This window comes from Bos indicus, chromosome 5 (genome assembly GCF_029378745.1).
Source record: "Bos indicus isolate NIAB-ARS_2022 breed Sahiwal x Tharparkar chromosome 5, NIAB-ARS_B.indTharparkar_mat_pri_1.0, whole genome shotgun sequence".
NCBI classification, from domain to species: domain Eukaryota; kingdom Metazoa; phylum Chordata; class Mammalia; order Artiodactyla; family Bovidae; genus Bos; species Bos indicus.
Window position 1 is genome coordinate 56,477,035 of NC_091764.1, and position 105,136 is coordinate 56,582,170.

The window sequence follows — 105,136 nt, forward strand, 5'->3', positions numbered from 1 at the left end:
CTAGGAGTTGGAGAGTCAAGTTTCTATTTTCAGGTAAGTGTTTGTAATCCTGATTTGCTCTTTGTGCGTTATTGGGAGGGAAGATGGTGGGGATAGGGAGCCTACTGTTTAGGAATTTTCCTGGGTGGATGAAGAGGTCCCGTGGCAAAGAGGATTTTATATGCTTTTTGTCTAGTGGAGGCAGTGATTTCCAGCTGAGCTAGTGCCCAGGAAACAGCACCCAGGCTGTTATTCAGTATTCTAACACAGAAGAAGGAGTACAGAGAGAAATACCAGAACTGGCCCAAGCTGGAATCTATGGCCAACTTAGGCTCAGGAAGCTGCCATTCTGTTTCTGATTCTGCCACATGCTGTCTGTGGAACTCAGGGCACGTTGTGTAACCTCTTTGAGCCTCTGTGTTTGTCTCTAATTTTCCTTTTTGGTGGAGTAATTCTGCACTGCCTACTTCACAGGGTGGGTTAATTCAGTGAGATGACACAGCTGGGAGTTCACTGAAACTGAATAAATGCAACGTTGGGTGTTATCCTTAACTTGGAGGCAAATGGAGAGAAACTTGGGGGTTTTGTCTGCTTTTTTGTTGGCTCTTGTCTATTCCTCCAATAGTGTCACCGATACGCCCTGGCTCCCAATAATATAAGAAGTATGAGGGAGGTACTATTTCTTTGGTCAGAAGACACCACAGCCTGACAAAATTCCTGATTTCAAGAGAGCCTTTCCTTGGCAATAAAGTCTGCTCCTTCTGCCCTCATTTCCAAATTTGGGGGGAAATGGAGCCAGAACTCCGCTTCAACCCCTCAGCTCAGGCCAGCCAGATACCCTTTCCTACCTACAGGGGGCTTTCTCATGTGGCCAAGCATTTCCCTCTGGGGCTGCAGGCCTGTGAAGGGTTAAGCGAGCCACACCCTCAGCAGGAACAGCCTCGGACTTTGTGCTGAGCAGCCATCTCTGCCTTGCCTGGCTTGACTGGCACAGGGAGCCCTGGCTGGAGGAGGCAGGACAGAGGAAGGTCAGAATCGTGGACACGGGCTAGAGGAGGGCAGAATCTTTCCTGTCTTTCCCGACACCATGGACAGCTCCCACTAACAAGGACGCCTCTCCACCCTTGGGGCCCGGGACTCCTATGCCCCCTTCCTGTCACACTAGGATTTCATCTACCATTCTCTGATATTGAAGTTACACCCTGGTTCCAGCGTGGGGTGAGTCCTGCCTTAACCTGTTCCTCTTTTCATATCTTAGGATGCCCTATGTGGGAGCTTCTTCGCTGCCCCCCATCCTCCAACCAATCTTATTCTCGTTCCTTTCAAATCTAAATCCAAAGATGCCTTCTTCCCAGCCCTGCTTCTGCTTCTTACCTTGCCTGCCAAGTTATTTAAAATCTTAACTTTTTCTCAAATCTAGAAAATGTGGGGTGATGATAGTATCTGCTTCCTGGAGATATTCTAAGCAGCAAATGAATGAGTATGTGTAAAGTCTTTAGAGCCTGCCTGGCCCATAGTATTTACCACCTGATTGCTGTTGGCTGCGGTAATCAGTATTCTCATAGCTCCCTCAGTTGTGACTTTACAGGAAGTGATAAGTGCTCACTTTTCCTGGAGCTTGGAGAGGCAAAGTGGAGGGAGAAGGCAGCCTCTGTTCCCTTTCTGCTCCACCGTTCTTCTGGCTTTCCTCCCTTCCCCCACTCAGGTTCAGCGATGCAGGAGAGGAGGATATGGCTGTTTCATTCCTGTTAGGGAGTGGCATTGACCATTGTACTAATAGTTCTGTCCTGCACCAGGGCACCCCGCCTGCTCAGTCCCACAAGAAAGACTGAGGAGGATTGGGTTTCCTCCTTAGGGAGCACCTACCATATGCCACGGAGAAGGCAATGGCACCCCATTCCAGTACTCTTGCCTGGAAAATCCCATGGATGGAGGAGCCTGGTAGGCTGTAGTCCATGGCATCGCTAAGAGTCGGACACAACTGAGCGACTTCACTTTCACTTTTCACTTTCATGCATTGGAGAAGGAAATGGCAACCCACTCCAGTGTTCTTGCCTGGAGAATCCCAGGGACAGGGGAGCCTAGTGGGCTTCCGTCTATGGGGTCGCACAGAGTCAGACACGACTCAAGTGACTTAGCAGCAGCAACCATATGCCTACTGTGTGGGGCCGAGCCCTTCCCCCTCTGCTCTTCCTTGCTCATCCCCACCAGTTACTAAAAAGCTAGATGTGTCTCTCTGGGGCAGAGTCCATGCCAGAAGCTTAACGTCGTGGATGTAAACATTGGGGATTGAGATCGAAAAACGGGGACAGATGTGGAGGCACATCCAAAGTTCCCGACCACTGCTTGCTTGTTGGGGAAAACAAATCTCATTTTCATTTTCTTTGGGGCACTCCAGCCTTTAATGGAGGAGCTCCTGCCTCTGTCCTGGGGCTCATCACCTTGTCCAGGCCCCAGTTAAAAACTGAATCTCACTGTAACAGTGAGAGGGGAGGGAAAACTTTGGAGCAACTTTGGAAGTGAGTATGGGTGTGCCTGGTGAGGAAATGGGCTGTGAGAGGCAAGGAGTTGGGAGGGAGATGGGTCACAGAGTCAGGGAACCTGGACCTGGGCCAGGGCCTCAGTGCTGGAGGGAGGGAGCCTCCAGTGCCTGGCTGTGGCATGAACTTTGCTTCCCTTTCCTCCCCAGCCATCTCCCCTGCAGCACAAGGATGCTCCCCCAACTGCTACCTACTGGGGGCCTTCTTTACCCTGGTGGTTGGAGGCAGGTGGTCTTGCCTCACTCCCACCAACCCTAATTCAGGGAGCAGAGGATCCCTCCCACCTCTGGCTTCCCTGCAATCTCCACACTTAGCTTGGACTGGTCTGGAGGCCTCTTTCAGCTGGCCAGGGGCTCTCTCCAGGGCCAGTACTAGGGGGAGGGGAAGACTCTCTTAGGTCCTTCTGCCTTCCTCCCCTAAATAGTTACTGGCCGTGAAAGCTGATCGGATACCAGCAAACTGATCCCAGGACCAATAGCTCCTCTGGACATGACCCTTCTGGAAGGTTCCGTGGGGGTGGAGGACCTTGTGCTCCTGGAACCCCTGGAGCAGGAGTCTCTGATCAGGAACCTCCAGCTGCGCTATGAAAAGAAGGAGATTTATGTGAGTGCCCATGGGTGCCCCTGGCTGTGGATGTGTGGCCAGAGAGTTCTCAGGCCTTTCCCAGACCCACCCTGGCTCACTCTGTCATCTCCCACAACTCCAGACCTACATTGGGAACGTGTTGGTCTCAGTGAATCCCTACCAACAACTGCCCATCTATGACCTGGAGTTTGTTGCCAAATACCGGGACTATACCTTCTACGAGCTGAAGCCCCATATGTGAGTAGAGGGACCAAGGGAAGGTGACAGGGCCCAGCTCGTCATGATGAGACATCCTCATTTCCTCTATCCTTTCTCCTGAAGGAGGCTCTCCAGCTGTCCCTTCCTCCCTTGGCCTTTTGGAGGCCCCTTACTAGGCCTGTTGTTTGCCATGGTCTGGTCCAAGTGGGGAGGGCGAATGAGTCTGGGGATCGAGTGAAAGACGGTGTCTTGAACTGACCCCACACTAGTCATCACCCACTTCCTCCCTGCAAGCTATGCACTGGCAAATATGGCATACCAGTCACTGAGGGACCGGGACCGAGACCAGTGTATCCTCATTACCGGCGAGAGTGGAGCTGGGAAGACAGGTGAGGCGCCGGGTGAGGGGGGCGGGGAAGCCATGGGGTTGCTGCTGGAACTGCCCCCTTGTCTCTCTCCAAGACAGAGCCAGTCCTGCCCCCAACCCCTGAAATTCCTTCCTGGGTTTTTCTGAGTGGTGTGAGGTGCTGCAATGAGGGAGATTAAGGGCAGCGGTGGGGATCCACACGGGGGTTTCTCTTGCAGAGGCTAGTAAGCTAGTGATGTCTTACGTGGCTGCTGTCTGTGGGAAAGGGGAGCAGGTGAACTCTGTGAAGGAGCAACTACTTCAGTCAAACCCAGTGCTGGAGGGTAAGGAGTCCAGTCTCTGTCCTCTCCACCCCACCGCTACCCTACCATCCCCCGTGTTCCCGAGATCACTGTTCGTGTTCAGCCTGAAAAATCTGAGACTGCCCTGATGGCTGGAGGACCTTCCCCCTTCCTGTCCCTGGGGTCCTTCTGCCCTCAGCCACCTAACTCCTTCTCCCCGCATCTCCACAGCTTTTGGCAATGCCAAGACCATTCGCAATAACAACTCCTCTAGATTTGTGAGTGAACATCTCCTTGGCCTTGGACGAGAGGGTGTGGGGTCTAGAGAGGGAGGAACATGGCCCAGATGCCTCCTGGACAGGATGACAAGGAAAGGTAGAAGCCAAGTCTCTCTCTCTCTCTGCTCTCTGAAGGGAAAATACATGGATATTGAGTTTGACTTCAAGGGATCCCCCCTCGGTGGCGTCATCACAAACTGTACGTGTCTCCCGTCCCACTTACCCCCTCTCCCGCATGCCCCATGGTGTCCCTTTCTGCTAATCTACTGCTGTAGGAAGGAGGAAAGTTAGACTAACAGGCTTCCTAACCACTGGGAACACCAGGGATTAGGATGGAATTAGAGGGAAGTTGTAGTACCTCCCAGATCCTCAGAACATTATTTTCTTATTTTCTGTCAGATCTGCTTGAGAAATCCCGTGTGGTGAAGCAACTTGAAGGAGAAAGAAACTTCCACATCTTCTATCAGCTCCTGGCGGGAGCAGACGCACAGCTACTGAGTACGTGCCAGCACCCGACATGCAGCAGAACATCCTCAGCCTGCATTCAAGCCCCAGAACCCCTGGCCCCTCTGGATCCCTAAAGCCATCTTCCCTTGACTCTCAGGGCAGTCTACCCTGATTCTTACCCACCCACTGTTGGGAACAAATCCCTTGACTTCTGTGTTCTCTTCCTTTTCTGGGGTTTTAGTCTAGGAATAAGCCTTCTTACCTCTTCACCACTCTTACTTCTCTGAACTGCCTTGATTCCTTTTTCCCCAATTCAGTTCAGTTACTCAGTAGTGCCTGACTCTTTGCCACCACATGGACTGCAGCACTCCAGGTTTTCCTATCATTCCTTCACCAACTCCCAGAGCTTGCTCAAACTCATGTCCATGAAGTTGGTGATGCCATTCAACCATCCCATTCTCTGTCATCCCCTTTTCCTCCTGCCTTCAATCTTCAGCATCAGGGTCTTTTCTAGAGAATCAGTTCTTTGCAAGAGGTGGCCAAAGTATTGGAATTTCAGCTTCAGCATTAGTCCTTCCAAAGAATATGCAGGACTGATTTCCTTTAGGATTGACTGTTTTCATCTCCTTGAAGTCCAAGGTACTCTCAAGAGTGTTCTCCAACATCATAGTTCAAAAGCATCAATTCTTTGGCACTCGGCTTTCTTTATAGTCCAACTCTCCCATCCATACATAACTACTGGAAAAACCATAGCTTTAACTAGACAGACATTTGTTGGCAAAGTAATGTCTCTGCTTTTTAATATACTGTCTAGGTTGGTCATAGCTTTTCTTCCAAGGAGCAAGCATCTTTTTATTTCATGGCTGCAGTCACCATTCACAGTGATTTTAGAGCCCCCCAAAATAAAGTCTCTCACTATTTCCATTGTTTCCCCATCTATTTGCCTTAAAGTGATGGGACTGGATGCCATGATCTTAGTTTTCTGAATGTTGAGTTTTAGGCCAACTTTTTCACTCTCCTCTTTCACTTTCATCAAGACACTCTTTAGTTCTTCTTCGCTTTCTGCCATAAGGATGGTGTCATCTATCTGAGGTTATTGACATTTCTCCCAGAAATCTTGATTCCAGCTTGTGCTTCATCCAGTCTGGCATTGTGCATGATGTACTCTGCATATAGTTAAATAAACAGGGTGACAATATACAGCTTTGATATACTCCTTTCCTGATTTGCAACCAGTCTGTTTTAATTGTTCTAACTGTTAGAACTGTTGCTCCTTGACCTGCATACAGATTTCTCAGGAGTCAGGTAAGGTGGTCTGGTATTCCCATCTCTTGAAGAATTTTCTGCACTTTGTTGTGATCCACACAGTCAAAGGCTTTGGCTTAGAAAATAAAGCAGAAGTAGATGTTTTTCTGGAACTCTCTTGCTTTTCGATGATCCAGCAGATGTTGGCAATTTGATCTCTGGTTCCTCAGCCTTTTCTAAATTCAGCTTGAACATCTGGAAGTTCATGATTCACGTACTGTTGAAGCCTGGCTTGGAGAATTTTGGATGTTACTTTGCTAGCGTGTGAGATGAGTGCAATTGTGTGGTAGTTTGAATATTCTTTGGCATTGCCTTTGTTTGCAATTGGAGTGAAAACTGACCTTTTCCAGTCATGTGGCCACTGCTGAGTTTTCCAAATTTGCTGGCATATTGAGTGAAGCACTTTCACAGCATCGTCTTTTAGGATTTGAAATAGCTGAACTGGAATTCCATCACCTCCACTAGCTTTGTTTGTAGTGATGCTTCCTAAGGCCCTCTTGACTTCACATTCCAGGATGTCTGCCTCTAGGTGAGTGATTACACCATCGTGGTTATCTGGGTCATGAAGATCTTTTTTGTATAGTTCTTCTGTGTATTCTTGCCACCTCTTAATATCTTCTGCTTCTGTTAGGTCCATATCATTTCTGTCCTTTATTGTGCCCATCTTTGCATGAAATGTTCCCTTGGTATCTCTAATTTTCTCAAAGAGATATCTAGTCTTCCCTATTCCATTGTTTTCCTCTACTGCTTTGCACTGATCACTGAGGAAGGCTTTCTGAGCTCTCCTTGCTATTGTTTGGAACTCTGCATTCAAAGGGGTATATCTTTCCTTTTCTCCTTTGCCTTTAGCATCTCTTCTTTTCTCAGCTATTTGTAAGGCCTCCTCAGAAAAGCATTTTGCCTTTTTGCATTTGTTTTTCTTGGGGGCGGTCTTGATCACTGCCTCCTATACAATGTCACGAACCTCCATTCATAGTTCTTCAGGGATTCTGTCTATCAGATCTAATCCTTTGAATCTATTTGTCACTTCCACTGCATAATCATAAGGGATTTTATTTAGGTCATACCTGAATGGTCTAGTGGTTTCCCCTACTTTCTTCAATATAAGTCTGAATTTGGCAATAAGAAGTTCATGATCTGAGCCACAGTCAGCTCCTAGTCTTGTTTTTGCTGACTGTATAGAGCTTCTCCAACTTTGCCTGCAAAGAATATAATCAATCTGATTTCGGTATTGACCATCTGGTGGTGTCCATGTGTAGAGTCTTCTCTTGTGTTGTTGGAAGAGGGTGTTTTCTATGACCAGTGATTTCTCTTGGCAAAACTCTGTTAGCCTTTGCCCTGCTTCATTCTGTACTCCAAGGCCAAATTTGCTTGTTACTCCAGGTGTTTCTTGGCTTCCTAGTTTTGCATTCCAGTCCCCTATAATGAAAAGAACATCTTTTTTGGGTGTTAGTTCTAGAAAGTCTTCATAGAACCATTCAACTTCAGCTTCTTCAGCGTTACTGGGCATAGACTTGGATTACTGTGATATCAATGGTTTGCCTTGGAAACGAACAGAGGTCATTCTGTTGTTTTTGAGATTGAACCCAAGAACTGCATTTCAGACTCTTTTGTTGACTATGAGGGCTACTCCATTTCTTCTAAGAGATTCTTGCCCACAGTAGTAGATATAATGGTCATCTGAGTTAAATTCGCCCATTCCAGTCCATTTTAGTTCACTGATTCATAAAAATGTTAATGTTCACTCTTGCCATCTCCTGTTTGACCACTTCTAATTTACCTTGATTCATGGACCTAACATTTCAGATTTCTATGCAATATTCCTCTTTACAGCATTGGACTTTACTTCTATCACCAGTCACATCAACAACTGGGTGTTGTTTTTGTTTTGGGTCCATCTCTTCATTCTTTCTGGAGTTATTTCTCCACTCTTTTCCAGTAGCATATTGAGCACCTACCGACCTGGGGAGTTCATCTTTCAGTTTCGTATCTTTTTGGCTTTTCATACTATTCATGGGGTTCTCAAAGCAAGAATGCTGAAGTTGTTTGCCATTCCCTTATCCAGTGGACCACATTTTGTCAGAACACTCCACCATGACCCGTCCTGGCTTCTTGGGTTGTGCTAGTGGTAAAGAACCCGCCTGCCAATGCAGGAGATGCAAAAGACAGAGGTTCAGTCCCTGGGTCAGGAAGATTCCCTGGAGAAGGAAATGAAAATCCACTCCAGTGTTCTTGCCTGGGAAATTGCATGGACAGAGGAGCCCAGCAGGCTACAATCCAAGGGGTCTGCAGAGAGTCAGACATGATTTAGCGACTAAATCTCCTCTTTTCCCCCAAGCTGGCTTTAAAAACAGAACACTTATTTCCATCTGCCATGCTTTTCTACCTTTAATTCAAGGGACTTTATCCATAGCTCAACAGGAGATTGGACAGGATGTTACAAGTATTCAAGGACTTCCAATGAGCTCTAGTTGAAGTTGTTTTGGGTCTATATCTGTCTCACTCATGATCTTGTCCTTGGTTTTTTCTTCTGTGGAGGTTCCATTCATTCATTCATCAAACACCTCTTGAACATCTACTATACTTGAATATCCTGCTAGCTTCTAAGGATACAGAGTTGAGTAAGACATGGACCTTGTCCTTGAAGAAGTCTTCTTCTAGGGGTGGCACATATGTGAGCAGATACATCACAGTGCAGTGTGACTGTTGCCAATATGCTGTGCAGTTGGCTATAGGTGCAGAAGTCATGGAGCACCATGATTTTTCTTAGGGAAGAGACCGTCTCAGCCTGATGCTGGCTGGGCCTTACTGCAGGGTCTGATGGGACTTTAAGCCCTGCCAGTTTCCTCTCTAAATCCCACCTCTGGCTGTGGGCACTGTGGATATCTGATGCCTAAGAACTTATGGCTTTGATTTCTTGTTATTCTGTGCTGGACTTGTGCCTGCCTCCTTTCACCCTCCTGGAGATCTCTATGGTTTAAGAACCCCCACAGGTATCATCTTCCCTCCTGGCTTAATAGTCTTGATTGTATTCAATTTGTATGAATCAGACACTGGAGTCTTGCTCTGGCTGATTCTTGCTCATTGGTTTGAGTCCGGATGGGGCCTCCCTTCCTGGTGTCATCATCCCAGGGCCTTTCTGACTCATTCTCCTTCCAGACACCCCTCTTTATCAGCCTCCTGTTTCAAAATTTTTGTCTCAGGGGAAGCTGCCATTAAACTCTACTTTGACAGTCACTCTCTAATTCTCAGATCTTTTGAGTAACAGATAACTGATACTATTCAAGCTCTATGATTAACTCATTCCTTCCCATCTCAGTGAATGGCTTTGTCCATTCCCTTGAATCATTTTTTATAAGAAAGTTTTGTATGCCAGTCAGGCATGCAGAATATGAAGATGAAAAACACAGTCCCAACACACAAGCTGTTCATTGGTAAGAGGAACAGGAAAAAAAACCCAAAACCTAATCCACGAGATGTAGTCTAGGGTAGGGATGCACCATGTGGAACACAGGAGAGCCATTTGGCTCAGCCCCAATCTGAGAAAACCTTCCAAAATGGGGTCTGGTTTGGGGAATATAGTGTCTGCCACTTGGTTGGTGTTTTGTGAACAAATAATGAATGCCCCAACCTGGGCAATGGGCAATGTGTGAAGGCTGGGGGTGGGTGGGAGATAGGTGCTCACCCTTCTTTCCTCGCCTTTGTTCTCCCAGAACCACTGAGAACTGAACAGCATGGAAGGATTGCTTTTCTGGTTTTATTGTTTAGAACCCTGAGGGTGGAGAGAAGAGTAGAATGAGGGTTTTCTTTCATAAAAGTTGGGGAAAACCTCAAGAATTATGAACACCACTTCCCTCGTAGCTCAGCTAGTAAAGAATCTGCCTGCAGTGCAGGAGACCCTGGTTTGATCCCTGGTGTGGGAAGATCCCCTGGAGAAGGGAAAGGCTACCCACTCCAGTATTCTGGCCTGGAGAATTCCATGGACTGTATAGTCCATGGGATTGTGAAGAGTTGGACATGACTGAGTGACTTTCACTTGCAAACCCTAGATACAACTTAAAAAAGTAGTAGTCTATAATCATAAGATTTAATGATCCCAACACAAAGACTACACAGGAAGAACCTAAAACAAAAATGGCTCCTCTGAATAAATGAATGAACCAACCTAGAGCAAGGTCCATGAGGGTCAAGGTTGGAGGACTCAGAGAGCCCATGTACTGACCCTTTTCCCTCATGCTGGTCCTTGCAGAGGCCCTGAAGCTTGAGCGGGACACAGGTGGCTATGCCTACCTGAACCCGGACACGTCCAGGGTGGATGGCATGGATGATGATGCCAACTTCAAGGTCCTCCAGGTGGGTACCCAGGATGAGCCATTAGGCCATGCCCTGAGTCCAGGCTCTGGCTTTGGGAAGGGAGGCAGGCATTGGACTGGCATGAAGTTCAGCTTCCGATTCTCCTTTCTTCCCTAGAGTGCGATGACTGTGATTGGCTTCTCTGATGAGGAGATTCGGCAGGTGCTAGAGGTAGCGGCCCTGGTGCTGAAGCTGGGGAACGTGGAACTGATCAACGAGTTCCAGGCCAATGGGGTGCCAGCAAGTGGCATCTGTGATGGGAGAGGTCTGTACCCAATCAGCTCCCTAAATCTCCTACTGCAATTTCTGTTCTCCCACCGTCTTCAGCATAATAGACTTCACTCTGACTAAGTCCCCCTCTGCCCGCTCAGAAGTTCCTCCCCAAACATACTCATTCAGAATATCCTGTGAGACACATTGGAATGAAGTTGGATGTTCCATAGACCTTGGTTCTGGGACTCTCTGAATTCTCAGTGGATTCTTTGCAAAAATGGGGACAATTACACTCATTTCAGGAGATTCTCATATTAAAGGAGATGATACATGCAAAGTGTCAAGATCTCCCTTCTCTCCTCCTCCTCCCCAGATGTTCCTCCAAGGCCATATTCTGGATGGGCTGTAAGGACTTTCCCAGAAAGACTCGGGAACAGCAGGCCCCCAAGCAATTTCATGTATCAACCCTCCCTCCTCCCCTGGGAGTAAACCCTCTCTCAGGCCATGTTATATTTCCTCATCACTCCCAGGTGTTCAAGAAATTGGGGAATTGGTGGGTTTGAATTCAGTGGAACTAGAGAGAGCTTTGTGCTCAAGAACCATGGAAACAGCCAAAGAAAAGGTGGTCACCACACTGAATGTCGTCCAGGTGAGGGTCTCTCAGGGAGGAGGCTGGGTTCTGAGTCTGTTCTACGGCTGTCACACTAACCAGCAGCCCCACCCTCCAGGCTCAGTATGCCCGGGATGCTCTGGCTAAGAACATCTACAGCCGCCTTTTCAACTGGTTAGTGAATCGAATCAATGAGAGTATCAAGGTGAGAGATTTCCCTCCTTCCTCAATGATCTCCTCTGCCTGCCCTGTGCCTTGGGTTCTGAGATGAACAGAGGAAGAATGGTAGCGTGTTTTCTTTTATCCACTTATTTTTGAATCTGTGTTGTTTTGGAAATACATCTTTTTTTTTTTTTTTTTTTTTAAATTCAACTATCTGGATTCTCTATCAGCTGCCTGGTCTTTTCAGCTGCACAAAGATTCTGAGCCTCAGTTTCCTGATTTGGGAAACGAGACACTAACATTTACGTGTTTCCCAGGATTTAGTGAGGATCACTAAATTTAGTGCTTCCGTGGTAGCTCAGTCGGTAAAGAATCTGCCTGCAGTGCAGGAGACCTGGGTTTGATCCCCGGGTAGGGAAGATTCCCTGGAGAAAGAAATGGCAACTCACTCCAGTGTTCTTGCCTGGTAAATCCTACGGACAAAGGAGCCTAGCGGGCTACAGCCCATGGGGCCGCAAGAATCAGACACGACTTAGCAACTAAACCATCAGTGATGATCAGATAACTTTGTGTACGTGATTACCATATAATCCAGGAATTCTACTCCTAGGTATATATCCAAGAGAATGGAAAACATGTCCACATAAAAGCTTGTGCATGAATATTCATAGGGGTATTATTCATAATAGCCAAGAAGTGGACACAACCTAAATGCACATTGTTTATCCATCTGATGAATGGATAAACAAAATGTGGTGTATCCATACAGTGGTATATTATTTGGCTATAAAAAGGCATGAGGTACTGATACAAGCTCAACATAGATGAAGTTGGGAAACATGTTGAGTGAAAGAAGCCAGACCCAAAAAGCTACATTTTATGTGATTCCATTTATATAAAATGTCCAGAATAGGCAAATCCATAGGGATGGGGAGTAGGTCCATGGTTACCAGAGGAATAGGGAGTGACTGCCAATGGGTCCATGTACAGCATTTCATTTGGGGGTAATGAAAATACTCTGGAATTTAGCGGTGATGGTTGTACACTTTTTGAATATACTAACAAAAAGCAACCACATCACCAAATTGTGTACATTTAAAGGGTAAATTTTATGGTGTACAAATTAGGCCAAAATAGAGCTATTGTTTAAAAATTACATATGTGAAAGTGCCATCAATTTAGAAACTATTACTGGAAGGCAGCAGGGTAAAATAGTATTTGAATCTAGATTTGGGCAAATGCTTAACTCTTTTGGCAGTTTTTTGTTTTTTTGGCTACACTGTGCAGCATGTGGGATTTTAGCCCCGCTGGTTCTCCCCTCCACCCTCCTGCCCCTGTGGGTATTGAACCTGCACGCCTTGCAGTGAAGCATGGAGTCTCAACCCCTGGACCAGGGAAGTCTCTTAGCTCTTTTGAAGTTGATTTTTTTCATCTGTAGAAAGGGAATCAACACACCTTATAGGGATATACAGATTAATGAAACAAGATCTTAGGATTTTTTTTTTGGTAAAATGCTCTACACATATAAGGGATGGTTATTTTCCTGAGATTTTAATGTTTGTCTACGTTGTGCCATGGGAGCATTTTCCTGAAATCTATTTGCATCTTCCCTTCCCTCCTTTCCTCCCTCTTGGCTGGTTCTTCAGCCTATAGAGGAAGAGGGAGCATGAAATCACCCCAATTCCTCTCCAGCATGGTCAAGTTCACTCAAGTGCTGTCTGCCCCCTGCTTCACTCTCATCCATCCAGAGGGGCCTAGCCACATGTGCAGAGGGCTGGTCCTCAGATGTATCTTTTCCTCCTCTTCAGGTAGGTACTGGGGAGAAGAGGAAGGTCATGGGGGTTCTGGATATCTATGGCTTTGAAATATTAGAGGTGAGAGAGCTCCAGCAACCTTAGCACCCTGCTTCCTGGGGGTGAGGGGTGGCAAGCTCGAAGCGGGGTATGGGAGAGGGGAGGTCAGGCTGAAATGGAGGAAGTGTTTTGTGCTGAGCTGCTCTCTCTCTCTCTCTAACCTGTGTACCCACCTCAGGATAATAGCTTTGAGCAATTTGTGATCAACTACTGCAATGAGAAGCTACAGCAGGTGTTCATAGAGATGACACTGAAAGAGGAGCAAGAAGAATATAAGAGAGAGGTAAACGAAGCCTTCCTGCTTGCCTTTCTCTCAGATGATGTAAGGCATATGCCAGACCTTTTCCTCCTTTGTCACAATTTCCTCTCAATTGTCCCCAGATGGGAACACTAAGGACAGAAAGTTTCCCTTGCACAGCTGAATATGCCAGCATTACCAAGAAGCCCTAACTCTCTGCTCTCCAACCCCAGTTCCCCATCCTTCCACCACAGGCCGGGCGAGGAAGGGGGCAGATTGATGGAAGGGTGTCGGGGGTAGGTGGGAGTGGGAAAGAGGCCTGACAGAAGTGAAGTGACAGCTGTGCTTGGCCCAGGGCGGACTGGGAGCCGCATTTAGAAGGGGCATTTTTCTTAGGCTTGCCACCCTACTCATCCCTTTTGGTGCCCTTCCCTGACATCAGAATCCTTTGTCTCCTCCAGGCTGGACTGATGTCGCTGTCATCTTTTGTAGCACTCCGATCCCAGACTTCCTCATTATAAGTGCCCTGTGGCTCAAAATTTCCACACTCCTTCCCCTGGTCCCCACTTTTCTATGGCTAAGTGTTAGAAAAGCTCTCTGATGGAGCTAATTCACTCCAAGGTGTGAATGGCTGTGTCTCACTCATCAAAGCCCTCCCAGGGATGTTCCTTGTGAATTCAGGAACCTGCTGTGGCAGCATTTCAGGCAATGTGGTCACGACTCAAAGGTTTTTTTAACTTCTGTATGTTTTGACTTTAAGAACTTATATTATCAAGTAGATAAATCTCATCCATGCTTCCAGATTCAAAAAGCTTAAAAAGGTGTATAAAGAAGTCTTCCTCCCACCCCCTTTTAGTTCTCCCTCCCATCCAGAGGCAACTGAAGTCAGCCTCCTTCTGCAGCAAATCTGTAAATACATTTTCCCACAATATTTATTCAAGCGGCCACAAATACACTCCATTCTGCATCTTGCTTTTACCAGTTAACAAGAGACCTTTCTATATCAGTTCATAAAGATGCTTCTCTACAGCTGCCTAGGATTGTAAGGATATCCTCATTCATTTAACCAGTTGGGAGAGGTATTTGGGGGATGAAGCGGGAGGGCAACTTTACTTAATTCCACTCTGTATTCCCTAAAGACCTGTGAGGGAAGAAGAAGAGAAAGGCTTGTGTTCCCCAACCACACTTGGGAGTGGCCCAAACTGGGGAGGTCTGGCCCTTGGGTGGTCAGGACCTGTCTGTAGGCCTGATGCCCAGCAAATCTCTAAATGACTGATTCATGGTCTTTTGGTGCTCTGCTTCTATACCATTCTTGCTTTTTAAGAAACAAATTATACAGCCCCAATGTATCATGTGGGTCAGTGGTTGTGAAAGTGTAGTCCTGAGCCAGGAGCAGCAGTGGCCCCTGGGTACATATGAGAAAGACAAGTTCACAGGTCCTGTCCCAGGCTTGCCAAGTCAGAAACTGGGGCTGAGACCCAGAAGCCTGTGTTTTAACAAGCCCTCTCAGTGACTTGAACACTTGAGTTTCACTGATGCAGGTCTTTGAAGATGTGTCAAATCAGCTTTGTTGTTTGATAATAAGCCTTTGGTTTACTTAAGTGCTTTTGTTCTATGGTTTGTTGCCAGAGTGGTATGGAGATTTGCTCTTCCACATACTCAGGGATCCTTTCCCCCTTCCACAGTAGGGTGATTCCTGTCCCAGTTTTTACCTAACATATTACTCTTCCCTTCCCAACCTACAGCACCCCCGGGGCTCTCTACACTGTCTCACCCCCTCTCACAACTGCTCTGGGTCCTCACAGACATCTGTCCACCCACCCCACAAATTCTCCATCAACCCTGGAGGGGTGAGGGTATAATAGAAACCACACCAAGGACCCTCTGAACTATAGGGCTTTCTGATGGTCCTTGGTGGGCTGGATGAAAGGGGGCCTGGTTCTGGTGGGGTCTTTGAAGTCTCATCTTGGACCTGCTGCATGTAATTTTTCATGTCTCCCCTTGCCAGGGCATACCGTGGGTGAAGGTGGAATACTTTGATAATGGCATTATCTGTAACCTCATTGAGCATGTAAGTTCTCTTATCTCTGGGACCTCCTGCTCCAGACTGCTTGAACACCCTTCCCCTGTCTCTCTCTCCCCCTCCCACCCTACTTGATAAGGATGGTAAGGAAGGCAAAGGATGAGGAGGCAGAGGGGCGGCAGTGAGGTGTAGACATCTTGAAGGGCAAGGTCTAGGTTGGGCTGTTTTTGTTCCCCTGGCCAGAATCAGCGAGGCATCCTGGCCATGCTGGATGAGGAGTGCCTGCGGCCTGGGGTGGTCAGTGACTCCACCTTCCTAGCAAAGCTGAACCAGCTCTTCTCCAAGCACAGCCACTATGAGAGCAAAGTCACCCAGAATGCCCAGCGCCAGTATGACCACAGCATGGGCCTCAGCTGCTTCCGCATCTGCCACTATGCAGGCAAGGTGATGTGATGGGCCTGGATGGTGAAGATTAGGGTCTGGGCACAGACTGAAGACAATGGGGGAGGCACTGGGGGAAGATGGGAACCAGGAACACTTCACAGTGAGACTGGGAGAGCCAAGTGCATGACAGACAGTATGGCGGATGCTCCAGACCAAGTGCTGTTCCTGTACAGGTGACCTACAGTGTGAACAGCTTCATTGACAAGAACAATGACCTACTCTTCCGAGACTTGTCCCAGGCCATGTGGAAGGCCCGGCACCCGCTCCTTCGGTCCTTGTTTCCTGAGGGTGATCCAAAACAGGCATCTCTCAAACGCCCCCCAACTGCTGGGGCCCAGTTCAAGAGTTCTGTGACCACTCTCATGAAGAACCTATATTCCAAGAACCCCAACTACATCAGGTGACATGCTGGGCACATAGGGGAACATGCTGATTTGTGATGACATGAACAGGGTCCATGCATGGTAGAACGTGTCCATGTGGGGAGGGGGCTCCCTGGAATAAGGGTGCCAGAAACCCTTTCCTCATAGAAAACAGAGCCCACTGAGCAGCCACATGTCCTGTAAGGGGGAGAGCAGGGTGGTCAGGTAGTGACCATGCTCTAGTGAGTGAAACTGGGAAGGGTAGTGTACCTGCTTTCTCTGGAATTTTTCAGCTAAGGACTGTGGGCTTCCCAGGTGGCACTAGTGGTAAAGTACCCACCTGCCAATGCAGGAGATGAAAGAAATGTGGGTTTGATCCCTAGGTCAGGAAGATCCCTGGAGAAGGGCATGGCAACCCACTCCAGTATTCTTGCCTGGAGAATCCCATGGACAGAGGAGGCTGGTGGGCCACAGTCCATGGGGTTGCAAAGAGTCAGACAGGACTGAAGCAACATAGCACAAGCACAAGGGGTGTAGAGACTAGGATGGGCGACGCTAGCAAGGGTGAAGCTCCTGAAGCCTGGGCCTTGCCCTACCTCTCATCAGGTGTATAAAGCCCAATGAGCATCAGCAGCGAGGTCACTTCTCTTTTGAGCTGGTAAGTGTCCAGGCTCAGTACCTGGGGCTGCTGGAGAATGTGCGGGTGCGACGGGCAGGCTACGCCTACCGCCAGGCCTACGGGTCCTTCCTGGAAAGGTACCGATTGCTGAGCCGGAGCACTTGGCCACGCTGGAATGGTGGAGACCAGTAAGATTCAGTGGGAGACTGGGGGGCAGGGAGGGGCAGTGCAAGGAACCTGTGGGGAGGAGACCCCTCAGGCGGTACCATGGGCATCACTGGAGTTTGGTGAATGGCTACTGGGGGACATGAATTGAATGATGGCTTTTCAGAGGCTCTGAAGTCTATTGAGCCCTGAGCTCTTCTCCCCTCTTAGAAGAGGTAGAGGAAAACTGGGAGAGGCCCCTCCCCTGGGATGCCCCTGGACAGCTTTCTTCACCTGACTCGGCAGGGAGGGGGTCGAGAAGGTCCTGGGGGAGCTGAGCATGTCCTCAGAGGAGCTGGCCTTTGGGAAGACAAAGATCTTCATCAGAAGCCCCAAGACTGTGAGTTGCAGGGGGCACTTGTGTTTGGTGGGGCTGGACGGTGGAAGAGTTGGAGAGCCCACCTGAGTGAGAGGCTGGGTGAGGGGAGCTTCTAGAACCTGGAAAGGATAGTGTGTGAGGACGTCTTTCTGCAGGGGTTGTATCCCTGGGAACTGACCCCTTGGGGCCCCAGCCCACCTGCCCTGGGCCCCGGAAGTTAGGTGTGCTTGCCTTGCTGGTCTGAGCACCTCTACCTGAAGCAGGGCTCCTCGAGAGTCATTAGTCTGAGTGTCCAAGTCCTAGTGCAGTGCCTGCTCAAGAGTTAGGGCTCATGGATGTGTGGATAATTAAATGAATGGTTGCATAGATGAGGAAACTAAGAGGACAAAGTAATGATTAAATAAAACACTGACAGGGAAGCCATTGCTGCCATGGGTTCCCCCCAGGCCAGCCTCTCTGTGCCCCTCTGCACCCCTCTACAGCTTTTCTACTTGGAAGAGCAGAGGCGCCTTCGACTCCAGCAGTTGGCCACGCTCATACAGAAGACATACCGAGGCTGGCGCTGCCGCACCCACTACCAGCTGATGCGCAAGAGTCAGATCGTCATATCCTCTTGGTTTCGGGGCAACATGGTACCAGTTATCCCTGAAGTTCTATCCCCCTCACTCTGATATGAGAGCAGGAAGTAGAGAGGTGGTTCGGGAGGTGGAGCTTCTCTAACAGGCTTATTGTTTCTACAGCAAAAGAAACACTACAGGAAGATGAAGGCATCAGCGTTGTTGATCCAGGCTTTTGTGAGAGGGTGGAAGGTAATAGGGAGGGGAGAAGAGTTTCATCCCCACACGTGGCTCCTTGTGCCAGCTGCTGCTGGGGTGGGGGGAAGAATGTGTGTGTGCCAAGTCACTGAGTCATGTTCGACTCTTTAAGACCTTATGGACTCTAGCCCACCAGGCTCCTCTGTCCATGGGGATTCTCCGGGTAAGCATACTCTAGTGGGTTGCCATGCCCTTCTCCAGGGGATCTTCCCTACCCAGGGGCTGAAACCACAACATCTCCTGCGTTGGCAGGTGGGCACCCCGGGAAGCCCAGGGGTGGCAGGGGAAGAGTAGCAGAGAGCAGGTCCTGCCCGAATCCAGGACACATCTCTGTGTGACCGCACGTCTGTGTCTGGGCGTGTTTCTGGGTCTACTCTGTGTGTGTCCAGGAGCGTGGATGCATCTTGGGGAGATCTGAACACATACCTGGGTGTGTTTCTGACTTAGCTCTGCCTTCTGCTCTGAGTGTCCTCCTGGTTGCCCACTTGTCTGACTTCACTCTCTCCCTCCAGTTAGAGTCTCAGCTCTTTACCTTACTCTGTTCTTTGTGTGATTGAAGAATAGAACCTCTTCTCAGCCTGTCTTCTATCTTCCAGGTAGAACTTACTATCTTTACTTTGGCTCCTTTCTTGTTTGTCCTTGCCAGGCCCGAAAGAATTATCGAAAGTACTTCCGATCAGGGGCTGCCCTCATCTTGTCAAATTTCATCTACAAGAGCATGGTAAGTGGTGGGGGCTGAGGAAGGAAACAGGGCATTGAGGAGGGAGGGACAGGCTGGGGAAGAGGAAGTGTGTGGGGCTCAAGATGAGGTAATCTGAAGCTTTCCCCAAGAGCCTCCTCTGTCTGCTGCTGCTGCTGCTGCTGCTGTTTAGTTGCTAAGTCCTGTCTGACTCTTTGCAACCCCATGGACTATACCCCACTAGGCTCCTCTGTCCATGGGATTTCCCAGGCAAGATTACTGGAGTGGGTTGTTATTTCCTTCTCCAGGGGATCTTCCTGACCCAGGGATAGAACCTGAGTCTCCTGCTTGGCAGGTGGATTCTTTACCACTGAGCCACCTGGGAAGCCCTTCAGCTCTGTCTGTGAGGGGATAGGGCTGTAGGAGGAGGACCCCAGTGCTCAGGACCCAGGAATAGAATCAGAGCATGTTTTGGCGTGAATGGACACTGCAGCAACCTGTGGCAGGAAGGGGTCCCAGCACATCCACTGACTAGTCCATAGTGAACAGGCTGGAGAAGAGACTGGGGCGGGGTGGTTAATGAGAGTTGAAGAGTCTGAGCCTCATGGAAGAGCAGAGAGAAGACACACATAGGGTTAAGTAACCCAACCTCCCGAAATTCACTTTAGGGTTGAGGGGGTGATGGTGGAGGAATGGTATCTTCCTTCTGTCTCTTCGGACACTGTAGCAGGTGAAGCTGGAAGTGAACCTCAGGAAAGATCTTGATTCAAGAAGACTCAGGTCAGGGTGAGCAGGAAGAAGTCAGGAGCAGGCCTGGAGGTTCAAACTATGAACAGTTTCCAGTGAGAGGAAAATGGGGACAGAGAGGAGTGATTGCCAGAGACATATCTCCAATAGTGATGGTGCTTCTGAGAAGTGTTGGAGGGAAACCAGACGGGGGGAGCAGGACTTCCAGTGAGACCTTGGGAAATACCAGAGAGAAGAGCAGGCAATTTTGGACAGAGGGCTGGAGTGACTCTGAACGGACCTCGGTTGCTTTGATCATTGTCGGTTGTTAGGACTCTTACTGACTTTGCTCACAGAGACTTGAGATGCAGTCACTGGTGCTCCTCTCTGTTCCCTTGGCTGAGTTGAGGGATCGGGGCTCTGGGCCTCCTCCTCACCTCCCTGAGTCTTCACTGTGTCCTCCACCCTCTCTCAGGGAAGCTCCGTCGTCTTCCTCCTGGGCCTCTTCCGTTGCCGGGCTCTCCTCAGGCAGGCTCCAGTGTGTCTGCCTCACCAGAGTACGTGCTTTCCTGCTGCACACCTGAGCCTGTAATCTGATTTTGCTCTTATCACCTGACTGACCTCTCATCTACCTTCACTCTCACCTGCGTATTATCAGGCATCTGCAGAATGTCACCACAGGAGCTGCTGGGTTTAAACCAGCATTTCAATAAATCAAACCCACTATGGAAGTCTGCTCGCAGGGGGCCACTGGGCACTGATTGCCCCAGTGTTTCTGACTAGGCCATTCATTACCTTGCCTATACTTAACTACTTAGCCAATGCTACTAATGTTAATACCTATTTTTTTTGATCCCTTAACTATGAGCTAAGCCCTTTACAAGCATTAACTTGAATGATTTCAACAACCCTGTGAGGTAGGTCCTCACCTTTCCCCCATTTTATTCTATTTTTAATTAATTTATTGAACATTTTTTTTTTAAAAAGCACAAAAACCTTACATACTAAAATTGTACGTATCAAGTATTGGTCCAATCTTATATCAATCTATTTACAATTAAACAGCACCTGAAGATCCCCTGGAGAAGGGAAAGGCTACCCACTCCAGTATTCTGGTCTGGAGAATTCCATGGACTGTATAGTCCATGGGGTCGGAGAGAGTCAGAAATGACCGACTGACTTTCACTTTCAGTTGGTTTTCTCACCTAGGTTAGTTAAATTCGCCCAGAGAATTTTTATTCAAAGTATGCATGCTAAGTCACTTCAGTAGTGCCCTGCTCTTTGCATCCCTATGGACTGTAGCCCGCCAGGCTCCTCTGTCCATAGGATTCTCCAGGCAAGAATACTGGAGTGGGTTGCCGTGCCCTCCTCCAGGGGATCTTCCTGACCCAGGGATTGAACCTGTATCTCTTATGTTTCCTGAATTGGCAGGTGGGTTCTTACCACTAGTGCCACCTGGGAAGCCCATTCAAAGTATATGTTCCTTTAAAGTAAACCCATTTTATTGTTAAACACTAAGGCCCAGAGAGGGGGCTACCCTCATAGCTCAGTCAGTTAAAAAACTGCTTGCAATGCAGAAGATCTGGGTTCGATCCCTGGGTTGGGGAGATCCCCTGTAGAAGGAAATGGCAACCCACTCCAGTATTCTTGCCTGGAGAATCGCATGGACAGAGAAGCCTGGCAGGTCACAGTCCATGGGGTCGCAAGAGTTCAACATGACTTAGCGACTAAACGAAGAGGCCCTGAGAGGTTGAATAACTTGTAGGCATTTCACAGCTGTGTGTGGTAAGAGCTGGGATATCAACTATTTGATTCTAGTTAACCACCACCTATGCCTGTTCCCCTCTCCTTCCTCCCTTTGCACCCCCACCACACACAAAGAGGCCAGGGTGACCCAGGCATCCATGACTCTGGGTAGACCTGGGGGCAAAAGAGACACATAGGGAAAAGTGGAACTTTCTAGATTTAAGAAAATGAAAAGAGAAACCTCAGAAGCTCCCCACCAATTGGTGTATGGAGGATTATAGGAGATGCTTAGGAATGTTTATTGAATTAAATCAAACCAGGCCAAGGACTAGAGCTTCAGGGTAATTAGACTAAGCCCACTAGATCTTGGTAGTGGAAGATACAAAGAGCTTGGATGGTTCCTGAAGAGTTGTAGAAATATTACTCTGCCTTTTTCTATTTTTGTGTTTTACCCTAATGTCTCAATAGAAAGCTATCATAAAAATTCCAAAAATTTGGAATTGTTCAAGATCAAGTCATTTTCTATACCTTCAATAATTCTATCCCATAAACAAACAAGGTGTTAGGTATTGCCTGGGATGTAAAGACTTAAGAGTCCTGGTTCTAGCTTGGGGGAGACTAAACAGTCAGATGCCATGGATGAAACTTGATTGGATCCTGGATCAGGAAAAATAAAAGCAAAGTCAAAGAGGATACTTTTAGAGCTTATAAAGGACATGAGAAGAGATTTGCGTATGTATTGCTGTTGGGTGAGTGTATTTAATTAATGTTAATATCCTAAGGTGTGGTAATGGACTTATAATTGTGTAGGAAAATATTCTGGTTCTTGGACAGTATGTGCTTAAGTTTCAGGAGAAAATGTCATGATAACTGTGACCTACTTTAGGATGCTATAGTAGCCAAGATTTGTACATATGTGTGTATTTATATATTTATGTGCATTTGAATATAAGTGTGTGTTAGAGTGCAAAGATAGGGTAAGGTACTAGCAGTAGGTGAATTTAGGTAAGAAGTATATATTATTCAGATGCTCACTGTAATCTTTTTTCAACTTTCATGCAAATTAAAAAATTTTCAAAATAGGAAAATAAATTGTATTACATTTTAAAAATTAAACAAATTAAAACGTAAACTCTTAAGTCAGATTATGTCACTCTTCTCCTAAAACTCTCTAATGGTGTACTGTTTCACTCCACATAAAAGCCAGATTCGCTACCACAGCCTACATGTAAGGCCCTTTATGACCTGTCTTTGGCCAACCAATTTTCTGATCTTCTCTCCTCTCACTCAGCTTAGGCCAGTCACACTGGCTTTCCTTCTGTGTCTGGAATATGCTACCTCTCATTCCTGTCTCAGGTCTGCTTTTGTTGTATCAGAGCGCACAGAATTCTTTAATGTTATGGTCTGTGTTTATTTGCTTGTGGGCTGTCTCCTTCTCCAGTCTCAGTAGGACATAAACTCAGTGACAAGAGACTCTGTTTACTCTGTTGACTGCCATGTTCCCATACTTAGAACAGTATCAGCACAGATCAGATTCTCAATGATGTTGAATGGTGAAAACAGCCAGGACCTGGGATCCTGACTCCCAAAGACTTGCTCTATAGAAGAGGGGGAAGATTGCCATGCAAATAACAGTAGCACAAAACCCAGAAGTATAGACAAAGTACTGCTGCTACTGCTGCTAAGTCGATTCAGTCATGTCCGACTCTGTGCGACCCCAGAGACTGGCAGCCCACCAGGCTCCCCCGTCTCTGGGATTCTCCAGGCAAGAACACTGGAGTGGGTTGCCATTTCCTTCTCCAATGCATGAAAGTGAAAAGTGAAAGTGAAGTCACTCAGTCGTGTCTGACTCTTAGCCACCCCACGGACTGCAGCCTACCAGGCTCCTCCTTCCATGGGATTTTCCAGGCAACAGTACTGGAGTGGGGTGCCATTGCCTTCAAAGGGACTTCAAAGGAGAGACACCCTGGTCTGGGGAATGTGGGAGGGCTTTGAGCTCCATCTCCATCCTTATCAAAGGATAAGTAGAATCTGGGTTGGCAGAGTTGAGCTGAGAGCATCATTAGCTAAGGCAGAGAGTGGTAATACATGGGCTGGGCAGAGGGCAGGGCAAGGAGTCCAGTCTGGTTAGTGTGCCAGGGTAACACAGGGGATCCCATGACATGAGGTTGGACTATGAGTAGAGGACTTTCAACAGTGTCCTAGAGGCAATGCAACCAGCACACTGCCAGGTTGCAGTGTTGGGCTTGACTGAGCAGAGAGGAGGGAAGATTTGGTACCTGTCCAATAGTTAACACAGTGGGTCAGCCACCTGTAAACAGTTAAGAGTCTTGAGAATAGGAAACTGCAGGAGCAAGATATTAAGGCCAGTTTTCATATTGGCTCCTCCTACCTCACTGAAATGGTTAGAAGGTATCTGCTTGGATCTAATCCATCTCTCCCTTCCGTCTCCCATTCATGCTCTTACTGCCCAGCCTCAAGCCTACATTCATACTGAAAGAGGAGGGGAGTGGACTCACTTCCACCTCCTCAGCTCCACTTGTTGCTTCTCCCTGTGGTGGCCTTCCTCATTGAAGGGGCAGGATCTGGGTGCAAGTTTGCCTGTCAGGAGGTCTTCTCATCATCCCATTCCCAACCCCCTTGGTCCCAACCCAGGTACAGAAATTCCTACTGGGGCTGAAGAACGATTTGCCTTCTCCCAGCATCTTGGACAAAAAGTGGCCATCTGCTCCTTACAAGTACTTCAACACAGCCAACCACGAGCTCCAGAGTCTCTTCCACCAATGGAAGGTGAGTGGGGCCCGGGCAGCTCTCCTGGGGCCCGGGCAACTCTTCTCTTCATTTGTCTTTTTTCTTTTCTCCTTCCTCTGATTTTCCTCTTCTGCCTCCCTCTTCCACTCCAAATTTTTTTTTTTGTTTATGGTGGTAACACACAAAATTTACCACTTTAACCAATAAAAAATTTCTTTTGGTCACACCCCACAGCATGTGGGATCTTAGTTTCCTGACCAGGAATCCAACCAGGGCCTCTTGCATTGGAAGGTGGAGTCAACTACTGGACCACCAGGGAAGTCCCCATTTTAACCATTTTAAAATACACAGTTCAGTGGCATTATGGGCATTCACATTGTTGTGTGACCATCACCACCATCCATCTCCATACTTTTTTTTCATCATCTCAGACTGAAACTCTGTACATATTAAGGAAAAACCCTCTGTTTCTCCATTCCCTCAGTCCCTGGAACCCATCATCTACTCTTTGTCTCTATGAATTTGACTATTCTAGGTACTTCATATACGTGAAATCATACCACATTTGTCCTTTCATCTGGCTTATTTCATTAGCACAGTGTTCTATTCAGGAATACTTTGGCGCTCCTGTCTGGGACTATGCCTTAGGCTGTGCGCTGGGTGCACCGCCCTCCTGGGGCTTGAATGTGATAGTTTCCATTCCCTCCCCCAGCACCCCACAGCTCCCCACTCCCCAGTGCTCCTCCAGCTCTCTCCAAAGTGTCTGCTCCCTGTCCTTTCAACTCCGTCTCTTTCCAGTCCCTGCCCCTCTCCTTACATGTCTCTCAGTGTTCTCTCCACCTCACACCCCAGCCCTGCTCTCTTCCTCTATGACCTTAGCTCCTTCCCCTCCCCCATCACAGTGCAAGAAATTCCGGGATCAGCTGTCCCCGAAGCAGGTAGAGGTCCTGAGGGAGAAGCTCTGTGCCAGCGAGCTGTTCAAGGGCAAAAAGGCTTCATACCCCCAGAGGTGAGGACCTCCCAGACCCTGTGCAGCTTCATCAAGAACAAAAAGAAGCTTCCCCAGGAAGGATAATGCTGTAGTCCTCAAACTTCAGTATACATCGGAGTCACCCGGTAGGCTGGATAATAGCCAGATGGCTGCGTGCCCTCCTCAGAGTTTCTGATTTAGGAGGTCTATGGCGGGGCCCGAGAATTTGCCTTTCTAACCCGATTCTAGGAGATGCTGATTTTGGTCCTGGATCACATCTAAGAATCACTGAGACAGAGGATATGGTGGAAGATGGGGGATGGAGACGGGAGGACTGCGATGGGAACCCCGTGGGGGAGGTGCAAGGACCTTGGGGTCCAAGGTAAGGACCTTGTCTCCACTGCGTGCTTTCTGTGTGTTCTCAGTGTCCCCATTCCATTTCACGGTGACTACATCGGGCTGCAAAGAAACCCCAAGCTACAGAAGCTGAAGGGTGGGGAAGAAGGGCCTATTCTGATGGCTGAGACTGTGGTGAAGGTCAATCGTGGCAACGCCAAGGTGAAGGCCCACACCTGGACCCCCACTCCCCAGCCTGATCCAGAGCCCTGGCTGGTCGCCGGAAGGGTGAGGACTAATCGCCACCTTCCCTCACCTTTTCCTCTTCTGTCCCTAGACTTCCTCTCGAATCCTCCTCCTGACTAAGGGGCATGTGATCATCACAGACATGAAGAATCCTCAGGCCAAGACTGTCATCCCACTAAACAGTTTGGCTGGGGTGTCGGTCACCAGCTTCAAGGATGGGCTTTTTAGCTTGCATCTGAGCGAGGTATCAGAGCTGGATGGGGGCAGAACCCAGCCAGGAGAAGGCAGTGGGCACAACAGGGCCCAGCCGGGCTGGAGGCGAGGGGGACCAGACCTCTCACTCCCGGCCTTTGATATCTCCCAGGCTGCTCCTAGGAGAAAAAATGAATCCCTTCCCTGCTGTTTCTCCCCTCCCTAAGATCTCCTCAGTGGGCTCCAAGGGGGAATTCCTGCTCGTCAGTGAGCATGTGATTGAACTGCTGACCAAAATATGCCGGGCTACACTGGATGCCACGCAGATGCAGCTTCCAGTCACCGTGACTGAGGAGTAAGGCCGTGAGCCGGGGGTGAGGGATGGCTTGGGGCAGACGACCAAGCTGCTAGTCACTGTGACCGGGAAAATTTGTCCTGTCAGAAAGTGAAGCGTACTGTGTCAGGTCAGGGCCACCCAAGTTCTCTGTGGCCTCGAGTCTGCTGGCATAGGGGGCTGGGGAGTAGGAGGGGGGAATGTACTTGCCTCAAGCAGGGGAGGGGAAGCCACTGTGAAAATACAGGAGTAGGGGTGAGGGGATGAGGGCGCTAGCTTTGCCTTTCTATCTGTTCCTGCTCCAGGTTCTCAGTGAAGTTCAAGGAGGGCAGCTTGACGGTCAAGGTCATCCAGGGCCCTGGGGGTGGTGGGACTGGCAAGCTGAGCTTCAAGAAGAAGGGGAGTCGTTGCCTGGAGGTGACTGTACAATGAGGAGGTGCAGCGGTTTCTTCCTCCTGGACGGGCACCGGCCCCACCCCCACCTGCCCACCTTTGTGGGGGATCTCAAGTCTGAACCCCCTGATAGGCTGTGGGGTCGGAGATTGAAGAACCCTTGAAGAGGAACTTGCTTCTCCCAAACCTTTCCAGAACTCTCTCCAAAGTTAGCTTCCTCCTACCCTCGGCCTCTTTGCCCACTAATAATATGACAAGAGACTTTGCCAATGTTTGATCATGTGGGTGGGTCCCTATTCCCCCATCCTTTCACCAGCTTGTACTTAGACCCTCTGCCCCCTCCCTTTCCTTTACTGGGGCTCCTTGGAGCCAGATAATGCAGACAATAAGAATGAAAAAGAAGGGAAATTGTCTCTGGGCTCCTTGACCGGCTGAGCTCTGGCAGGGTCTGGAGAGACTGGGGTGGGGGCGGGGCAGTCCGGGATGGGGCTCAGGTCGCAGGTGGCCAATGAGCTGATTCATTAAGTGCGTCCCTGGAGGGAAGAAGTGAGGATCTCTGTCTCATCAGATACTGGGATCCTTTCGAGATTTAGCCTGAAAGGGGGCCCAAGGCTGGGGGGACTCATGTGAGCAGAGGTGAGCTGGGTCCGTGGCTCCATGCATGGTCCCCTCCATCCCAAGCTCAGCACTGGACTTCATCACACCTGCCCCCGGTACCCCCCTGCTTTTCCATACACCAGAGATGTCAGGCTGCTGCCAACGGTCACCTTGCTAATCACTGTCCCACAGCTGGGGCCTACAGCTGGTGGCACTTGACAGAGGGCTGCTCCCCCACCCAGACTCTCTCATCCCCACGGCTGACGTCTTCCCTCTTGTCTTCATTTGTTTTCCATGTGTCATTCACATTATTTCTTTCTTGGTTTCCAACTGTCTCACACCATCTCATTGTCCCTGTTTCTGTGGGCTCTGACTAATGTTAACACGTAATGTTTTGTATCATACTTTAAATATCCCCCCACTTCCTCCATATCTGTTTCCTCGTAGAAGCTGTATTGTCTCAGCCTCTACTGCTCTGGTCTCTACCTTTAGGGAACAAGCAGCTCCTTTGTTTGTAGTAAGGTGTAAATCCCCGCTTGTGAGAGCACACATATGGCTGCCTTTGTTTCTGTCTGGGCGGCTCTGCCTCCTTCCAGATCTCTGCCTTCCCTGCCTCTTTCCTGTCTCTGCTGAGCTCACTGTGCCTTGAGGACGGGGTCTCCCTCCACCTCAGCTTCTATCAGCAGGCAGCTCACGCCCCAGGTGATCATACTGGCGGGAGACCTGATTAACTCCTCCTCTTGCCTGCAGACGAATTTAGCTCTCAGGGCACAAACCAGCCCTGAGTCCTGGCACACCCTGCCCTGAGCTGACAGAGGACCCAGGGAGGCAGCTCTTCCCCGTGGGTGAGGGTCTAGAGCTGTCATTGGTAGGGGTACTCTGTCCTGCGCTGGGGCTCTGACCACCCTTCCACTGCCCCAACAGATCCCCCATCCTTGACTTCTCAGAATCAGGCTAAGAGGGGGTGGTGACCAGAGCCTGACCACCCCAGCTCTCTGCCTCATCTCCTGCTCCCAGGGCCCAAATTGTCGTCACTTTCTCAGTGAAGTGTCTGGTCATTTTCAGAAGCAATTTCAGGAGAATCTGCAGCTGCTGCTCCCTATCCTGCTTTTCCTTTCCCAGGGCTGAAGGCACTGTCACCTCTCCGGGCTAGGGATCAGGGGAGAGTGAGGAGGGAGGGTTCCTGACCTCCTTCTTGTCCTCCCCTATCAGTCATGTGGGTGGATGCTAGGCTAAGGAAGGCATGTGGGGATCCTCTCTTCTTTACTCTCCCATTTCTCCCTCCCTCCTCCTCTTTCCTGTCTCTGCTTCTCTTCTCTTCTGGAATTCAAGAGCATGTGTTTTCATCCCCTGAAGCCTATAGGGGCTGTTTCCCTACCCTTGTCATAGGGCTTGAAGTAGCTCCATCATGATGGGAGAAGCTGAAGTTCTGCCTCCCACTCCCCATCACCAGTCCAACTCACTCAATCTTGGCTGTTTGAGCCTCTGATAGGCACAAGTCATCCCAGCACCCCCTAACCCCAACGAGGAGTCATTCTGCTGTCTCATGGCACAAACCAGCTCTTGCTCAGCCCTCCTGGCTCGGCCCCATCCTGCCACAGGCTCTGAGGGACTCCTGTTCCTCATGCTGCAGGTTGTCTCCCAGCTGTGTCCTGGCCAGGGGGTTTGGCATCCTTCCATTCCTCACCGGTATCTCTCCACCCAGTGTCACCTGTGGCTCTGGCCCCTCCCACAGCATCCTGCAGCACCCCTCTAGGATGTTGAAGGGGTCCACGTGTTGCCCCGCAAGCTGTACATGTGGTGGACATACACAGGCCATCTCATGCACACAAGCACATTCTCCACCTCGACCCTCGGGATGGGCTGACTAGCTCGTCTCATCTCAGCTCCCCCATTTCCTGGCCTCACCTCCAACCTGAATCAGCAGTAAAGAGAGGGGTGGGCCCCAGAGGGGATCCTTCTAGGGATTCTGCTCCTCTAGGCCAGTGACAGTGTCTGAGACGTGGCTCAAGTCACAAGTGTTCAAAGGAAAAAACAGCTTCTTTGTAGCTGCAGTACCTGCTTTACATGCTATTTGCATATGATCTGTGGGCAAAGTGAAGCCCAGCCTGTCCTTGCCTCCCTCCTTCATCACCTCTCTGACTTAGCACCAGCTCTTTCAAGTCTTTGCTAATCCCAGAGATCAAGGGGTGATCAATTCTCCCTGCCACTCCCTTGCTCCCCCCGATCCTTGGCTCCTGCCATCCTGCGAGATGCCTTATCATCAAAGGACATTATTCATGTTGGACCTTTGCTGAAGCCTTGCTTCCCTGGTACTAGGGCATGGGGGCTGGGATGAATGGGGTGGTGGAGGGCAGGAGGCTGACATAGAGATGGGACCCAGGAGACTTTAGTCCTTGGCCCTCATCTAATATGTTCTTCCTCCTGCACCCCTAATTCCCCTCCAGCCTGTATGGCTTGGACCTCCTTTTCCAGATTGGTGAGAGGAGAGGAGGGGAGGAGGTGGGAGATGTCCAGGTCCAATTAAAAATAGCACCTGAACGTCTCAAAGGCATGAACCAGTCATATTATTTACATGTAAACAGCCTTCCCCTTCTGCCCTTTATCCCAACCCTGAGTCCGGGGCCATGGTTTCCCCAGAGAGCCAAGTAATTAGCTGGGTAATTACATTAGGCCCCAGTGGCCTCTCATGTAATTCCATGGGGTCTCAAAGAGTCAGACACTGAGCAAATGAGCATGCAGGAACATGACCTAGCTGCTACCCTCACTTGGGGATGAAGCTGGAGTCCCGTGCAGCCAGAATGACTTCTTAGTATGGCCCAAGCCTGAGGGTGGGTGGGCTGGGGAAAGAAACATTTCAGGACTCTAGCAATGCTTGAGAGGCTTTATGGAAGATCCACACTGTGGGCTGCAATGCAAGAAGCTAGACTCAGGCTACCTTTTTTGTTTTATAAATAAATTTTTGTTGAGCACCTATTATATGCCAAACACTATAGAGCTAAGAATCCAATAGCAAACAGATGAAAAGTTCTTGCCCTTGTAAAGATGACATTCTGGTGGGAGGTGAGATAGACAGACTTTACAAGTAAATTTGTAGTATGTTTGATGTAATGTATGAAGAAAAGAAATGAGGGGATATGGAGAATAAAGTGGTAGTAATTTTATTAAAAATTTCCTGGCCAAGCTGAGAGGGATGTGGGACCTTAGTTTCCCAACCAGGAATTGAACCTGTGCTCCTGCATTGGGAGCTCAGTGTCTTAACCACTGGACTGCCAAGGAAGTCCCTAGTGGTAGTAACTTTAAATAGGGTGATTGGGAAAGGTGCTGGTGAGCAGGAACCATTATAATACTTATGCAATAGAGCTATGATTCTCTTCCAAATCCCAAGATATAGAAGAGTACCCGGTCCCAATCTCTAGGTCTTTTCGGGAGGTGGACCCCCACCCCTCTGGGGGACCTAACTCTCCCCTTACTGGTCAAAGTATAGACCAGTGCAGTACAATGAAGGGGAGGTTGGGAGTGAGAAACACCTGGATTTGAGGCTGTTCTCCAGGAGCTATATGTCCTGAAGCATGTGTCTGAACTTTTTGAGCCTCAGTTCCCTCATCTGAAAATAGGAATGTTTCCCACTCACACAGTGGAGGTGATGAAAATCAGTTGAATTGCTCTCTGCTGAAAGTGAAAGTGAAGTCGCTCAGCCATGTCCAACTCTTTTCGACCCCATGGACTGTAGCCTACCAGTCTTCTCCATCCATGGGATTCTCCAGGCAAGAATACTGGAGTGGGTTACCATTTCCTTCTCCAGGGGATCTTCCCGACCCAGGGATCAAACTTGGGTCTCCCGCATTGGAGGCAGACGCTTTAACTTCTGAGCCACCCTTGCAAATGTTCAAATTCTTCCTCCATTATAAATAAACACTGAGAGTGACGACTGCTCTGAAGCCGGCTTTCACTTCATCTCCCCTCATCTCCTATGGCGGCATTCTTTCTCTCTGGATCCTGACTCTGACCCTCCCCTGGGGCTCTCTTACCTTGGGGGCCTGAAGTGAGCACAGTGAAGCCTCTCAACTGTGGGGCAATAACTAGAGGCTTGAAAGTTCAGGGGAGAAGATGCCTGAGTTGTTTGGAGACAGAGTGGGGGATAAATGTAACAAAGGAGAAAAAGAAGCAATTAAGAGATCAATGCTGGAGCGGGGGCGAGGGGAACAGCTTAGCCGTGGCGTTCTGTTCCTCCTCTCAGAGACGACAGCAGGAAGGATAGAAGTGAGAACCCTGGAAGGATGCAACAACGTCAGGCTGATTCAGGGGTCAAGAAACGGGGTGGGAGGCCCCAGGGGAGGGGCACTGGCCCTGGGGAGGCGATGGAGGGAGGCAGACGCTGGAGGTTTTGCACTAGCCACTGGGGAGAAGTGCTGACCCTAAGAGGTTTAAGGGCCAGTGCGATGAGTCAGCTCCAGCTGGAAGGAGGATAGAGGGACAACCGAAGACTGGAGAGGTGCCAGACTCACCTCCCAATCATCCGGGATGGGATCCTGCTCATCCTGGTGGTGTGGACGGGGGGGTGGCCAGAGAAGAACCTGCCAGAGATTGGTTTGGCCTGGCAGTTGAGGCTGGAAGTTTAAAGGGCAAAGAGCTGGTGTGTGGATATGGAGGAGAAAGAGCCCAGGGACCTCATCTGTTGAGTTGCATAAGCAACATCATCGCTTAGTGCGCCTAGCTCCAGGGCTGCTGGACTGTGAGTTGCTGGATAACCTCAGCTCACTGCTGGGTTTGTGGTGTGTGTGTGTGTGTGTGCGCGCGTGTGTCTGAAGCCTATATCCCCCTTCACCCCCACCAGCCTCCCGCCCCGCCAGCCACCCTGGGATTGGTGATTCTCAGCCCCTCCCCCGGCTCCCCCAGACCCTCCCAGAGCCTTTATCAGGGAGCTGGGCAGGAGTTCCTGCCACATTCCCCAGTCCCTCCACTCCCTGTTTCTCTCTTCACAGCAGCAGCACCAGCAGCGTTCGTGGGGAGCGGGCAGTGCTTCCGGCCAGCTCCCTGATCCTGCTAGACCATCTGTCCCAGGCTCCAAGCTGCTCCACAGGTAGGCACAAGCCAGAGAATGTTGGATGGATAGGAGCTGGCACCAGAGGACAGGGGTGGAGTCAGGAGGGAATAAAGGTGGCAGCCTTTGATCAGGGAGTGGGCTACTGGGCAGGTGAGCAGAAAGAGGCGATAGGGGTTGATGTAGTGATGCCTGGAGCCTGTGGGTACAGACTGATTCTTCCAATATTTAGAAAGTTTTGGCCTAAGTCTTAGGGTATCTAGGGCTGGAAAATAGCATTCAGGCTCCCTCCTCCAGCTGACGAACGAAATAGACCCTTGCAGGTCCTGTCAGTCTATTATCTTCCCTGGGAGCTGGAGCCCCCGGCATTGTTGCGCCATTGCTCATTGCCAGGTGCACAAACTGGGGGAACATGTGATAGAGGCTGGGAGACTGATCCCCTCCAGCTCAGAGACTCTCACTGACCAAGGCTGGGGTGGGAGAGTTGGGGGCTGGGGAGGCAGGGTACTGGTGGTGAATGCCTCCTGCATTTGCACCTGTGTTGTGTCCTCCTCCTCCCTGCCTCCCCTGTCCTGTCTCTCTGTCCTCCTAGGCATCATGCGGAGCACCCTGCTGTTTGCAGTCATCCTGGCCCTCAGCTCAGCTCGGAGTTTGGGTGCGGTCTGTGAGGAGTCACAGGAGCAGGTGGTGCCCGGTGGGGGTCACAGCAAGGTAAGGCTCCCCCTCTGGTTTGCCACCCCGGCAGAATACCAGACACCATCATGGGGGCCACACTCTGCCTGTCCCAGCTCTGTAGGGAGGAAGGTGGGATGGGCGGGTGGGGAGTTACTTGGATTATCCACCAGAGGGCTGGACTGCCCTGCCTCTCTGGGGGCCTCATGTTCTCCCAGTATGTCTGTCAGTGTCTCTGTCCCTCTGCATGTCTTTGACACCTTGTACGTAAAAGGTGCCCCACTGATACATTGTTTTTTTGATTGTCTGGTGACCTGGTGAGTGGATGGTGCTGGATAAGGTGGTCTCAGGTTCCCTGAGTCCAGCTCAGGTTCTGTCCCTTTGCAGGGGGGCAGGTCTTCCTCACTCCCTGGATGGCATGAAACAGTCAGAATTTCTCTCCCAAATAGTCGTTTGTATTCTTTGTTACCTGTCAGTTTTATGTATTATGTTGTTTTAAAAATTCACATGAATTCCCTTATCCCCTGCTCTTCCACCCTTAGTAACCTCAGGTGCTCCTAAGATCCCAACCCTTTCTTTCCTCCTGTCCCATGTCCCCCTCTAGCCTCTGCTTAGTCAGGATAGGAAACAAAAAATCACAAAACAAGTTGGGCCCCAGTTTCTGAAGTTCCTCTAAGAAAAAGAATAGGAGTTGTTAGAATAGGGGTACTGGGGGAGAACAAGGAGGAAGTCTTTTCAAGGTTTTGAAAAGACAGCAATTATATTGGTACGAGTGCTTTTAAGATGATTACAGGTGGAACTTATTACAAAGTCAGCATGTGAAGTCTAAATGCCTCTCCAGCTTGGATCTGTTTAGCATCTCATTACAGGAGGTGCGCAGAGTATTTGAACAATTTGGGGAAGTGGTTGCGTGGGAAGCTGTGGGCTGGGCAAAGAGACATCATCAGTTTTTGTCCAGCTGGTGAGGTGTCCCAATGCATGATGGGCTGGCAACCTTGCAGGTGGTAGCTGCTACACGAGCTCCAAAAGACCAGAACCAGTTCAAAAAACACAGAGCAAGTGCCAGACAAAGGCTGGACACTGCGTTCGGAGCCAAAGTTTCAGCTGGAGACCGAATATCTGGGTCTGTTACTCTGAGACAAATGTGCTTTCCGACCTTGCCCTTCTTGTCCAGTAAAAGAGAGGTTGCCTTCTTGCCCCTTCTCCCTACAGGTCCATGAGGATGAGATAAATTGGGATGAGACAGGAGTAGGATGTATGTGTGCCTGGGCAGCCAGGTTGGCATGTGTGAAACCACCAAGATGATTAAGAACCCCTGCTCAGCAACAGGGCTACAATGGGGTTCAGTTGTGGAGGAGAAGAGACTTCATTCTGAGCATGCTGCCTTCTGAAATTCTAAATCCGGGGCGGGGTGGTGGGGAGAGAGACAGAAAAACACGGGCAGAAACCAATGGAAAAGAAAAGAGAGGGAGCGGCGGTGGGAAACACAGGGAGAGAAACACCCATGGACTCAGTGGAGAGTGGGGCGATTCCAGGATGGCTGGTGGCCCCGGCTGCCTACACCCACGTGTCCCCAGGACCAAGTCCTGTCTGTGGCTCAATCATGGAGCACAGACCAGAGGATACTAGCTCTGTCTGATGAACCTTTCTCAGAAATTCCTGGCTCACTCGATTAGTGGGGCAACCATATCCTTGGTCAGACCGGTTCCGGATGTGCCAGGGTGAAAAGAACCAAAGGCCCTTATCACTGAGAGGTGGCAGGAGCTGTGAGGGGCCCCAGGAGTCTGTCCCCTTTGAGCTTGGGAGATAGCATGACCAACTGTCCTGGTTTTCCCAGGACTGTCCCAGCTTGAGCACTGAAAGCCCCACACACCTGGGCAAACTGGGGCAGTTGGTCGGCCTACAGGGATACCCAACGTGTTCCCTCTACACGTGCCTCCCAAATCTTGCCATGAATCACCTGGGAGCCTGGTTAAGACTCAGATTTTGTCTCAGTTGGTCTGGTATAGGACCAAGATTAAGTATTTTTAACAAACTCCCAGCGGTTATGCTGCTAGTCCACAATTTGAGAGCCCACTTCTCTTCTAGTGTGAAACCAGAGGAAATCTGGAAAGAAATAGGACGTCAGGTTCAGCTGTGATGAGCTCAGGAAGAGGCCATTTCTTGTGGGAAAAGAGTGAGAGGACTGGGGGTGAGCCTCCTCCTTGGCCCTCTTTGTCTCTCTCCCCCAGAAGGACTCAAATCTCTACCAGCTGCCCCCATCATTGCTCCGGAGACTCTATGATAGCCGCGTGGTCTCCCTGGATGGATTGCTCAAGATGCTGAGCAAGGCCAGCGTAGGTAGGATACAGCCTCAGGGAAAGGGGTTTGGGGGGCAGGATTCTGAAGATTAAATAGGCCTGGGAGACCCTTCAAGAGGGAAGGAGACTGGAGATGGCTTCTTGAATGATTGAGGGTTGTGATCTGAACCCCCTCCAATCGTCTCTTTGCAGATCCCATTCCCCAGTTACATGCTTGTTCTTGCTTCACAGGTCCTAAGGAGTCACCACTTCCCCAGAAACGTGAGTAGCCTCCTCTCCTTCCCGACCTCTGCTGACCACTTGCCCAGAGCTCCACGGGCACAGGGCCCAGTGACTATTTTGGCTGGCCCTTGTTCCACTGGTGCAAACAGCATCCCAGCTGCAACTGCTCAGTCAGCCTCTAGAGAGTGTGAGAGGCCCCTGGGTGCCAGAGGAAGCAGGTGTGGGGGGCCTGGTGAGGTCTTCCTCCATGGGCGTGGTAGTGCAAGTCAAGAGGATCTCTTGGTGGCTGTGAAGATTCTAAATCAGGCACCTGCTGGGTGGGAGAATTTGAGAGTTCTTGAAAGATGGGGGAGAGGGAGGTAGACAGAGAGGGTGGGCTAAGGGGACAGCCTGTTAACTGTGGGGAGGCAAGCTGTGGTGAGATACAGAAACAGAGACCAGAACCCAACCTCAGAAATCTTGACACCTGTCTGGGGAAATATATCAACCCCTCATCGTGATGGTTGACCATGTTGGCCCTTTTTATGCAGGTGACATGCATGACTTCTTTGTGGGTCTCATGGGCAAGAGGAACCTCCAGCCAGGTAGGAGCATGGTGGGAGGGCTGGGGTGCTGGCAAAGGTGTAGCAGGAGTCAACTGCTTCATGTTTGTCAGTGGGGGGAAAGACAGGACTTTCCCTAGCTACAGTGAGGGCTCCTCTACCCCTCTACTCAATCAGCTTGGACCCACAGTCCAGCCCTCCCCAGGAGCAAAGCGGGGAGACCTTTCTAAGAAGGTCCTGCTGCAGTTGGGAAAGGGTCAAAGAGGCTTTACTTGCCCCTCCCCCATTTCCCAAACAGAGAGTCCCTCTTCTTCCTAACTCTGTCGTCCAAAGCTGTCCTGCATAGCCAGCCCTTTGCTTTTGGGTTAGGGTGAAGGTCATAGTCAGAAAAATCCCTCCTAACTTCACCCTTTACATCCCTCCAGACACTCCTGTTGATATAAACCAAGAAAACATCCCCAGCTTTGGCACCTTCAAGTACCCTCCAAGTGTGGAATGAGGTAAGGACTTACTCAGGGCGAGGAGAGGGGATTGTGGGTATGTGGTAGGGTAGGAGGGGCGTTGCCAGAGGATCATTTCCTCTGATGCTATGGGCATTAATGCTCATAATTAACACCCTAAATACATCCCAACACTTAGAAGTGTGTGCTTGTCTGTGACCACACACACACGTGTGCACACAGAAAAACACACAAACACACACGCACATACCCCTCTTTCTCATCTCTTTCCAGCCTCATTGATCCCGGCTTACAATTGAGCCGGAGTGAGTTGGGGGAAATGGCAAGAGGAGGTTTTCCCCTGGGGTTTCTTTGATGGAGAACTTCTGTTGTTTGGACTCTATTCTCTTGTGATTTGTGCAAAAGATGGAGAGATCATTATTGGATAATTATAGGTACCACATTTATTCCCACGTGAAGCATTTTGCTTCCCAGGGAGGCTGAAACCATCCAGATCATCGTGAATCTTGGGTTACCGGGTCCACTATAGAGTTCTTTGCAAGGATGATTCTTGCATTTCTTTCTAGAAATGCAAGAAAAACTCTGAAATCTAATGGGGATTGGCTGGAAACTGTTATCGTAATCGCTCTGTGCAGAGTAATGAATAAGAGCATGGCCTGAGTTTGAATCCTGGATCTGTCACTCACTAGCTGTGTCTCTTGGCCAGGTTACATAATCCTTCTGTGCCTCTGTTTCCTCATCTGAAAAGTGGGGATGATAATATTATCTCACAGGGCTGTTGCTGTGAGTCTAGGTCAAGTGTTCAGAACAGTGCCTGGCACATAGCATTGTACCTTGGCTTCACTGTGACTGTCGCAGTCTGGGAGGTGTAGGGAAGGTTCCAGTGTTGCCTCGGTGGGCTCTGGTCTGTCTGTCTGAAGTTGTCTGGGCTGGAACCTAGGCCTGAGTCGGCTGACAGTTCTTCCACTTGGTATGTGAACGTGAGTCCCCCCGGGGGAAGTGTGTTGTCAAAATGCGGAACCATCTGCCTTGACACCAGCTTTCCACACATAGCAATAGCAGCTCACTGATGGCTTTCTTTGCACCAGCTTCCCAAGAATGGTGTTGGGGGAGGCAAAGAGAGGGGTCAGGAAGCCTTTGTCTTCCTAGAGACTCCTGCCCCTCTCCCTGAGGCCCTATTACCCCCTCTCATTGGTTTCAAGGGAGACCCAAGGACCAGGAGCTGGCTCTCAATGAGACTGCCTGTGCATGACTCCCAGGCCCAGAGTCATGACTGTGCCCCCCATTCAGTGTTGGGCGAGGGGGCACAAAAAGCTGTAATAACCGTAACTCGCTGATTACATGGTACTTACTGTATCATTTTGCTCTCTTTAGATTGTTATTTCAGTCTTGCCAACGGCCAGATAATTATACGGGGCAGCTATATCTGGATGACATACTCTCCCCAACGTTATGCATCGGCCATAAAGATAATTACAGTGCAATTTTGCCATAGTATTTTATACAAATGGCAGAAACAAGCACATTATAGAAATCTACTTGTAATGCTTTCTGGTGAATCTAGGCTTTTTCGGAGGGACTGGACTCATAATTGCAGCCCTCATAATCTCACCACGGATGGCGCATTCCAAACCTGTTAGGTACTGGGGAGAATAGACTCAAGGCCTCTGGGGCTGGCATGTAAAGATTAGATGAGATGGATCAACACAGATCATCCTGCTGTCTAATTTCATTCATGTGAAACTGCTGAAAAAGGAAGTGATCCCTGGACCTGTCCTTCCTCTGGGAGGTTTCTGGGAAGAGGAGGAGGGACTGGGTGAGGCCAGGGGAGCATTAGCTCCAAGATGCATTGGACAGGGCTGTGTGTATGCCCGGCTCATAGGGATGCCAGGATGATATGAACTTTGCCACTACGTCCTTCTGTGTGGACCCCTCAGACCACGCACATGGTGTTTATGAATGGGTAGTGCAATGCACATAGCAGCCGGGAAGACGCAAGCAACTGTAGCTAGGAGAGTTTTTCAATCCTCTAGTTCAAAGGCTACATGGAGAGCTAAGGGCTAAGGCTTCCATTCTCTCTACTGCTCCCTTACAGAAGCCCCTCCCTTTCTCCCCCACCTCCCTGGTGGGTGGGTGGTGGGAGTTTTAAGGACAGAGATGTGATCTGATCTTTTTTTTGGTCCTCAGCACTCCACTCCTGGACTCCTGGGCTACATCGTGAAGACACCCACCCCTGGATGCACATGCTTCTATTTCCCTTCCTCCTCCCTACCCCTGTAACACTCTTGTGCTTTGACCCCTTCTTCTCTCTGTCCCACTGGCTGCAGAAACTGCCTTGTGAGCATCCCCAGTCCCTGTAATCATTGACTACAGATGGCCCTGGATTTTCTGTAGCATCCTACAAATATAATGTCTCTCTCTATTCCTCAACAATAAAGGATTTTTACATATTATGACCTACAGGATGTATTTGGTTGGTGGATGGGTTTTTCTCTTTCTTGACTCTTTTGGCTGTATCACACACACACACACACATGATACACACACTTATATCATATATAAATGGAAGTTTCTTTATTTTGTACACATGTCAATTTTCCCAACACTGTCTTACTCGTTGCTTCATATAGTTAGTTTGGGAAGATTTGTTTAGTGATTGAAAGAAGAAATGAATTTGGAAGATGGTTTCTAGCACTCAAAGACTTTCACAGACCAGCTTTAGATAAAGAAAAAAACAAGGATTTCCAGGGTGGTCCAGTAGTTAAGAATCCACTTTGAAATACAGGGGACCCAGGTTCGATTCCTGGTGGGGGAACTAAGATCCTGTGTGCTGAGGAGCAATGAAGCCAACGTGCAGTAACTACTGAGCCCGAGTGACACAAGAGAGTCCGTGCATCACAAGGAAATATCCTATATGATGGAAAAAAGATCCCGCATGTTGCAACTGAGACCTGATGCAGCCGAGTAAACAGATAAATATTAAAAAAAGAAAAACCAGATATTCTGTATTTCCAGGATGGGCCTGGGAGACATTAACCCCTGATTCCTACTCTGTAGAGAAGGGAGATGGGGATGATGGCTGTGCAAAGACCCAGCCCCAAAGAAGGATGCATCTGTAGCACTACTATTTCTCCATCCCCCGACATTGGGCTTGGGTCCTATGACAGGTAGTGGGATGAGATGGTGACCCACAAACAGAGTTTACAGGCTAGCAGGGCTTTGGGTCAGCAAACAGCACTTGATCTTGCTAGGTTGGAATGTAGACAGGAAAGTTACTGTAGGAGCCGAGAAGGAGGAGAGCAAGATCTCTTGAGCTTTAACTGGTCACTTTAGTTATAAAGGGAAAATGTTTATTTCCGACTCTTCTGTAATGCAACTGTTACCAGCCTCTGTAATGGTGGTCTAGTAGTCTGCAGTGTATGTAAGGCACTTAAAGGAGGTATGTGTGGGTGTCTTTTATTAATCTTATGTGCCACCCATCGCAGTCCACTGGTCCCAAATGGGGGTTCTGTACCTTAATTGAAGAGAACAGCCTGAGAAGTCCTCAGGCTCCCTGCCTTAGCTTAGTGCAAGGGCCTTGGCCATGACCCTGAACCACCCTCATACAAAGGGTGGTGCAAAGCATTTAAAAATAAAATTGTTAAAAATAAATAAATAAAAATTAAAAGATTGGCATCTGGAGATGTAGGGATGGGAGACGTTCTGTAGGACTGAACCTTTATCCTATGAAACCTGATACTATTCCCAGGTAGATAGTGTTGGAGCATTGCTTGTTGGTGTGGGAGATCTCAGCTAGGTGCTCAGCTTTCCCAAGGCTGGGAAAAGACAGGGCCATGGAGCCAGAGACTTCTTCCTGCAGGTCCTTCACCCCAGTGAACGTTCTCTCTTTTCAGAACCTGACTGGGGCAATTTTGGGCCCACAGCTCCATGGTGGGGGCACTTACCTGGGTATCTCTGGTGTCTGGTTTACCACTAGAAGTCAGAGAATCTACCTGCAATAAAGGAGACCTGCGTTCGATCCCTGGGGTTAGGAAGATTCCCCTGGAGAAGAGAATTGCAACCCACTCCAGTATTCCTACCTGGAGAATTCCATGGACAGAAGAGCCTGGAGGGCTACAGTCCATGGAGTTGCAAAGAGTCAGACATGACTGAACGACTAACATTTTCACATTTCAAAGAATACCCTCACCCCAAACCTTGAAGGCTTTTCTCAATGAGTTATCATGTTAGCATTTCAAAATTATCTACCTAGATTGTTTAAAAGTGGGATAAGTTTTGCAGAGTCTGGGGGATTTATTTGGGTCATGAAAGCTTCTGCTCAGACGTGAGAGTCAGGCCTGTGCTTTGCCTGACACCAACGCTTTGCCAAGTAGGAGCATAAATACAGAAAGGTTGCTCTCTAGTGGGACTGACGAAAACTGCAGTATTGGGGATTCCAGGAAAAATGAAGACCAGCTTTAAATTCGATTCCTGGTTTTGTGCTTGGAGAATGTGTGAAGGAATCCTGGCCTTCTTCTTCCTATTGGAAGGAGGTTGATGCCGAAGAGGGCCTTGAATCAATAAGACCTTGGCCTAATTCCTGGCTTTTCTCCATTTAGTTTTGTACATCTGTGTTATTGTGATTATATGGTGATTTACTTCAAAGACTTTTGTATTAAAGGTTCTAGACCCAATTCAATGCATGTGGAGGGGGAGATCTCTCACACCAACAAACAAAGCTCCAACACTGTCTACCTGGAGATAGTATCAGATTTCACAGATTGAAGACTCAGTCCTATGGAACAACGTCAGATGCCAATCGTTTAATTTTTATTTGTTAATTTTTAAAATTTTTGTTTATTTAAAAATTAATTTTAAATTGGAATATAGTTGGGTTACAATGCTGTGTTAGCTTCTGCAGTATAGCAAAGTGAATCAGTTATACATATACATATATCCACTCTTTTTAATATTCTATTCCCATATAGGTCATTCAGTTCAGTTCAGTGTAGTCGCTCAGTCATGTCTGACTCTTTGTGACTCCGTGGACTGTAGACTGCCAGGCTCCTCTGTCCAGGGGATTCTCCAGGCAAGAACACTGACTGGAGTGGGTAGCCGTTCCATTCTCCAGTGGATCTTCCAGACCCAGAAATCAAACTTATGTCTCCTGCGTTGCAGGCAAATTCTTTACTGTCAGAGCCACCAGGGCAGCCCATATAGGTCATTATAGAATATAATAGAATTCCCTTTGCTATACAGTAGCTTCTTATTAGTTATCTATTTATATAAAGCAATGTCTACGTGTCACTCCCAATCTCCCAATTTGCCCTTCTCCCCCTTCCCCCTCGGTAACCGTACATTTGTTTCCTACACTGTGACTCAATTTCCGTTTTCTAAATAGGTTCATTCGTACCATTTTTCTAGATTCCACAAACAAGTAATATCATGTGATATTTGTCTTTCTTTTTTACAACTTTGTTTATTTATTTTTGGCTGTGCTGGGTCTTCCTTGCTGCATGAGGGCTTTCTCTAGTTAGGTGAGCAGGGGCTACTCTCCAGTTGTGACGCACACGTTTCTCATTGTGGTGTCTCTTGTTGCAAAGCATGGGCTCTAGGGTGCATGGGCTTCAGTATTCGCTGCTCTCAGGCTCAGTGGCTGTGGCCTGTGGGCTCTAGAGTGTGGGCTCCGTAGTTGTGGTGCATGGGCTTAGTTGCCCTGCAGTATGCAGAATCTTCCCAGACCAGGGATCAAAACCATGTCCCCTGCATTGGCAGGTGAATTCTTAACCACTGGACCACGAGGGAAGTCCACTTTTTCTTTTTTGTGTTTGTATCTATTGTAGTTTGGGGATTTGCTGTTGCCATGAGGTTTTGATTTAGCAGTCCACATATGTACAAGGTTGCTTTAAGTTGTTGGTCTCTTTCCTACCTGGAGAAGTTCCTTTAACATTTGTTGTAATGCTGGTTTGGTGGTGCTGAATTCTCTTAGCTTTTGCTTGTCTGTAAAGCTTTTGATTTCTCCTTCAAGTCTGAATGAGAGCCTTGTTGTGTAGAGTATCCTTTGTTGTAAGTTTTTCTCTTCAATTATCACTTGAAATATATTGTGTCACTCCCTTTTGGCCTGCAGAGTTTCTGCTGAAAAATCAACTGAAAACTTTATGGAGATTCCCTTGTATGTTATTTGTTACTTTTCCCTTGCTGCTTTTACTATTTTTCTGTTTATTTGATTTTTGTCAGTTTGATTACTATTTGTCTTGGCATGTTTCTCCTTGGGTTTATCCTCTATGGGATTCTCTGTACTTCCTAGACTTGAGTGGGTGCTTCCTTTCTCATGGTAGGGAAATTTTGGCTATAATGTTTTCAAATATTTTCTCAGACGCTTTCTCTTCTCCTTCTGGGACCCCTACAATGCTAATGTCAGTATGTTTAATATTGTCCCAGACTGTTCTTTTCTGTTCTTTTCATTCTTCTTTCTGTATTCTGTTTTATGGCAATAATTTCCACCACTCTGTCTCCCAGCTCACTAATTCATTCTTCTGCCTCAGTTCTTCTGCTGTTGATTCCTTCTAGTGTATTTTTCATTTCAGTTATTATAGTATTCATCTCTGTTTTTGCTTTAAATCTTCTAGCTTTTTGTTAAACATTTCTTTTATCTTCTCAATCTGTGCCTCCACTCCCCCCCACCCCCAAGATGTTGGATCATCTTTGTTATCATTACTCTGAATTCTTTTTCAGGTAGATTGCCTATCTCCTCTTCATTTAGTTGTTCTTGTGGATTTTTCTCTTGTTCCTTCATTTGCAACTTATTTGTCATCTCATTTTGTCTAAGTTTCTGTATTCATGGTCTCTTTTCCGTAGGCTGCAAGATCATAGTTCCTTTTGCTTCTCGTGTCTGCCCACCTTGGTGGGGGTGAGGTTGGTCCAGGGGCTTGTGTAGACTTCCTGGTGGGAGGGATTGACGTCTGCCCTCTCGTGTGTGGAGCCAGGTCTTGTCCCTCTGATAGGCAGGGCCGGAACGGGTGTGTTTTGAGGTGGCTGTGAGCTTGGCTTAGCAGTAAAGAATCTGCCTGCAATGCAGGAGCTTCAGGAGACACAGGTTCAATCCCTGGGTCAGGAAGATCCCCTGGAGAAGGAAATGGCAACCCACTCGAGTATTCTTGACTGGAGAACCCCATGGGCAGAGGAGCCTGGCAGGCTATAGTCCATGGGGTCGCAAGAGTCGGACACGACTGAGCGACTAAACCACGGCCATTCCTCCTCTGGAGTTGTTCACCTGTAGGTGAGCTTAGTGGTGTCACCTTATACCCATTGTGCGAGCTCTCAGTTTACGCTGTTGTTGGCACTGCTGTCAGCCCCACCTTAACTGTGGGTATGCTGGCAATTGACCCTATGTCTCTCAGACATTTTTTTCACCAGACCACCAGCATAGATCCTCTAAAGTCAGATCCCAGGATACCAGTATTCATGGATCTGGACTCTGTGCTATAGGGGAGTTTGAACTCTAGCCTGGCCCAACCCCTCCTTGTATGTGCCCACAAAATCTATAGGTGCTAAAACTAGGTCCATCTTGGCTGCAGGAGCACTCGTGGTCCATTCAGATGTTCTGTAGGTGCTTGAATTTACAAACTCGGCCACATGGGTATCATTTCAGGGTTTGTGCAGCTGCTAGGACAGATTTCAGCCTTTTTCCTTAGTTGCACAGACCCTGGGGTTCAGACCCCACAAAGGCCTACTCTCAAGGCTGCTCTGGAGCATATAAGTCTGCCTGGTGAGGAGCAGGTGTGGAGGTGGTATGGTGGCCCAGGTTGTGGGAGCCCTGGCAGTAACAGACACACAGGGGAGCAAAAGACCATGGGCACAAGAGAGCTCGACCCAGTGGGGGCCTTTCTTAGCGTCCAGGGAGGCAGGCCCCAGCGTGTGGGGGCAGAGTCTGCAATGGAGGCTCCATCCTCATTCAACAATGGTGCTTTGCTTCTATGGCAGCCACGGTTTCCTCCTCAAGTGTTCTGGTTGCACATTTCCTCACTCCTGTCCCCTCAGGCTATCTCCTTGCAGCTAACATCAGTCTTCTCCTTGGGTTTGCTCTCCAAACCTCATGTTCCAGCCCCCAGTCCTTATGTGTGTTAGCAGACACATGTCTCAGGTTAGGGGGTTCAGGGCTGTGGCAAGGACCATGTGTTTAGGTCTCACTCTGTTCTGCCTGCTGCAGACGAGTTACTGCACTCTCCTCCAATAGCCCCCAAAGCTCCCCTTCTGTCCCAACTGATCTCCCTCCTGGTGAGGGGGCTTCCCTGGATGCAGGAACCTTTCCACTCCTTTAGCCCCTCTCTTGAGGGGCACTGATCCAGTCGTCCTTCCTTTCTTCTTCTTTTTCCTTTCTTCTTTTTTTGGGCTTCCTGGTGGCTCAGATGGTAAAGAATCTGCCTGCAATGCAGGAGACCTCGGTTGGATCCCTGGGTCAGGAAGATTCCCTGGAGAAGGGAATGGCTACCCACTCCAGTGTTCTTGCCTGGAGAATTCCATGGACAGAGGAGCCTGGTGGGCTACAGTCCATGGGGTCACAAAGAGTTGGACAGGATTGGGCATCTAACACTTTCATTTTATCATCCTACTCCATTATGTAGGGAGTTTTCTTGTCCTTTTGGGCATCCATGGTCCTCTGTTAGTGTTCAGCTAGGGTTCTGTGAGAAATGTTCCATTTGTAGATGTAGCCTTGATGCATTTGTGGGGAGAGATGAACTCCACATCCTCCTACTCCTCCGCCATCTTGACCTCTGCAGATGTCAATCTCAAACCCAAGTTGTTAACTGTCTACAGATTGGAGGGTCCCACAACTCTCTCGTGTTCCACTGATTTGTTACTGTGGTTCATAGAACTCAGGAGACCTGTTTACTCACAGATCACCAGTTTATTATAAAAGAATATAACTTGGGAACACCAGATGGAAGAGATGCATGAGGCAAGGTATGGGGAAAGGGGTGTGGAGCTTCCATGCTCTCTCTGAGCATGCTACGTTTCTCTCTTTGAATCTCTACATTTTCACCAATCCAGAAGCACTCCAAATCTAGTTCTTTCAAGATTTTATGGATGCATCATTACATAAGTCTACATTCCCTGGTGGCTCAGACGGTAAATTGTCTGCCCGAAATGCGGGAGACCCAGGTTCGATCCCTGGGTTGGGAAGATCCCCTGGAGAAGGAAATGGCAACCCCCTCTAGTACTCTTACCTAGAAAATTCCATGGATGGAGGAGCCTGGTGGGCTACAGTCCATGGGGTCGCAAAGAGTTGGACACAACTGAGCAACTTCACTTCATTACATAAGTATGATTGATTAAATCATTGACCAGTGATAATTGATTTAACCTCCAGCTCCTCTTTCCTCCCTGAAGGGCAGAGGCTTGGGACCGAAAGTTCCTTGGTTCTCCTGGCAACTGGCCTCTATCTTTAGGTACAGTCCCAAAGTCACCCAGTAATGTAACTAAAGACATCATTATGGCTCTCATCACTTAGGAACTTCCAATTGTTTTAGGAGCTCTGTGTTAGAAATGGTGTGCTTGGTTGCTCAGCCATGTCTGACTCTTTGTGACCCCATGGACTGTAGCCCGCCAGAATCCTCTGTTCATGGGATTCTCCAAGCAAGAATACTGGAATGGGTTGCCATGCCCTCCTCCAGGGGATCTTCCCAACCCAAGGATCAAACCCAGGTCTCCCACATTGGAGGCGGATTCTTTACCAACTGAGCCACCAGGGAAGCCCATATAATATATATATATATCATATATATTTATGTATATAAATGTATATGTATATGTATCTGCACATTTACTTGTGCAAATACATGGAATTTTAAAACATCAAGAAGAAAGGGAAAAATTGGCACATAAGTGAAAGTGAAGTCCCTCAGTTGTTTAACCAAGGACTGAACCCACGTCTCCCGCATTGCAGGTAGATTCTTTACTGTATGAAACACCAGGGAAGTCCCAAAACACTGAAGTGGGTAGCCCATCCCTTCTCCAGGGTGTCTTTCTGACCCAGGAATCAAACTGGGGTCTCCTGCATTGCAGGCAGATTCTTTACCAACTGAGCTATCAGAGAAGCCCATTAGAAATGGTGGTGAAGATCAAATATATATATTTCTTATTATAAATCATAATATCACAAGTATAAATGATACAAACTTTAATCTACAACTTTAGGGAATTTGTAAACATGTGAAGTACATTTACAGCACTCTAGAGATGGTTAAGGCAGTTGGTCAGAAAGATTGAACAGGCCCAAGACTCAAGTCTTGCAGCCTAATATCTTAGAGTCATGCTAGAGCTTATGAGTCTACTGGTTGTGTTAATAAAAGAAACAGCCCCAAATGGAATCACTTGTACTAAGTCCCATGTCAGTTATCCAAAACTTAATGCCTACCCTAACTGCAATTTTAGCCTCTCCCAGGAATGTGGCCTTTAACCAGGCAATCTGGAATTACCTGGAATTACTTAAAGGAAGGGAGACAAAAGTGGATTGCCTGAGACAATCCACTCTGTTTAAAAGCAAAATTCAACTAAGTTTGGAGATCTGACTTTATTCAATGATCTATGAATCAAGTGGGTTTCCCTGGTGGCTTAGATGGTAAAGAATCTATCTGTAATGCAGGAGACCCGGGTTGGATCCCTGGGTTGGGAAGATCCCCTGGAGAAGCAAATGCCTACCCACTCCAGTATTCTTGCCTGGAGAATTCTATGGACAGAGGAGCCTGCTGCTGCTGCTGCTAAGTCGCTTCAGTCGTGTCCAACTCTGTGTGACCCCATAGATGGCAGCCCATCAGGCTTCCCCATCCCTGGGATTCTCCAGGCAAGAACACTGGATTGGGTTGCCATTTCCTTCTCCAATGCATGAAAGTGAAAAGTGAAAGTGAAGTCTCTCAGTCAAGTCCGAATCTTTGCGACCCCATGGATTGCAGCCTACCAGGCTCCTCTGCCCATGGGATTTTCCAGGCAAGAGTACTGGAATGGGTTGCCATTGCCTTCTCCACAGAGGAGCCTAGTGGGCTGCAATCCATGGGGTTGCAAAGAGTTGAACATGACTGAGCTTCTAATTGTATTGTATTTGAATCAAGTGGCATTCCATCTGGCAAATAGAAAGATGCTCTAAAGAGTTGTTAAAAGAAGTTTTTAAAGGCAGAAAGACGATGGGACAAGGAAGTCACAAATAAAAGAAAGGATTGTTTCCGGTAAGACCACCTTCCTTTGGGGGAAGGTAAGTGTCTATGAGGTGATTACCTCACTTGTGCTGGCTAGGTAATTTCACATCGACCGGTTAAAAGTTACGTTCCAGGGAGAGGCTGAAACAGCAATTAAGATTGTTTTGTTGGCATAGAGCTTAGCACAAGTGACTCCATTTTGTGCCTATTTCTTTTTTTTTTTTTTAAGAACTCTTTGATAGAAACTTCCTTTTCCTGGTCTCTTTTGCCTATAAAAGCCTTCTATTTTGTACGGTTCTTTAGAGCTCTTTTCTATGTGCTAAATGGGACGCTGCCTAGGTCTGAATTGTTGAATAAAGCCTATTAGACCTTCAAATTTACTCAGTTGAATAGTTTTTTAAGAGATTTACTGTCAACAGTAGGACTGAAGGAGATCTCTGATGGCTTCAGAGACAATAAGAAACAGGCATGATCCCTGCAAACCCTTTTGCGTTCTCTGTCTCTCGCTGTTTCCAAGGGCCACAAATAAGTTCCTCTCAGTTCTGAGCTCCACTCATTGTCAGCCTCGTAATGTAATTGGCGTTCCAATCCAGGGCAGTTCAGCTTGAGCTAGCAGATGAGTCCAGCCAGAACCCAATCCCCTAGCCCTCTGTTCAGACCATAATTTCCCGACTTGAGTGGAAAAACTCAGCGGTTGGTTTGTCCCCAGACTCCACAGTGGGAACTGCTGGCATTTAGTCTGCAATTCCACATTTGTTTGAAATCTTTCCCAGATCGCACGCTGGGAACTGCTGGTAGCAGCTGCGGTTCCTCATTTGTTTGGAATCAGCCTGCAGCCCCCATTGTTTGGCGTCTGCTGGCTCAGTCTTTTTTCCAGTCCCCAGATTGATGGGAATTGTTGGTGGGACACATAGGGACTTTTCTTGGCCAAGCTGCAGTGACATTTCTTGGTTACTGCTGGTGTGTTAAGATGCACACGCTTGTTTGTCCCTCTTACTGTAGATAAAGGCTATTGTTAATGGGAAGCTTCGAAGCCAACAAGCCACAAAAACTGATGAGCGTTTAAAAGCTGTTAGAGTGCTCATCACCTAACAGAGAGACTCCCATTTTAGGAAAATTTGGTCATAGAATGCCAACATCAATAAAATTTCCATGCAAAGAGATACACTTGTAAAACATCACACAATCTCCAGCCCAGTGGCAATTCTTTTTAGGTATTAGTTTAGCTTCAAAGCTTCCCTGGTGGCTCAGAGGTTAAAGCATCTGCCTTAGCTTCAAGAGACCCAAAATCTTAGCTAAAAACGTAACAGGATTCTTAAGCTCCAAAGAGTGAAGCACACCACCTTCTGGCATACCTGCCTATTTTATGTCTAAGAATGATGGCTCCAGAAGCAATAAATACCTACAAAAATGGCAAAATCTTACTAAAAACACAAAAAGTATCTAGAACAACACCCAGGCCTCCCATATTATAACCTCCTAGGGGCCCATCGTCAAAATGCTTCCCCAGGGATTGATATTTCAGTTGTAATCAATGGGAATGCTGGAAAAGAGATTGTTCTTTAAGGCCCTATGCAAATTCTTCACCGCATTGCGTCAACTCCCCTGAATTTACATCATCAAATTAGAAAGGACCTACCAGGAGGCTTTCATGATTCAGGATTTGCTTACAAGACCCTCTACTCCTGGTTAGGAGTGAGTATAGATGAGGCTATATGATCAGGAATCTCTCCTCAGCTCTGGAAGCTTTTGCTGAATGTACTGCTAGAGCAATTTAGATTTTCTTTTAGCTGAACAAACTGGTATCTATTATGGCCACCACCACCTATCATACCTAAATTAACACTTCTGGGGAGGTTGAATTCAGCTACCTAAGATTACTGAATAAGCCACTTCAAAAGGTGCTCCCTCTAAAGACCCCTCAAAGGGGTCTTTCTTTGACTGGTTTGATTTTGATTCCTTTGGGTCTTGGGGACCATGGTTCTGAAGTGCACTCCAGACACTGGGAATTGTCCAGCTTGTAATTATCATAGTAGTCCCTCTGGTGTCCTATATTCTCCAAAAAGCTTTAAGTGTGTGTCCTCAGCTGCTAACCACCAAGCCAATGATCCCTCTAAGACTGGAATGCCAAAAAGGGAATCAAAAGTATGATAGACTGAAAAACCTGTGAGCCTGAAGTCATGACCTGTGAATATCATAAAGATTCAGCCAAAAATCCTTCATGACCTGTGATCGTCATAGTAAAAAACTATGGGGAGAACTTCAGAGTGATAGCTGGCAATGGTGCTCATGCCTTAAAGTTTTGATCACATCTGTCAGTGAAACTCAGGCAAAGTTTTGGTTTGATGACGTATCTTAGGCAGGAATATCTGGGGAGATTTGGAGGGTAACTGCTGCACTAAAGGGTGGAAGCAGAGAAATGGAGCTCTAGAAAGAGTTGAGGAAGTAGCAAGGAAAAATAATTTCCCACTCTACCCTTCGAGGTTCTTGGCTGAGTAAATAATAAAAGACAGCATAACAGGAAAAAAGAAACAGAAGTTTAAAAATATGTATACTTCCATATACATGGGAGATACCCAGGAAAACTAAGACTTTCTTGACATTATCTACCCTTCTTTTCCCGGTTCAGAGACAAATGGACATTTCCCTTATAAATGTAAATGGCTCTTACAAAAGGGTAACCTCTGCTCATTTTTCAGAGCTTCTCCGCTGCCTGCTGCTTCTTAAAAATAATCCTTATGCCAAAGAAACATATGTTGGGGTGTCAAGTTCTGCTCCCCTCCAGGAAGGACAGGCTGCCCCAAACAGGCCTGCGCTGCCAAGGTGCAGCGGGATACTGTGAAATCCTTCATTTGGTGGTGCAGCTGGAAGGAGGGTCCACAATGAACTTTCAGAGGGTGGTCCACCGGGAGCCCAGCCCTCTAGTACTTGTTCTTCATTCAAACAGGCTTTGTTAAGCACCTTTCCTATGAACCAGAAGCCTGTGTGTTGGGGCGGGGGTGGGAGGGAGCAGCGGAGACACAGCCGTGTGCAGAACAACAGCTTCTGCCTTCAGGAAGCTCACTGCCTAGCTGCTGCTGGGGCTGCTAAGTTGCTTCAGTCGTGTCCGACTCTGTGCGATCCCATAGACGGCAGCCCACTAGGCTCCTCTGTCCCTGGGATTCTCCAGGCAAGAACACTGGAGTGGGGTGCCATTGCCTTCTCCGTACTGCCTAGCGGAGGAGACAAATAGTTAAAGTGGCAATCCTACAACTGTTTCTGAAACTACACCAGCAGACGTTTTGAGAGTAAACTTTTGGGACTGTGAGATGTAGAACAGGGGAGGCGATTTAAGCTTAGCCTTGGGATAGCGTTTTTCATTTCTCCAGGTACTAGGGCGAGGAGGGAGTGGTCCAGCACTTACAGGATCAGTGCTTCAAAAAAAGCCAGGCTTGGGTGGTGGTGGCCGTGAGGGCTGGAAACGTCCTGGCAAATGCCCGCGAGGGCCCGGTGGCGGCGGGCCCCAGGGGCTCGCGGGGGTCAGAAGTGGGGCCGGGGGTCCCCGGGTGGCGCAGTGGCTTCAGCCAGCCTGCTTCGCTCCCGGCCCCACCGTGTGGGGGCGCTGCCTCCTCCCTGGCGGCTGGGGGCGCTGCGGCCGAGCGGCGGGGGGCGCTGCCTCCTCCGGGACGGCGGGGGGCGCTGCGGGCCGGGCGGTGGGGGCGGCCCGGGCCGGCGCGGCGAGCGGCGCGGCGGATGGAGAGTCTGGCCGCGGCCGGCGGCGCCGCCTCCTCGTCGGGCCGGGCACGGCGGGCCGGGGCCTTTGTGTGAGGCGGCGGCGGCGATGGTGCTCGAGCCCCGCGGAGCCGGGTAAGCGCGGCCAGGCCGAGGGCTGCCCTGGCCGAGGCCCGACCCTCGTCCCGGCCTTTCTCTCGCTCTCGCTGGGCTCCCTCCCGCCCGCTACCCTCGGCCGGATCCATCCTCCCCCGCCGCGCGCCGACCCCCGCCGGCCCCGCCGCCGATCCCTTCGACCCCCGGCCGGCCCAGCGCCCCGCCGCCACCCCCTTGCCCCCGCCCGAGGTCGCCCTGAGGAATTCCCGGCTGTTTGGGGGAAGGGAGCGAGGTGCTTGATGCCCCCTAGATGGAGTGCCCCAGCCGGATCCAACGCCCTTCTTCCCGAATTCGACCCTCCAGAAGGGAGACCGTGGCGCCGCGCGGTTGTTGGGGTCCCTTCTCAGAAGTTCCGAATCCGTCCCCTCCCACTGCCGCTCGTGCTTCCCGGTGCCCCGACCTGCTGACCGTTGGTGTGTGGCCACCAGGGCCCCGGAGATCCTTCGCTGGTACCCAACAAAGCTCAGAGGCTTCCCGGGCCCCAGAAAAAGTTGGGAGTTAGTCCAGTGTGGTGAGGTGGAGGAAGGGGGCTGTGTTGCACAGGGCGAGTCATGAGGCTGAAGGAGAGGGCAACGAGTTTGGCTTTTTTCTGGCCTGCAGGACTCAAAAAGTGGGGGGGAAATGGTACTGAGCAAGACTTTAGGAGTTACCTGTGTAAATTGGATAGCTTCTTATCCCAAACCCTATCCCAAGGCATCAGGTAAATCTCTCAGTTCTGGTCAACATAAGCATAGCTCCTGAAAAGGGTGGGGAAAAAAAGACCCAAAGAGTATTTAGGTAATTCTAAATACCATAGTTGTGTTCGTCTTTACTTTACTTCTCTGACGTCACCCACAAGCTACAGAGAGTATGATAGAGCACTATCTGAATGGCCCTGGGCTAGGAGGCAGGTAGCTTAGATAGGGAAAGATGGGAACTCAAGAATAAGCAAGTGGTTTATTTTAGGGCCTGAAAGAACACAGCCGTGAGAGGAAAGGAAAGGATAAAGCATCTTTTCCCCAGTAGCTAATGGAGCTTGATAATTGTGTTCAAGTATGTGTATGGCATTTGGCCTAGTAAGGGAAGAGAATATACTCAGTGAGATTGGAAAGCTTGTATTCAGGAAGAAATTAGGAAATTAATATGAGAAAAGTTTGAACCATTTGCTCTGGTAATGAAATATAAGAAGGTATCAAGAGACTACTTTGGCTTTAAATCACTAGCTTCTGTCCAGTCAGGCTTGTCTTAGAGAACAGTTTATCAGATTTTTTTCAATATTTTTGGATTTTTTTGTGATCACTCTGTCTTGGGGGATGTGCAGGGAGATGTCTTGGGGGATGTGCAGGGAGAAAGGTCACTGTCCCATCACTTCTGCTGTCATTGTCCCCTCCAGCAGAATGGAGCAAGTGTATGTCCATTCACGCTTGCTCTCTACCTGGGGCTATTGTCCCGCAGAGCTCTTCACCTACAAGGATGTGTTTGGCCATCCACCTTATCCTTTTGCTATCCGCAGATTAACTGTGCTGATAAGGAGGCAACTTCACAGGAGCTGCTAAGATGGGCATGAGGATCAAACTGCAAAGCACCAACCACCCCAACAACCTGCTGAAAGAACTCAACAAGTGCCGGCTCTCGGAGACCATGTGCGATGTCACCATCGTGGTGGGGAGCCGTTCCTTCCCGGCCCACAAAGCTGTGCTGGCCTGTGCGGCTGGCTATTTCCAGAACCTCTTCCTCAACACTGGGCTTGATGCTGCCAGGACCTATGTGGTGGACTTTATCACTCCTGCCAACTTCGAGAAGATTCTAAGCTTTGTCTACACGTCAGAACTCTTCACGGACCTGATCAACGTCGGAGTCATCTACGAGGTAGCAGAGCGTCTGGGTATGGACGATCTCCTCCGGGCCTGTCACTCCACCTTTCCTGACCTGGAGAGCACTGCCGTGGCCAAGCCCCTGACCAGCACCAGTGAGAACCACTCTGGTACCCCGAGTTGTAGCTCAGTAGAACCCCCCCATCCCCTTGGAGAACTCCGGGGGAGCGGGGAGCACTTTGGTCCTGATAGAAACTATGCGTTACCTAGTGATGCTGGAGGAAACTATAAAGAGGAGGAGAGAAATGTTACCAGTGACACTAACCATAGCCTGCAGCCGCTGCCACCAAAGACAGAAGACCACGATGCCCCTGCTCCGTTCACATCTGTCCCCAGCGTGGTGACGCAGCCAGTCCTGGGCACTGTCAGCACGGGCATCCAAACCAGCACCAGCTCCTGCCAGCCATACAAAGTCCAGAGCAATGGAGACTTCAATAAGAACAGCTTCTTCACTCCTGACAGTGCAGTAGACATTACCACTGGGACCAACTCCTGTCTGAGCAACAGCGACCATTCCAAAGACCCAAGCTTTGGGCAGATGGATGAGCTCCAGTTGGAGGACCTGGGGGATGATGACTTGCAGTTTGAAGACCCCACTGAGGAGATTGGCACAGCTGAGGAGGTGATTGAATTGAGTGATGACAGTGAGGATGAGCTAACTTTTGGAGAGAGTGAAAACCGAGAGAATAAGGCCATGCCCTGCCAGGTATGCAAGAAGGTTCTAGAGCCCAACATTCAACTGATCCGACAACATGCTCGGGACCACGTGGACCTACTGACTGGCAACTGCAAGGTCTGTGAGACCCATTTCCAGGACCGGAACTCCCGGGTCACCCATGTTCTCTCCCACATCGGTATTTTCCTCTTCTCCTGCGACATGTGTGAAACTAAGTTCTTTACCCAGTGGCAACTGACCCTCCACCGACGGGATGGAATATTTGAGAACAACATCATCGTCCACCCCAACGACCCCTTGCCTGGGAAGCTGGGTCTCTTTGCAGGGGCGGTCTCTGCGGAGCTGAAATGTGCTGCCTGTGGGAAGGCATTGGCCAAAGATTTCCATGTGGTCCGGGGCCATATCCTTGACCATCTGAACCTGAAGGGCCAGGCCTGCAGCGTCTGTGACCAGCGCCACCTCAACCTCTGCAGCCTCATGTGGCACACACTTTCCCACCTTGGCATCTCTGTCTTCTCTTGCTCTGTGTGTGCAAACAGCTTTGTGGACTGGCATCTCCTGGAGAAGCACATGGCTGTGCACCAAAGCCTGGAAGATGCCCTCTTCCGCTGCCACTTGTGCAGCCAGAGCTTCAAGTCAGAGGCTGCCTATCGCTACCATGTCAGCCAGCACAAGTGCAACAGTGGCCTTGACACACGGCCTGGTTTTGGACTCCAGAACCCAGCTCTCCAGAAGCGGAAGCTGCCGGCAGAGGAGTTCCTGAGTGAGGAACTGGCGCTGCAGGGCCAACCCGGGAACAGCAAGTATAGCTGCAAGGTGTGCGGCAAAAGGTTTGCCCACACGAGTGAGTTTAACTACCACCGGCGGATCCACACGGGCGAGAAGCCGTACCAGTGTAAGGTGTGCCACAAGTTCTTCCGAGGCCGCTCGACCATCAAGTGCCACCTGAAGACGCACTCGGGGGCTCTCATGTATCGCTGCACGGTCTGTGGCCACTACAGCTCTACCCTTAACCTCATGAGCAAGCACGTCGGTGTGCACAAAGGCAGCCTCCCACCCGACTTCACCATCGAGCAAACCTTCATGTACATTATTCATTCCAAAGAAGCGGAGAAGAACCCGGACAGCTGACTGGGTCCCAGCAGAGCCAGGGGGAACTCCCAGGCGGCAGCCAGGACATTGGTTTTCTAATGGCTGTTGGTCCTGCCCCAGCTGAAGTTACAGTTTTGCCTTGCTAGGAATTCTGTTCTGTCCTGTGTTTAAAGAAGACAAAAGAATACATAGCACATGAACACTAACTGTTTCTGAGAAGCAGCGGCCCTGTCATGTTTACCTCCTTACCTGTTCTTGTCCATGGAGGGCTGTGTCTTTGATTCTTTGGAGGCTGGTTTTGGGATCTCATCAGGCAGTTGGTGTCAGCTAGATTCCCTTCCCCAGCCTCTTGAGTTTTAGTTTACTGATAGGTTTTATGCTGCTAAGAATCCAACCAACAGCCTCACTGAACAGAGGAGGTGGAGAGAGGTTTTCACTGTGGGTATTACTGCCGGATCTCCAACCGGGACAGCCAGCCAGGAGAGATTTTGGGAATGTGGTCATTCAGAAAAGACAAGGCAGCTCACCCTTGGGTGCTGGTCCCATCCCTTAGCAGGGACAAGCTGTCAGGGATGAGGGGCCTGCTTGTTCCAGGGCTCTAATCTGCTGATTGGACAGTAAAATCTCTTGGCAGCTGGATCCAAACCGGGGACAAAGCTTTCTGTTTAGGTCTGAAAGCTTTGGGATGAATCGTTGCCAGCCGCAAGAGGTGTCCTGCAGTGCTGCTGAAAGCAGCAGCCTGGGATGGACAGGAAGGGAGATTTCTCTTTTCCCCTCAATTCCAAAGAAATGTGATATTACGGAGTGGTGGCCCAGGATGTCAGGCCTTCCCTGTGGGCAAAAAAGACAGGGAGCCACTTTGATGTAGTCATCAATCATCTGGCCTCCCTCGACCCTGAGTTTCCTGGTGGAAGGGTGGGGATGTCTCTGAAGCAGCAGCCTTAATTTGCATCCAGTCTCCCACCTAGAAGTGTTTTTGGCCTATAGTGTAGATGTGAAGACCCCATGAGGTGGAGGGGTGGACTGTGAGCCCTTCAGGATTAAAGGGACCCGAGTAGCTGGATGTACATTCTGTCTGTCCCAGTCAGGTAACCTGTTGTTTACTTTGTGCTAACTGGGCCAGAGTTTTGGCAGCTCACCTTTGACCTGCTGGATTTATCCTGATCTGTCATTGTATGGCCACCAGAGGGCGCTGTTGACCAACAGCTGGTTCAAGCCCTCTCCAGGTGACTGGGTAAACCCCAGTTAGGGTTGCTGGTTGACTCTGTTCTTAGTTGCCTTTTGAGGGGATCTTGCCCAAAGAAGGCTTGAGGGAGAGAGCCCTCGGATCTCGCATCTCACAAGGTGGCACCTCCAAAACCCATACTACCTCACCTGCTCAGGCGAGCTCTGGGGGTCCCTGGCCTTGGCCCTGCCCCTGCCCCTCGTGGGACTCAGCAGCACCCCGGGCTGTTTTACAAGCAAGTAGTTTTAATTAACTCACAAAGCCTTTTTGGACATTAATATTTATTTATTTTTGTTTTTGTATACATATTACCCAGTATCTCTGTTGGCTAAGAGACTTCAGGAAAATGAGCTTCTCCCCAGCAAGTAGCCATATTCCAGGGGACAGTCCTGGCCAGATATTTGGGGAACAGGGGCTTGAACTAGGGGAGAACAGATCAAGCCTTTAAATAAGCAAATGCTTTTCTCTCCAGAGAAGTGTCTTGCAGAATAAACCCAGGGAGCCCTTTAGGGAATGGATATAAATTCTAGAAAGTTGAGGCTTGTTAAATCCCTGGACCTTTTATCCCCTTTCCATCCTGTGGTTGAGTAGGTTGGGGACTGGGTTGAGGGGATAAGATCACACGAAGGCCCTGTTTGCATATTTTCTCATTCTTCCTGAAGTTGGGAAGTTATAGTAACACATAGAAGTAAACCAAAGCCCTGGGGCCCTTTTGGACTTGCCCCCGGATCTCCCCCCAGCCCTAACTTATAATAAAGCCTTGGAGTTTTGTGTGCAAAGCTGTCCAGTGAGGTGACCGTTACTTGAAGGGACTTGTCAAGTGGCCGGCTTTCACTATCAGAATCCAATGAGTTAAATGTTCCCTTGGGATATTCTTGTTAGAAAGCAGTGCTGAGACTTTTCATCCCTGACTGACTGCTTCCTTTCTTCCCATTAGTCGTTTAAGAAGCAAAGTGTGTAAAAGACCACAGTCAACTATCTTCTCAGCTTTTCAAGCCTGAGTGCTTTTTCTCCCAGATTGTGGGTGAGGACTGAGTTTTGAATGGCCAGATTTGAGAGTGGGGCTACTCCCGAGAAGCCAGCTGGGTAGCTGAGAATGGATCAGTATGCTGGAGAAACCCTTTTCCTTAACAGAGGGTTATCACTGATGCTGGGTAGTCTGTATACTTAACCTGAAACTGTGAAGTTTTCCCTTTTTGCCAGTAAACCAAAAAGCAAATCCTTGAAACTTTACCCCTAACACTAAATAAAAGACTGCACCCCCTGATCCTCCTGAGGCCAAGTGGTTGACCAGGGTGGCTTGGTTGGCTGCAGTCAGACATGTAGCAGGGTCAGTAGCTCATGAGGCTCATTGACCAAACACTGTCCCCCACGTGTCCCCCATATTCGCACCTCAACCCTTCCTCTGTTTGGAGTCATGTTTGCTTCCTCTGCCACCAGCCACTCTTTTCTGCACTCTTTTACTTGAAACACTATATTGTGGCAAAGGGCACTCTAAGATATCTGGTGGAAGGTATTAATTTTATTCTGAATTTAAAATATTTTCAATTGTCTGTTCATTGGGTTGTGTTGCCCTCTGCCCTGGAGCCCAGTTTAGCACTGTCTTCTGCTGTATCATTCCAAGGTTCGTTCTGTTTGATCCTTGAATGTCTTTTCTTTTTCATCCCCCACCTTTTTTTCTTGTTCAGTACTCAGGACTGGCTACATAATTTATAGAGCCCTTTGTTTAGAAACTATTAAGAATTTTTTGGCAACTAGAGCATTAAAGCAAACACAAGGCCATTCTCATCTTTTTTCCTAAGGGAAAGGGTGATACTCTTAATGTTCTTGTGTTAGTCGTTCAGTCGTTCTGACTCTTTGCAACCCCGTGGACTGTTGCCTGCCAGGCTCCTCTGTCCATGAAATTCTCCAGGCAAGGATACTGGGTTGGGTAGCCATTCCCTTCTCAAGGGGATCTTCTCGACCCAGGGATCCAACCCAGGTCTCCTGCATTGCAGGCAGATTCTTAACCATCTGAGCCACCAGGGAAGTCCCTGTTATTCTAATGGCACACTGTAAACAGCTGCTTGTGGCCAGAGGAAGGGATCAGTATCGTGGCGCTCCTCTGCCCATCCATGACTCACTGACGCTACAGGACCTGCCAGGAAGCTCTGCTGTACCCTGGTGTTTGGTCCTAAAGTTTCAGACTCCATGGAGTCTCTAGTTCATGGCTAGTTGGGAAGAAAGGAGGTGGGGATGGGAGTCAAGAAATAGGTAAAAATTCTTTTTGACATTCTTCTGGTCTATGAGTACCCTTTTGTCTCTAGGAAACCTCTGAGTTTAATGATCTTTTCCCCAGTCAGGTTTTGCTGCTGGTGAATATTCCTCTTCTGACCATCTGCTGTGCTCTATCACCCTCCGACCCCCAAACTATTCAACTTTGGAAGTGAATTTACACTTCTTCATATACGGACATGATTTTGTTGGCATGGAAGTGGGCTGTGTGCAGAAATCTGCCCATCTGGGAATCCTCGTGTGTCCTTTTCCCTAAATCCTGCACTGAACGAATCAGGAAGCAGGGCACACAGCGTTTGTTTCAATGTGCTTACTCATGGTAAACGTCATATCAGAATGAAAATGGAACTTTTACTTTGGATGTTTTCTTTAACACCCTTCCCCTGTCCAGTCCACCCTCCCCTCCCACCTCTACTAGCTACATCTCTTATGAAACTGAGAAGAGTTGTTGACATTTAACTCCTTCCATTAAATTAATAAGTACTGACCTCCTAATATTTAAGTGTTTACTATCTATTGCTGTAAAGTTTTGTATATTTTGTAAACTTCTTTTCTCAAATAGTAGATGTCTAAAATCGTTGTACATCTGATTCTTTTATATTCCATTGTTCAGCACAAAGTGTGGTTTTTATTTAGAATAAAAAAAAGGAAATTTGAAACAGTAGTTCTTTTCCTATTTACTGTGGTCTGCTCATCCTTCACAGTTCAGAGTATCTGGGCCATCACCCTCTCAGTAGCAATATTCTGCTCAGCGGATGCCAGAGTTCTTTCAGGTAGCACATTTCCTTTCCTGTAGCTGGAATTCCCCGGGGTTGACTTGATCTGTTTTTAGTGGAAAATTAACTCAATGACCTAACCTTTTCAGAGGGACCATCTCTAAGGGGAATCTTTTATTGGCCCAGAGAGAGCAGTGGGACTCTACTAATGTCTGGTTGGACCAGAGGGTTGGTCACAAATTGTCTTGCTGGTGCCATTCAACGTGACATGGTGTGTCGGAATGGAGAGAGGCAAATTCAGAGAAGGGGCAGAGGTTTGGCCTAATTTCATAAGGTTGGTAACCAACATTCCCCTACAGAGAGGAGACAGACCTGGAGTTAGGATGTGACATGGTCCCCTTGGTCTCAGGGCACACGGATTGGACCTGGCCCCCATCAGTGCTCAGCAAACACAGAGCTGGGGGCCTTGCTGCCATCAGCCCCTTGCTTGCTTCTCAGGCCCTAAGGAAGTACCTGTGCTATCAGAGTGATCACTGGTTGCCAAAGTGGAGTCTGTGAGAAAAGAAGATGTTGGGAAAGTGGCCTCAGGTAACCTAGAATGTAACAGAGATGTAGATCTGGGTTTCCTTGAGGGAACTTCTGGAGCCTGATTTGGGAGCGGCAGTGATAAGGGCATTGGATCTGGGCTGGGTTTTTATGTGGGCACAGGGGAGGAAAGTCTTTATAATACATTCTCTGCATTGTTAGGTTCCTGGACTCCCCTAGTTGAAAAAGGCTCCAGCTCTGTACTACTGAGCAGCAGTTTGTAGCATGCTGCTGCTAAGTCGCTTCAGTCGTGTCCGACTCTCTGCGACCCCAGAGACGGCAGCCCACGAGGCTCCCCCGTCCCTGGGATTCTCCAGGCAAGAACACGAGTGGGTTGCCATTTCCTTCTCCAGTGCATGAAAGTGAAAAGTGAAAGTGAAGTCGCTCAGTCATGTCTGACTCTTCATGACGCCATGGACTGCAGCCTACCAGGCTCCTCCGTCCATGGGATTTTCCAGGCAAGAGTACTGGAGTGGGGTGCCATTGCCTTCTCCTTGTAGCATGCTGCTATTGCTAAGTCACTTCAGTCGTGTCCGACTCTGTGTGACCCAATGGACAGCAGCCCACCAGGCTCCCCCGTCCCTGGGATTCTCCAGGCAAGAACACTGGAGTGGGTTGCCATTTCCTTCTCCAATGCATGAAAGTGAAAAGTGAAAGTGAAGTTGCTCAGTCATGTCTGACTCTTAGCAACCCCATGGACTGAAGCCTACCAGGCTTCTCCATCCATGGGATTTTTCAGGCAAGAGTACTGGAGTGGGGTGCCATTGCCTTCTTGTAGCATGAAGACCCTTTAAATAAAAAGACCCTTTTTCAGGTTTGAGTCCAGTGAGCAAAGGGAGTTAAACGGACTTCCCTTGGTGCTCCTGACAAATGGGTTCATACAGTTCTGGAGCACATGTTTAATGCATTTGGTGAATCTGTTTAATGCATCTCAGATTTCCAAGAGCAGAGGGGGAGGCCCTCCAGGTCAGTGAGTAGCTATTCCAAATTAAACATTCCAGACATAACTGAGCACTTGAGCAGGACAGAAGGTCTCAGTGATTGTGTCCACAAGCCCCTCAATTCTCCACAGGCAGGATGCAGAGGCGGAGGGCTCAGGACTGGTGGGCTGGGGCCTGCTCTGAGGCGTTACTTCAGTCAAAGCGCTTCGTGGACAAGGTCCTAGTTTCCCAAACTGGTATATAGAGTCCTTTCCAGAAGACCTCCGTGTTTGCAAGGGGACTTCTGTTCCTGTCTATAGGACAAGTGTGAATAGAAAATTATGAGGAGACTTGGCCAGGAAGAAAGAAGTCTGAGGGTGAAAACTGACTTAGGAGACACCAGGCCTCTGCCCTGTGACAGAACTGGAAGATTTCCACTTCCCACTCTCTGCAGGGGCAGGACTGAGGGACAGACCACCTGTGAGTGCCTGCTGCTACCCATCCTGAAGTCTGTTCAGGATGGACAGGAAAATTATGAGGAGACTTGGCCAGGAAGAAAGAAGTCTGAGGGTGAAAACTGACTTAGGAGACACCAGGCCTCTGCCCTGTGACAGAACTGGAAGATTTCCACTTCCCACTCTCTGCAGGGGCAGGACTGAGGGACAGACCACCTGTGAGTGCCTGCTGCTACCCATCCTGAAGTCTGTTCCCAGAATGGTTGTCCCTTGATATTTTCCTGGGATCCAGAGAGAAAGGGAGGGACTGGGGGCAGAAGTCTGGAAACGTGCTAGACCCAGAGCTGGGGGCAGAGGGGCTATGAGCAGCATGGACTTCAGGACAGCTCCTCTGCTTGTGGGGGGAGGGGGATCAGGATGGACAAGGAGGAGAGTGTCAGCAAGCCCTTTCCTGAATGGTGGGGGAGGAGAGTCCTCCCAGCTGCAGGGTGCCTGTCTTGGACCTCGGCCTCACCCGTCCCTGCTGTCCCCACCCGCTCCATTTATCATCGCATTGAGGATGCACTGCTAGGAAACAGCCTGCTGAGGCCTCCTGGCTCCTTGGCCTCTGGCCTCTTGTCCCTGCAGCCTGCATGATGTGCTGGGAGGTCAACAAGCGCAAACACAAAAGGAAAGTTGTGTGCGGTTCCTGTGGAGCTCACTCTTTCCGGCCGGGGTGGTTTTTGCTGAGCATCTCTTTGGCCTCAGCTCCATTCCCAAACCCAGCTTGCAGTGCAGACTTGTTCAGAGACTCAGAGTCGTGTCTGTCTCTATTCTTTATTTCACCTTTTCCCCTGCATCTTCGGCACAAGGATGGTTTCAAATAGTACAACGCCAAGGATCTGCTCTCTTCCCCTGCCTGCCTCCCTCCCCGCCTCCCTCCCCATCCCCACCTCAATATTTGAAGACATACTCAATATTGGCCATGAGTACTCTAACCCTCTCCCATGCCACCCCCCCCTCCCCAGATCTCTCACCTACTTCCAGCTTTCTACTTCACTGGTGAGGACACTGGACTCTTCCTCAGCTGGCTACAAGAGACTGAGGAGCGGAGGTGGGTAGGGTATTTGCTGCCTGGAAGTTCAGGCTTGGGTGCTGGTGGGGGCCAGCTGCAGGGGGCTGGATACCCTCCTTGGTGATGATGATGGAATGCTGGGTGGAGGAGGAGGAGGAGGTGGAGGCATGTCTGCCCTCCCTGACCTGGACCTTGGGAAGGTAATGGACCACGGCATTGAGGAGCCGGCCCCGGAAGCTCGGGCTGAGGAAGTTATAAAGGATGGGGTTGACAACACAGTGGAGCATGGAGAAGCAGTCAATGATGTCGTAGAAGAAGTAGAGCAGGTGGGCCAGGTAGCAGTGGAGGGAGATGTGGGTGCCGTGAAGTGTGAGCAGCAGCAGGGTCAGGTGGTAGGGCAGCCAGCAGATGACAAAGACGGCTATGTAGGCACACACCAGCAGGCAGTGGCGCCGGCCCTCGGGCTGTCCTGTCTGCCGGAGCCGGCGGGCTGTCAGCACATTGAAGACGGCGATGAGGGGCAAGGGCAGCAGGAAGCCCAGGACAGTGGTGGACAGGGCCACCACCGTGGCCCATGTGCTGTATGTTTCAAAAGGCGCCATGAAGAGGCACATGGGCTCAAAGCTGTCCACCAGCCGGATGTGGACCACCTCAGGCAGCGGGATGAGGGCCGAGAGGACCCAGACCCCGGCACACACGGCCCTGCGCCCTCGGTGCTGGTGGCGCTGCCAGGAGGTAGAGGCGTTGGTGAGGGTGACGTAGCGGTCCACGCTGAGGCACACCAGGAAGAAGATGCTGCTGTACATGTTGGCATAGTAGAAATAGTGGGTGAAGCGGCAGGAGAAGCTGCCCCAGAGCCAGGTGTAGTCCAGCGTGGCCTCCAGCATCCACACTGGCAGAGACAGGATGATGCCCAGGTCGGCGATGGCCATATTGAGGACGTAGAGACGCAGCAGCCCCGCACGGGCCGAGCCCCGCCAGTTGACGCAGATCACCAGGAGGTTCTCCACCAGCCCGACCACAAAGATGGCCAGGTAGAGCACGAAGAGGGCTACGCGCTTGGTGTTCTCGTTGAGCTCCATGTGGCACTCGGGCAGGGTGTGGTTGAAGAAGTGGAGCAGCTCCGTCCAGTTGTAGATCTCTCCCACGTCCCTGGTGGGCGCCATGCTGGGCCCTGCGGTGGCCGACATGAGGACTGGCAAGTGCCTAATGGGGAGAAGGGAGGGCTGGAGGAGCAAGGGAGCCTCGAAGGCAGCCTTGTGTCCCCAAGGTCACAGGCCACGGGGGCCAGGAGGTTTTGGGGAAAGATCCTGAGTCTGAAGAGGAAGAAAGGGAAGTGTAACATTCGAACCACGAATAAATAGCACACAACTCACTGCCGGCTTTGACCCACGAACAGAAATATTCTGTTAAGGGGTCTCCGTGGTGGGAGAAGCCAGAGTCCAACTGCTTTCTTCCCGGCGACCAGTCCCCCTAGGTGGGTTCCATCTCCACTTCTCTCCTGGAGCTTCACTGCTTGGCCCTTTGTGCAGGCCTTCCTTAGGGGCTCCTGCTTTGTCTTGCTATTTAGGCCTTGCGTGTGGGACACACACACACACACACACACACACGCACACACCCCTCCGCTTCATCCCTGGGGACATCTGTGGATCATGCAGGAAAACCAATCATCTCCAGACCCCACGCACTGCTTCCCTGAGAGAGGGAGACCCTCACCTGAGCTTTCCTGTCGAGAGCACCTCTGGTTGGGGAGGGCCGGTGGGTCTGGACCGTTGGGGAGCGGCAGGGAGGCTGAAGGGACTGTGGCTGTGGAGCTGGCTCTGCTGCAGACTTCAGGGCCGCCCTTCTCATCCGGGAAGCAGTATCACTGGCTGAGGCTCTGTGGGAGAGGGTCGGGGTTTTTCCTGCCTTCTCCCAATCCAGTTAGAGGGGAAGTCACAGCAAAAGTTCCAGTGTGGTGGTGACAGGGAGGAGTCAGGCTGCAAACATTAAAATCCAGACTCCTGTGGCTGGGTGAACTTACCTCTTTAAGCCTCAGTGCTCTCCTCTGCAAAATGGGACAACAATCATATCTCTTAATAAGGGTGTTTGTGAGAATTAAACGAGCCATCAAAGTGACATGCTAAAGCTTTATGTATGTATATATTTTCCACTGATAAACTGGATTGGAATCCCACTCTCCCCTGTCTCGACTCCTACTGAAATAGAACTGGATGGGGGTAGGAGGGCTAAAATAAATCTGAAAATTATTCAGATATAATCACTCTGGCCCTTCTGCTGAATGGCCACCCTGCCATTCCTCCAGCCTTCATTCTGTGATCTGAGGTGAGATTCTGGAGAGAGAGGTAAGACTGAATGGGGAGGGGACTCTGCTGAGCTTCAGGGAGACTCCTGGATGGGGAGGGGGAGGTGAACAGCATTCTCCAGCCCTCAAGCTCCATACTGCTCCAGCCAAGTATGGAGGAGAGAGAGAAGACAGACAGACACCAGGCTTCTTCCAAGCCGAGAGGAAGGCTCGGAACCCCGGATGTGTGTTCTTGGTGAGCATCTTGTGTCAGCTGAGCTTTTTCATCTCAGTTAGTCATTTGATCCCCCAGGAAGCCCTGTGGGGAGGGAGGGTGGGCTTCCTTATCCAGAGATGTTGCCTGTCTCACACAAGCCACACAGCAGCATCCAAGTGAGAGCAGAGCCACCTGGAGCTGGGCCCATGCTTTGTGGGGCCAGGGGTGTGTTGGCTGGAGGGGATTGGACATACATAAATTAATAGAGGTGAAATCCCTATGACAATATTAATATTTTAAAGTTTACAATTCTGTGGCATTTAGTATTCACATTGCTGTGCAACCATACCTCTATGTAATTCCAAAATATTTTCGTCACCCCAGCAGAAAATTTTGTCACATCCGTTAAGCCTGCACTCTCAAGTCTGCTCTCTCTTCAGTCCTGGCAACCACTGTTCTGCTTTCTGTCTCTCTGGTTTTATGTATTGTGCCCAGCAGCTCAGTCGTTTCCAACTCTTTGTGATCCCATGGTCTGTAGCCCACCGGGCTCCTCTGTCCATGGAATTTTCCAGGCAAGTATACTGGAGTGGGTTGCCATTTCCTCCTGCAGGGGATCTTCCCGACCCAGTGATCGAACCCATATCTCTTGCATCTCCTGCATTGTCAGGTGGATTCTTTACTACTAGCACCACCTGGCAAGCCACTTATGTATTAAAGACAATTAATATCAGTTGAATCATACAATGTGAGACCTTTGTGTCTTTTCTTTTTCACTTAGCATAATATTAAAAGATTTTAAAAATTGAACTATGGGTGATTTCCAGTGTTATGTTAGTTTCTGGTATATAGCAAAGTGATTCAGTTATATATATATTCTTTTTTTTTGGACCATGCTGCACAGAGAATCTTAGTTCCCCAACCAGGGATCCAGCCCATTCCCCCTGCAGTGGAAGCATGGAGTCATAACCAATGGATCACCAGTGGTTATATAGTTTATTATAGGGTATTGAATATAGTTCCTATGCTATACAGTAAGACCTTATTGCTTATCTATTTTACACATGGTAGTTTGTATCTGCTAATCCCAAACTCCTAATTTATCCCCCCCACCACCTTTCCCCTTTGGTAACCATAAGTTTGTTTTCTATGTCCGTGAGTGTTTCTGTTTTGTAAATAAGTTTATTTGTATCATATTTTAGATTCCAATCTAAGTGATGTCATATGGTGTTTGTCTTTCTCTGACTTCACTTATGATAATCTCTAGATTTATCCGTGTTGCTGCAAATGGCATTATTTCCTTCTTTTTTATGGTTGACTAGTATTCCACATTTTCTTTATCCATTTATCTGTTGATGGACATTTAGGTTGCTTCCATGTCTTGGCTATTGTAAATACTGCCATTATGAACATTGGAGTGAATGCATCTTTTTTGAAAGAATTTCCTCTGGATATGCCTAGGAGGGAATCATATGGCAATTCTAATTTTAGTTTTTTAGGGAACCTTCATACTGTTTTCCGTAGTGGCTGCACTAATTTACTTTCCCACCAACAGTGTAGAAGGGTTCCTTTTTTCCACATCCTCTCCACAATTCATTATTTGTAGACTTTAAAAAACAGCCATTCTGACTGCTGTGAGGTGATACCTCATTGTAGATTTGATTTGCGTTTCTCTGATGATTAGCAATGTTGAGCATCTTTTCCTGTTCCTATCAACCATTTGTATGCCTTCTTTGGAGAAATGTCTAAGTCTTATGCTCATTTTTTGATTTTTTTGTTATTGAGTTATACGAGCTGTTTGCATATTTTGGAAATTAAGCCCTGTTAGTTGCATCATTGGCAAAAATAATTTCTCCCATTCAGTAGGTTGTCTTTTCATTTTTTTATGGCTTCTTTTTCTGTGCAAAACTTGTAAGTTTGATTAGGTTCCATTTGTTTATTTTTATTTCTATTCTATTTTTATTTCTATATTTATTGGAGACTGACCTAAGAAAACATTGCTATAATTTATGTCAGAAACTGTTTTGCCTATGTTCTCTTCTAAGAATTTTATGATGTCATGTCTTATATTTGTCTTTAAGCCATCTTGAGTTTTGTATGTGCATATGTGTGTGTATGGTGTGAAGGAGTGTTCTAACTTTATCGATTTACATCACTTGGCGTAACATTTTTGAGATTCATCTGTGTTGTAGCTTGTATCTATACTTCATTTCCGTTTATGGCTAAGTAATATTCCATTGTGTGGATATAGTGCATTTTGTTTATCCATTCAAAGAGTGTTTTTTTTTTAAGTCTGCTAATTGACCTTTTTAGTTGTGGTAAAATAAGCATAACATCAAATTTACGATTGTGGCTATTTTAAAGTATATAGTTCAGTAGAATTAAGTACATTCACATGCACTTTTTAAAATTCTTTTTTAACTTTTAATTGGAAGATAATTGCTTTACAGTGTTGTGTTGGTTTCTGCTATACGATAATGTGACCACAATGTGACAATGCAACCATCACCACCATAAATATACATATGTCTCCTCCCTCTTGAACCTGCCTCCCACCCCCTACCTCATCCCACCCCTCTAGGTTGGCACAGAGCAGCAGGTTGAGCTCCCTGTGTCATACAGCAACTTCTGCTTGGCTACTATTTTACATCCGGTGATGGATATGTTTCAAGGCTACTCTCTCAATCCGTCTCACCCTCTCCTCCCCGCTACCCCTGGCTGTGCCCAGAAGTCCATTCTCTGTGTCTGCATCTCTATTCCTGCCCTGAAAATAGGTTCATCAGTACCATTTTTTTTAGATTTCATACATATACATTAATATACAATATTTATTTTTCTCTTTCTGACTTATTTCACTCTGTATAACAGGCTATAGGTTCATTCACCTCACTAGAACTGACTCAAATTCATTCCTTTTTATGGCTAAGTAATACTTCTTTATCCATTCATTGCTGATGGACATCTCGGTTGCTTCCCTGTCCTGGCTACTGTAAATAATGCTGCAATGAACTCTGGGGTGCATGTATCTTTTTGAATTATGGTTTTCTCAGTATATGTCGAGTAGTAGGAATTATGGCTTTCTCAGTATACGCCCAATAGTGGGATTTTAGTGTCTGACTCTTTGTGACCCCATGGACTGCAGCCCACCAGGCTCCTCTGTCCATGGAATTTTCCAGGCAAGAATTTTGGAGTGGGTTGCCATTTCCTCCTCTAGGGGATCTTCCTGACCCAGGGATTGAACTCACATCTCCTGCGTCTCTTGCATTGGCAGGCAGATTCTTTACCACTGTTGGGTCATATAGTAGTTTTATTCCTAGTTTTTAAATATAACCTCCATACCATCCTTCATAGTGGCCACATCAGTTTGCATTCCCACCAACAGTGCAAGAGGGTTCCCTTTTCTCCACATCCTCTCCAACATTTATTGTTTGTAGGTTTTTTGATGATGGTTTTCTGACCAGTGTGAGGTGATACCTCATTGTAGTTTTGATTTGCATTTCTCTAATAATGAGTGATGTTGACCATTTTTTCATGTGTTTATTGGCCATCTGTACATTCACATGTACTTAATGCCACCGTCACCACCAGCCATCTCCATGGAAAAGGATATTTTACATATTTCAGTTTTCTTAAAGCTTTCTCTACTCATGACACTTCTGACACCAAATGTGTAGAGTTTCCCCCCAAAACCAACCAGTTTTCCAACTCTCCAGACATCAACTACGTATTCTGTAATTCAATTCTGACACCAACCACCTGGAGTTAATGTCAGACTCCACAGTATTCTTGCCTGGAGAATCCCATGGACGGAGGAATCTGGTAGGCTACAGTCATGAGGTCGCAAACAGTCGGACACGACTGAGCGACTTCACTTCACTTCACTACAGGTTTAAGGGCTCACAAGATTGTCTTTACTTCAGTTGCAAGCAATGGGTTCCTCTAGGTACCCACACTTCTATCCAACGTGACTACAAAGTTGGGGGTTCCCACAATCCCCTCCTGCCAGTTTTCATAAGTTGGTAGAATGACTCACAAAACTCAGGAAAACATTTACTTATGTTCACTGTTTTATTGTAAAGGCTATAAATGAAGAGCCAGAAAAAGAGGTACATAGGGTGAGGTCTGTCTCCAAGGAGTTTAAATACACCACCCTCCTGGCACATGGATGTGTTGTTCACCAAACTGGAAGCTCTCTGAACCCCATAGTTTAGGAATTTTTATGGAGGCATCGTCACATAGACATGATTGATTATTAATTTAGCCTCCCAACACCATTCTTCTCTCCAGAGGATAATGGGAGTGAGGCTGAAAGTTCTAAGCTTCTAATCAAGGCTTGGTCTTTCTGGTGGGCACCCCCATCCTGAAGCCATTCAGGAGCTGGCCAGGAGTCACCTCATTAGAACAAAGACATTCCTATCACCCAGGAATTTCCAAGGAATCTGGGAAATCTGTGTAAGATGCTCTCATCACTCAGAAAATTACAAAGGTTTTAGGAGCTCTGTGTGAGGAACTGGAGGCAGAGACAAAAATACATATTTCTTTTTTTTTAATTTCAGAGTTTTATTGTATTGCACTAAAGGAACAGCTGGATGGTTATACAATGTTCTCTCTCATTCAGTTTTGAAAATCTAAAGTACTTGTAAATTCTTAAGAATACCTTTATCACCAGATTATAACATTAAGTATAGTAACTAATTTCTTAATAAGTAAAGTCTCACAAATTAAAACACATTTAAAATAGCTTTAAATACATTCTTCACAAGTAAGTCAGCATATATTTTTGTATCATGTTCACTTATGCTTAAGAATTAAAGCAAGTATATTACATTGGTGGAAATATGAGAAAATCTCTCATTCATGCAACATACAGGGACAGTATTTCAAGTCCAAGAGGAAAAAAATCCCACTCATTATTTTTTTAATGCATCCATATATAATCACTACATGATAGATAAGGAAACCCATGAAGTTTCCCACAGGTCAGATACATATTTTCAGTTCATCAGAACTGATATCTACATGAGCTGATATCTACAGCTAATTTACAATTAAATGGTATTTCAATAAAACCAAAATGAGTCCTATAAGCGCCTATAAACAAAAGCTTCCAATGGACTAAGGACAGTCAATAATTAATGCAATTATTCAAGGGATTATGGCTGTTCCTTAAGGAGTGCAAGTTCCAACCTGTCAACATCAGAGGCATCAGATCAGATCAGTCGCTCAATCGTGTCCGACTCTTTGCGACCCCATGAATTGCAGCACGCCAGGCCTCCCTGTCCATCACCAACTCCCGGAGTTCACTGAGACTCACATCCATTGAGTCAGTGATGCCATCCAGCCATCTCATGCTCTGTCGTCCCCTTCTCCTCCTGCCCCCAATCCCTCCCAGCATCAGAGTCTTTTCCAATGAGTCAACTCTTCGCATGAGGTAGCCAAAGTACTGGAGTTTCAGCTTTAGCATCATTCCTTCCAAAGAAATCCCAGAGGCATCATTTTATATTAATTTATATGTAATTCCATTTAAATTCTTTATCCAAGTATAACATATGAAAACAGTCTTTCCAAAAGCAAAAAAATGTGGAAACATTTAAAAACTAAGAAATCATTTTTTAAAGTAACTGATCAGATTCCATAGGCCACTCTTGGAAATAGGATCTTGCTGGATAGAATCCATTCGTTGGTGGCTTTTTGCATGCACTTAACTGGACCAATTCTTCTGAGTGTTGTTCTAAGAGCTCACCAAAACATAGATCATGCCATATAGGTAGTAAAAAAAAAAAGGCTAGAAGATAAAAAGCTAATTTGCACCATCCTTTTTTCTGACAATATGCTAGAATATCTGCATTCACGATGGTTGTAGGATCATAGAGTCCTGGTCCACTCATCACTGGTCTACTCATATACTTCCAAATATGATATGCCAAGAGGGGCATATTGACACCCAGTGTAAACCACTCTGCTACATAAAGAAACAAGACACAGAAGAAAGCATGAAAAAAAAAAAAAAAAAAGAATGTAAGCATGGCTAAGGTAGTCTGGAAGGACAAAAGGATTCAGGGTATTACACTGGTCTATAGGATTCTTGTAATCAGTCTTCAACTCATCCAATGCTATAAACAAATGGCGAAGAAGATGAATATGGAGGTGAGCAGCAGCGCCAGCCAGCATATAGCAGAAGGCCTCGAAAGTGAATGCAGTGGCCTGGGAGAAGGGAGCAGCGCTTTGCCAGCGGAAAAAGGCCGTGCAAGGCCCTCTGAGTAAAACCATTCACTTCCTGAGGCCACATCCTATATCTCCACTGCCGCTGCCTCCGCCGCCCCCAAAATATATATTTCTTACTGTGTTACACCTCCACTCACATATCAGATCACTCCCAGGTCCAGAAATCTGTCATGATGAGCTGTGACGATGTAAAATGTGGCGTTCAGGGGGCTTCCCTGGTGCTCAGTGGTAAAGAATTCGCCTGCCGCTAATGCAGGAAACATGGGTTGGATCACTGGTCTCTCAAGATCCCACATGCGGTGGAGCAACTAAGCCCATGCACCACAACTATTGAGCCTGTGCTCTAGAGCCCAGGAACCGCAACTACTGGATCCCGGGTGCCCTAGACCCCAGGCTCTGCAACAAGACCAGCCACCGCAGTGAGAAGTCTGTGCACCGCAACTGGAGAGTAGGTCTCGCTCTCTGCAACTAGAGAAAAGCCAGGGAAGGAACGAAGACCCAGCACAGCCAAAAATAAATAAATAAATAAGTACGTTCTCTCCATCATGTCCGACTCTTTGTGACCCCATAGACTGTATAGCCCTCCAGGCTCCTCTGTCCATGGAATTTTCCAAGCAAGAGAACTGGAACGGATTGCTATTTCCTACTCCAGGAGATCTTCCCGATTCAGGGATGGAACCTGAGTCTCTGTGTCTCCTGCGTTAGCAACTGGATTCTTTACCACTGGCACCACCTGGGAAGCAATAAGTAAATAAATAATTTTTTAAAAGGCAGAGAGGAAGAAAATGATTTTAAAAACAGATAAAGTGTGATGTGTGTGTGTGTGTGTGTGTGTGTGTGTTTGCCATGTCGTGAGGCTTGTGGGATCTTTGTTCCCTGACCAGGGACCAAAACCCAGGCTCTGGCAGTGAAAGTGCCCAGTTGTAACCACTGAACTGCCAGGGAAGTCCCTAAAATGAGGTTTACTTTTATTTTCCAGACAGTTCTACTCTCTCTGTTTAGGATCTCAGTTTCTATCCTATGGGCTACCTCTTTTCAGTAAGGAACCTTCTGAGAATTTTCACTTCCTTCTTCAGTGCCTTTGACCCACACAGATGGAGGCTCCAGTGGACTGCAGACCCTCCAGAAAGACCTTTAGTTCTGGCTTCTGTTCCCTCCACGTGGACCACACATTCTGATCTGTGATCATTTCCTTTCCTCTCAAGATTGTCTTATAGTGGCTTGCTCCCAGGTCTCTGAATCTTCTGTCAAGGACCTCTTCTGTCCCACATGGAGACATCACTCCTTGGTTCCTCACCTCCACCTGCTCCCCAGTCCCCTCCCCCACCCCATCACCCAACTGTGTTAATTTCAGCAAGAGGAAATGCTGGTGGTTCCTTCTGGCAGAGGCCCAGAGGGAAAGCTGCTCCCTCAGGAAGGAATAAGTGATAGCTCGGCAGTTTTCTTGTGGGTGTTTTTCTTAGGAGGGAGGAGGTAGGCAGCTGGAAAGGGAGACTGGAAGGGAGGGGGAAAGGGAGGGGCAGGAGCCCAGGCTTCTTGCCAAGCTGGGCAGGAGGAGGGGGCGGCAAACAGCTTTGCTCCAAGCAATAAGAGCAGCAGCAGCCAAACAATTCCTGGAAATTTACTCTTTCCTCTCTCTCCTCCCAACCTCCCCTCTCCTCCCCCCCTTTTTTTTTTCAAAAATATATAGACAAGACATTGTAATCAACAATCAGAAAGGAAGGAAGGTACCAGGAAGGAGTTATTGGGAGGCACAGATAAAGGCAAGCAGCTTCCCAGGGTCGGGAGGGGGCCAGGGGCTTGTGTCTGGACATTGGAGAAAGGGGCAAGTGTGAGCTGTCCCAGGAATTGCCCTGCTTGCCCGGCCTGTGTGGCCAAGGACCCTACTTCATGTGCAAGGGCAGGTGGATTGTGGACAGGTTAAGGCAGAGGAGTTTGGCAACAACTGCACTTCCTTCCCCAACCTGAGCTTCCTGAAGGTCACTGAGTGCAGAAGCCAAGTCTAAGCTTGGAATTGCTCTGCCTGCCTGCAGTTGCTTCCCCTTGTCAGATCAGGGGCTCCTCAGGCTCCCCAGTGATGAATACAGTCCGGCGACCGGATCCTGGCTCTGTTCAGTTCTTCTTGCTCTCTCACTCATTCTGGAGACGGTAGAGAGAATCCTAGCTTGGGGACCAGACCTAGCTTTGACACCTTGTCCCACCAGTAAGTAACTTTGTGACTTTGGGCAAGTCACTTTATCTTCCTGAGCCTACATTTTTATGTATACAATGAAGATGATGGTGCTCCTTGCAGGATTATTGTATGAGATACATAACACTGTATATGTAAAGCATCTGGCATAAGCATGCCCCCTTTTCCACTTCTTGGAAAAATCCCTTTTTAATGGAATTGACCGAGATCCTCTCTACCTTTCCACCAACACTATCCATTTTTTCCCACTCTAAATTGGCTCAACTGGAGAAGGAAATGGCAACTCACTCCAGTATTCTTGCCTAGAGAATCCCAATAACAGAGGAGCCTAGTGGGCTGCTGTCCATAGGGTCGCACAGAGTTGGACACGACTGAAGCGACTTAGCATGCATGCATGCTTTGGAGAAGGAAATGGCAACCCACTCCAGTATTCTTGCCTGGAGAATCCCAGGGACAGAAGAGCCTGGTGGGCTACCGTCTATGGGGTCGCACAGAGTCAGACACGACTGAAGCGACTTAGCAGCAGCAGCAGCAAATTGGCTCAACACCACCTTCCTCTTCTATTTAGTTATCCTATGACAGTGTGTTTCTTACATAGAAGGTCAAGAACCCTCAATGAGTTGTAGTAACAGTTATAGCTCACAGCTACTACCTTTACATTTGCCAGTTGTGACTACTTCATTTAATCCTCACAATTTAAAAAGTGGGTTCTATGTAGATACACAGAGCCAAAGAGAGATTAAACGACTTGCCCGAGTCACACTGCTAGTAGTTCAGTAAACTCTTACTATAAGGATTTTTGAGCTGGATGCTGGCACCTAATGGCTTTAGATGGTCTGTGAACTCACTGAAAAGTACATACAAAACCCTGTCTGTTGTGTGAAGTCATTTTTATGGGGCTTTGAGCCTTCCTTAGATGCTCAAAGGGGTCCATGATGTCCAGAAGGTTAAAAATGACCACCCTAGAAGAGCTTCTCATGGATGAAGGCTAGGATAAAAAACAGTGGGGTAGGGCCGACACTTCCAAGGAGGGGACTCAGCCTTGGGAGTTTTGGGATGTTTCTTGAGTCGGGAGAAGCCCACTTTATGGAGGCTAAGAGAAGAGTGGTTTGATCTGTGGAAGGACGTGAGAAAGGGGAAGTGAGTTGCCTTTGCTCCCAGCCCTTATCCTTCCACAAGATGAAGGACAGCCATTTCCTCTCATGGTTTCCCAAGAAAATGTGTGTGGGGGTATGCACGTTAGTCTAAGGAAGAGGAAGCTTGGAGAGACAGAGACCAGCAGGGCCCCGGGTACCATTCCTCCAGAGAAACCAGCCCCGCCCAGCAACCTCCTGGAATGCCTCAGCATTCCCTTCCTTCACTTGTCCACCCTGCCCCTTGCTTCTTCTCCTCCCTCAGATTCCCTCACCTCCTGACCCAAAGCACCTTCCTGGGGTCTCTGTAGATTTTCTGACAATCCCTTGCTGATAGTATATTTATTCAGTTTCTACTAACTTGTGTGTTAGTTGCTCAGTCATGTCTGACTGTTTGCGACGCCATGGATTGTAACCTGCCATGCTCCTCTGTCCATGGAATTCTCCAGGCAAGAATACTGGAGTGGGTAGCCATTCCCTTCTCCAGAGGATCTTCCCAATCCAGGGATCCAACCTGGGTCTCCCACCTTGTGGGCAGATTCTTAACCATCTAAGCCACCAGGGAAGCCCCCTAGTAACTCATTTTGATCACCTAATGTGTGCTGGACAGAAAGTCCCCTCAAATTCTCCGGTGCTTCCTGAGACCTGAACTTCCTAAAGTTTCATGCTTTTGAAGACAACATATGGATTCTTAGACTCCTGGAGAGCTGGAGTGGAGAGGATTTGCTGAGGCCTTCTGCATTCCCTCCTTTATAATAAACATGAGGGAGATGGAGGCTTTGGGGGATTTCATCTTGTCAGACAAGGTCAGAAATGCAGGGGGAAAAGGAGAGAGGAAGAGGATGTCGTGGAAAGGTTCATTCATTTCTGTCAGATGCCAGGCACTGCCAGGTTCTGGAAATAGAAGATGATGAGCCTCAGCCCTTGCTCTCCAGGGCTCTGAGGCAGCAGTTCTCTAGCACCCAGCACAAGCAGCACAGTCCCCGTAGGTTAGTAACAGTAAGCCATTGCTTCGGGCTTCAGCTGGAACTTTTTGATGCCTATCATTTCTCTTCCCCTCAGACAAAGACTGTTGTAGCCCCAAGGGGAAAGAGGTTCAAGAGGTTTGGCCCAACTCCAGGAATCCTCTCCAGAAGTCACGGATTGGTGGACTGATGAGGACTCTGGTTTCTGCTAGTACTTCCTGAAACACAAACCACCCATGCATGCTTCTTGTAGGGTTACAACTTGGGAGCCAGGCACTGTGGAGGGAGAACCACATCGACAAGGAAGTCTTTCTTCTTGGAGACCCTGGGAGCCTCAGCATGCCTCACCGGCCTCCTGAGGGTGCTGGCTTTTTCCTTGAGGGGTGGAACAGGTCCCGTTGGTGACTTGAACAGGGACTACAGCCCCATCCATCAGAGGCTGCAGGGGTGCCAGGACGGAGGCGCCCCACTCACCAGCTCTGTTTCACTCAGAATTCCACCCCCATTCCAGGATGGTATCCTCCCCCTCATGGAGAAAGCCCCTCCATGCACAGCTGCTCTGGGGTCCAGTCTCAGGTCCTTTCTTCAGTCTCCGGAGTGGGCAGCTCGCTCCTCCTCTCCACTGTCACCCTCATACCAACTGAACTAATTCCTTCCCAATTATTGGGCTTTGCAGCCCTCCGTGCTTGGGGGGAAATTAGCATTCCAGTTAATGATGTCACGGTTCAAATCAGTCTTTTCTTAGTGTCTGCGTGGTCTGGATTCTGTGTGTGTTGCCTGGCAGGGCAGGGTTTGAGCACAGAGCAGGGAGAGGGCAACAGAGCCAGGCACCCAGAGCTGCGGGTAGGGCATCTTCACACAGTGAAAGGGGAACACCTGTTAGAGCAGCTTTGTGTGACCCATCCCAGCATCTGGGAGAAGTCTCACCACTGCCTGTGTCCCCTCATTCCCTTTGTGTCCCCTCTCTTTGCCTCAGACGCCCCACTGCTCTTCTGAACACCTTTTGGGTCCAGAGAACCGTTGTATCAGGAGAGCCTTATTCTCTTTTGCCTTCTCCTTCTAATTCTAGAGAGGCTGGGGGGACTTAGTCTTTCAGGAGGGAATTCTGTGAGCTGAGCCAGAGAGGAAGCCTGGTCAGGGGCTAAGCCAGCTGCTCAAGGTCACACAGCTAACTGGCAGTAGAACTGGGTTCTAAACCATGTGTGTCTTCCCTTATAAGGTGTATTCCCTTGTAAGAATCTCCACTAGATCTAGGAGATCCAGGTCATAGACTTCAACATGAAAAAGGAAAGAATTTAGCTGTGAATTATGAAATCTGGATGTAAGGGTTCTAATCTGTGAGGGTAAGGGTGGGGGTGGAGAGTGGAGAGGTGGGCCAAGGGAACAGGGAGGACTAGGAAAGTGAGGTTGGGAAAAGTATTGTCATCCTTAAGGGTTTGTGTTTAAAATGCAATGACATCTATTAGAAATGACCTAAGTATACCAAAGAGCGTGCATTGAGGTCAGAGTCAGTCATACTCACTGAAGACAGTGAACTGGAAAAACTTGGTAACTCCATGCCAGAGAGCCTGGAACCTGGTTGGCCAAGCATCATCATGCATGTTCCTAATTCCTCCTGTCTGTTTACTAGCCAGACTCTATTTCACCTCACTCTGTGTGTGTCTGTTCCCTTCGAAGCCATGTGGCTATACATGGCATTCCTCATGGGCTTATACTACCTCCTGCGCTGGTACCAGGAGAGGCAGGTGGTGAGCCGCCTCCAGGACAAGTTCGTCTTCATCACGGGCTGTGACTTGGGAACAGGAACCAGCTGGCCAGGCAGCTCTACCTACGAGGCTTGAGGGTCCTGGCTGTGTGTCTGATGGAGTGGGGGACCAAGCAACTGAGGAACCAGACATCAGACAGGCTGCAGACAGTGATCCTGGACGTCACCAAGACAGAGAGCGTTGTTGCTGCCGCCAGTGTGTGAAGGCACGTGTGTGGGACAGAGGTACCACCCAGATTTCTTTTGTATTTATTTCTTCTCTCAGTGTGAAGGGGAGATCCCCTGTCAAGAAAGATTCCAAGGTGTTTTCCAGGACTTGAAGTCCCACCTGCCTTCTTCACCTCACCCAGCTGACAGAGGAGCCTCTTTCACCCCCTACTCCCATCTCTGACCTTGAAGTTTTGCAGCTTGGGGGAGAGTTTCCCCTGATGAGAATGTGTCCTTGCAGACTTCCCATCTGGTGTCCTCTCTTCTCTCAGCAGGTCTGGGTTTCTTGATGCTAAGTGAGCAGGGTGATTGGGGTGCACTTCCTGGAGGAGGGGAGGAGACGGGAGCTCTGGTTGGAAGGCTGCATGGGGCTGGGGCTGGGGGCAGGGCTGGAGCTGGGCTGTGTTCTCAGCCCTGATCATGTTCTTGCTGGTCACCCGTAGTTGTCTTACACGAGTTTAAATGTCACTCATTTTCAGATGATGGCGCAGCTGTCAGGACTTGTGTAAAGATGGTCAGAAAAAACTATGGGGTCACTTTCTCTTCCTCTTTTTTTGTTCACACAGTTCTGCCTGTGGTTTATTGGTGAAAGGAAGAACATTAATTTCTTTTATCTTGGTATAAATGTAAAACATGATCATTGTGGATACAGAAAAGTACAAGGATGAAAACCAAATTCACCTCAAATCTCACCACCCATATATATGTACTGATAACATTTTGACATACATGGTACTATATTTTGCAAATAGTGTTATTGTACTTCTTTTCATTAAAAGAAGGTAATCAATTTTATAACATAGATTATAAATAGAATAATAAATAGAAACATTTCAAAAACATATAAATAAAATTATAAATAGAAACATTTCAAAAACATAATTATTAATGATGGAATATTCTATCCTGTAGGGTAGCATTACTTACTAAAGTGGTATGCAATGGATATGATACATAATGGTTTCCTAGATTTTACTCATTGTGTTGAACATAAATGATGTCTTGGTAGGCTTTTATTTACCCAATTTTCTAGTATAACCATACTTTTTACTTTTTTGGTGGGGAGGGTTTTGGTTGGTTATGTTTGTTTGTTTTTGCCTTGTTAAAATTTTTTATTTTTTATTTTACAATTTTTAAAAGTTGCACTCCATTACACTTATTACAAAATATTGGCTAACATTCCTTGTATGGTAGAGATTCCCAGGTGGTACTAGTGGTAAAGAATCTGCCTGGCAAAGCAGGAGACGCAAGAGACATAGGTTTGATCCCTGGGCTGGGAAGATCCCTTGGAGTAGGAAATGGCAATCCACTCCAGTATTCTTACCTGGAAAATTCCATGGACAAGAGGAGCCTGGAGGACTACAGTCCATGGGGTTGCAAAGAGTTGGACACGACTGAGTGTACACATACATAAGCCATGTGTGGTACAATAATATGATCGTATATATTGATTGGGTGTTTGGTGTCAAATATGGTGGGAAAATATACATTCTGAGGGCAGGTTTAGTGCTAAGCAGCGAAGGGACTAATTCTGTGTGTTAATAATTCCGACACCCTGTTCCCAACTGCCCTGACCCTGCTCTTCTGCCCTGAGTTCTATTAGTTGCTAAGTCTTTAAGTTCTTGGTATTTGTCTTTGTGTCTCCCAGACAGGTTTCCATGAAGCTGGGCGCCTGTTAAATGAGGGGCCTGGGGACAGAGCAGCCTCCTATGGGTCGGAGGAGAAGGTGGATTTTTCTGGCACTAAGTGTAAATTCCGATTTGGGGAGAGTGGTTAATAGAGGCAGCCCTGCTTCCCCTTGAAAGCCTACCCTTGGAATTCTCCAGATTCCTGTAGGAACATTGCTCAGTATTGATGTGGGTATTTCAAAACCCTCTTGGACCTCTCCCCTTCCTCATTCCCATCCATCTAGATCATCAGAGAGCACCGAGCAGTTTCCCTCTAGCTATCTATTTTATACATGTTACTATATATGTCCAATAGTACATAATAAAATGGAATATTACTCAGCCATAAAAAGAATGAAATTGGGTCATCTGTAGAGATGTGGATGGACCTAGGTCTGTCATACAGAGTGAAGTAAGTCAGAAAGAGAAAAACAAACACTATGTATTAATGCATATAGTGTTATTTGCTCAGTCCTGTCCAACTCTTTGCAACTCCATGGATTGTAGCCTACCAGATTCCTCTGTCCATGGGATTTCCCAGGCAAGAATACTAGAGTGTGTTGCCATTTCCTTCTCCAGGGGATCTTCCTGACCCAAGAATTGAACCCAGATCTCCTGCACTGTGGGTGGATTCTTTACTGCGGAGCTACCAGGGAAGCCTCAAAATTAATGTATAAATGTGGAATCTAAAAAACAGTACAGATGAACCTATTACCAGGGCAGGAAAAGAGACACAGATGTAGAGAATGGACATCAGGTCTGTTTTACCCAACTGATCTGCACCAGACCATACTCATCTTTTTGTTTTTGTCTTTTATCTGTTGTCTCTTTTCTTTCTGAATTACCCTCCCTTCCTCATTGTCTCTTTCTGTTTCCCTCTCTTTTCCTCATACTGATTGTTGAGCATTTAGTCCAAAATGTGTCAGAAAATCTGAAAAAAGAAGGGGAATATAATGTATATACTATATAATATAAAATAAAGTGGGAGGGTTGGGAAATGAGAATATATTTGTATGAGATTGCCTTCTGGATAGTCATGAAGTCAATTGAAATATTGAAGCCAAAATGATCTGAGTCTAATACTCTTGAGAAACTCCATGGAGCACGCCTTGCCACGAGCCACCTCCAGATCCGTTACTCACCTGGCCTGAATGGCATGCTCACTCATCTCCCCATGAGCTACATGCCCACCTTCCTGACTGATTTCATGATATACTAGAGATGCATGAGAAGCCCATGAAATCATCAACTTAAAAAAGGCAACAAAAGAAACCCCACAATGTAAGAGCTGTGAGTTAAGTGATTTAGTGTCTTCCTGAGGACAATGTCCCATGAGGACAATGTCCCAGGATAGAGTTTATAGGATAACTCTGAGGTCCTGCCCCAAAGAGGCAGAAACAGAAACCAGTAATTTCGGTTGAAGGATATGTGCAATCAAGCATTCATCTCAGTAGAAGGTTATTGTTAGTCCCAAGGAACATATATCTCAGTTAATGATTTAACTGCTTTGTTAAGTATGGAAAGATGCAAGATTCCATGGTAATAAAGAATTTCTTTGAAATATTTCTATCTGATGGCCTGTTTGCTGTTTTTCCCAGAGCAGAGTTCCTTCTCCTGCTCTTCGTTGTGAATTTCTTTCATTGTACATTATAAGCCAGCAATGTAGTGATGAATGACTTAATCCTTGTAGAACCAGACTGTGAGTGATATTCCTTGCTTTTTTGTTTTTTATAACCCAAGGCTGGGGTGCATGGTAGCGAGGTGTTGGGTACTGGGAGGGGAGAGGATGCATGGGGGGAGGGAAATAAGGTGGAGAGCGGGGTTCTCATGTTACTAGGACACCTATCCCACCCCACTCCCACCTCCTTCCCAGGCTTCTTTTGGGACATTACTTAGGAAGAAACATGTTTTGTAGTGAGAAACTAAGATGAATAGCTCTTGTCTGTGTTGTGTTCCTTGATCAGCCTCTCAAGGCTCTGAGCCTTATGGTCGTCCTGCGACCCAGAGGAATCCACATTTAGGGAAGGGTTGAGCAGCTGGGAGGGTCTCGGGCCCCTACCCTTTGCCCATGTCCACCTCTTCCAGGTGTGCCTTGGCCCTGGCCAGTCTCTCCCTCCCACTGCAATGCACATGGGAGATAAAAGCCCTTCTTCCCTAAACATAGTTGTAGTCAGGGGTATGTGTGGAGGATGGACCAGCAGCCTGACACACCAGCCTAGGTGCCAACTCAGCCAATCTTGGCTGGAAAACAGTGTCTTCAATAGGGGGACATAGAAACCAATTTTTGTTTTGTCCTGAAACCATGCATTTCCATTGATTATATTTTCCTTAAAATAAAAGGTGAAAACTTTATATAGGACAAGTGATTGTGACCATGGCCTTGGGCAGCAGTGGGTGTGTGTCTATGAGAGGAAGAGTCAGGTGTCCTTGAGGAGTGTAGGGGTGAGTGGGGTGACCTGAGGAGGATTTGAAGAAGGAAGTGAAGGCATCCCTTTGTCTGTAGAAGTGAGGGGCTAATCTGTCTTTCTGGGGCTTATTGTGTGATCTGGGGTCCTAGGATTAACGCAAGGATGGACAAACAAAGAGAGGTCTGTAAGGGAGAGGCAGGGCCCAAACCCTTCCCGGGGACATGTAGCATCTCCCTCACGAGAACTCTCCCTGTGGTCCTCCTTCCATCCCCTCCTATAGAGTCACTACCCTCCATCCTTTGCCACCTGCCAGGTCCCCCAGCCCAGATCCCTTTCCCCCACCCTCCAATGGAGGTGAGTGGGAGTTACTTCTGGAGCCCGGTCTTATGTCTTTGCTAATGCTTACTGAGCACCTACTGTGATCAGGGCAGGAATTCCCCTGATGTCCCAGTGCTTCCAGAGACCCTTGCTCTCTGTGTGTCCTCTCTTCTCATGATGGTCTGAGTATGGATTCAGTGGAGAAGGCATTTGTACGGCTATACAGATATCTGGGCTGAGGGCAATTGGAGTGGGAAGGACTTCTCCAAGAGTCAACTAAAATACTGAATTTTTATCTCTCTCTCTCTCTTTTTTTTTTTCAAAATTGAGACTATGGTGTGTTTAAGGGAACCTTACGTCATAGAACAATATCACCATTTTCAAGCAAACAGAGAGCGAGATCAGATGCTGCAGGACCCCTGAAACTCAAACCTGTTTTAATGGCTTGGTGTCAGAGAGGGGACTGCTGAAGAGATGAACGTGACCAAGAGGATCCTCGAGGATCTCTGAATCCCTCAGGCTGTGGTGTGTCAGCCCCTCAAGGTCGATCCACGTTCTCCTCTTCAATGCAAACCTAGAGCTTCTTGCTTGATCTGAAGACCCCACATTTTCATATTTTTATTTACACACACACACACCACCAGACCTACCAAACCAACTGAAATCAAGTAAAGCATCACTAATTCACTTTATGCCCTGAGGGTTTGTCTTCAGGAGCTCTGGACTCATCTCCAGCAGTCCTCTACAGAATGTCAGAGGACTTGTGAGCTTACAAACCCTGACCCTCCTTGCTGGTCTTAAAAGGGGTTGGGGGACGCAGGACTGCACTGAGATAAGTTCCATGGCCAACTCTGTGGACTGTGACTCACCGCCCCCAACTCAGACAAGGCAGAACAACAAATGCACTGGAAAAAGGGTGCAGGGCACAGCAGCTCACATTCTCAGCCTGGACCCTCAGCAGAGCACCATTCCTCCTTTGTCCAGGCCGCCTTCCTTGAGGAGGGAGCTAGGTCTGCTCTGATGGATGTATGCAGGGGCAGGAACCCATGCTATGAAGATCCACAGGAGTGCCAAAGGGAAGGTGCTGTCACTCTTTCCCTGGGCTGTCCTGGCTTTTGTGAGTTGCCTGTGGTCAGTGACTCCCCAACCCCTCCGATCACCTAAACACACTGATCGGTCTCTACATTTCAGTCTCCACTTCAGATAGTGGAGCTGGAAACAAGCTTGCACAGCTTGCCCTCACTTCCTACCCCTTCCAGCTCTTCCATTTGTTACTTACACCCCCACCCGTTCAGAGAACTGTCCTGGGTGTAGAACAGGCAGTGGGTGGAGGGTGGCCTTAGCTTGACAGTGGTCCCCGCTGATATGCGCTGGGGCTACGCCAAGGGATATGTGCATCAGAGGTTCTGCCCTGGAATCTGGCCCAACTACCCCTCTGAGGAGATAAGATGCAGAGATTTCTGTCAGCGAGTCTCCCTGACAGTAACTCCTCTGAAAGATTTCTTGCTCTGGCCCCTGCAGATCCCAGGTGAGTATCACCCCAGCTCCTGCCTCTTACTGCTCTCTCCTGACCTGCCTGTCATTGTACCCACCTGGAACAGGAGTTTGAAGCTCCTGAGACCCCACAAGTCATCATGTGACTTTCATGTGGGGAAAGGGAAGATGATGATGTGAGGAGTGGGATGGGGCTGCTGCATGGACCCATGGGAATTTATGGTGAAGGAATTCATGGTCAGAGAAAAAAAATCTGTTTCTTCCAAGCAAAGAAACCATAACCTTCACCCTTAACAGATTTAGTGTTTGTATAAGACTTGCCTGTTCCCCCAGCTTCATGACAGTTTCCAAGGCACCATCCTCCATCCTGGCCTTCTTCTTCCTCACCCTTTGGGAAACCCCTGTGGAGGGTCCTGCTGGTCCCCCAGGAAGCAGGCACAGGCTGCTTTCTTCAGGACCATCTTTTCCATTACCGCTGCTGATTGCCACCTGAGGGACAACTCCTTTCAGGAGGCAGTCAGCACCCTGAAGTTGGCAGTGACCACTAGAGGCTGAATCTGTCCTCCTCTCTGTGTTTCCTGGCTGCTGGGATGGGCTCCAGGGCATCTGTTTCATTGTCAAAGCTGTGGTAAACATGGATGGTGAGGAGATGCCCAGGGCACTGACTGGCAGGGGAGCACCTGTTAGAGCAGCTTTGTGTGAGTCCTTCCAACACCCATCCCAGCATCTGGGAGAAGTCTCACCATTGCCTGTGTTCCCTCATTTCCTTCGTGTGCCCTCTCTTGCCTCAGACATCCCCACTGCTCTTCTGAACATCTTTCTGGTCCAGAGAGCCATTGTATCAGGAGAAGCCTTATTCTCTTTTGCCTTCTCCTTCTAATCTTAGAGAGGCTGAGGGAACTTGGTCTTTCAGGAGAGACTTCTGTGAGCTAAGCCAGAGAGGAAACATGGTCAGAGGCTCACCAGCTGCCAAGGTCACACAGCCTGTTGGCAGCAGAGCTGGGCTTTGAAGTCATGTGTGTCTTGATTCCAAGTGTATCCCATTATAAGAATCTTCATTAGAAAAAGTCTCCTGTGATGTACAATAACCTGGGGGACCCCGGTCACAGGCTTCAGTAAGAAAAAGGAAACAATTTGATTGTGAACCATGAAATCTGGAATGCAAAACTTCTAATGCGTGTGTGGGTGTGAGGATTGAGAAGGGAGAGGTGGGCAGAGGGAAACAGGAGGAGTGGGAGGACCAGGAAAGTAAGATTGGGGAAGGTATTGTCATCCTTAAGGTTTTGTGTTGGAAATGCAATGGTATTGATGAGAAGTGGGTTAAGAGTACCAAAAAGCAGGCACTGGGATCGTCGTCAGTAATACTCACTGAATAAGGTGAACAGGAAAATCTTGAGAAGTCCATGCCAGAGAGTCTGGAGCCTCCATGCTAACCAGCTTGGTGCATGTTCTTAATTGCTCCTGTCTGATCACTAACCAGACCCTATTCACCACAACCATCCCCTACAAAGCCATGTGGCTGTACCTGGCGGTCCTCTTGGGCCTGTACTACTTCCTGCGCTGGTACCGGGAGAGGCAGGTGGTGAGCCACCTCCGGGACAAGTTCGTCTTCATCACGGGCTGTGACTCGGGCTTTGGGAACCAGCTGGCCAGGCAGCTGGACCTGAAAGGCTTGAGGGTCTTGGCTGCGTGTCTGATGAAGCAAGGGGCGGAGCAGCTGAGGAACCAGACATCAGACAGGCTGCAGACGGTGATCCTGGATGTCACCAAGACTGAGAGTGTTGCTGCGGCCACCGAGTGGGTGAAGGAGCGTGTGGGGGACAGAGGTACCGCCACATTTCTTGTTTGTTTACTCTTCTCTCTGTGTGAGGGGCACTGGTTGTCAGCCCCCTGGGGAAGAGTCCAAGGTGTTTTCCTAGATGTGAAGTCCCATCTGCCTTCCTCACCTCACTCAGCTGACCAGACGAGCCTCTTCCAACTCTCACCCCTACCTCCTGACCTTGAGGGTTGCAGTTTGGGGGAGAGAGTTCCCTGATGAGACAGTGTCCTTGTAGACTCCCTGCCTGGTATTCCCTCCGGTCTCAGCAGAAAGTCTGGGTTTCTTGCTACTGAGTGAGCAGGGTGATCAGGGTGGACTTCCTGGAGGAGGGGTGGAGGTAGGGGCTCTGGTTGAAAGGCTGCAAGGGTGTCTGAGGGAAGCACTTGAGCTGGGCTGTGTTCTCAGCACTTGATCATATTCTTGTTGGAGACCCATAGTCATTTCACTTGGCTTTAAATGTCACTCATCTTCAAATAACAATACTGAGTTCTCAGGGCTTGTCTAGGGGAAGTCAAATAACTACTATGGAGTTACTTTCTCTCGCGGCTTTCTGATTTTCTCTACTGATTTTTTTTTTTTTTAATTCCTACAAATCTGCCTATGTAAACTAGAGATATGCCAAACACTCTAAAAATCTCACCACCCAGAGATAAGGGTTATTAGTGTTTTGACATACATGATCTTATATTTACACATATTTATCCTTTCCTTCTACTATATAAAAATACATAGATTTAGAACATGATAAAAATTTCTTCAAAAACATCATAAATTATGACTGAGAAAATACTACACATTAAAATAGCATCACTTACTAAAAAGTATTTCATGGTATGATACATAATTATTTCCTATCTTGTATTCACCATACTCCACAGAAATGATATCTCTGCAAACTTCCTTCTACCCAAGTCCCTACACTATAACCATGTATGGTGATTGTGTCTTTGATACTGTATTCATCGTACAAGTCAAGCATGTTGCTGAACAGGGTAGTGACTCAGCTCTCTGTGTGGAACTTCTGGTTCTCTTAGCCCAGCAACCTTGAATGCCTGCTGCTGCTGCCATGAGGCCTATGGTTACTAAAGGTCTACTTTAAAACCTTGGGATTGTGTCTTCGATTCTTGCAAGTGGTTTCCTTTAAGCCGGGTGAATTTGTACCAAGAAGATGAAGCCAGGGTGGCCTCCTGTGTGAGTGGGAGGAGAAGGTGGAGTTTTCTGGGGTAGGGGGTGAACTCTGTGCTCTGGGTGTTAAGGGTAAGGAGAGGCATCCCTGCTCTCCCCCAAAATAGCCCTTGGAATTCTCCAGATTCCTGAGACACATTGCTCAGTATTGAAGTGCGGGTGTTTCAAGCCCAGGTCCTAGAGGTCAATACCAGGTCTGCCACTAAGTTCCCTCAATACTGAGATCTCAGGTCTGTTTCACCCAACCAATCTGCACTCAGTTATAGTCATCTTTTTTTGTTTTTGTCTTCATCTCTTGATTCCTTTTTTTCTCTCTTTTCCTCTCTATGTTTCCTCTCTTTTCCTCATACTAACTGTTGGGCAATCAGTCCTGAAGCTGTCAGAAAATCTTGAAAGCTGGGGAATATTTATTAATGGTGTGCAAAGACACCATTGATAGCTCAGTTGGTAAAGAATCTGCCTGCAATGCAGGAGACACTGGTTCAATCCCTGGGTCAGGAATACCCACTGAAGAACAGATAGGGTACCCACTCCAGTCTTCTTGAGCTTCCCTGTGGCTCAGCTGGTAAAGAATCTGCCCCTAATGCGGGAGACCTGGGTTTGATCCCTGGGTTGGGAAGATCCCCTGGAGAAGGGAAAGGCTACCCACTCAGTATTCTGGATTGGAGAATTCCATGGACTCTATAGTCCCTGGGGTCACAAAGAGTTGTATACGACTTAGTGACTTTCACTTTCAAAGATACCATGGACCGTGAAAACCCAAAACTTCACTCTTGAGTTCCATACTATAGACCCACTAGATTTCCTCAAGCTCAATACCTGTCTTCATCAACTCTGGGGTTCCTGTTCCTTGTCACCAGGCAGTGGGTGGAGTGTGAAGACTGGGTTGGGAGGAAGGCACACCTTCTGTGTGTGCCTACTACTACTCACAGGTTCTGACCTCCTCAAACCCCCAGGAGTGTGTTGGTCTCTGCTCCAGCCCCTCCCCTGCAGCCTCTCTCCTAAAGTCCTTCCGGGTTGGAGGGTGAACGGCAGCATGGCTCAGTCCTCTCTCCTGGGACGAGCACAGTGTTGCCCTCTCCCCCTCACCCTTCCCAGGACTCTGGGGTCTGGTGAATAATGCCGGCATTTGCACACCCATGGCACCCAATCAATGGCTGACCAAGCAGGACTTCGTGAAGATTCTGGAGGTTAACCTGTTGGGAGTGATAGATGTAACCCTGAGTCTGCTGCCCCTGGTGCGGAAGGCAAGAGGCCATGTGGTCAACGTTTCCAGTGTCATGGGCCGGATGGCTGTCTTTGGTGGAGGCTACAGCATGTCCAAGTACGGCGTGGAGGCCTTCTCAGACTCCCTCAGCTAATGGTCTGGGAGGGAGGCCCTTCTCTTCTTCACATATTCACTGAGGCAGGGAAGGGGGCAAGAGGGGGGGTGTTCTACAGGGATTTTCATATATCACAGGCCTAATGCCTCTTCCTTCTAGGTTCCTCTCACTTACTGTGTATGTCTTTTGATGGGAAGCATGTTCATGTCTTTGGCATCCCCAGGTGGTCCCAGACCTATAGAGTTTGATTCAACTTATTACTGCCTTGCAGGAGGGCCCACGGTCAGAAATTATTGGAGGCACAATAATGGATAGTTTTGCCTGTGCAGGCCTTTCATGTGCTCAGCTGCTGTGGTATTTAGGCTCTGGGAGCCCTGGGGGGATGTGTACCCCTTGAAGCAATTAGTCAAGGGAGCCACGTAGTCAAATCAGTGGTAGAGACCTCTGGTTGCAGAGAGAGGGTGGCTCTGATGTGTGGGAATTCTGTCCACAGGCAAGTGGATGCTCCTTAGAGGACAGAGGGGTTACTGGGGTGAGAGAGGGGAGACAGGGGATGTGGACTATGGAAAGACATAATATGCAGACATGGTGATTGTCTGCACATGGAACGAGAGGAATAGGAGGAGGCAGCGTTTAAGCGATGCTCTGCAGTACAGTTTGTCAGATGTAGAGCTGATAGGCACAGGGCGTAAAATAATTGGGAAAATGGTCAAACTCTATAGAGAAGCAGTAACATCACCATGAGCTTCTCTCCCTGGCTTCTGTGCCTTCCAACTTCTGAGAGCTCCCAGCCCATCTCACCCAGGCCTGTAGTGGTGTCTGACTGTTCTTTCATGTTCTTCTTGTACAATCTCTTGAGTCCTTGCTCCTCATCCTGTCTACATTACAGGAGGGAGCTCTCCTACTTCGGAGTGAAGGTGGCTGTGATTGAGCCGGGTTACTTCCTGACCGATATGACCCAAGAAGAGGTGTATCATGAAAATCTCCAGACATCATGGGATCATGCCAGCCCAGAGATCCAGGAACTCTATGGAGACAACTTTCTTGCAGACTGTGAGTAAGCTGTGGGCTTTGGAAAAATATTCAGAAATACATCATTAGTACCTCCTCCAGTCTCAGTCCTATCCTCTACGCCCTGAGTTACCCACAAAGTGGAGATATGAGCTCATACCCAAGGTCTCTGTTTGGTCAACTGGTGACAGAAGTGAAGGATTGAAGCTTGGTAGATCTAGAGAACAGTTTCTCTTCAGAAACGCTTTTAATTTGGAAAGGAGACTGATGCCACAGAGGGATACATCCCTGGAATCACGGCAAGGTCATGTTAGTACCACCTTTTCTCAGGTGCCTCTATTTCTAGTGTGGGTAGAGACCTCCAGTATGTAGTATTCGTATTCCTTGGAAAGGTACTAGAGGGCATTAACTTAGTGTGGAAGTGTATTTTTTGCAAAGTGCTAGGACATATTGCAGTGAAATCTACTGATATGATATGGACCATGATTTTGGAAGAGAACAGAATTTTTGGGAAGTCAAATTGATCTGGAAGTGGGAGGGCTGGAAAATGAGAATAACTAGGATGGTGTCTCCTTCTGGACAGTTATAAAGGCATCGGATTTTCTGAAGGCACCATGGGCTAGAAATCTGTCCTTGGTGACCAACTGCATGGAGCACGCCCTCACCGCCTGCCATCCCCGCAGCAGATACTCAGCTGGTTGGGATGCCAAGTTCCTCTATCTCCCCATGAGCTACCTGCCCAGCTTCCTGGTGGATCTCATGATATATTGGAATTACCCCCAGCCTGCTAAGGCCCTGTAATCCAAGAGTGGGGTGTGTGGTAGGCGGGAGTTGGGTCGTGGGTGGGGAGAGGACACATGGAGGAAGGGAAATAGAGTGGAGAGGGGGATTCTCAGGGCACCAGAACACACATTCCGCCTCACTCCCACCCAGTCCCCAGGCTTTGTTTGGGTCATTGCTTAGGACTCTAAGAAATTAGGAAGAAAGAGACATATTATGCTTGAGGAACTGGGGTCAGATGCTCACGTCTTCATTCTGTCCCTTGTGTGTTATGACCCACATCAGCTGTGAAAAGCCGTACTGTGGGGAGGACATGAGGCACTGGGGCTTTCAGTCCCCTGTGCTTTGGCTCTGTCCACCTCTTCAGATGAATCTTTCCCATGTCCTGTCTCCCTCTTCCCCAGGATGGAAATGATGGGCAGGGGGATAAAAGCCCCTCTTCACTGAATGTGTCTATTGACAGTGGACGGTGTCTACCAGACTGATCCAATAGCCTGGGTGCCAATTTGGTGGCCTTGGCAGGTTTGGGCACAGAAACCGGGTTTTGATCCATCTTGGAAATAAGAATTTCTGTTGATTATTTTTTCTCTAAAATTTCATTTGAAAAGTTCACCTATTAGAATGCATGCTAGGGCTTCATAGTTAAACTGAAGGCACTTGATTTTCAAATTATTATTTATGACACATACAAATAGTATTAGTCTCAGCAAACCAAATGAAATCAAATAAAGCATCATTGATTCACTCTATGTCTTGGGGGTGTGTGTTCAGAAGGTTTGGAATCACCCCCTGGAATCCTGTCCAGAATGTCAGAGGGCTTGTGAGGTTGTAAAGCCCTGACCCTCGTTGCTGGTCCCACAAGGGGTTGGGGGACGCAGGGCTGCAATGAGATGGGTTCCATGGCCACCTGTTTGATCTGTGACACAAGGGCTCTCAGACAAGGCTGAACAACAAATGCATTGAGAAAGAAGTGCAGTGCACACCAGCTGAGTCTTCGGGCTGGACCCTCAGCAGATTCCCATCCTCCTCCCTCCAGGCTGCCTTCTTTGGGGGTGGAGCCAGGTCTGGTCTGATGGTTGTGAGCAGGAGCTGGAACCCGTGCCAGAGATCTCGCAGCAGCCACAAGGCAGTCTCCCTCCTCCGCCCTTTGGCCATGCTGGTGGTTTTGGAGAACAAGTTCAGTGGCTCCCCAACCCTAATACCATCTCCATACCAGAATCAGACCCTTAGGACATGAAGACAGGATTTGTCTGTCTATTTTGAGAATGGAATGTGGGCCAGCTGCACCTCCCAGGATCAAAGATGTAGAGATTTTAGTCAGTGAGTCTCCCTGACAGGGTGGGCCCTGAAAGATGTCTTCTTGTGGGCTCTGCAGCTTCAAGGTGAGTGAGAGTTATCCGGGCTTCCTGTCTTGGGTCTCTACTGATCTTCCTATGATCTTCCCCACTTGGACTGTAGTGTGGAGCTCCTGAAAGGCCCCAAACCCACACTGTAACTTTCAGAATTCACAAAACAGAGGCAAATGCCCTGAGGGCTGGCACCAGTCTGCTGCCTGGCCCTGTGAGAATTTATGGTTGATGCCTTCAAGGTCACTGAGAAAAAAAAAAGTCTTGTTACTTTGAGTAAAGAAACCACAACCATTTCTCTTAGTAGGGCTAGTGTTTGTATAAGACTTGCATGTTCCCCCAGATTCCTGACAGTTTTCAGGGCACCATCCTCCATCCTGGCCTTCTTCCTCCTCAACTTTTGGGGAGTCCCTGTCAGAGGGTCCTGCTGGTCACCCAGGAAGCTGGCAGAGGCTGCTTTCTTTAGGACCATCCTTTCCATTACTGATGCCAACTGCCCCCTGAGGGACAACTCCTTTCAGGATGACAATCAGCTTCCTGCAGGTGAAGTGACCACTCAAAGCTGAATCTGTCTGTGTTTGTTGGCTGCTGGGGTGAGTTCCAGGAGCATCTGAGCCTCTGTGGGTGGCTCTCCTTCCACCCAGGACCTGTAGTCTTTCCTGACTCCGCAGTCAGAGCTATGATAAACGTGGATGGTGAGGAGATGCCAGGGACACTGACCCCAGCTCCTTCTGTCCCTTACCCTCCCACCAGCTCCATGCCCCTCGTGGTCCAGCCCCATTCCTGGATGGTATCCTCCCCCTCCCCATGAACCCCCTCTATGCCTAGCCATTCTGTGGTCCAGTCTCAGGACCTTTCTTCAGTCTCCTGAGCAGGCAGCTCTCTCCAATTACTGTGGTTTACTGACCTTCCTACTAATGGGATGGCATACCCCATCCCATGCATCCATGGGCACTAAATTGCTTCAGTGTTTGGACTCTCTGCAATCCCATGGACTGTAGCCCACCAGGCTTCCTTATCCCTGAGTTTCACCAGGCAAGAATACTGGAGTTGTTTGCCATGCCCTCCTCCATGGGATCTCTCCGAATCAGGGATCAAAACCATGTCTCCTATGTTTCTTGCTTTAGCAGGCAGGTTTTTTACCACTAGGGCCACCTGGGAAGTCCACCCCACCCCATAAGAAAGTTGCTCAGTCATGTTCAACTCTTTGTGACCCCTGGACTATACACTCCATGGAATTCTCCAGGCCAAAATACTAGAGTGAGTAGCCTTTCCCTTCTCCAGAGGATCTTCCCATCCCAGGGATCCAACCCAGGTTTCCCACATTGCAAGCAGATTCTTTCCAGCTGAACCACAAGGGAAGCCCACCCTGACCCACGGTCCCTGTGAAACCAGGCTTTTCCATCAGTCTTTTCTCCATGTCACAGTGGTCTGGTTGCTGGGTGTGGTGCTTGGCAGGGCAGTCTATGCAGAGTGTGTAGAGGGTGATGGAGCTGGGCACCCAAGCCTGTGATCAGGGAATCTCATGGAATGAAAGGGGAACAATTGTTAGAGCAGCTTTGTTTGAGTCCTTTCACCACTCATTCCAGCATCTGGGAGAAGTCTCACCATTGCCTGTATCCCCTCATTCCCTTCGTGTCCCCTCTCTTTGCCTCAGACACCCCCACTGCTCTTCTGACCACCTTTTGGGTCCAGAGAACCATTGTATCAGGAGAGCCTTATTCTCTTTTGCCTTCTCCTTCTAATCCTAGAGAGGCTGAGTGGACTTAGTCTTTCAGGAGGGAATTCTGTGAGCTGAGCCAGAAGAGGAAACCAGGTCAGAGGCTAAGCCAGCTGCCCAGGGCACACAGCTAGTTGGTAGGAGAATTGGGCTTTGAAGCCACGTGTGTCTTGATTCCAGGTGTATTCCCTTTGTAAGAAACTCCACTAGATCTGGGAGACCCAGGTCTGAGACTTAACCAGAAAAAAGGACAAGGATAATTGTGAACCATGAAACCTGGGATGCAAGGGTCTAATGTGTGTGTTTGCATAGGGGAGGGGGAATTTAGAGGGAGGAGGTGGGCAGAGGAAAACAGGGAGGAGTGGGAGGACCAGGAAAGTGAGGTTGGAAAAGTATTGTCATCCTTAAAAGTTTGTGTTGAAAATGCAATGGTATCGATGAGAAGTGGGTTAAATGTACGGAAAAACAAGACTGGGATCTGAGTCAGTCATGCTCACTGAAGAAGGTGAATAAGAAAATCTTGAGAACTCCCTGCCAGAGAGTCTGGAAGTTGACTGGCCAACCAACTTGGTGCATGTTCTTAATTCCTCCTGTCTGGTCAATAGCCAGATTCTATTTCACCCCAGCCTGTGTGTGTCTGTCCCCTGCAAAGCCATGTGGCTGTACCTGATGGTCCTTGTGGGCCTTTACTAACTCTTCAGCTGTTACCAGGAGAGGCAGGTGGTGAGCCACCTCCAAGAAAAGTTCATCTTCATAACAGGGTGTGACTCGGGCTTTGGGAACTTGCTGGCCGAGCAGCTGGACCTACGAGGCTTGAAGTTCCTGGCTGCGTGTCTGTCTGAGTAGGGGGCCTAGCAGCTGAGGAATTAGACATCAGACGGGCTGCAGACAGTATACCTGGATGTCATCAAGACTGAGAGCATCACTGCGGCCACTGAGTGGGTGAAGGAGAGTTGGGGGGTGGGGTAAGAGGTACTATCCACATTTCTTGTTTGTTTACTTCTCTCTGTGTGAGGGTAGACCCGGCGTTAACTCCCTTGGGAAGAGTCCAAGGTGTTTTCCTGGACATGAAGTCCCACCTGCCTTCTTCACCTCACCCAGCTGACCACACGTTTATCCAGGCCCAGTGACTGTGACCATGGCCTTGGGCAGCAGTGGGTGTGTCTGAGACAAAGAGTCAGGTGACCTCGCGGACGTGTAGGGGTGTGTGGGGCGACCTGAGGAGGATTTGAAGAAGGCAGTGAGGTCATTCCTTTGTCTGCAGAAGTGAGGGGCTAATGTGTCTTTCTGGGGCTTATCGTGTGACCTGGGATCCCAGGATTAACCCAGGGATGGACAAACAAGGAGAGGTCTGTAAGGGAGAGGCAGGGCCCAAACCCTTCCCGGGGACATGTAGCATCTCCCTCACGAGAACTCTCCCTGTGGTCCTCCTTCCATCCCCTCCTATAGAGTCACTACCCTCCATCCTTTGCCACCTGCCAGGTCCCCCAGCCCAGATCCCCTTCCCCTACCCTCTAATGGAGGAGCCTGGGAGTCACTTCTGGAGCCTGGTCTTATGTCTTCTGCTAACTCTTAGTGAGCACCTACTGTGATCAGGGCAGGAATTCCCCTGATGTCCCAGTGCTTCCAGAGACCCTTGCTCTCTGTGTGTCCTCTGCTGTCATGATGGTCTGAGTATGGACTCAGTGGAGAATGCATTTGTACAGTTATACAGATACCTGGGCTGAGGGCAAATTGGAGTGGGAAGGACTTCTCCAAGAGTCAACTAAAATACTGAATTTTTATCTTTTTTTTTTTTTCAAAATTGAGATTATGGTGTGTTTAAGGGAACCTTACGTCATAGAACAATATCACCATTTTCAAGCAAACAGAGAGCGAGATCAGATGCTGCAGGACCCCTGAAACTCAAACCTGTTTTAATGGCTTGGTGTCAGAGAGGGGACTGCTGAAGAGATGAACGTGACCAAGAGGATCCTCGAGGATCTCTGAATCCCTCAGGTTGTGGTGTGTCAGCCCCTCAAAGTCGATCCACGTTCTCCTCTTCAGTGCAAACCTAGAGCTTCTTGCTTGATCTGAAGACGCCAGATTTTCATATTTTTATTTACACACACACACCGCCAGACCTACCAAACCAACTGAAATCAAGTAAAGCATCACTAATTCACTTTATGCCCTGAGGGTTTGTCTTCAGGAGCTCTGGACTCATCTCCAGCAGTCCTCTACAGAATGTCAGAGGACTTGTGAGCTTACAAACCCTGATCCTCCTTGCTGGTCCTACAAGGGGGTTGGGGGACGCAGGACTGCACTGAGATAAGTTCCATGGCCAACTCTGTGGACTGTGACTCACCGCCCCCAACTCAGACAAGGCAGAACAACAAATGCACTGGAAAAAGGGTGCAGGGCACAGCAGCTCACATTCTCAGCCTGGACCCTCAGCAGAGCACCATTCCTCCTTTGTCCAGGCCACCTTCCTTGAGGAGGGAGCTAGGTCTGCTCTGATGGATGTATGCAGGGGCAGGAACCCATGCTATGAAGATCCACAGGAGTGCCACAAAGAATCTGCTGTCACTCTTTCCCTGGGCTGTCCTGGCGTTTGTGAGTTGGCAGTGGTCAGTGACTCCCCAACCCCTCCAGCCTCCTGAACACGCTGACCTGTCTCCACATTTTAGAGTCTCCACTTCAGACAGTGGAGCTGGAAACAAGCTTGCACAGCTTGCCCTCACTTCCTACCCCTTCCAGCTCCTCCATTTGTTACTTACACCCCAACCTGTTCAGAGGACCTGTCCTGGGTGTAGAACAGGCAGTGGGTGGAGGGTGGCCTTAGTTTGGCAGTGGTCCCCGCTGAGATGTACGGGGGCTACGCCAGGGGGTACATGTGTCAGCTCTGGGTTACATGTGGGTCAGAAGTTTGGCCCTGGAATCTGGCCCAACTACCCCTCCGAGGAGATAAGATGCAGAGATTTTTGTCAGTGAGTCTCCGTGACAGAATCGCATCTGAAAGATTTCTTGTTCTGGCCCATCAGATTCCAGGTGAGTGTCACCCCAGCTCCTGCCTCTTACTGCTCTCTCCTGACCTGCCTGTCATTGTACCCACCTGGAACAGGCGTCTGAAGCTCCTGAGACCCCACAAGTCATCATATGAGTTTCAAGACTCACAAAAGGGAAGCTGATGTTGTAAGGAGTAGGATGGGGCTGCTGCATGGACCCGTGGGAATTTATGGTGAAGGAATTCATAGTCAGAGAAAAAAAAATCTCCTGTTTCTTCCAAGTAAAGAAACCACAACCTTTGCCCTTAACAGGCTTCAGTTCAGTTCAGTCAGTCGCTCAGTCATGTCCGACTCTTTGCGACCCCATGAATTGCAGCACGCCAGGCCTCCCTGTCCATCACCAACTCCTGGAGTTCACTCAGACTCACGTCCATCGAGTCAGTGATGCCATCCAGCCATCTCATCCTCTGTCGTCCCCTTCTCCTCCTGCCCCCAATCCCTCCCAGCATCAGAGTCTTTTCCAATGAGTCAACTCTTCACATGAGGTGGCCAAAGTACTGGAGTTTCAGCTTTAGCATCATTCCTTCCAAAGAAATCCCAGGGCTGATCTCCTTCAGAATGGACTGGTTGGATCTCCTTGCAGTCCAAGGGACTCTCAAGAGTCTTCTCCAACACCACAGTTCAAAAGTATCAATTCTTCGGTGCTCAGCCTTCTTCACAGTCCAAATCTCACATCCATACATGACCACTGGAAAAACCATAGCCTTGACTAGACAGACCTTTGTTGGCAAAGTAATGTCTCTGCTTTTCAATATGCTATGTAGGTTGGTCATAACTTTCCTTCCAAGGAGTAAACGTCTTTTAATTTCATGGCTGCAGTCACCATCTGCAGTGATTTTGGAGCCCAAAAAAACAAAGTCTGACACTGTTTCCACTGTTTCCCCATCTATTTCCCATAAAGTGATTGGACCAGATGCCATGATCTTTGTTTTCTGAATGTTGAGCTTTAAGACAACTTTTTCACTCTCCACTTTCACTTTCATCAAGAGGCTTTTTAGTCCCTCTTCACTTTTTGCCATAAGGGTGGTGTCATCTGCATATCTGAGGTTATTGATATTTCTCCCGGCAATCTTGATTCCAGCTTGTGTTTCTCCCAGTCCAGCATTTCTCATGATGTACTCTGCATATAAGTTAAATAAGCAGGGTGACAATATACAGCCTTGATGTACTCCTTTTCCTATTTGGAACCAGTCTGTTGTTCCATGTCCAGATCTAACTCTTGCTTCCTGATCTGCATATAGATTTCTCAAGAGGCAGGTCAGGCGGTCTGGTATTCCCATCTATTTCAGAATTTTCCACAGTTTATTTTGATCCACACAGTCAAAGGCTTTGGCATAGTCAATAAAGCAGAAATAGATGTTTTTCTGGAACTCTCTTGCTTTTTCCATGAACCAGCAGATGTTGGCAATTTGATCTCTGGTTCCTCTGCCTTTTCTAAAACCAGCTTGAACATCTGGAAGTTCACGGTTCACATATTGCTGAAGCCTGGCTTGGAGAATTTTGAGCATTACTTTACTAGCGTGTGAGGTGAGTGCAATTGTGCGGTAGTTGGAGCATTCGTTGGCATTGCCTTTCTTTGGGATTGGAATGAAAACTGACCTGTTCCAGTCCTGTGGCCACTGCTGAGTTTTCCAAATTTGCTGGCATAGTGAGTGCAGCACTTTCACAGCATCATCTTTCAGGATTTGGAATAGCTCAACTGGAATTCCATCACCTCCACTAGCCTTGTTCGTAGTGATGCTTTCTAAGGCCCACTTGACTTCACATTCCAGGATGTCTGGCTCTAGGTCAGTGATCATACCATCGTGATTATCTGGGTTGTGAAGATCTCTTTTGTACAGTTCTTCTGTGTATTCTTGCCATCTCTTCTTAATATCTTCTGCTTCTGTTAGGTCCATACCATTTCTGTCCTTTATTGAGCCCATCTTTGCATGAAATGTTCCCTTGGTATCTCTAATTTTCTTGAAGAGATCTCTAGTCTTTCCCATTCTGTTGTTTTCCTCTATTTCTTTGCATTGATCCCTGAGGAAGGCTTTCTTATTTCTTCTTGCTATTCTTTGGAACTCTGCATTCAGATGCTTATATCTTTCCTTTTCTCCTTTGCTTTTCGCTTCTCTTCTTTTCACAGCTATTTGTAAGGCCTCCCCAGAGAGCTACTTTGCTTTTTTGCATTTCTTTTCCATGGGGATGGTCTTGATCCCTGTCTCCTGTACAATGTCATGAACCTCCATCCATAGTTTATCAGGCACTCTATCTATCAGATCTAGGCCCTTAAATCTATTTCTCACTTCCACTGTATAATCATAAGGGATTTGATTTATGTCATACCTGAATGGTCTAGTGGTTTTCCCTACTTTCTTCAATTTAAGTCTGAATTTCTCAATAAGGAGTTCATGATTGGAGCCACAGTCAGCTCCTGGTCTTGTTTTTGCTGACTGTATAGAGCTTCTCCATCTTTGGCTGCAAAGAATATAATCAATCTGATTTCACTGTTGACCATCTGGTGATGTCCATGTGTAGAGTTTTCTCTTGTGTTGTTGGAAGAAGGTGTTTGTTATGATCAGTGCATTTTCTTGGCAAAACTCTATTAGTCTTTGCCCTGCTTCATTCCGTATTAACAGGCTTAGTGTTTGTAAAAGACTTGCATATCTCCCTGGCTTCCTGACAGTTTCTAGGGCACCATCCTCCATCCTGGCCTTCTTCTTCCTCACCCTTTGGGGAATCCCTGTAGGAGGGTCCTGCTGGTCACCCAGGAAGCAGGCACAGGCTGCTTTCTGCAGGACCATCCTTTCTATTACCACTGCAGATTGCCACCCGAGGGACAACTCCTTTCAGGAGGCAGTCAGCACGCTGCAGGTGACAGTGACCACTAGAGGCTGAATCTCTCCTCCTCTCTGTGTATCTTGGCTGCTGGGGTGGGCTCCAGGGGCATGGAGCCTCTGTGTCATTGGGGAATCCTCTCCTTCCACTCAGTGTCCATCGTCTTTCCTGACTTGGAGTCGGAGCTGTGATAAATGTGGATGGTGAGGAGATGCCCAGGGCACTGACTCTGGCTCCTTCTGCCCCTGCCTCTCTCACCAGCTCAGTGCCCCTGGTGGTCCAGCCCCATTACTGAGTGGTATTCTTCTCATCCCTGTGAACCCCTGTATGCACAGCTGTTTTGGGATCCAGTCTCGGGTCCTTCCTCCAGTCTCCTGAGCAGGCAGCTCGTTTCTCCTCTCCACCATAACCCTCATACAAATTGAGCTAATTCCTTTCCAATTATTGAACTCCCTGCTTGGGGGAGTTAGCATTCCAATTAATGATATGACATCAAGGTTCAAATCAGGCTTTTCTCTATGTCTGGGTGGTCTGGATGTTGTCTGTGGTGCCTGGCAGGGCAGGGTCTGACCACAGAAGGAGAGAGAGCAATGGAACCCAGCATCCAGGTATGTGGACAGAACATCTTCTTGGAGTCAAAGGGGAACACGTGTTAGAGCAGCTTTGTGTGAGTCCTTCCAACACCCATCCCAGCATCTGGGAGAAGTCTCACCATTGCTTGTGTCCCCTCATTCCCTTCATGTCCCCTCTCTTTTCTCTGACACCCCCACTGCTCTTCTGAACATCTTTCTGGTCCAGAGAGCCACTGTATCAGGAGAAACCTTATTCTCTTTTGCCCTCTCCTTCTAATCCTAGAGAGGCTGAGGGGACTTAGTCTTTCAGGAGGGACTTCTGTGAGCTGAGCCAGAGAGGAAACATGGTCAGAGGCTCACCAGCTGCCAAGGTCACACAGCCTGTTGGCAGCAGAGCTGGGCTTTGAAGTCATGTGTGTCTTGATTCCAAGTGTATCCCATTATAATAATCTTCATTAGAAAAATCCTCCTGTGATGTAAAATAGCCTGGGAGACCCAGGTCACAGGCTTCAGTAAGAAAAAGGGAACAATTTGGTTGTGAACCATGAAATTTGGAATGCAAAACTTCTAATGTGTTGTGTGGGTGTGAGGATTGAGAAGTGAGAGGGGGCAGAGGGAAGCAGGAGGAGTGGGAGGACCAGGAAAGTGAGGTTGGCAAAGGTATTGTCATCCTTAAGGTTTTGTGTTGGAAATGCAATGGTATTGATGAGAAGCGGGTTAAGAGTACCTAAAAGCAAGCGCTGGAATCGTCGTCAGTAATAACTCACTGAAGAAGGTGAATAGGAAAATCTTGAGAAGTCCATGCCAGAGAGTCTGGAGCCTCCATGCCAACCAGCTTGGTGCATGTTCTTAATTGCTCCTGTCTGATCACTAACCAGACCTTATTCACCACAACCTGTGTGTGTCCGTCCCCTACAAAGCCATGTGGCTGTATCTGGTGGTCCTCTTGGGCCTGTACTACCTCCTGCGCCGGTAGCAGGAGAGGCAGGTGGTGAGCCACCTCCGGGACAAGTTCATCTTCATCACGGGCTGTGACTCGGGCTTCGAGAACCAGCTGGCCAGGCAGCTCTACCTGCAAGGCTTGAGGGTCTTGGCTGCGTGTGTGACGGAGCAAGGGGCGGAGCAGCTGAGGAACCAGACATCAGCGAGACTGAGAGTGTTGCTGCGGCCACCGAGTGGGTGAAGGAGCGTGTGGGGACAAAGGTACCGCCACATTTCTTGTTTGTTTACTTCTTCTTTCTGTGTGAGAGGAGACCCATTGTCAGCACCCTGGGGAAGAGTCCACAGTGTTTTCCTGGACGTGAAGTCCCACCTGCCTTCTTCACCTCACCCAGCTGATCAGATGAGCCTCTTCCATCCCTCACCCCTACCTCCTGACCTTGAAGGTTTGCAGTGTTGGGGAGAGATTTCCCTGATGAGACTGTGTCCTTGCAGACTAACTGTCTGGTGTCCCCTCTTCTCTCAACAGAAAGTCTGGGTTTCTTGCTACTGAGTGAGCAGGGTGATCAGGGTAGACTTTCTAGAGGAGGGGTGGAGGTGGGGGCTCTGGCTGAAAGTCTGCAAGGGTATCTGGGGGGCAGCACAGGAGCTGAGCTGTGTTCTCAGCACTTGATTGTGTTCTTACTGGTGACCCATAGACATTCCACTTGGGTATAAATGTCATTCACTTTCAAATGACGATATTGAGTTCTCAGGACTTGTCTAAAGAAAGTTAACTACCATGGAGTTATTTTCCTTTTCTCTTTGGTTTCTGTTTTCCTTCTATTCTCTGTGCTTTAAAAAAATAATATATATATATATATATATATGGTTTTTTTTTATTGAAGTATAGTTGACTTAAAAATTTTCAAATACACACAATGTGATTCAGTTGTACACATACACATGTATTATTTTTGAAATCATTTTCCATTATAGAATATTACAAGATATTAACTATAGTTCCCTGTGCTATTCAGTAAACCTTTGGTGCTTGTTGTATATCTCATTTTTTAAATTAAAAGTTAGCATTCTATTCATACTAAGTCATACAAGTGGAATCAAAATGTCACAAATTTTTTAGTTAGGCAAAATTCATGACTTCTATGGCAGAAAGCAAAGAAGTAAAGAGCCTCTTGATGAAAGTGGAAGAGGAGAGTGAAAAAGCTGGCTTAAAACTCAGCATTCAAAAAACAAAGGTCATAGCATCTGGTCCCATCACTTCATGGCAAATAGATGGGGAAACAATGGAAACAGTGAGAGACTTTATTTTTTGGGGGCTCCAAAATCACTGCAGATGGTGACTGCAGCCATGAAATTAAAAGATGCTTGCTCCTTCGGAGAAAAGCTATGACCAACCTAGACAACATATTAAAAAGCAGAGACATTTCTTTACCCACAAAGGTCTGTCTAGTCAAAGCTATGATTTTTCCAGTAGTCATGTATGGACATGAGAGTTGGACTATAGGAAAGCTGAGCGCTGAAGAATTGATGCTTTTGAACTATGGTGTTGGAGAAGACTCTTGAGAGTACCTTGGACTGCAAGGAGATCAAACCAGTCAATCCCAAAGGAAATCAGTCCTGAATATTCATCGGAAGGACTGAAGCTGAAGCTGAAACTCCATCACTTGAGGCGAAGAACTGAATCCTTGGAAAAGACCCCGATGCTGGGAAAGATTGAAGGCAGGAGGAGAAGGGGACAACAGAGGATGAGATGGCTGGATGGCAACACTGACTCAATGCATATTAGTGTGAAGAAGCTCTGGAAGCTGGTGATGGACAGAGAAGCCTGATGTGCTGCAGTTCATGGGGTGGCAGAGTTGGGCACGACTGAGTGACTGAACTGAACCGAACTGACTGATATGTATGTATACAAAAGGTCTTCTACTACTCTTGATAAAGGCTCGAGAAAGAACATCAAAAAAATAAAGAAGAGATGGAAAAATTGAAAAACATAAACTAAATGAGATGGGAGCACTGAATGTGAAATAGAAAAAATGAAACAAACTAGATAAAAGATCATCATCTAATCCAGTTGGTTTTAAACAGAGCTGTTCATCAGAAATATATCTGGAGATTTGGAGGAAAAAAAAGCAATACCTGGGCATTTGTATTTTTCAAAAACCTCTAAGATAATTCTGATATGCATCTGGATTTTAAAGTGTTTATGGGTTTTTCTATTAAACGATAGTTTTGAGGATACAGAATCTATTATTTTTCTGTTGACCAATCATGATACAACCATATTGAGTAATAGTTACGTAGTCAAAATAGTAAAAGATGTTTATCAGTTTTCACAATCAATAGCCAGATTAAAATAAAAGATAATTACAATTGCAAAGTATAATGGGAACCTGATTAACCTAGCAATATAAAATAATTACATACAATATGGGGGGTCAAGCAGAGTAATGTGATAAGTGGAAGTGTATACAAGCACATGTTTTCATCCACCCAGCCAGTCTATGTCTTTTGGTTGGGACATTTAATCCATTTACATTTAAGGTAATTATTGATATGCTGTGCTGTGCTTAGTCGCTCAGCCATGTCTGACTCTTTGTGACCCCATGGACTGTAGCCCACCAGGCTCCCCTGTCCATGGGTATTCCTCAGGCAAGAATACTGGAGTGGATTGCCATGCCCTCCTCCAGGGGGTCTTCCCAACCCAGGGATCGAGCCCAGGTCTCCCACACTGCAGGCGGATTCTTTACTGTCTAAGCCACCAGGGAAGCCCAGTTATTGATATGTATGATCCCATTTTCTTAATTCTTTTGGTTTATTTTCTGTTAGGTTTTTTCCTTCTCTTACGCTTCCTGCCTAGAGATGTTCCTTTAGCATTTGTCATACAGCTGGTTTGGTGGTGCAAAGTTCTGTTAACTTTTGCTTGTCTGGAAAGCTTTTGATTTCTCCATCAAATCTGAAGGAAAGTCTTTCTGGGTAGAGTATTCTTGGTTGTAGTTTCTTCCCTTTCATCACTTCAAATATATCGTGCCATTCCTTTCTGCCTTGAAGCGTTTCTGTTGAGAAATCAGCTGATAACTTGATAGGAGTTCCCTTGTATGTTATTTGTCATTTTTCCCTTATTGCTTTTAATATTTCATCTTTGTCTTTAATTCTTGTCAGTTTGATTACTATGTGTCTTGGTGTGTTCCTCTTTGGGTTTATCCTGATTCTCTGTGCTTCCTGGACTTGGTGATATTTCTTTTCCCACGTGAGGGAAGCTTTCAGCTATTATCTCTTCAAATATTTTCACAGGTCCTTTCTTTCTCTCTTCTCCTTCCCAGACCCCTGTAATGCAAATGTTGATGTGTTTACTGTTGTCCCAGAGGTCTCATAGGCTGTTTTCATTTGTTTGTTTGTTTTTTAATATTTTGTTCTGCAGCAGTGATTTCCACCATTCTGTCCTTCAGGTCATTTATCCATTCTTTTGCTTCAGTTATTCTGCTACTGATTCCTTCTAGTGTATTATTATCTCTGTTTGTTTGCTTTTAGCTTTTCTAAATGCTTGGTAAACATTTCTTGCATCTTCTCCATTGCTTTCCCAAGATCCTGGATCATCTTTACTATCATTATTCTGAATTCTTTTTCTGGAAGGTTGCCTATCTCCACTTATTTGTTTTCTTGGGGTTTTATTTTGTCATCTCATCTGGGACATAAATTTCTGCTGTTTTCTTCCAGATTACTTTCTGTAATGTGGTTTTTGCTCTACTCCCTGTGGGATTGTGGTTCTTCTTGCTTCTTCTGTCTGCTCTCTGATGGAGGATGCTAAGAGACTTGTTGTGTAAAGCTTCCTGATGGGAGAGACTGGGTCAGTTTTTCCTTGCTCAGTAAAACTTTAATCCAATTATCTGCTGATGGGTGATGGATGGAGTTGTGCTCCCTCCCTGTTTGTTGTTTGGCCTGCAGCGATCCAGCCCTGGGGCCTACAGGCTCTACGGCCGGGTTAATGGTGACCTCCAAGAGGGCTTATGCCAAGGGAGACCTTCCAGGACTGCTGCTGCCTGTGCCTCAATCCCTTTAGTGAGCCCCTGCCAATCCAAGCCTCCAATGGCACCCCACTCCAGTGCTCTTGCCTGGAAAATCCCATGGATGGAGGAGCTTGGTGGGCTGCAGTCCATGGGGTCGCTAAGAGTCAGACAAGACTGAACGACTTCACTTTCACTTTTCACTTTCATGTATTGGAGAAAGAAATGGCAACCCACTCCAGTGTTCTTGCCTGGAGAATCCCAGGGATGGGGGAGCCTGGTGGGCTGCCGTCTATGGGGTCACACAGAGTCGGACATGACTGAAGCGACTCAGCAGCAGCAGCCAACCCAAGCCTCCATAGGAGACCTTCCAATATCATCAGATAGGTTTGCTTCAGTCTCCTATGGGGTCACTTCTCCTTTCCTCTGGGTCTTGGTGCACATGAGATTTTGTTTGTGCCCTCCATGACTGGAGTCTGTCTTTCCCCCAGTCCTGTGTAAGTCCTATAATCAAATCCTGATGGTCTTCAAGGTCAGGTTCCCTGGGCATTCCCAGTTCCTTTGTCAGATCCCCAGGCTGGGAAGACTGATGTGGGGCTAAGAACCTTCATAACACTGGGAGAACTTCTTTGGTATTTTTCATTCTCCCATTTGTGGGTCATCTACCAGGTGGTTATGGGATTTAATTTTATCGTGACTCTGTCCCTCCTCTGGTCTCACTGTGGCTTCTTCTTTGTCTTTGGACCTGGGGTATCTTTTTTTGGTGGGTTCCAGCATCCTCTTGTGGATGGTTGTTCAGCAACTGGTTGTGATTTTGGTGTTCTCATTGGAGGACATGAGCACACATCCTTGTACTCTGCCACCTTGAACTGGAAGCCTCTACGCTTTTTATTTTATTTTTTTTTTACTACAAATCTGCTGATGTTTGGCAGGGGATAGAGAGAACTTTAGTTTTTTTTCTTCTAAGTATAAATGTAAAGCATAATCATTGTGGAAACTGAGAGACATGCAGGGATTAAAACCAAACACTCTCAAAATCTCACCACCCAGATAAGTGTTGTTAATATTTTGGTGTACATGGTCTTATATTTTGCAGATATTTATCCTTTTCTTTCTACTATATTAAAATATGTAGATTTAGAACATAAAAATTTCTTCAAAAACTTCATAAATTACCATTGAGAAAAATGCTACACATTAAAATAGCATTACTTATTAAAAAATGCTTCATGGTTTGAGACATAGTATTTCCTACCTTTTAATCACTATATTGAATGTAAACAATATCTCGTAAACTTCTTTCTACCCAAGTCGTTACACTATAACCGTGTATGTTTGATTGTATCTTTTTTTAAAAAAAGATATGTTGTTTGTTTATTTATTTATTTTTGGCTGCGCTGGGTCTT

At 48.0% G+C, this 105,136-nt stretch overlaps 4 protein-coding genes and 1 pseudogene across 8 annotated transcripts; 4 read left to right on the top strand and 1 right to left on the bottom strand.

The window, feature by feature from the left end:
* The first annotated feature begins 680 nt into the window (after nucleotides 1–680).
* MYO1A (myosin IA) lies at nucleotides 681–26,833 on the top strand. The gene is made up of 28 exons (XM_019960983.2): nucleotides 681–1,197; nucleotides 2,944–3,122; nucleotides 3,226–3,341; nucleotides 3,597–3,691; nucleotides 3,888–3,992; nucleotides 4,182–4,228; nucleotides 4,364–4,427; nucleotides 4,628–4,726; nucleotides 10,230–10,333; nucleotides 10,451–10,598; nucleotides 11,077–11,195; nucleotides 11,275–11,361; nucleotides 13,127–13,192; nucleotides 13,350–13,454; nucleotides 15,418–15,480; nucleotides 15,676–15,876; nucleotides 16,050–16,276; nucleotides 16,845–17,045; nucleotides 17,308–17,401; nucleotides 17,863–18,012; nucleotides 18,121–18,189; nucleotides 18,842–18,916; nucleotides 24,002–24,136; nucleotides 25,000–25,106; nucleotides 25,493–25,625; nucleotides 25,741–25,893; nucleotides 26,069–26,196; nucleotides 26,481–26,833. The coding sequence occupies exons 2-28, from the start codon at nucleotides 3,009–3,011 to the stop codon at nucleotides 26,605–26,607; spliced, it is 3,132 nt and encodes a 1,043-aa protein (XP_019816542.2). The 5' UTR covers nucleotides 681–1,197; nucleotides 2,944–3,008; the 3' UTR covers nucleotides 26,608–26,833.
* Nucleotides 26,834–29,458: 2,625 nt separating this feature from the next.
* On the top strand, nucleotides 29,459–38,859 carry TAC3 (tachykinin precursor 3). 2 transcript variants are annotated; one of them, XM_019960054.2, is made up of 8 exons: nucleotides 29,459–29,477; nucleotides 32,151–32,248; nucleotides 32,802–32,920; nucleotides 35,113–35,221; nucleotides 35,413–35,442; nucleotides 35,934–35,987; nucleotides 36,371–36,445; nucleotides 38,594–38,859. In XM_019960054.2, exons 3-7 carry the CDS (start codon nucleotides 32,807–32,809, stop codon nucleotides 36,442–36,444), a joined length of 381 nt encoding a protein of 126 aa, XP_019815613.1. In that variant the 5' UTR covers nucleotides 29,459–29,477; nucleotides 32,151–32,248; nucleotides 32,802–32,806; the 3' UTR covers nucleotide 36,445; nucleotides 38,594–38,859. The 2 variants fall into 2 exon arrangements, with proteins under 2 accessions (XP_019815613.1, XP_070644813.1); XM_070788712.1 differs by lacking the exon at nucleotides 29,459–29,477 and having other exon boundaries at nucleotides 32,099–32,248; nucleotides 35,116–35,221.
* Nucleotides 38,860–51,284: 12,425 nt separating this feature from the next.
* Nucleotides 51,285–59,223, top strand: ZBTB39 (zinc finger and BTB domain containing 39). Of its 4 annotated transcripts, none has more exons than XM_070789441.1 (2): nucleotides 51,285–51,423; nucleotides 52,937–59,223. In XM_070789441.1, exon 2 carries the CDS (start codon nucleotides 52,981–52,983, stop codon nucleotides 55,102–55,104), a length of 2,124 nt encoding a protein of 707 aa, XP_070645542.1. In that variant the 5' UTR covers nucleotides 51,285–51,423; nucleotides 52,937–52,980; the 3' UTR covers nucleotides 55,105–59,223. The 4 variants fall into 4 exon arrangements, with proteins under 4 accessions (XP_070645542.1, XP_070645543.1, XP_019816543.2 ...); XM_070789442.1 differs by lacking the exon at nucleotides 51,285–51,423 and adding an exon at nucleotides 51,457–51,893; XM_019960984.2 differs by lacking the exon at nucleotides 51,285–51,423 and adding an exon at nucleotides 51,457–51,857.
* Nucleotides 59,224–62,037: 2,814 nt separating this feature from the next.
* Nucleotides 62,038–64,177, bottom strand: GPR182 (G protein-coupled receptor 182). The gene is made up of 2 exons (XM_019960985.2): nucleotides 64,011–64,177; nucleotides 62,038–63,500 (listed from the first exon to the last, which is right to left on the bottom strand). The coding sequence occupies exon 2, from the start codon at nucleotides 63,482–63,484 to the stop codon at nucleotides 62,303–62,305; it is 1,182 nt and encodes a 393-aa protein (XP_019816544.2). The 5' UTR covers nucleotides 63,485–63,500; nucleotides 64,011–64,177; the 3' UTR covers nucleotides 62,038–62,302.
* A 20,501-nt stretch (nucleotides 64,178–84,678) lies between these two features.
* LOC109558724 (retinol dehydrogenase 16-like) lies at nucleotides 84,679–89,714 on the top strand (annotated as a pseudogene).
* Nucleotides 89,715–105,136: the final 15,422 nt, after the last annotated feature.

Bases quoted from the DNA above. Each gene is read 5' to 3' on its own strand.
- MYO1A (XM_019960983.2), top strand. From the start codon at position 3,009: ATGACCCTTCTGGAAGGTTCCGTGGGGGTGGAGGACCTTGTGCTCCTG. The intron at 24,137-24,999 runs GTGAGTGGGGCC...CCCCCATCACAG, and splicing joins GTCTCTTCCACCAATGGAAG to TGCAAGAAATTCCGGGATCA. The intron at 26,197-26,480 runs GTAAGGCCGTGA...TTCCTGCTCCAG, and splicing joins CCAGTCACCGTGACTGAGGA to GTTCTCAGTGAAGTTCAAGG.
- ZBTB39 (XM_070789441.1), top strand. From the start codon at position 52,981: ATGGGCATGAGGATCAAACTGCAAAGCACCAACCACCCCAACAACCTG.
- TAC3 (XM_019960054.2), top strand. From the start codon at position 32,807: ATGCGGAGCACCCTGCTGTTTGCAGTCATCCTGGCCCTCAGCTCAGCT. The intron at 32,921-35,112 runs GTAAGGCTCCCC...TCTCTCCCCCAG, and splicing joins CCGGTGGGGGTCACAGCAAG to AAGGACTCAAATCTCTACCA. The intron at 35,988-36,370 runs GTAGGAGCATGG...ACATCCCTCCAG, and splicing joins CAAGAGGAACCTCCAGCCAG to ACACTCCTGTTGATATAAAC.
- GPR182 (XM_019960985.2), bottom strand. From the start codon at position 63,484: ATGTCGGCCACCGCAGGGCCCAGCATGGCGCCCACCAGGGACGTGGGA.